General features: G+C 37.0%; 2 protein-coding genes across 5 annotated transcripts; one reads left to right on the forward strand and one right to left on the reverse strand.

Moving 5' to 3' along the window:
* Positions 1–2,152: 2,152 nt before the first annotated feature.
* Positions 2,153–77,904, reverse strand: LOC139717740 (uncharacterized). 4 transcript variants are annotated; one of them, XM_071629241.1, is made up of 11 exons: positions 77,539–77,904; positions 75,076–75,129; positions 62,859–62,876; positions 54,948–55,011; positions 41,366–41,392; positions 33,851–33,940; positions 14,470–14,562; positions 13,478–13,670; positions 10,369–10,428; positions 3,772–3,916; positions 2,153–2,825 (listed from the first exon to the last, which is right to left on the reverse strand). In XM_071629241.1, the coding sequence occupies exons 1-11, from the start codon at positions 77,704–77,706 to the stop codon at positions 2,721–2,723; spliced, it is 1,017 nt and encodes a 338-aa protein (XP_071485342.1). In that variant the 5' UTR covers positions 77,707–77,904; the 3' UTR covers positions 2,153–2,720. The 4 variants fall into 4 exon arrangements, with proteins under 4 accessions (XP_071485342.1, XP_071485344.1, XP_071485345.1 ...); XM_071629243.1 differs by lacking the exon at positions 62,859–62,876; XM_071629244.1 differs by lacking the exon at positions 41,366–41,392.
* Positions 77,905–90,682: 12,778 nt separating this feature from the next.
* LOC139717693 (kelch domain-containing protein 10-like) lies at positions 90,683–101,814 on the forward strand. Its single transcript, XM_071629194.1, has 7 exons — positions 90,683–90,828; positions 91,998–92,140; positions 95,730–95,972; positions 96,303–96,572; positions 97,438–97,552; positions 98,712–98,851; positions 101,117–101,814. Exons 1-7 carry the CDS (start codon positions 90,741–90,743, stop codon positions 101,324–101,326), a joined length of 1,209 nt encoding a protein of 402 aa, XP_071485295.1. The 5' UTR covers positions 90,683–90,740; the 3' UTR covers positions 101,327–101,814.
* Positions 101,815–120,937: the final 19,123 nt, after the last annotated feature.

Here is a 120,937-nt window from a genome sequence, read left to right on the forward strand (position 1 = left end):
TGTAACACAAATTAGTATGAAACATTGACAGATTCTCAATTGTGTTTTTGCATGTTTTGCTTCATAATCAATCTTCTAGTTTAAATTTTTTGGCTGACTGAGGAAAAAATCCTTCATAAAATCAAAACTCTCCCTTTAATATGTCATAACACATAGAGTTGTTCTCACATTGTTGGCACACTCTTCAAGTGTATGCAAATACCACTGACATCTTACAATCCTATAGATGACACTTCCATTCCTACATCATCATATTTTGCCTCTGACAATGTTCAGTACCATGACTTGTTAAATAGCTTTACGTACTAGAATAAGAATACCATGTATATGTTACCTGATACATTAACTTGTACAGCGTCTGTAGGACAGATAAACAATAATCAACCTGGAAGAATGCTGTCCAAACCACATCCTTCCAACTTTGCTAACAAACTTCTGTCTGGAAGCATATAACAGAATTTGGCAATTAGTCTCTGTGTAAGTTGGTATGTGTGTGTGTGTGTGTGTGTGTGTGTGTGTGTGTGTGTGTGTCCTTCTTGCTTGATCAAATTCCAAAGGTGATACTGGAACAAACACATCAGCATAGAGCAAAGAACAATCCCCCCCCCCCCCCCCCCACACACACACACAAAAATAGAGAAATACAGGTGCCTGTTCTATAGACATTTTTGGACCAAGACAAGTATATAAAACATTTACAAAAAAGATAACAAAAGCTTTCCTTTGGATACATACATGCTTTTGACCTTTGAACTTGCAAAAGCATATAAACGCAACATACAAAGGGGAAAAAATCCAGAAATCTCCCCCCAAAAAGGAGCAAGACCTGACAAAGATTGAATGTATAGATGCACTCCCGGAAGAATCGTTTGGTAGCGATAGGGCTGAGAGAGTAATATGGCCTGATGGAAAAAAGACATCAGACACTCAAAGGACAAAATATTTTATACAAGAGGTCTGCAATAATGGTTGTTACTATGCCAGTTACTATAGCAACACAAAAACCAATTAGCTCTCACCATTTTAGTTGTTGCTATGGTGACCACATCTGCAACTTTGATACGGGAATTGGAAGCATTTTGTGAAAGAGGCCCTAGTAAAGGTCATAAATATCATAATCTGTGTTTATTGATGTTAAAAAGCCAGACTTAAGCTGGAGGGAGCCCCCTTGCATATAAGAGATGATCAACTTTTAAGGTGCTGACTAATCTCTTTGCCATGCAAAACTTTAGCTTGAATGATAATAAATATGATAGATTAATATCAAACAAGGGAACATATTCCTACTGTGATCAAGATTGAAAAATGAAAGACCCCACCCCCAGTTAAACACCGAACATGTAAAGATAAATGCCCCAAAACATTATAAGCACAAACATTACTCCAAGCCCTACTCTGGTTTTTTAGCTCGATACGGACAGAAAGTAGAAAAAGAAAGTAATTTAGATGTAGATGTGAAATCAGCAAACTCACTCTGTCATAATTCTTCACACAACAATTATGAGTAAGAACAAAGAAATGCTATATCTCTTTTTGTTTGCATCGGCTGAAGCACTGTTCTAAGCTTCATACATTGATACAAAACCAGGAGCATACGTAGATAATCAATTACTGCACTGCATCACCTGCCATTTTACAAAGTTCTGAAAATTGTTGCATCCTGTAAAACCATGAGCCATCACAGTGCCACAGAGTGGAATGACGGTGATGTGAATCTCATATCTGAAAAACTCAAGTTCTGACGATGATATAAAAATATATCTCTTTATCAGGTTTTGGAGGGACTATAGAGAAATGATGCAGACAAAACAATGTAGATTTGGCTGAAAGTTGCCAATAACAACTAATCCAGAGGACATACACAATTTCATTGTCATTGAATGTCTGTTGAACTGAAATGCATATGCACTATCAGTAGGCCCTACACTGTAAAAGTGGAAATTTCTGCTGTCTGAAAATTTTCATGCAATTTGTACAATATTGAACTTGCATAAAAATAAAAGCATACAAATATTTTTGCTCGTATTATACAGTGATATTCTGTATTCATGATTCAGGGGAAATAAAAACATGCAAAATTCATTTTACCCAACTAAGTGCAAAAAAATTACAACCACAAAAATTTCCACAATTACAGTAGTACATATTGTAACATTTCATGGAGTACGATTGTGTTTGTAAAGTTTGTGTTTTGCATACATAAAAAGGACAAATTAGCTGAAAGAAAAAAGACAGATGTTTCTAAAAAATAGCAATTCATCAGCAGGCATTTACAGGTTTGTACTTCTGTGACCATTAATTTTGTGCTACTAGACTCTACTTTACCACAGCCCTATTTCTACAACTAAGACCTGATATTACTTCAGCTTTTTACCACCACCATAGCTATAAAAATGCATGCATCTGCATAGAATGTACACAGCCCACATCTAAAGACTGGGGTGTTCCCCCTTAAAGCAATTCAACCAAATCATTTCTAATCAATAGTCTGGTACACCTCCACATTGGTTTAGTTTGATCTCAGAGAATTGTACAGTCTCTGCAGATGATTGATCATAAATAAATCAAGAATATTAATAAATCGTTTCCCAACAAAAAATGGGGAAGGAAAACATTTAGCAGGGTTTTTGAAGGGAGACAATCTTTTGTTGATGAAGTTGTACTTCTCACTTTTTTGATTGTATCTCTGCTTGTTGGAAGACCTGGCGTTATTGGACCCATCATGACTTCCCCGATCCACCGCGGGACTTGAGTGTTACTTTCATGAATTCTGGCTCGGTGGCTGCCTTTTCTAACGCCTGAAGATTCTGCAAACTCTCCTGCTCCTGATGATAAGAAAGGACAAAAACCGACTCACAGTTAGAAAATCAAGCCCTTTCAGTCGTTGTCTGCCATGATACAAAATGTGATGTGATATGACATCAGATACATGTGATGACCCACTTTTCATAGGAATTTGATATGACTCATGGAATTAGCTGGTACATGGTGCAGATTTAAACAGCAAAACACATAACTTCTTTTTGTTACAAGATCCCCCTGAAGAGTTCTTCAAGTTACTGGTACTCATGATAAATCTGACATACAAGTACTATGAGTTATAAATATTTAATGACACTCTACGAATGAAAAGGATATCACAGCAAAGTACATGAATCAAACACAGACTGTGTTCACACAATATCAGCAGTCACACTAGCAAAATTTTGAGAATACTCGCAAAGTTTGCTCATCTGTTCACACTGGCAGTCAAACCTCTCTAGTTTCAGCTGCATGTCTTCCGACTGCACAAACTTCAAGGACATTTGCAGGGGTTTGGGAAATTTCCCTTATTTTAGTATAGTTCCACGAGAAGCTTCACAACAAATTTTCAGGTAATTTGAGTTCAAACAGAAAACATTTGCGAGTGTGACCACAGCTAATATCCAGCTTAGAAAATGAACCCTTGAAGCTCATACATGAACCACTACAATGTCTCCCATTCACTGTATATGCCATATATTTAGCGAGTATAAATTTTCGCGAATCAAGACTTCCCAACGATTTTGCGAGTGGTTAAATTCGCGATCATGGAGTCCTGTATTGAATGGAGAAATGTATATATGCGTATGTCACATTCATATCGGGATCAGAGTCAATATTTCTGTGTGTTTTTTAATTTTGCAAATAGCAGCTGACTCGTGAAATTTGCGAAAATAAAAACCTCACAAAATATTTGGCATATACAGTATGTAAACCTCTAGTCTGTTTTCAGTTGTAAAATGAATTTACCCCAATCTTGAGGCGCTCAGCCAGCTTCTGGTCCAGGCTGGTTCTGTTCTTGATGCGCTCTTGCTCCAGCTGCTTCTTAGTCCGCCTCTGTTCCCTGTCTCTGAACGCCGACTTCAGCTCATTGCCTTCAAGCACACTGCGCCCACTGCCATGGAAACACCACAGGAAATGACACAGGAAAATGTAGAAAAGGAGAATATTTCAAAGAAACTAATCAGCACAACAATTTTCCCTCATTAGAATCATCAGCCTGAATGTCCCTGGCTCATTACACAATTCATCATTAAATTTCCATTTATTTTCATGAAGTGCTTTTGGTGTTAAATGCAAGACAGCTGATGTCGTTTGTTTGTTTGATTGTTTGTTTGTTTGTTTGTTTTGCTATGAATTACAACCCAAAATGTACGGTAGAAGTGGAAATATTCATGGTGTGGAAATACTCATGTACAAGTATCTGACACAACATGAAACTGGCAAGAATATTTCTGCTTGCAATGTGTAATAATGTAGTATATTGGATGTTGACGTGGATGCACCCGTTATGTACTGTTGTGTCTCAGTGGTGTGTGAACGTCATGGCTTGTTATGTTGTGCAAAATTGTATTGCATTATGCTGCATCATTAGCAAGATGCAAAAACAATTAAAAACAACATAAACTTAGTTTGAATAGAAAGAGAATCATTTAAGTGAGAACCAGAAAGATAACAAAACCACAGTAACTTGTTTGCTAATATATCTGGCTTCCAGTTGATTAGTTGTCATTCTGACTCTGCTTAGCTTTCTGTCTGTCACTTTACACCTAATTAAAGTAAACTTCATGGTAATGAATTGCACCTTTAAGTGCACTGAAGAAAAATATTACTGGCAAAGTAACTGTTTTCATTCATGCCCATTGGAGATGAAAAACACTGAAACATATATGCAAATATTTTGATTTAGAAAAGAAAATTATTTTATGATTACAAATTTGAATCTCCTGTTGGAGATGATATCATCATGTGTACAGAATGAGAGCAAAGTCAAATTTTATTTCTTATGATAATTTATGGTATGCATGGTTCCTGGCAAGTCTATAGTTATGTGCAGACAGTGATACTTAACCCGAGGACAAGCTCTACAGGGTGCCAAGTGTTCACAAAGTTGATTTTGTTACGACATCAGTCATTTCGTTGACAAAATGGCCTCAAGGTTAAGGATCACCGTTGAACATAACTTATATCAGTTTATCATGCTGTCCTCATAACAGCCAAGACACGCAAATTAGCAAAATGCACAAAAATTTTCACCACATTGAACTGTTGTCTCTCAGTTTAAACAGTTTCATGAGACACTCTGTACAGGTTTGGATACATCTGTGTTTGTTTGAGATGCACCTCGCACAGTTAGCCTGTCACCATACTTCAAAAGAAATGCAAAAAATCCCACGCAGTTAGGCACCAAATCCTCAAATAACAATCCAATTTCATTCAACACACAAACTCTTCATAACCCAACCCTAGACACGTCATAGACGGCTGAAAGATAAATGATACCAATGTTAGGTGTATTTTGCCGATGGAGCCCCATACAATAGCCCACAATCCATCCCTCCACTATACAGAGATGACAAGATGGGCAAAGCATCTTATTCCACACAAAGATATGCATCTGAGACATTTCTGACGCAGTATGTTTATGGACCTGTACAGAATTATATGACAACATTAGAATACTGCCATGTTGTGCTCTTAAACTGCACTGTAAAAACATCGGTCTTAGATTTAACACCACGGGTGTTAAATCTAACACCGATCAAACTTCAATAAAGGACCACACCCACAGGTGTTGAAAATGCACTGTGATGGTGTTGAAAAGTGTTCACCTGACACTCCGTGGTGTTAATTTGACACTGTATCTGGTGTTATTTTGACACTGTACTGGTGTTAATTAAAAAATGACACCACATGGTGTTGATTTGATATTTGTTGGTGTTAATATCAATGGTTTAACACCCGTCCAGCTTCAATAAGAGACCACACCAGCTGGTATTACTGTGGTGTGAATTTATTTTCACATTTTTTCAAAAATCTAGTACTTTAATGTAAAATTCTTGATCGTCTTGTTTAAATATGTTCACTATTTAACAACGGACTTTTTGCAGTGTGTAATTACACTTTGAAGGTAACACTCTGTACTGAGCATATACCTTTCAAAACAAAGCATTATCAAGAGACAATATACATATTATATGCTTCCATAGTGAATTGATTTCGTCATGTGCCCAGAAGAACAACGCAAACAGGAAGAACGATGTAAATGTTGGCGAGGCAGGAAGTATAAAATGCGCCTCACATGTGCTCGCCTTGTTCTTCAAGGCACACCTTTTTTTCATGCTAAATGGCAGATTAACATTCAAAATGGGAAGACATGAATTTTAATCTGATGTACGAGCATGTTAGGAGTTTGTGAAATATTTTATTGGATATCTTGTTTTATGTGTGTGTAAGACAATGTTAACCAGTGTTCACAGTAAAGAGCAACAACTTCTAATAAGTGAAGGTCTTTTCGATATTCATTGAAATCTACTTCATAGACACATATCACAACTTATTCAGCTTTGCTTCGGCAAATTTCATAAAGACAGTATTGGTAACACTGAACACTGCAGTCAGTTAGAATTACTAGACAATGAAGTAATAGATTCTGTGGATTCTTTGAATTGTTATGGATTTTTTTTTACTATCATGACTTAATGACTTTTGGCTTGAAGCATAAAATTTGCTTGTGAGAGTTATAGCATCTCTGGCCGTTATTTTGCTGGTCCTTATGCCATGTGGTTTATTTGACAACACCAAACCAGTGATCTTGAACTGGAGTAAAAGATAAAATTTAAGAGCACTGCATGTTTATGCATGTGTGTGTGTGTGTGTATATATATATATATATATATATATATATATATATATATATATATATACAATGTTTATGCATACACACATAAATATAGCAATTGCAGTGGCAAAGTAGGATCTGACTACATGTAAGTCACTGACAAAGTCAGCTTAAGCAGCAAACTGAAGACTTTTAACCTCCCCCAAAGTCTTTTTGTGATCTACTTTGTATGTAGGTCCTACATGCAAATTTCTCTCTGACATATATGGATATCTGCAGATATCAAATGTATATTTGCAAACATATATTAGACACCACATATTTTACTCCTATGCTTATTGCTGCTATCTATATTTTTTCATTTTTTGCTTTTTGTTCCCTTTTATCCAGCTCTGCCATTTACTTAAAGGCATAATTTACCATTTGCAGATGAAACAAAACCCAGCATTAGTGCTTCAAAACAGTTCTAAAATGAGAGTTAGGGATAGAAACAACCAATGTAACAATTTGAATCAGTATAATGGATGGTAAGTATTGTTAAATATGCAAAATGTGAACAATAGTTAGAATTAAAATGCTTCCAGACTAAACTGTCTACAGTTATGGTTTATTGAGAAAAACAGTGATATCTCCTATTTTAGGCTTTATTGCAAAATTTTTATAGGGTAGGATGCTTTGTGATACAACTGACCTACACATATGCATAACATGTGATATCTTGAACATTTTTAAATCCCTACTCCGAAAGGTAAACAGGACCTTTAATGTCAACTGCATGTAAAAAAGTTCTCCATAGACATTTTGATACAAAATGAAGTAATGGGAGCAGTTTTCATGTTAACATATGAGCATCTTTTGTGAAACTAAACCATACCTGACAGTGTCAATGAAACCCAATATTCAAGTAACACATAGATGGAAGCAGCAAAGAGCACATCCCATGTACTTTTGTAGTTGCTTCTATAGGCAAATTGCAGAAAGATTACTTGTTTGTTTTCACACAGCTGGCAAAATCATTTGGCTATCTAGATTAAATATAGCTTTTTATTTACCTTAAAATGGACAAACTACCACTAGACCTCAGACTACAGAGATGATCTGAGCCTTCTCCATTTGAATGCTGTTCTCAGAGGTACATATCGTTGCTGAGGTGACAAGACCGTGTGTCTCAAATTTTGGAGAAAATCACTTTTTTTAATTCATTGCCAAATAATCAGTTAAGAAAGCATGTCCTGTCCAAATCCTAGCTGTCTTTCAAAAAAAAAGAGAAAGAAATGAAGCCACCATTGCCTGTCAAAGGAAAGATGATCCCATTTGTTATGGTGCTTTGGTTGCCATGTTTTTTGGCTCTCCTGAACATTTGACATTTTTTTAGATACAAGGTTTTGTCACCCAAGCAGCGATATATTTCAAAGAAGTTTCCACTGATTGCATGAATGTACCTTCCTTGAATATATTAAAGTGTGTTTTATGAAGTTTAAAATGTGATGAAATATGACTACGTGACTACCGTCCAAGAAGCACTGCATGAACTGAATGTGGGGAAGAAAAAAACATGCTAGTGCTATCTGCATGTGTAGCGAGAGCAATAATTACGATCTAGATATGAGATTTGATGCAAGTCTTTCTTTCACCTATTTACCATACATTGCTGATGAATGGATTATGTTGCTACCTTCACTTAATATAATTCATGACTTTCTTTTTCATCAAAAGGGGGTGTGAGGAGGCTATGACGACGACAACGATGATGATGATGATGATGATGATGATGATGATGATGATGATGATGATGATGTTGGTGGTGGTGATGATGATGGTGGTGGTGGTGGTGGTCATGGTGATGATGATGATAATGGTCATATTGCTGATGATGAAGATGGTATATGATGTAGCTTAAGATGTTGACGATGATTTTGATAATAATTTGGGAAAGATGAAGATGGTGTTGAAAATGATAAAGATGATGATAGTGAAGATGATGATGATGATAATGATGATGATGATGATGATGATGATGATAGTCAAATGACAGACATGGTAATAGTAACAATGGAGAGTATTGGTAATGATGATGACATGAATGATGATGTTAATCCTCATGATAATAATAAATGACCAAATTGTGTGTACTATTTACAATGCTTCTGATATCGACACTGGCACTGACGCTAACATTGCAATTTTGCATTGATGTTGCTACAGAAAATTCTTAAGGCCAACTGCATGATATCTGTGACTATGAACCAAAGACAGCACACATGTTCCAGTTTGGGAACTATGAAGAGAGGAAAATAATAATTCATTCTTCTAGCTCATGACTTACAGTGTGAATAATGCAACAATCTGGAAAAGTTTTATGATATTATCACTGCATTAATGAAATTAAAGGCCTTAAAGACAGTATCCCAGACTATATCACATATGAGTGATCAGGAGTTTACTTCAAGAGATGATAGTGGCACTAAAAAAAAAATGTGAAAGCAAATTTTTCAAAGCAATGTAATTTACAAGATAGGTATGCTAAAAATGTGTGAACTTGAAGACAAATCTGGTGAGTTTCTTGACTTTGAAAAAAACTAACGATGATGCTAATGGTACATGATGTCACTGAATGTCACAATAATCATTGCAAAACAGTTAAAGCTTTAAGATAGAAATCAATGACTTGAATGATTATTGATTGTGCAGTAGTGATGATACATTTGGATATCTATAGATTTATGTAGCTACATCTATTTCTAGGCAAGGATGAAAATGTTGTATGCTACTGTTTTGTGAAGAAATGTATCTTGAGGTTACAATCATGCTGGATAAATATTGATCTACTCAATGTGAAAACAACAGAAAGGAGGGCATATTTCAATATACAACCACTTGAAATTGACAGATCTAATGTACGCCCCGACGGTCAGCAGTTCAAAAATGACTGGTGACAAATGTCTATCTTATACCTGGTACCACAAAGTGATAAACTTCAATAAAGTCTGAACATGTGATACATGCACATGTGACAAGCAAGGCTTAAATGCCAATACACTGACTCGTACACTGACTTGAGTTTAAACTTAAAATTAATCAATTTTTACATCATGCCATGGTGTATTTTCCCTGTGATCAAACCAGACCGTACATACCAATGAAATTTGTACAAATTTTAATGATGGGCAATAGTTCAAGTTAGAAAAAACAACAACAATCACACATTGCATATCACTGAGAAAAAGACATCGTATGGTGATCCCATTATATTACTCAGGCTGAATGACTTGAAAGCACTAGCACCTCAAAAAAAGTAAATTGCTGGAAAAAAGGCTGCTGTTGGAAAGTTAAGTTGATGAAGTAAAAGGGAAGCATTTCCTTGTGGATGAAATTGGATGCGTTGCCATGGTGATGGTTACATACATCTTAATGCTGCTAGTTAATCAAAGAGTATGAATTACGACAGACTTCTGGACTACTTTTTGCTGTTTGACATGATCCTAAAATAACCCAGTGACTTTCTATCTCTGGGCTGAGAAATAATTTCACTCTCTCAGAAGTCTTCATCTCCACGTTAAACGACACACATGTAGGCGACAAATAGACGAAAAGACCATGAAACCCGCCACGACAATTTGCAGAGCAGCAGAAAACACTGGGAGAGGGAGTAAAGCATGAAAGGATTGCTTCGCAATTTGCCAAAGGGAGCCATTCAGAGGCAAAACAAGTTTTTCATCTCTTACCGCTGTGGAACCTGTATAGGATCAACGCTTCCCGGATAATCAGCTCTAGCATACATAGACCTTAAGGGTGATACAAACATTTGACATCATTTTTCTGTTTTAGGGGATTCATGACAGTGAGTTCTGAGTATGTAGCCATTCACAGTAGATACTTACTGCTATTTAGAAGTCACAATTATATTTTTCAAATCACTGGCACTCTCTTTGTGATAAAAGGGACTTAAATGAGCTGGTCAAGTTGATAAAAGGTAGCTCCAGCTCTTAATCACTTCTTACATGTTTATTACTTTTTTTAATCACGGAGCTATCTACATAATACTAATTCATGAAATATTAAATTCAAAGAGAGTTTTTCGACAATGACAGATGTAGGTTCCCTCATTAATTATGCCAGTCAATATTACCTCTTGAAAAAAATCTCATTAAAAAGTGGATTATTTATTTTTTATTCGTGTTGTAACAGCATGTCCATTCCCTCATTAATGAGTTTTACTCACACTGTTAAACTCACAAATAATAATGGAATTCATAAATGCACAACTCCAGTCCTTGAACCACAAACTAACACTCTGGAGTGTTAACCCCCAAATTTCTAAAGTCAGATTCTCTTGAACGCACAGCTTACGACTAATACGGCCTCATTTTAGTCATTGTAACGAACATAAACGATGCACAGCATACACATATCATATCTAGTGAATCAAAATAGAGCTATCTCAAGAAATTTTGTGTTCCTGCCTATCCCTGCTTTATCCATGTTAGTCATGAAAGACTATCATCAACCATATTGGCGGTTACTTCCAAATGTTGTTGAGATCACTGCACAATACTGTGCAGCCAGTAGAAGAGTCACCCATATTGGGCTCAAAACTGGCTTCTCTTGAATCCAAATCTACACCAAAGTTTTCCTGCCAGTTTGGTGACAGAGTACTAGTCAGGACAATCTATTTGATAATGAGACAAGTGTGAACAAAGTTGTAATGGAAGTTGTGGTAAATCCCAGGTGATGCCTCCTTATGTCTGGATGCTAAAATCCATCACTAAAATGGAGATGTATTTTCAACATGGAAATTAACCCATTCCGTACTGAATGCTGAAATGCCCATAGATTTAATACGCAGGTCACCAGGTTCCCGTACGGAACGGGTTAAGAGTCCATACTAATTCCAAATTACTTGACAAGGAAGGAAATAAGATGAAAAAGACACCAACATCTGCACACCGCTTACCCCAAGACTAAGAGCAACAAAATTGCATGTATGTGTTTCTGAGTACAACTTTGTGAAGGACTACTACATTTCTGTAACCTCGCAAACAAATATTAATGACTTAAAGACTTTTGGTTCTGTATTCATCAGACATTCCTAAAGCCTATGTGATGCATTTATCTACTAAAAATATCTAACTCAGCTTTTAACACATGAACTATTCAATGGGATGAGTACATGTTTTCCTCTCTTAATTCTAAAGTCACTGACATATATTTTATCTTCTATCATCACATGATGTATATATACAAAAGCTCTCTAAAAAAGGTCATTCATACTGTGGTTTGCTTACATGAGTGGAGCAAATAAGCATTACCTCGGACAGACATGTGTAAGATTCGTCAAATATGTTGAAACAAATGATACATATTTCACATCTTCCCCAAATTAGTATTAGAAAGTAATCTGACTCCTAGAATATGTGCACTGAGAAGATCCTTGAACTGCTAATCCTTTATGAGACATCCAGCAAAATATTTGTGTGAGCAAATTTCTGTTTATTTCTTGTGTATGCATATGTTTATCTGTACACATTGGGCATGAGTGAGTTGACTGGCTAGGATTCCAAACAAATACATTCACAGCATACCAGTGCATGATAATTGATGAATAATGCCTGTGTAAGATTTTTCCTGTAGCTTGATTCAAATTTACTCACTGGAATTGTCACTTAAAGTGTAATTATTGAGTATTTTGACATTAAATATTTAATGTTTTAAGGTACTAAACAAACTGTGCTCTCATTAATATCTATCATTTATTCCAGGTAAATGGAAAAAACTAAAAAACCAAAGATAGCATAAAAGCACTTGGGGAGATTTCAATGAATGTCTTAATACCACAATACAAAACACATGAAATTACTCTAAACTTTTAACACTATCCAACTATTATAAAATAAAATATCAGTTGTCCTAGCTAACTATAAAGATAAAGAGAATATACTTAGTAAGAATATGCACATGGAAAAAATGGGTTTTATTCGCCTACAAGGAAAAGATGGGTGTGGATTATGGGAAGTATTACTTCTGTCTTTCTACCACAGTGACTTTCTTTTCAAATTTTTCTTTTTCTTTTTTTTTTACCAAGCCCGGTAAAGTAACATACATGGGATCAAGGATGTGTAAAAAGGTAAAGGAGTAGATTTTTCATATCAGACAGATAAACCTGATGGTAGAAGGGCAGGGAATTACAATATATTAAGTGACAAGATGGTTGAAGTTCACTGGATCTACATGTTGAGGAGCTTCACACGATCATGGTTCCTCATCTTCTATTTCCTTACAAATTTCTGCAATATATATCCTTCTCGTTTTTGGCTCCTCCTCCTACTTCTACTGTAAAAGTGGAAATTTTCACGGTGTTGAAATTTTCATGCATTTTGCGCATCCAGAAACTAGTGCAAAAATAAAAGCATGCAAATATTTTTGCTTGCCATGTGTTCCAGTAGTTGATATCTTGATTCCATGGAATCAAAAACATGCGAAACTCATCTTATCCAGCCGAGCGTGAAAAAATTAGTCACGCGAAAATATCCACTTTCACATACAGCAGCACCAAGAATCAATGTTGGTACTTCTCACTGAATAGCTATCAGGTTAACCTTGTTAAGCAAAGTTGCTTTTGTTATCCCCATCCACTTTCCTGTATTTTAATAGCCCTTTGTGATGATTTATACACATGTACTTATGAATTGTCATGTAAATGCAGTATTGTACTGTCTGTTGCTATTTTTTAATCACAGTTGTGTTTTGTTTATATTTTACCTGATTGTGGAAAATTGAATAAATTGAACTGAACTGAATTGAATTGAATTGAATTGAATTGAATTGAGTACTCACCTATGCCTTAGTTCACGGTGTAAATCCTTGTGAGCGGAAGACGTCTTGACTGGGTTGATTAGGGGCTTAGGTTGGATGAGTCCATTCTCATCGACCACCACCCCTCGAGGCTGATGATGGGTAGGGGACGTCGGCATCGCGGTCGAAGGGTCTTCTTCCATATCGAACTCGATGAATCTCCCTGATGAGTTCACTGAAGTGATCATCCAAATTAAACATGTTTCAATTCATGAGCTCATGGCTCTGGTACAAGGTTCGGAAATCATATTGTTTGTTTTATTTGAGATCTCTCCATTTCCTTCATTCAAACTGATTTTAGCACAAAATCTTGTCCTTAAACATGAACACAGAAAACTACAAAATAAATCATAATGCCCCATCAAACCAGTCTTACAAATATCAACATAAACCCATTTAATCTGACCTACATAAACCAATCTAATCTGATATACCTTAATCAATTTAATCTGATTTACCTAAACCAATCTAATGACATTCTAAACCAAAGCTATATCACTCCAGCACTGCAACAGATTCTCTGAGTTTTAAACATTACTATCCCACATGTTTACTTATTCTTTCTACAGTGTCACTAATAATGAAATTTGTATCCACAATACAACTGAGAAAGCATACAATGATATTATCACACAAGGTGAACCCTAGCACATCACTAATGCAATGAAATCCAGTTATACACTTGTATGCAAGAATTGGATAATAAGTGGGGTAAAATCATCTTTTTTCCCAAAACAGATCAAATTGAAGGCATAGGATTAAGCAAAGATTAAACACATTTTTGTAATATCAAATTTCTTCCCGTATATCACACACACACACACACACACAAAATTAAAACAAAAACAGAGGGTTATAAATTTTATGTAAGAAAAGCAACAACAATTATTAAGACTCCATTTCTCTTTTGCTGAGAATAAAATGAATCCAAGGCATACAATACAGCAAAATACTGATTCACATGTCAGGCTTACATTTGTGGTGGTAGGGAACCCCGTTGGCACCATCTTCGTCATCATCGATGTCGTAGTCAGGTGGAGGGGGGCTTGAGACTGGTGGTGGAGGTGCTGGGGGAAGAAAAAAGCAGATCCAACATTTGCCAACTTTCAAAGAGAATATTTGTCCACGATGTATTCAGTGGATACCTGCTGCTGTGGTTTTTGCTTGAATTGTGTGTGACTACATAAAGCCGTATACCTTTTCCAATCTCTGCTCTAATTTCATCACTTGAACTTCCTCATCAACCTTGACCTTGGCAAGAGTTATCGCCAACAACAACAACAACAACAAAATAAAAACCCTCAGCAGTGACACTGCCCTCTATTGGCTGGTCCTTGTAGAAGATTTGAGGAAATTCTCAGCCTTTTCATCATTGGTCAGTGGTCAAATTTTTCAATTTTCCACTCTGACCTCGATCAGATCTATCCCCAAATTTAAGAGTGAGACAGACAAACAGACAACAGACAGACAGAGACAGCATTGCTATGACAAAATTCATATGTACACTAAATTTGAGTACAATCTGTCAAACATTTCTCAAATTGTAATAGCACCATGAATCTCAGATGTATTTCATCCAAATCTGCCTTTTACCTGTAAACTGCGGGCTTCATTACACATAAAGAAATAATAATATTCACTGAAACAAAAACAAAAATGAGCTCATGATATAAACATAATCAACATATTAGCCCAAAGACAGCTAGTGGGGAAAAAGTCACCCAATATTCTATAATATGGCAAATTTAGAAATGATTTCCAATTTTAATTGTTTGATTGCTGTCTTTTTATGCATTATACCACAATTGAGTGTGCAGACTTAAGATTCTTCCCTTTGTAGCAGGACATGGCTGTATTGCCACATATGCATGACTTCAGTTTGTTAACACTGAATGCCCTATAAATGGGAATTCCCCATGGCCTGTTTTATTCACAAGCAGCCAAGCCTTCACATTGTTGTCACACATAATACCAACTGGCAGCTTATTGTAGGAACCAGATTGGCCCTATGGAAGTTCATGAAAGAGAAGAAACCAAGGGGTCCAATAAGACTTTGCCAAAGCATGCAGTTTGGGAATACTGCCACTATTAAAGAGTGGAACAGACTATAATCTTCATTCCATAACAGATTTTCAGATATCTTCTAGGCCTTTATATCACAACAGGCTGTTGGCATTAAAGTACTGTAGGCATTCTTTAGTCTTTTGATGAGAAAAAAAAATATGGTCTGCAAGTTATCAAACTTTTCTCTGTGAAACAAAACACACAAAATAGAAATAAAAGATATACTCAACAAAATTTTCTGTTATAATATCAAATACATGAACACATAACAAACTTGAAGATGCATTCAGCACACGAAGCACGCTCTACCTCAAATATTTTGCTTCATTACGGATGAGCGAACGAAACACGCATTTCCTAGAAGTGAGAAGGAAATTTGTTACCAATCAGTTAATAGTCAAACATAATGCATACAAAATGACTGTTGTACACTGCAAATAAAATTGATTAGTCATTTCTGTGAGTACATACAGTTATTTGTGCTGCAAGCAAGTGCCAAGTTTGCCATGACAATTAGTTTATTACGGTGGTGACACACAGTTTATACAGATTAGAGTGTGCAACGTCAAGTGATGTTTGACAGGAACAAATAAGGTCGTGAGGACGGCAAAACTAACATCATCCAGAACCTGTATGGGATGAAGAGCACCATGTTAAAACAAGGGGCAGAGATATTTGGCTATGGAGAACAACGTTTTAGCCACTGACACCCTGCCCAGTCCTGCCCCCCCTCCCTCCCCCCCCCCCCCCTCCCCCACTTAGGCAGTAATCCATAATATATACGTGCTTGTTCCAGAGTCTTACCATGGGTGTATGCAAGGGGGGGTCGGGAGGGTCGTACGACCCCCCCAAATTTTCAAAAGGTCCACTTTTTGTAAAAGACATTTTTGTTTTTTGAGGGCTTTTTACTCTATATAGGCCTACAACAGGGAAAAAAAGTGACCGGTGTTCCAGCAAATTGTCAAAAACCTCGTAAATTTCGTAACTTAGTTTTAATATGCCATAATTTACCTTATTTCTAAGCCGCACTGCCATGCCGAAAAAGTCACTTTTGTATGCACCAAATGGACCCATTTTAAGATACAAAATTCAACTAGAAATGTCGCTTTGGCGACTGGTATGCCTCCGCAATAATGCATGATTTTCCCAATAGGTCTAGATAGTACATGTGGACAATGTGTGATTACATTTTCACAAAATTGGCAAAATATTTAAATAACAAATTTGTCACAAATGTGTTGAATGTTCACCTTCCTTGACCTAGGTTTAATTGGATGAATAGGAGAGCATGTATCTAGGGATTTAAGGACTTTAACTTGACTTTGACCCATTCATACATTTAGGCATTGAGTAATTTTCAAGGTACAGGTGTGGAAAATTGGTGTGAATTTCTGAATTGAATAGTAAATTGTTACCATTTTCATCTGGCCCTTGACCCTAAAATTCATAAGATAATCACTTTCAGGTAGAACATGCATAATACAGTGTATGTACTAAGTTTCAAGATAACTTGAGCCACTTCCGAGATATGGAGGAAAAAGTTAGTTCAGCACTTTCACTTGATTTTTGACCTTTTGACCTTTGAGGCAAAGAAAGAAGAAAAAAAAAACTTTCCAGAGAATTTCTATTAGGTTACACATGCATACACCAAGTGTAAAAAAAAAATAACCCTGCTGGCATTACATAAATATGAGGGAAATAGTAAAATTTTGAAGTGTTGCACTTGACCTTTGACCCCTGACCTTTGACCCCATGAACCCTACATTCTCTAGATAATCACTTCCAGTCAGTACATGTATATACTATGTTCCATGAAGATACCTTGAACAATTTTCCAAGGTACGGAGAAAAAAAAGAAGTTTTAATATTTTTACTTGACCTTTTGACCTTTGACCTTTGACCTCACGACCCAAACTTTCACCAGAGAATTTTAATTGGGTAATACATGTATACACTAAGTTTCAAGAAAATATCTTCAGGCATTCAATAGATATGGTGGAAATAGTGAAATTTTATGTATTTGACCCTGACCTTTTGACCTTTGACCTTTGACCTCATGACCCAAACCTTCACCAGGGAATCTTAATTGGGTAATACATGTATACATTAAGTTTCAAGAAAATATCTTCAGGCATTCAATAGATATGGTGGAAATAGTGAAATTTTATGTATTTGACCCTGACCTTTTGACCTTTGACCTTTGACCTCATGACCCAAACTTTCACCAGAGAATTTTAATTGGGTAATACATGTATACACTAAGTTTCAAGAAAATATCTTCAGGCATTCAATAGATATGGTGGAAATAGTGAAATTTTATGTATTTGACCTTGACCTTTTGACCTTTGACCTTGAGCATGTGCACCCAAAAGTTGATAGGCACAACTTCACCCCCTAATACACATACATGCCAAGTTTCATTAGGATACCTCAACAGGTTTTGATAGTTACCTTGTCCACAAAATTCATTACGGACGGACGGAAGGACGGACGGAAGGACGGACGGACGGACGGACGGACGGAAGGACGGACGGACGGACGGACGGACGGACGGACAACCCGAAAACATAATGCCTCCGGCACCACTTCGTGGCGGAGGCATAAAAACTCCCTACCGTGGGAGGGGGGACACCCCCCTCCCACACCCTCCCCCCGCTCGGTCGCTCCGCTCCCTCGCAAAGGCAAAGGTCCAAAAATTTTGATTACGACCCCCCCCCCAGAAAAAATCCTGGATACACCCCTGCTTACGTCCCTTCAGATGCAAGCCAGTTTATACCAAAACTTGATAAAGAAACGACGTACAAAGAATAAACGTATAGCTGACAGACCGTTCAGACACTAATCTCAACCGTTCTGGAAAACGTTGTATAGATTCATAGTTTCTATAAGTTTTTACTAGGCCTATTTAGATAATATACAAATATTTTTTATTCATTTTTTGGCTAAATCGCGTCCCACCTGAGAGAGCTTCGTGGCCCGTTGGTTAAAAAGCGGGGCTCTAGGTCATTATACAGGAAATATTGCCTCATTTGGTTCTTGTCTTTCTGCATAGTTGCTTAGCTCCACTCCCCTTCCAATATTTGGATTATTTGGATCTTTTCTAAATCACACATCAAACCACGTCAAGTCTCTATTCATAAAATGCTATGCTTGCGAAATAGATACTCGATACAGCACTGTCCTTGTATCGCTTGGCACACAATGTATGATATGGCCTACAATTTGTAACAAATACAAATGTTTGCCCTTCAGAAGCATTCATGCTGGCAATTCTTGCACAGTGTTATTTAATAGCATTCTGAAAGTATGAACTTACTTTGCATATAAACAACAGGAAAGACATACTGTATATAACCTTCATTATTTGTGATTATCACTGTACAGATTGTGAACTATCAGGCAAATGTGGATTCCACTAAAGAATACATCAGAGAAAAGAATGTTCAAGGGGCTGAGTTGTCACAATGATTAGCTCCTCACTTACATAAATCTTAAGTAATCAAACCCGTATGTGACAGTACGAAGCAACAATCAAGTATGCATCATTGCTGAGAGCAAAGAGGTCATTACTTCCGTTTTCCAAATTTCAAGCTTCTTGGAAATGTTTCAGTGTTACATTATGACATTCATACTATTACTGCATACACAACGACAGCAGAAAGAAACAAATACACACACTCACACATACATGTGTGGCAGAAAGTCACATGTGCGCAGCTCTCAGTGAACAACTCTGCAGGAGGTTCCATCTAGGACCCCGTTTACAGTGACTGAAAGGGCCGGGCTCGGCCACGGCCGAGCCCAGCCTTCATTTCACTGTAAACGTGCAAAAGGCCAAATACGGTACCAAAATCGGCCGCGCATTTGGCCAAGCCCTGAAGGTAGTCTCGGCCGCGGCTCAGCCACAGCCGAGCCCTGCCTTTTCTCACTGTAAACACAAACTGGGCCAAATGCGGTACCAAATTCAGTCTGGCTTCCAGACCCTCTGCCCATACTATTTCAGTATTCAGGATATTGACGCCCTCAACGTGGAAAACTAGTATAGTTTAAGGTGGTTTGGGCCTTTGCCTCTTCGGCAAAGGCGGCGACTTCGTTGCGGGGTGGTGACTTTGTCGCCGCGAAGTCCAGTTGGCAAAGGTTCTGGAAAACAGAAATTGTGACCGGCGCGCTCTCAATAATAGTCGTTTGTTTACAAGCAGAGCGCCACTTCGACAAAATATTGAAAGGTTTGAATTAAAAGCCCGCGCCGAGCCCGGCACTGTAAACGGACAGAATTGCGGGGTTCGGCCCCGCAATTGAGGCCGGGCTCGGCCGCGGCTCAGCCCAGCCCCACACTGTAAACGGGGTCTAGTTCTCATCCACAGACACAAAAAGAATCCTCCATTCATCTCATCACAATAAACTTTTAACTGTATAGTTTGAATCACCATAGAAATCAGTCTGATAGACACCATGTACACATAGAGGTTTTGGCAATAGTGGTGGCCCAGGGCCACTAAAAATTCATGTTAGGCCACCAAATTTTCACAAAAACGTTAATTGAGCAGCTAATATTGAAACCGGATTGTTATTTTGGGGCCACCAGTGAAAAAAAAAAGTGAGTGTCAAGCCCTGACATATGGTACTTCTCAGTACCATCATACCCTGGAGTACTGTGTTGTATGGCACAACCACGTGTTCGTATGATGTATATTTACACACTGCCATCATGGTGCTCAAAACTTAGCATTTGGTGATAATGATCCCAACGCTAATTCAGCCCTATTATGAAGTCTGTTTTATTTTGGGGTTTTATGCCATAAATAGCATAATAATGTGATCACTGGCGATGTGTGGGTGGTAAGCACTAATGTTATGGTGCTGCTGCACTGCTGAGCTCATTCTTGCAACAAAATTTTCTTCCATAAGGCACTAAAATTACTTTTATCCATTTTATTTTGATCCAGGGTACAGTATTTTTAAAAAAAAGTTAATTCAACAAAATGGCAGCTACTTGGTAGCCAAGATACCCAAAAACTGCATCATATACATCAGCTGTCACCATCTCACTCTGTTAAATTTTGAAGACTTAAATCAGAGAAAACTGTAAAAATATTACAAAGGTGGTCTGTCGGGATGCATTATAAGAAATCTGACATTTGAATTGATGAATATAAGATCAGCCCAAAACCAAAGTTGGCTTTCATCTTTAGAGATACATTGTAAAATAATGCAAATATGGATAATGATTCTAATGACTGTTTTATGTTTCAATTTGTATACATAACATCCTCAGAACTGAAAAATTAAAAATATGAGGACTTTATTGTCAAATTCTTGTGGATAGATTTGGGTCTTTCCTATATTCATGTATTCATGTATGCTTGTCTGCTCTTTTCTTGATTACAAGGAAAGTATCTTTTTTCAATAAAATGGGACATATTACTTATTGTAGGAAAGATTTGAATTAATCGTTTTATAATCAAGAAACCCTTGTTCGGCAACTGTCTCAGGCTTTCATGGGGGTTATGTAAAGCAAAGTGGGCAAACTATATGCAGTCGTGTTCAGCTTCTATCTATTAGCACTAGCAGCGTATTAGTCTAGTTCTAGCCTTTTTCAGAGAATTTAGTTTCTCGCAAGCAATGACGTATGGCTATATCTAAAGCAAGCTGCATTTCTTTGAATAAAAGCATAGCATTTCTGCCTCCACTAGCATTACCCAAAACTATGTCTAATGTTCATAAACATTCTGGGCCCTGTTTCATAAAGCTGTTCGTAAAGTTACGAATGACTTACGATCGACTGGTGATCAGTTCTGATGTGCTATAGTTATCAGAATTTCAATAATTCATCACAACAACTGATCACCAGTCGTTCGTAAGTCGTTCATAACTGTATGAACAGCTTAATGAAACAACCCCCAGATGAGTTTGAAATCTGGTAGCATTGAAAGTCTCAATAATATTCAAATCTTGTGTGTTAAAGGCAACAAAATCTAGAGATTTTCTTGTCAAATAAATCTTTGCATTAAAAGGTAAAATTGAATTTACTATCTATCATGATAAGTATCCATGCAGTTCAAAAACAAAATAAAACAATCCAAAACTCTGTCACTTCACATCATATCATTCATTCATTACTTAATTCTCTCATTTATCCTTGTCATTTTTACATGATTACACAGAGTTAAAGACTTGCTCATCAAAAATGGTCTGAGCTGAGCAGTGATCTAAAAAAAATGTTCAAGATATTACTTTTGATGCATATGTGTCGGTCACTTGTATCACAAAACACCCTACAATATAAAATCTTCGCAATGAAGCTGAAAATATAAGGAGTTATCACTATTTTTCTCAATAAACCATAACTGTAGACGGTTTAGTCTGGAAACATTTTTTATAACTATTGTTCACATTTTGTATATTTAATCGATTATACTGATTTAAATTTTTACATTGGTTGTTTCTATCCCTAACTCACATTTTAGAACCATTTTGAAGCACTGGGTTTTTGTTTCAACTGCAAATGGTAAATTATGCCTTTAATATCAGGCAATCTTCTATCGAATGATGCAATACAAAGGGGACGTCATAGGCTTATGTTAGGCAATGATGATGAACTTTGACGAACCGACTTTTTAATTATTTAATGTATCACTGACAATACTAATCAATTTTATGTCATTTGTGTATATGATGCAGCATCACAAGGGACCAATAGATATTTGCATGCAAACACACAGTTATAAATATCTGTAAATATATGAATATATTATAAAAAGGTTATATTAGATGAAGCAGAGTTCCTATGAGACTATTACAGATTTTGAGTGTGATTATTTGTACATATGCTTCTCCAAAATATTTTCCCTCCCTGAATATGCCTTCACTGTTTCATAAATCTTGTTTGTATCTGAACATGAGAAAAGTTGTGGCCATTTTGCTCGTAAAAAATCAAATCATTCCTATACACAAGTGAAATCATATTCCCCATTTGAGCCATAACAAGCAGTGCAGGTATATCTTTGCTTGTGACGTGGATAAACATAGTCCCATATATTAAAATTGATGATTTGTTGAATCACTTGATAAAGTGATGATTCAATGTACAGATTGGAAGTGTGTACCTGGTCATGAGTAATGATTCAGCTTTTCATCGATGCACGCCATGTTCATGTTCACATGCATAGCATTTGTTTTTGCACGAATTCCTATGATTTAATAAGCACTTTTGAACAATTCTATTCTAAAACACCCATGCAAAATCTTACAAGACTGTAGAGGATAGCTGATTATGGCTTATGAATATCTGTAGCCTTTACTCAATGACAGAAGGATTCTCTACATTTTTGTCTCTTTTTATTTACAATAATGACCATTTGTAAGCATGTTCCATAATACTTTTAACTCTTCCGTGTTATGCCAAATAATCAGTGCTTGAAAGCCTGCTAAGCAGATGTTACATTACAATCCAGTTGTCACATGACAGCATTGAGTCCATTAGAACAGATAACAGCAGTTAGAAAAAAAAGCACAAACATGACAATTAATAATTATAATACTCGGCCATTAGTGTATAGGAGGCAAGCGGGTTATCGAAGGTGTAGAAAGGAATCTCTCCGCAGGGAAGATTTTCCAAACTCACTAGTGCGAAGATGTGCCGGGAGTTCGTCCTCATCGTCACTTGGTTCCCTCCTATCGGCACCTGCGTTACCTAGGTGAGTGGTGTGGGGATAGAATTCTTATTTGTTACACATAGAAGACAGACAGGTAGCAAAAGCTTCCTGGGATGGCCATCTTGATATAATTGACAGTGACTTGAGAAGAGACTAAACTCCACTTGAGCTCCAAATGAAGATCTGTGAATAAAATGAGATTTTTCATGTCCAACTCACCTTTTAACAAGATCAAAAGCATACATGTTTCAGACACTGAATAATTCTGGCTGACCCAGGTACAGTGAAGCACATGCACTGACTTATGACCTTTGAACTTTGACCTTTGACACATCAGTCTCACATTTCTAATATTCCACTCCCATCCATAGTCATCCCCTCCGAATCTGTTTTTGTTTCTTTTTATCTTTTTTTTTTTAAACACGTGGATCAATTGCTCTGGGCCAAATTGAACGCTTGCAATTGTTGAATTCGTAAATAGGGCATGTCTAAAGATTTTTAAAAAAAGGAAGAAAATTGACTGAGTTGTCTGTATTGGCTGACAATGGCAAAAAAAGGGGACAAAGCCACGACTAATGGGCCTGGGTTGATTCCAGAGCAGGATATCAGGCGACAGACTCTCAACACTAACACTGGGTGATAATGGGTGCTTTAGAGTGGGTGGAATGGCAAAAAAAAAAAATATATTATACCATTTTCTATAATCCTTCCACACCCAGCTCTGTACCTTTTATGAGATCCCACTGAATTCATGATCTTGTCCACATGATTTTCAAAACTCATTTCAACAAATGCTGCGGTGGCTACACTGAAGAAATAATGGCACACTGAGAAAGCTGTATTTTGATGTTCAAACTGATGAAATATTACACCAGGATACATACATTTCTTTACAATAACCAACCCTTCATCAGATTCTTAGAAAAAAAAAAACTTTTGAAACATTACCATGCTAACGAACCATTTTACATAACTGTTTATCCTAACATTACTATCTATAGGAAAATTGATATGGTATATCTGGTTGCAGATCTTTGTTATTGTTGTTTTTTCAAAGCATTTGGTATCATTTGCAGTTGCCTTTTTTCCAAGTTTATATTTTCACACAGCATTAGCTACATTAGTAGAATGTATGACCATTTAGCTCAAATTTTCAGGGTGAAAACACTGTAAAACAGTACCTTTAAGAATGTGATGTTTCATTGTCCTCACACCACGCAGTATATCTAGAATTGTGCTCCTATCTAAACACCATATCTTTCAAAACATATCATATAATTCTCTCCCCAATGTTATCTCAATGGTAAACATTTCTTCTTCTTTTTTTCATTTCCACTATGGACAATCAAATTTACAGCGAGAGAGATAACACATATTTGCATAACATTATCCAGTCTTCTTGATTTCATCTATTCCAGCTCAGAATGATTTTGTTCATAGAAACTGGTCGCCTCAGTGTGCATAAATATGATGGAAATTTGTGATTTGGAAATTTGTAATTTGGGCAATTCAAGTAGTGACATCTATTGGTCAGGAATGATAAACATCACCAGAATCAATCATATAGGCATAAATGATCTAAACAAGGAATTTCTCTGATCCCTTTATATTTACTGCTTTATGACCTGCATGAGCAAGTTTCATGCAGCAAGCAAGAAGGAATAAATAAAACCATAATGTTGTCACTGTTATCAATATAGATGTTCTATACAGACCAGGGGGAAAAAACAGAATTGTTACCAATTATATTTCTTTTCAATTTTTGCTATGCACAATCAGTAAGGAAGTGCTCTTTTATATATATGCAAACAATTTTCATTGATATGGTCTATTTAATTTCAATGTATAGGAAGTAGCGAGTCAAATAAGTATTCCATCTTGCACTAGACTTTGATCCAGCAGTTTATATCAATATGTCCAATTTTCTCCTCAATGGATAATCACCTAATGCCAGGCATTTAAAGCTAAATTCACCATACTGATGTCTTCAGCCAGCTTCTTAAAAGCCTTGTGATGAGAAACATATGTCTGGCAATTCACCACACACCCAAAAGGAGGACATTTGGACTAAATTGGAATGCCTTAGCAGCACACTTTGACCCCAGGTCAAGATCAGTTTTCAGCCCAGCCCAGCCCAGCCTTACCTACCCCTCAGGGAAGCAGAGAATTGATGGATATGATAAACACATTCAAAGGGAGTGACTCTATGTACAGACATCCATCAAACATCCATCATATTTTCTGGACTTAGTAAAGCTGCACACAATTTCACAGCTAAATAGCTGCTAAAAGCTTAAATTACCCCAAGAGTTGAATTTGAAGCATTTATTCTCCCAAACAACACCGCTAAGCCTGACAAGCTTCAGTGCACAATACATAGACCTTCAAGTATATTCCTGAATATGAAACAAAGTATATATGGTGAGCTTTTACATCAGTCATGAATGAAATTAGCATTTCAAAAAAAGTGTATACATGCTTCCATTCTCAGTAAATCATTTTCCTTGGCAATTCAACATAGACAACTTGAAAATGGCGTGCATGTATATTGATCTGCCAATCCCATCAGTGGTATCAGGCAGCCATAGATGTGGATGTCCTGTTGCCATGGAGAAGAAATGTGTTTGCTGCCTGTTGCCATGACGACAAGATTGCAGCGCCTCTCTAAATGGCAGTAAAGGTGCTGGCAGTGCACAGCCTTTTCTCATCAAGGTGCAGAAATCGAGACTGCAGAGCTCAGCAAGATTGCGAACCAAAGTCCAAGTCAGCTCTCTAGGAGAGGCTTAGTGTACATTGTATTGATATTGGATTCTAATTTCTACTGACATTGGATTGCATAGCTCATGCGGAAAGCCTCAGTATACATATATCTCTTTTGTCTTTATATATTAACCCACATACATCCATGGAAATATAAACAAGAAATTGTAAAATAATCAGAATACATTTCTTTATAAGAGTTTTAATCCATCACATACCAAATGTAAGTAAATTGTAATGAGGTATATAATCATATCCATACTTTTTTATTTTGCTATACAAGGAATTACAAAGTGTTTAACTGAAGGGCATTAGTAAAGAGAACATCACCAATTTAAACCTGCTAACTGTTAGCCCAAGATTTCAGAAGCACAGTGACCATGGTACCAGTAAAAAAAAATCAGAGATATTCATACCCTGATTAGTAACTTTGTATATACAGCTGGCTGACTGGTTGTTAATATCGAGGATAGGAATAAATCAAGAAGAAAGAGACAGTACAAAAATTACAGTTTAGACAATACAGCTTTCCCTGGAGTTGGTCTTTGTATTAAAAGGATTGCTCTCTGATACAGCACCTGTTTGTAGGTACTACATCTTCTATTTCTGTTTTCCATTTTTACCCTTCTCAACCTCTCATTATCTCTAGCTCTTTTAATCTGATCTCTCTTTCTTTGTCTATACTTCTACACATTCTACTCTTTGACACTAATATATTGTTATCCACATCTTCTATTTCTGTTTTCCATCTTTACCCTTCTCAATCTCTCATTATCTCTATCTCTTTTAATCTGATCTTTCTTTCTTTGTCTATACTTCTATACTTCTACACATTCTACTCTTTGACACTAATATATTGTTATCCACATCTTCTATTTCTGTTTTCCGTTTTTCATCTTTACCCTTCTCAATCTCTCATTATCTCTATCTCTTTTAATCTGATCTTTCTTTCTTTGTCTATACTTCTACACATTCTACTCTTTGACACTAGTATATTGTTACATTCATGTCATTCTCACACAGTTAAAGATATTAGTGACTACCAAATAATTCACAAGTACAAAATTATTCACAAGTGATCATGCATGCTCCAGGTCAACCAACTTTCATTCTAATCCAACTTGCCACTCTCAAGATTTCATAATTTGTCCAATGGCTGTTTTGTTCTGACTGTCAGAATAACAGAGTAGCCTCTGGAGAAATATGTAAACGAATCTTACTGTATTTCTCCCCAATGCAACTGATTCTACCCTCTCATTGATTAATGGTATCAATATCAGGCTTTCAAGCGGGATAATGTAAAAAAGTAGGAATAAAGTAGGAACAAAATCTCTAAAAAAGTAGGGAAAAAGTAGGACATAAGAGGGAAAAAGTAGGGCATTTAAGAAAAAAAAAAGTAGGAATAAGTCAGGACATGTGCAGGCTTTTTGGAGTAGTTTTCGTCGATACTCACCAGAACTCTTGATGTTACATGTAAATCTTAATTTGTACTCACAACCTTGCTGCCTCAGCCTCACTTTTGCTCCTGGGAGAGCTTGGTATTATTTTGAGCAATGATGAGAGCTGGTTGAGCACTGCACAGGAGCAAAAGCTGAGGCTGGCAGCAGTCTTGTGGTTGATTGGTGTGTGTTATCCCTCTTTCATGCTGAAGAGGCTCTCCACACCAGTAAGAATCTGCAACTAGAGTCTACTCATCATTTCTGAATATAAATTATTCAAGTAGCCTTGCACATTTTTTTTTTGCGGGGTTTTTCACCAAAAAAGTAGGAAAAAGTAGGAAAAAGCAGGATTTTGAGCAAAAAAGTAGGAAAAGTAGGGACATCAGTAAAAAAGTAGGAAAAAGTAGGAAAAGTAGGGCCACTTGAAAGCCTGCAATATACTTCATCTATACACTTATCAAGGTAAGCAGAACCATCACCAGTAATAGGTAAAATAAAATGGTGGAGTATGGCATAATGTATGGCATTATGACACATCAGTATTACAAAAGTGAAATGAAATTGTTATGCACCATCTGGCTGGTCTCTGAAAGAAAGTTGAGAAAATGCTGAAGCAAATGTTAGATAACCAATCCGCGAAATCTTATATATAGTGAAATGAAATATCAGTGTTAGTGAACCCAAACCAGAATATGATGCAGAGGTAAATAAATCAAAGAGTTAGAGAAATTTATGTTAGAATACTAGCCTAGATTGGTGATCACATCTTTATCATAAGAAAGGTGAGGGCAGCATAGCCTGAGATCCCAGCACAGCAGGAGATGAGATGAGGAGAAATGGTCACCACTCAAGAGCAAAGAGTAAATGTGGGTGGGGACGGGGGAAGCCCCTTTACTTACATATGTGATGGTAAGGGAGGGAGTCCTCATCACGCCGGAACGAATTATTCCTGGATTTGGGTTTGTGGGAGGGTAATGGGGAGGGGCTCCGGGGTCTAGGAGCTACAGACGGAGGTGGCCCATGGTAACTATTTCGGGGGGACCTAGAGGAACGCAATGGGGAAGGGCTCCGTACACGCTCCTGAGGGTACAGCTCCTGAGGGTCAGAATCTGGGAGCTGTAAGTCTGGGATAGGAACTGGAGTGAGATGGAAAATTACAAACACATGAAATGAGAAACGGAGTGAATCACTTCATCACTTAACACCACAAATACAACAACAATACATACAAATATTTACCATAAAAAATAAGAGTAGATCAAAGATAAGGCTAGAGGAGATAATCAGAAAGGAAAGCATCACCTGATGGTGTCACATGATAGTGTCACATGATACTATCGCATGATAACTGACAGTCAAGATCCATCCTCCTCAACACATTCTTAGTTCTAATGTCAGTGTGTACACTAATTTCTGGTAGCACACTCAGTCTTCACAAATTTACACATCTCTTTTTGGCCACACAGTTTCTACCAATACATGAAACATTCACAACTTCCATGATAGTTAATGTTAAGATACCAACAAAACAGAGTAATTGTCTTTCCTTTTTTTTTCTGTCCACGCTATTTAAAAGCTCACAGCACTTTGTATCTTCATACACAAATTCATATAAACAAAAATATTTGCCATTTTTAATAATACAGATGACATTTGGTTGTGAAATGAGACTTCAAGAACCAGTCATCTAGAGATTGGTGTTGAATGATATCCCCATCACACCCCACTACTTCTCTTTGATGTAGTGGGGTGCACATCTCATGCTGCATAATCCTGCAGCCTGAGCACAGTGTGACTGCTGAGCCAACTCTCAGCCATGTTTCCCCTGGGCTTCCATTGGTGTATCAAAGTCAAGTTTCACAACAGGAAGCACCATGACATGTTACATGTGTTCAGGCAGGCCAACGTCCTTTTCTCTTCTGTAAATACACAATGTATTTGTGTTATGTGTATGCTTCAAAAGTATCTTTGTGTGTCCGTGTGTTCTTGTGATATGTGTGTGTGTCTGTACATCTATATGCCTTATTTCTCTTCTCAGGCTTTTCACAGGAGAGAGACAGCAAAAATTGAGAGGCAGGTGGAGGTTAAAGGTTACAGAAATTGTTTGTATGATCCACCAAGTCTCTACCATTACCATAGAGACATCAATGGATCACATACTGTACCAGAGTTACATGTTGTGAAGTGAAAGCTCAGACTACTGCTAGCATGAACTACAACTACAGATTGTGCAAATGTCCTTGTTATTTTGTGTAAACACTAATATAATTGTAGAGCGATTACTCGAGACAAGGTTTAATCCATGGCTTAATTGGTGCCAAATTCAACAGTCTGAAAATAACCCTGTAGCCTAGCTGTCCTGCTGTTTTCAATTTTTCGGAGGCAATTTTCATGGGACCACTAATGCCCTTTTGCAAGTAACAGCTGCAACCTTCCTCAAAATGCAAGATCTGTAGACGTAGAACCAAAGTCATTCTAAACTGATAGGATGTATGGAATAGACATGCGAAAATAGTGAGAGAGAGAGAGAGAGAGAGAGAGAGAGAGAGTCAGAGAGGGGGAAAGAAATGGAAAGGGATCTGAGAAAGAGGAATGATTGAGAGAGAATCAGAAAGGGACACTGCAAAAAGTCCGGTGTTAAATATGAAACACTGAGCTGGTGTTAGATTTCCGGTGCTCATTCATGGTGTTAGATTAACACCTCCAGGTGTCATTTCAAAATATAAATTTGATTTTTGAATAGTTTCTTAGTTACTGCACTTCTTGTTAATTTTGAACTTCAACAAGACGATAAAGAATTTTCCGATATGGTCTCCTATAGAAGCTGGACGGGTGTTATACCATTGAAATTAACACCACCAATATCAAATCAACACCATGCGGTGTCATTATTGAATTAACTCTAGCGCAGTGTCAAAAATATCACCAGCCACAGTGTCAAATTAACACCACGAAGTGCCAGGTGAACAATTTTTAACACCATCACAATACATTTTCTACACCTGTGGGTGTGGTCCTCTATTGAAACTTGATCGGTGTTAGATTTAACACCCGTGGTGTTAAATCTAACACCGATGTTTATACAGTGGAGAGAGAAACAAATGGAGAAAGAAGAAAGAGGAGAGGGGAGAGGAAGCATCTGTTCCAGTATGACGTACAGCATAACCTTAACCTTACACAACCTGCTAATAAATAACTCCAGGTGGCAGCAGAGGTCAATATTGAAATGTTCTCACTTCACTCCAGCATGAAAACAATTCTTCCCTAAAAAAATCCTAATATCTACCATGAGGCCCATTTACACTTGCTTGGAAAAATCGCGATTTTTCTAAAATCGCGACATTTGGGTGTAAGTTGCTAAGCAACTACACCCAAACGCCCTCGAAACATCGCCAGAAAAATCGCCAGCCGGAGTGCGATTTTTTGAAACATCGCGAAGTTTGAGGCGAAGTTAGCGAGTGTAAACCCAAGCTGCAGAAATATCGCGATTTTTCATCACGTGACTCTCGGTATCAGATTGCACCGGGAGTTCACGAGCGCTCCCGATCCCTCTTTGGAACGTGTAGAGAGCACGTCGGTCACTGGCCAGAGTACTAGTACACGGTATAGACAGCTGTGTACAGCCACAGGTCTAAACGGCCGATCCTCGGTCGGCTCGTGGTCTCTCACCTCCCCCTCCCTGATTAAACTAGTACACTGTATGTGAAAACTACTAGTACTACTGGTAGCAAACCTGAAGTTCTCCAACCACGTATCATCACCCCATGACAACTTAACAAAATAATGTTCTCCCAGAAATGCGTTGATTCAGATTGTGGGAGTGCCCGTACTGCTCTCGATATAGCACGTTGCTTGTGGAATACAGGACTCAGGAGTACGTAATAAGTGTATGTTCTTGCTGTCGCCTGATAAAATACCAGTCCTAACTTCCAAGTCTTACTTCCCACTTTCGTCATATCGGCGAAATTTCATGATCCTCCTGAATGCTGCTGTAGATGAAGTTTTACACACCTACTACGTATGTGATCTAATATAGCAAGCTATATAGTTTTACCGTAAGTAAACAGTCTCGAGAAGCACAAATTTATGTGTGCATTGTACTGATAAAAAGCCCTGGCTCAACGTTCCAACCAGCCAGCTGTGATCAAAATATACTGCACTGTACATGCAGTGAAAACGAACAGAATAGCGCGCGCTTCCACTCAGCTACCGTGTTGAAAACAGGTAAATTACGCATGCGCACTACCGACCAAAAAATCGCGATGTTTCGTGAAGCTCAAACTTCGCGTGCTTTTGCGCAAGTGTAAACGGTGGGACCAAAATATCGCGATTTTAAAAATCGCGATGTTAGTAAGTGTAAATGCGGCTATGTTCACCCACATCCATCCGGATCTACATGAAGTATTCTATCCACTCAAACACAATTCATCTTTCACAGGATGATAAAATAAATGATCCAATCCAGATATATCCCCAGGCGAGAAGCAATTTGACACTAATGGTCCTGTTATGTATGTCTCTCGACTTAACCCTCTCTGTGCTAGAGACTTTGGACAGTGTGTACCATGCTATATAGTTGTCTGTGCTCATCAAACTCTAAGAGCAAGGAGCCCTCCAGGGCATGTGGAATGGGGAGGGGGGGGGGGGAGGGGCAGCCCCTCCCTCAAACTTTTGGTTCATCCCCCCCTCCCCCCAAAAGAGAAAAAAATTGCCCATGAAAAAAAAAAAACCATGAATTTTAATCTCTAAAGATTCTGCCCTTTTTAGATCCTTCCCATCTAAGGGGGGTGAGGGACTATTGACACCCCCCCCCCCAAAAAAAAAAAAAAACATTCTGCAGTCCCTGCCCCTACCCAGAAATATTTAAAGGACAAGTTCACCTTCATAAACATAAGGATTGAGAGAATGCAACAATATTAGTAGAACACATCAGTGAAAGTTTGAGGAAAATTGGACAATCGATGCAAAAGTTATGAATTTTTAAAATTTTTGTGTTGGAACCGCTGGATGAGGAGACTACTACAGCTTGTGAGTCATATGCGTACAACAGTATAAAGAAAATGTAAAAGAAAATTCAACATATTTTCACTTTTTTCGCATAATAAAAGAGCTCTTGACTTGCCTCTTTCTAAAGGCAGGGGGAATAATATTGCCCATAACATTTGTCGGTAACGAGTCAGGGGAATGTGTACTTTTTTCAAAAGATGGAATTTTGTGAAATTCTCTTTATATTTTCCTTGTATTGTTGTACGCAAGTTATTCATACACTGCAGTAGTCTTCTCATCCAGCGGTTGCTGCACAAAAATTTAAAAAATTCATAACTTTTGAACGGATTGTCTGATTTTCCTCAAACTTTCAATGATGTGTTCTACTAATATTGCTACATTCTCTCAATCCTTATGTTTATAAAGGTGAACTTGTCCTTTAACTGAGGTGAAAATTTACCTGGGAGAAAGAAAAAATTGTTTTGCTTGTATTAGATGATGTCACATTAGCATATGAGTAAAGGACTGTGGTATCATTCAATACATCTCAAAAAGTAATGATGATTTGAACATCATTTCAGATGACATCAACTGTCTTTGTCACCCAGCCACAAGGTCACTTGCACTTTCTCTTTCTCTTGGTAGTAATGAAAACCCAAAACAACCATTACCTCAAACTTATGTGATTGTATCAGATTTTCAAAGAATGCATGATAACCTGTTATCCTTGACATAAATCAAGCAACCTATATAAAATATCATATCATAAGGGATGTTTCACTCACAAAAACAAAACAAATAAAGGGTATCACAAGCATAATGATACAGTCAAGTTAGATACCTTGGTACCCAGTACCAGTACCAGACTTTATAGGAAGTGATGAACTGGAAATACTAATATGTTGTATCACTGGATATTCATTTCCATATGACAATGACATCTAATCAATTCCTCTCTTCCTCTAGACTGACATACATTCTTTATTTTTTTTAATCTTTCATATGACATAAAATTTGATGCAATGACTTCTCTTGGGACAGTCAAGAAAAGTGGCAATATGAATTAATGTAATACATTAAATCTCTCATTTTTGGAGCGCAAAATCTCATTCCAGTCATCACAAGAAAAAATGGCTTTCCACTGCAAGGATTGAATAAGTTTAAGTGCAAGGTCTAAAAAAATATATCTGTAATGAGTTATACTTCACAGTCATGAAACATTGGCATTGTCACTGAGCTGAGCTGGGTTATTATTTTCTCTGATCCAAGACATCATGCAGTGATGCTTTCTACTTGCATTGCAGTCAAAACAAGTTATGATGAGAATCACTTCAGCTGCATTCACAGACACACAAAATTAATGGTTTTTGAAAAATCATTTTGTGCAAATTGTGATGCAAAAACCGATAGTTCCTGTGAGTGAATGGGGATGTGAGGTGGACTATACTTACTCTTAGCCCTCTGGTTTGAGGAGGCAGGCTGTGGAGGAGGAGTTGGGTCCTTGGGAACATCCATGCCAAGAGCATGACCAATCACATGTGCTGCAGATGGAGAGATTACCACAGAACATGGTCAAGGAAGGTGCTTGTGATGTCAGAGGAAGATGATTGTGATGTCAGAAGAAGATGGTTGTGATGTCAGAGGAAGATGATTGTGATGTCAGAGGAAGATGATTGTGATGTCAGAGGAAGATAATTGTGATGCCAGAGGAATGGTAAATGGAAGATAAAAGGATGAAAGGAAGAAATTTACATAGGTGGAGATAATATACCAATACAGGAGCAGAAAAAAGGACACAAGATAATAGGTAAGAATTGGAATGAGGGAAGAAAGAGGGGATAAGAAAAGAAAAGAAGAAATGGAAGAAAAAAAAGGAAACATGGAAGGGAAGAAAAAGAAGAAGATAAAGGAGAAGGAACTAAAAAAATGAGAAGAAAAAAATGATTTCACAAGATGAATTCTGTCAAAAGAATTGCTTGTTCAAACAGTTTTCAGGCATTAAAGAATTTGGCTTCTTGAGCTACCAGTACCTTATATAACTGAACAAAGATCATTGAAAATACATATAAATCAAATGGCAAAAAGATGCAGAATTTACAAATGCATTTTCACAACGTCAACAAAATGCACCTTGCTTCTGGAACAAGATTCAGACACACTAAAGGTGACTTTACAATGCAGACAATGGAACAGTGGGTACAAAAATGGGGCTTGCATGAATGATCAAACAGTTGCTGTTGTAATTCATAAAGATATTAAAAGTATAAGGAAAAGAGCATCGTCCTTCATAATCACCACACCACAGTAACTCATTATCCAATCATCCTTGATGTGTTTATGGGCACGTAGCAATTTCTGTGACATCACAATAGGTGCATTCACATTCAAATTAATGTTGCATTAAATACCACAGAAACTTGTTGGCACCATTCTCACTGGTGAAATGTCATGGTAATATTAGTGGATACCACTGTCATTCACTTGATACAGTTCTCATTCACTAAATATCGTGGTACTTTTGATAAGCACTGTACTGTGCATATCTCTAATGAGATAAGACAGAAAGTGTGTTAGATCACACCAGAATGTACACCTCTGTGGTATTTAGTGACACGATTCACACTCAAATCTTGCATGCGTATTAATGAGAAGAATGAATCACCATATCCTATAAGTACCAGAATATTTTGCAATGTATTTCACTGTGGATTTTGTGGTGTAGGTCTATATTGTTGTGTATTTGCATTTGCATTATGAAATATTGCACAAAAACCTGCAGTATTTTGCCACCAATGTAAATGCACCTCATTCTATCCACTTCATTACACTCTCCCTCTATTCATTCTGGGATCTATTCAGGAGAAAACAAATGAATTCACTCTATGACGGACTCTAATGTATTTTCAACACTGCATTGTAATCAAGCAGGTTTTGCTTTCACGGCGGATGAATTTTACTGTCAGCAGAAAAGAAAGAGCCATACATAACAGCAGCACAGACTGAATAGGGATGCACACCTTTGTCAATCGTAACATTGTCTTGTCGTCTTGAGAATTTTGCAGCCAACAAATGTGCACTCTTTAATGTCCCAGAATGCATCTCATGTTACACTTAAAGTAACAGTCTGCCATGACAATACATTACTGTATAAGCTGTTTGAATATTTTCATGAGGGTTTTGCGAAATCACTGATGGATTGCAAATTTAACATGCAAAAATATTGCCACACAATAGAATATTAGTGCACTTACGATAGCCTACATGTAGGCGTCAAATGGCGGAAACAGTTTCTCATAAAATGTCTGTGACCTCCTCATTCGTAAAAAAACCCAGCTTTTACTGTATAAATATTGCATGATGGTATACATAGCTGACAATTTGCCTCATTTTGCTTCTATACTCATAAAGAACTGACACTCACAGATTATATATCTTTTCTAGGATTTAAAAAAAAATTGAGAAAGTTTCATAATGCAATGTAGCATATCTGTCTCAAAATGCTTGGTAACACACATACACAAACACACAAAATAAAAAACTTCCACAGAAAGTATGACATGCATTTTGTATTTTTCACTGGGTCAGTGTATATAAAGATCAAGACTGATGTTATAAATCAACATGGAATGTCAATCACTACTGACCGAGTATTGAAAATCAGCCAACCCTCTTATCCTTAATCCCTTTCTCCCCTTTAATACTTTGATTCATTACATGTCAATGGCTAAGAATACCAGGATGTAGCTTTCCAAAACAGACAGCGCGAGCTATATCAAGTAGAAAGCGCACTCCAACATAAATTGCTTTCATTCAGCCATATAGGAGGACGTCATCCTGTACAGGATCAATAATTCAACTCGATACCAAACTCATAATGGCCAGGCACCGGCTCATTTGTGAGTCAGACCTTTCTGTTTATCGTCTCCCGCAGTAGATCCAATTTTTATCACTGTGTCTCGGGGAAAAGCCCTACTACATGTATTGTGATGTACCAGTATGTCTCATACAATAGTGTCAGGATAGAAATCACTGACACATCACCTGGGACTTGCTGAATAAAAAGATACAATCAAGTCAGAATCAGCCAATCAGAATATGAGTATTGACAGGCTTGCGTTTGATTTTCGGACTTATGTTTGATCTCAACTTTTATGCAACAGAGTCCTGGTCACATTGTTCTTACAGCTTTATAACCAGAAAAGAAAGTAAAATTATGCATAGATCTCATGATAAAGAAATTCAGCATGCAAGGTGGATCACATCATGACTGTCTAGTCTTCAGTGAGAAAATATTCAAAGGAATTATGATAGCACTTAGCAACAGATATTTGGTTGTTTGTTTTTTTACTTGAAGGCTTTGCAGATGATGAAGCTTTGTTTTGTGAAATGAATTACAATGGGCTAGGATGGAAATAAAACAAAGAGTGTCAAAGTTGTTGAGGTATCATCTTGACTAGGTCAATAGTCTGTGTTGAATATATTGTCTGCTTGTTAAACATTTTGAGTGGATTTTGCTTCTTTCTGTTTGACAGCTGCAAACCACAACATATATTTGGCAACATCAAACAATATTTGAGACAGGAATTCAGATACTGTATCACACACATCATGGAAAAACTTTCAAAGACTGCCTAAAACTACACTCACACAAAGACAACATACAAACACACTAATATAACTCATTAAGGATCTGTCTACACCACAAGCATGTACACTGCATAAACTTCATTGGTATCTTAAAGATCTTGTCTTCAGAAGGATAAAGTTGTGACGTTTCTCAATTACACATATAATGTCTGGGATCAAAGAAGCTAAAAACCATTTATGGGAGCCACTAAAACTACTACCTTGAGCCCAAAGAAGAAATCATGCAGGGAAGTAGATAGGCAATTTTTTACAGACTGATGATTTTGAATGATTACACTGGCTTCCTTCAATGAGCCCAGAACCATGTTTTTACATGGAACAAAACATTGGTGGCCATGACCTTTGACACCAGGGGAATGCATGGAAGAAAAGCTGACTCTTGTTTGTGTGCACACACCTACGCACACTAAGAGCAATGCACTACCAATGTAAACTGAACAGGGTCCCATGAGGTGGTTTCCCCACCTCCCTAGTCCCACACACATGCACATCACTGCAAATTTTGTTGACACTGTTTTCAATATTACAAACAAGGATAGCGCACAATAAGGAAGCTAGTCTGTGAGGAGACTTCACACCACTGAAAGGGTTATTTGGAAAGAAGTCAGAGAAACGAACAGATTTGTAGGGGTATTTGAAGAAAAACAAGGAAAAGTAGAAATTACGCGGTGCGTAATATATGTCCCCGCCGGAAGTAGCATTTAGTAGCAAAATGTACAATATAGGTAAAAAGATGAAGGTCAAAGGTCAAAGAAGTCAAAGGTCAAAATTCTATGTAGAAGTTTTGAAGCCCTCACCTAGTGCCATCACATAAAGCAAACGGAATCGAAATCGGGTTAGAAATGGCGAAGGAGTAGCATTTTGTAGCCAATGTACAACATAGGTAAAAAAATCAAGGTCAAAGGTCAAAGAAGTCAAAGGTCAAAATTCTGTGTAGTACTTTTGAAGCCCTCACCTAGTGCCATCACATAAAGCAAACGGAATCGAAATCGGGTTAGAAATGGCGAAGGAGTAGCATTTGGTAGCAAAATGTACAATACAGGTCAAAAATCAAGGTCAAAGGTCAAAGAAGTCAAAGGTCAAAATTCTGTGTAGAAGTTTTGAAGCCCTCACCTAGTGCCATCACTTAAAGCAAACGGAATTGAAATCGGGTTAGAAATGGCGAAGGAGTAGCATTTTGTAGCAAAATGTACAATATAGGTCAAAAATCAAGGTCAAAGGTCAAAGAAGTCAAAGGTCAAAATTCTGTGTAGAAGTTTTGAAGCCCTCACCTAGTGCCATCACATAAAGCAAACGGAATCAAAATCGGGTTAGAAATGGCGAAGGAGTAGCATTTTGTAGGCAATGTACAATATAGGTCAAAAATCAAGGTCAAAGGTCAAAGAAGTCAAAGGTCAAAATTCTGTGTAGAAGTTTTGAAGCCCTCACCTAGTGCCATCATATAAAGCAAACGGAATCAAAATCGGGTTAGAAATGGCGAAGGAGTAGCATTTTGAAGCAAAATGTACAATATAGGTCAAAGGTCAAGGTCAAAGGTCACAACTGAAATTCTGTATAGAAGTTTCAAAGCTCCCATGTAGTGCTATCATATAAAGCAAACAGAATCAAAATCGGGTTAGAAATGGCGAAGGAGTAGCATTTTGAACATTTTGATCACACACGGACGCACACACGGACGGACACACGGACGGACACACGGACGGACACACGGACGGACGGACACACGGACACACACACGTACGGAGCCCGTTTCATAGTCCCCTGCTCGAACTCGTTCGGCGGGGACAAAAAAGCTTTACAGGAAGCTACAGTGTTTGAAACTGTACAGCTGTGTGATTCTAATTTAAAAAAAGAAAAGAAAATGTAGGTTCCTACAGGCTATGGGATTAGTTTCTACAATAATCCAATGAATATAACCCGCAGCCATCTTGGGTCATGATTAACATGTCATTTGATCGATATCTATAAATTTGATTATTGATATGATCAAAAGAATTAATGTTCTCTATTTCTGTCTATGGAGGATGCATCAGATTATCATCTATGCATTCATACATACTTCAAAAGCCTAACATGGACTGCACTATACAACACTGCTTCATTCATCATGTGAGAATTCTCCACATATAAAGGCTTGAATTTATGGTCCAGTAATACTGATCATTTGTGTGGGCTTTTTTTTTTTTTTTTTTTTGTGTTGGTTTTTTGTCTAAACAACCTCACATTTGATAGTATTTTTGTTTTTGTTTTTGTGAATGCCACACACGTGAACAATGACACGATGTGTATATCATAGTCTTTAATCCCATTAGGCATTATGGCAGCAGAACTGCGCGCACACCATTGTGAAGAATTAGAAGTGGGGATTCATGCTGTGGATAATGAACATGTGCCCTTGTGAATCACAGCAAGCTGCATTTTGCTGGTTTTTTTTGTTTTTTTTTGCCAAAATATATATAAATGTAGCAAATTGGTGCTCAGTGTGTGATCCATACTTCATTTTTTGGTGTACGCACAGACGTATCTATTATGTTTTATATTTTTCTGCAAAGTAGCCTTGGACAAACATTTCTCTCCAGAAAATGCACACATTGACAGTTTGTACAACAGGAAAAGTGGGGAAAAGGCATATCCTGCAATGGGCCAATATGACACCGTAATGTAAGTTTAACTGACATTAGAATGGTGCAATGCTCTTGAAATGTATACGATGGTCAAACATTCACTGACCTTTAAGGGATAAATTCTTTCCTTCAGAATATTTTTTGGGGTGGGGAGGGAACACTTCACCCTTTTTAGATGCATGAGAGAGAAAGAGGGAGGATTCCCTTTTTACTGACAACATGTAGGAGATATCATGTCAAAAAAGATCAAACTTGCTGTAAATAATTGCATTTACAGTTAAAAGAGCAATTTAGAGGGAAAAACAGCTGCTGTAATGATGGACTTTTTTCTGTTATTTGAACTTTCAAGAGAGCCATAATTACTTATGGTAAACATCTGCCGCTAGTTGTTGTTTTTACTGTCATTTATCTATTTATCAGTTTTCTATTCATTATATTTTGCAGAGCTCATTCCTATCTGGTGAAACGAGTGTCATTATGAAAGAGTTGAAATAAACTTGATATTGCAGCAAGATACGACAGCTGCCATGGATCTCGGCTCTTAATTTGATTTCAATCACATGAGGTGCCATGCCAATTTGTATCACGCAAATTGCACACTCCTCGTTCGGTGTCCAAAGCCCCCGAGTCAGTTTCTCGTAAACCTGGCCAGATGAAGCGTGTCATGTGACTTATTTTGAGAGGTATTGCGGAGTTAATGAGGCAGGAGCTGAGAAGAAAAACAGATGCACAGACATATGACATCAACATCACACATTTTGGACACGCCACCAGATTTTTAGAAGAACATGTGGAGAGGAACCATGAAATGGGCTCTGCTGAAATGAAGACATACTACAAGCCATACATCTATAAATCACCATATCTCAAAATTTATGACAATTTTCACACGATTTTACAAATAAACTTTAACAATCTGGGTGGGGAGGTCTAAACCTTCCATTTTGTGAAAAGAAATGAATATGGATGCCTCAGATTTTGATATTTTCTCAAATGGATAACATTGCAGTGAGCAGAATATGGAATAGGAGTTTTAAACTTCATAATTTTCTATCATCAGTCATCACATGATTGGTTTATATTTGCTTGCTACTTGATTATTGCTTCAGGAAATTTAGTCTGGTACACCATTTTTTTACATGAATGAGAGCTTTTAATTCCACAGAAGGGTGATGGGCTACTGACTATGTGACAGCAAATAACAAGTACACAGCAAATACAATGAAATGAATGAATGTGCGCTGAAATCATTTGAACCATACAAACATTCAAATAACACAGTCTACTATCTTGCATCTTTTGACTTGAAGATGATCTAGCCTGTGTCAGGAATACCGACAAAGACACACCTAACTCCCATGAACCATGAAATCTTTAAGAAGTGGATGTGTGGGTATTTCATTTTCTCTATCTCAAATTCAGATGAATATAATGATTCCTGAAATAATCGGGTAAACAGGCACTTCTGTGATGAGTGTAACATTAAAAAGAAAAACAGGAGTAGTGGATAGAGATGAAACTAATGGTGGGGGACTAAAAATCTATTCCTGTGACTCACAAAGTGTGTGACATGGATGAATTTATTTTTAAAACAGGTACAGGACACGATGTAATCAGACATGCAAACAGATAATTCACACAGGGGTTGATGGTAAGGGAGACACACTAAGGTTTAAGAGAGATTTTTTACAGTACCTGGACAGCTCTTAGACATTGTTAATCCTTAGGAAAAGAAAGAACATAATATTTGGGTTAATCAGTAGAGTCTGAGAGCAAGAAAGTAACAAAAATCATCAATGAAATCTGGAAAGAATCCACGTATAGACGTTCAGTCACACTCCAGAGGCAGAATACTGTAATATTACCAAATCACGTCCATCAACAAAACAATTTAGAAGTGATTCATTTGGTCAACTTAGTTTTTGCTGTATATCTGGGAAGGCAGGTTTCTCGAATACGTGACAGTTGGAAGTTACTGCTGAAGTGTCATTAAATTCAAAAGAAATTAGATCTGATTAAAAAAACAAACAAAGCAATCATAATCACAACAGCACACAATTTAATGTTAATGTATCATAAAGCACAACAATGACAATATCACTCTCGAGTTACATCACAACAATCAAACAAAAGTCATTTCAAATTGTACAACATGAAGACTTGTAAACTGTAAATACATAAATTGTACATACATTGATTACAAAATAGATTACATAAATAGATTACAGAAAAGAGGTAGGCTACGTCACAGATTGAATAATTTAAGATATATTCGCACATTAAATTTCTTGTTATGAACATTCAGTTCATAAACAAGTTGGCAAGATATTTTTGGCAAGAAGAAATCCTTGGGTCTTCTTCATGAACTAAAACATTTAGTTGACATAATGTTTTAACCCAGCATTTATTATGGCACATTGTACCTCAAGAATAATGCCAAGGCCAAAACATTTTGCTTGCTCAGATGAAACAAAGCAAGATCACATGAAAATCATAGAACCTGGCTTAAAAACAAACATCATCACATATCAGATGCACCGAGACAAAAAAAAAAAACAAAAAACTGAACTTTTCAAATAAACAGAATTCAATGAAGTTTACATGTATGATAACTGCACAAATAAGGATATGAGGGCACAAATAAGGATACTAGGGAACAAAAATATTCTCCTTTAATCAGTAGCTGATTGTTTGTTTGATATATTTATGGCAGAGTTTTTGTTTACATCCATTTTTTTATTTATATACATGATGCAGAAGAGCATTTAACCACATGAAAGCAAGGTTGTATCCTAATCCACTGGGTCCTTAAAAGCCACTGTTTACTACAGGGAACAGTGATTAAAAAAACTGAGTTATCACATTTGATGCATATAATGAATTATGTATAGTTCAGTTGTATTACAAAACATCCCACCAAATAAAAAAATTTGTAATAAAGCCATGAAAATATGGGGATATAACTAATTTTCTCAATAAATCATAACTGTAGATGGTTTATTCTAGAAACAATTTTAATACAACTACTGTTAACATTTTGTATATTTACACTACTCAGCATTGATTATACAAATGAAAATTTTTATGTTGGTTGTTCCAATCCCTGACTCACATTTTAGAACTATTTTGAAGCACTAAAGCTGTTTTTTTTTCTTCAAATGATGAATAGTGGCTTTAAGCAAGTAACACAAAAGAGGGCTATATGTGGATAAGGGTCAAAGGAGTTATGAAAATCGTTGTTTGGTGAGCCACCTGGTGGTGAGTATTGTTGTTCCTTTTTCTCATGAGAACCACATGGGAACTCAAATCACACCTAACAAATCTGGCACATTTGGGACTGTGTGAAAAACTTGGGTTTTTTTTTTTTTCCTGCCAAAATATGTCCCCTAGTTTTTACTGTTACTTGTTTGATGTTTTGCTAGTGTAAATACTCACATATTTTTAAAAAAATGGCTGTTGGTCATTTGACTCTCCCTTCCTTGGAAGAAAAATATTACCCTATCAATGTTTAAAAGACTCTTTGTTTGGTTGTAGAAAATAATAATAATGGTAAAAAAAAATGAAAAATAAATAACTGCATAGCAGCTACATTATTGATATTATTATGTGGTACACAATACACAAAAGACACAAATTTCAAAATGTAAAACCTTCCTTCGATCACCTGGTTTCTTTAATTAGTTTAGAATGCAAAACAGAACACTTTATAGCCTCTTAAAATGAGAAGTTATGCACTCATTATAAAAACATTGTTTTCCCGTTCTGACTGTTGACCAGTTATGTATGTTTATCATGCTGCATGAGTACTTTTTGGGGATGGTTCTGTTATATGTCAATTTAAAAATATAAAAAAAATAAAACAAAATTTTGAAGATTAAAAATTTAAAAAAAATATTAAAAAAACGTATGAGTGAGGGAACAGTTTCTTTCAATATTATTATGTCCTAAAAAATGAAAAAAAAACTGTTTGGGGATTTTGGATATCTCAGTAAGGAGCAGTGGCATGTCATGGGGGGGGGGGTGCACTACGAACAAAGACTTTTTTTTCTCTACTGGATCTTAAAAGTGTGTATAGGAAGACACACTGGTATTTTTATACTCAAGTTTTTGCCTGTGCAAATGGACCCCATTACCTGTGTAGTGGTTTTTCAAGTATAGTCCTAAAATGCCAATCCGTTGTTAATTGCAATTCTTAAATTCAAATATTCATAGATTCTTCAGCCATGGGAAATCCTGTCAAACACTTCTAACAACAACGACAGCAAACCTACATGCTGTGATACATTGCATACTTGCGGAAGCTTTGCATAATTTTACAAGAATAATCATTGCCCTCCTAGCATGTTGACAGATTTTCGCTCCAGATTATATGGAGGTGCAGAAGAGAATAAATATCAGTCGTTGACAGAACTAAAATATTCATAGAATGGATGACTCTTGATGCATAACAAACTTTGGGTTTTTATTTTGGAATCAATGAACATGAATATACGTGCAATACAATTGCTTGCTAAATTCATTTTAAATGCAATTTGTCCTATCTGGCAACCTATAAAAAGCTTCACAAACAATGGTTATAATGCTGTCAGCACTGTTGTACAATGAAGGTAGTGTTTTGACAAAAGCCTTGAGAATAGACAAAACAAATGTGAAAATCTGTAATTCTAGAGCTACTAGTCCTCCAGAAGGTGACATACAGTATCAATCATATTTCCTATGTACAACAGGCATACTACATCTGGTTTATTACACAGTGTGTACTCTGTATGCCAACCTCCTCAGACATGACTGACAGTGCCATATGGCACATACATCGAAGAGAGGTTTCAGACCGATAAAGAACTTCTATTGTTTTTTAATCCCGTGTCTGCATTTCTAAATTGTGCTTTTTATACCAGGTTGCATAAGTTATGTTCCCAGACAAGCCCTAACCTCGAGGTTAAGCTCTTGCCCCTTAACTACGACCGACGTGTTGACGAATCTTAACCTCTAGGTTACGAAACTTCGAGGTTAAATTCCTGCCGCTTTGAGTGCGTTGATTTTTGTGTCCACACGGTGCTTAACTACGAGTGGGGACCCCCCCAGCGGCTCGTGGTTAGAGCGCTAACCATAAGATTTCTTGTTAGCTAACTACGAGTGCGTCTTCACGGTCCCTAACTACAAGCTCTAACCTAGAGGTTTCCTAACCTCGAGGTTAAGGCTTGTCGTCTGAACGTAACTAATGTGTAAAAACTCTGATCTGCCAGTTCTTGCTCAGCCACAAGCAGCTGTAGCATTCCACATAACAGCTCTTACCATTACACACATAATTTTTGGTGTCTTTCTTGCAAAAGTATGTCTGTATTTTGAACATGCCATGGCAGATGTTGAAAACTACAAACTTGGTAAGTTCCACTGCTTTCATGGGATGTTAGAGGTCATACTGTTCACTCTGTGTATGTGCAATCCAAATAAAGTAAATCTCAATTGAAAAATACTGCTGGACCATGACTGACCAAATATGATGTGACATACATATTTTGAGATGGGTGATGCCAGTTTGTTTTTACATATAGTCGGGTACCTAAGGGGGGGTCACCGTGCATCCCCCCCAGGACTCCTCGAAACTTACATTTTCAGGATCCTCATGACATACCAAAACATAATCAAGATGTTAACAGGAACGAAAAGTGGCTGTTCTAGGTGAAATTTAATGTATTCTATTGTTTTTCATAATTTCTTATGTATTTCTTTGTTTTTCAACTTTTTCGACTTTTGTTTTTTCTTTGTTTTTCTATTGGAAATTGTCACTGACCACTTTTCTACCATAATTAGCACAAAACTAATCAATGAAAGTGATTACTTGTAAAAATAATCAGGTTTTCATGACTTTCATGACAGAGCACTGTTTTCCATAGGAAACGTACACAAAAGCACAAAATTGTGCCCGTTTTGGGACGACATTCCGTTACAAAAATGGGCGTGACTTCGCAAAAGTATGTGGGGAAGTTGCAAATATGGTCTCGAAAGTTGCGTGAGACTTGAACAAGACAAAGTCAAGTAAGTTTTGAGGAGTCCTGGGGGGGGTGCACGTGACCCCCCCCCCCTTAGGTACCCTACTATGTAGGCCCTACATGTAAGCACATATATATTACATACATACATAAGGACGCCCCCCCCCCCCCCCCCTCGAAGTTTCGCACTATAAATCTGTCGCGAGGCTTCTTGACTTTGTTTGGTCAAGTCTCGCACAACTTTTGAGACCAAATTTGCAACATCCGCGTATACTTTTGCGAAGTCACGCCCATTATTGTAACGGAATGTCCCCCCAAAACGGGCACAATTTTGTGCTTTTGTGTACATTTCCTATGGAAAACAGTGCTCTGTCATGAAAGTCATGAAAACCTGATTATTTTTACAATTAATCACTTTCATTGATTAGTTTTGTGCTATATATGGTAGAAAAGTGGTCAGTGACAATTTCCAATAGAAAAACAAAGAAAAAACAAAAGTTGAAAAAGTTGAAAAACACAGAAATACATAAGAAATTATGAAAAACAATAGAATACATTAAATTTCACCTAGAACAGCCACTTTTCGTTCCTGTTAACATCTTGATTATGTTTTGGTATGTCATGAGGATCCTGAAAATGTAAGTTTCGAGGAGTCCTGGGGGGGATGCACGGTGACCCCCCCTTAGGTACCCAAGTAATACTTTAAAACAAAATTTGTTGCCATAATGCAGTATTTCTACACACATTTCCACACAAGTTCATTTGAAAATGTAAAACCCTTCATGGCTATTATTTGATATTTGCTGTCAGTAATCAAACAACAGTAGGCCTACATGGCAATCTTCGTACCAAATTTTATTTGTCTTAAGGTAAAGCATTGCTTAATGTCAGAAATCAACTAAAATTTCATCACTAGCCAAGAATTTAATCTCTCTTTTTTTTTTGTGGGGGGGGGGGTCCATATTGAATGAACAGCTACTTGATGGTCAGACATTCTGACAAATGTTAATTTCAGTTTCAGTTCCAGTTTCAGTTTTGATTTCCTTCGACAATGGCCCAAGCCTCTTTTTAAAACTTGATAACTCTGGCAGCACCTTACAACCTGACTGTGTACAGTTCTTCAAGCATACACTGTACTACAGTCCAACTGCCCTTTGCTATTACGACATACCAAAGTATCCATGCACCTTAAGTATCAGTTTACCCATAGCACCAATTAGACAGTATCAGTGTTTAATGACAAATATGAAGAGCTGCATGTGAAATGCATGTACGGTAAATCCTCACATCATGTGTATTGACTTGTACACATCATGCTCAGCTTTATCTTTAACTGTAACTTAACTTTATCTTTATCTGTAACCTGTAGCTCACTGTATTTTGTAAAAGTTTATTGGGGATGGGGATGTTGATTATAAAGGAAATATTCACAATTAATGCAGTCAGAATATATCGCATTTTGATTGATTTGAAAACTTATTCTTTCCTTATATACTCTTCCAGCTTTTCTTCTTGAGTTACGTTCACATTTAATTCATATTACTTCAATGCTTCCATATTGTTACATGAGAGTGCTTTCTATAAAATATGATCATATTTTAATTTTTATTCACACAAAAGATACAATGTATCTCCATCTAAGACAACAACAACAAAATTATTCACATTGCATTTCAACCATGCTGTCTATACAAAAATTCTACAAACAATGATGTACAGTTTACATGCCCTTAACAGCAAATTCACTCTGTAAAGACTAAAAATGAATATTGCATTTAAACCATACCATATGACAGTCAGCAGGAGGAGTCAATAAATCTCTCACAAGTGACTGATCAGCTGCTCATTATTAACCAAAAATCACTCAAGATTTCAAGATCAGTTTCATTGCTCTCATCACAGTATTAAATATACAGTATGTGCACATGTTAACCTCATATACCAACTTTAGAATTTCTTATTTCTATTTATTACTTCCTTTTCCTTTAATGCGCATAGAGACATTAATCTATTCTGTGATATGCGCCATAAAATATGGTTTATTATTATTATTATTATTATTAGAATACCTAACACATGGCTCAACAATAACCTTTTTTTTTCTGTGGTTGCCCATTTGGGCCACTAAAATCACTGATATCACTGAAATCACGATTCAGAAAAAGAAGATGTATTGGAAAAAGAAATGTAATGGTACTAAATAAAGCAAACATAGTAATCTATTTCCGAATCTTAGTTGTCTGATCAGGCAACCAAAAATTTTGTTTGTTTGTTTGTTTGTGTGTGTGTGTGTGTGTGTGTGTGTGTTTGTTTGTTTGTTTGTTTGATGGCCCTACATCAATATCAGGCCACTGCTAATGTCAGGCCTTGACTGACATATAACACAAATCTTTAATGAGCAGAGGACTAGAAATCCATGATTTCAGGTTTCCTTTTCACATCCACAGTGGAGTTTTATTGGGCATTTCCAAATGGTATATGGACTCAAGGACAATACAGGGAAATGTTTTAAAAAATAGATTGATAAATAAGCTGATATGATGGCAGTCAAACAAACATAAGCTAAATAAAAATTTGAGCACACTCAACTAGAAGTTTATAACATATGTGTCACTTCAATTTATAGTTCAAACAGATGAAAAAAAAAATCATAAGAGAAACTGGGTCTGACCTTTTAGAATTCACCAAACAACATGTGATATTTGTCTTGCCCATTGCTTGATAAGAGAAAATGATTTGCTGCTTCAAAGTACAAACAATAAGTGTGTTGATACAGGAAATCCTCTGAGAATTTGCTCAGGACTCTAGAGAGTGGCATATGGTGTCAAGATACTTCAACAAACCTGGGCAAGTTTACAGCTTGCATACCAGTTATGAGAATATTTGAAGGAACCAGTTCAAGATTTTGATTATGATCATAATCTCCATTCATCATTCGCTGATAACAAAGTCAAAACATATAGAACTTATTCCTACAGCAAGTTTCTTCCGTGTAGGTATAGCACTGCATTGATACTTGATAGCATTTTAGGTCGCATGGAAAGGAGGTCATTATTAAATCCTGGATTGTACATTTGTAATAATCAAATAATTCAAGATGTAATGCAAGCATAGAACTCTGCATTTTCTCACATCTCTACATGTGATATTTGAATCTTCTTTTGATAGTCACCTTAATATTTGATACTGTTTATGTCATGTACTTCATAAGCATAATATTTTGCAAATAGATACTTGTGAGGCACTTTCAAAAGTAGTTTCAACTCTCAATAGACAACCATCTTGGCAGAATGAGGTATTAACATCCTCAAAAGCTCTTTGATTATGTCACAGGGCTGGTATTCTGTTAATCTAGGATCATAAGGAGAAACATTCGGATGTCTATGGTTAATTATATCAGTTGACTTTTATATCTAGCCAATGTCCAATACCTGGCTAGGACAATTTGCAGTGAACCATAATTGGTTTTTCAGTTGGATTATAGCATTGGGACCTAGGATCTAGGACTAAGATTAAGAATATTTAACCTATATCTCTCTCATAATTCAGCTTCAAGAATGCTATGTTCCATTCTCATTTTGACAAAATAAACAAATATCTATCCTCTATTCATCTGTTATAATTTCTGATTCTAGATAAGATCATATCTTAGTGTGATCTACAGATCAGGTATAGAAGCACCACCATTCAACGTGCTGGTTGTACTCTGCTAGTAATTACCAAAAATATATATATATATATTTATATATATATATGTCCAACAGACCGAATTTACTAATATCTAACTATTCAAATTTCACACATATCTTTATAGTAGCATTATGCTTCAGTCAACCATACTATGGTGAAAGTTTGTATCATCCTTGTTAAATTCTATCACATTAATACAGGGTGGTCCAAACCTTGATATTTCATCATCTTTGATGGAAAAACAGAGGCATACAAATTTTGTTATAGTACATAATTTTGCTTGATATATGATACATGAAATCCCTTGTGACCTAGGTCCAGGATCCTAGAGCAGGTCACTTGCAACAAGTTTTAGATACTCTTATGGTGCTATGTCAGCCTCACGTTTTTAACATCTGACCCATGTGAATGGGGGTAATTGAAAAATAAAGATCTTTAGGCAAGAAAAGTAAGGCTTTTACTGAGATTTCAAACATATCCAACTATTTTTTTTTTAACTTTTCTAATATTCACTATGTCATCAACTTTCAGTAAAAGCATTTAAAATGAAAGGAATATTTAGGTTGTCATGCACATTTTTAGGCACCCCTTATCAATGATCATCCTGTGATATCATGGTGTTTTGCTGTAGGCTCTAATGATAGAAAATGTAACAAACGACAATACAACTTCTGGCTTGATTTGCTTTCATCACATATCTTTAGACTGATCCTTTAAATGCACATTTCAGCATGAATGGTAAAAATCAACAATAAATGTTTACTTTCAATCTACAGTGTAAGCATGCTCTGAGCATATCTAACAATCTATCAATCCTAATACTGTAGTTGCAAGTTACAAAAACAAGATTTATTCCCACCGAATCCCTGAGAGTGGCGGTGTGTCTAAAGCCATGTAGTCAAATTGAGTTGGTCATTCAAATACATTCCAATTCCACCAAAAATTTTACAGCAGTACGGAAAACATTATGTTGCAAGAAAACCATTCCCCCAATCCATGAATTAAAATTGAGACCAAACACAGCGCAGAGCATTGCTCAGTTCAATAAACTGCCATTGCAGACTGTGGTAATGCTATAAAAAGCCCATCTGACTACAAAATAAAACCTTTTCTGCAAGAGGAAGGGCATATCTTATCGTACCATTGACCCTCTTTCTTTTCCATTTTTTTTTTCATCTATTGACTTTTCGAAACGTGCAAACATAGTGGGCAATGCAAAGAATGCGTAGAATTATGAATTGACTTCCTACAGAATCCATTTCTCTTGGCTCATACAATACAAAAGGGGGAAGGCGGGACTTGAGTTCACTGAGGCCTACTTCTATTGATTGACCGTGCATACTACACTGTGTCGAGTAGTTCTAATAGCAGTGACATCATCCACCGGCAAATTTATGAATTTTTTTTACTGGCCATGAGGCATCCTCTATAAAGGTCATTAAGAATTGCAGTATGAAGGCCTCTAGACACTTAGAAACTACCTTGTTACAGACTGCCTAATAAGACAATTGCATTTGTGTGCATGTACAACTAGAGTCAAACTGAATCACAATTTGGATAAAACTGAAAACTCACTTTTAAATTAAATTACTAAAAGCATTTCCATTACTAGTAGACTAGCAAAGGAAGAATTCAATAGCCAAATAATCTTGAAATCATCATGCAAAGAACTGGTTGTGATGGGAAATCAACCCAATCTAAATTTCATTTGCAATGATGAAATTCAAAGACAATATAAATAAAATAGAAGATTGATAAATGTATAAGAGTCACAATGTACACACACAAAAGAGGAAAGACAAATAGTGCGGAGATAGAGACAGAGAAATACACATATTACATTATAATCTTTCCCATCATTGTAAGAGAGGTATACAACATAGAGACACAAACTAGAGTGACGCAGAGAAAAAAAGACATTGAAAGAGCCATACAAATGCAGACTGAATGTTTCTGCACACAAGATACTCAAATACCTGATTACAGTTTGTTGTTTTTTTTAAATTAAAGATACTGTTTACCATTGGGAGCAGTGATTTAAAAAAACTTTGAGTTATCACATTTGATGCATATGTGTAGGTCCGCTGCATCACAAAACATCCTACCATATAAAAATTTGCAAGTAGTGATATCATTATTGTTCTTTAGAAACCATAACTGGCAACAGTTTAGTCCTGAAACAATTTTATTATAACTATTGTTCACATTTTGTATATTTAACAATACTTAACATTGATTATATTCTTATCAACATTGCTACATTGGTTGTTTCTTTGCCTACACTGTAACTCACATTTTAGAAATATTTTGAAGCACTAAAGCTGAGTTTTTGTTTCATCTGCAAATGGTAAATTCTGCCTTCAAAGGGACAGACACACAGACAGGAAAAAACAAAGAAACTGAAAGAAAGAAGAAACTGGAAAACATTTAGAATATAAGGATATTGCAACCAAGCAGCGAGAACATATCTCAGAGATACTACATTTTGTTGGCCAAAAAGAGAGAGAAGTGACTGGCATGTCTGTTTGTATATATATGGTTGTGGTGAGTATTCTACCATGGAAGCAAGCAATTCCGAACCTTCACATTAGCAATAGGACCTATTCTTGAGCTTGCTGTCATGCGTGGTAAGGCACACAAAATAATGCCACTGAGAGAGAGGGGAAAAAAAATGACGAGTCCTCACAAGGTTTAGCAAAAGGAGGGTGACCCTCCCTTCATCTGAAGGTGGAATTGCACGGTTGAAAAGTTCCGGACATAGCAGAGGATATAACGTGTACAGTTTGTACAAACTATGCACATCTACCACTGGCATTCCCTACTGAGATTCTGGCTGTGTTACTAGTGCGTTCATCGGGAACCAGTCGTATACTGGTCTTACTCTTGGCTTGTTTTGCTATTTGTACAATGAATGTAAAGACTTCCACACTAGCAATTCTGGGTCATGTAGTTGACTCCATTCTTTTAGTTGGGTTCACAGAGAGCTACTGTACACGATACTGTAAAACACGATCGGCATGAAATTTCGCGAATTGGAGCCAACGGCCTTTTTCGCAGCATAAAATTTTCGCAGGTTACCTCTAACAGTCAAGGCATATAGTGTAGACAAGAACTTCCACATGTATTTTAATTTCAAGACTCTTGTCTCTCGCAAAAGTCACAAAATTAAAATGCATGCAAACATTCTTTGTTTTACAGTAATTAATACCAATACAAAAGAGACATATTTTTAGCTATTCAAAACAATACATACAAAGTAATATACAACACAAATGCAAAAAACACACAAACACATTTGACAAAAACAGGAAAACACATTGACTTATAAACAGGAAAACAGATTACAACTACAAGAAACTGTTGCCGGGTGGAATTCAAAGTTCACTTTCGTATAAATATGAAAAGTCAGTAGCTGTAGGCTTGAAGACGGACTGATTTTACCCAAGCCCAAGAATACTCAAGACTAGTCTACAATGGGTTAAAAATATAATCATCGGAACATGTTAACAACAAACATATCTAAGCGATTTTTTTTTTTTACTACACCTTAAACTTCTGCATTAATAAATGACTCCTATTCAATTTCAATGAATGCTTACATGATTACAAAGCGAAAAGGAATTCCACATTATTGGATGTTTCGGTAGAAAAAAAAAATAGTACTCTTCATCTACTGATACATATTGTAAAATGAGGAATGTTAGCATACATTTTAATTTTGCAAATTTCGCGAGAGCCAATATTCACAAAATTAAAAATGCAAGCAAAAGTTCTTGTTTACACTAGATGCATTAAATGTTAGAGGCAACTCGCAAAAATTTCATGCCGCGAAAAAGGCCGTCGGCTCCAAGTCACAAAATTGGAAATCAATTATTCTACATCAGTACATGTAATATTTTTCATTCCTCCCATAAGTTAGTAATAAAATATATAAAGTAGTTGAATATCAAATGCACCACATCTTTGCAACTACTGAACTTCCGCTTAAATGGGAATAACCTCATGTAACCAGGGGACAAATTCTAAACTGTCATCTACATTGAAGATGGCAACACCTGTTCAATTTTGTTCGCAATATAATGCACAATTATCAAAAGCTATAATTTCAGTTATCTCATCCAGTGGTTATATCATATGTTACGTGCTTACCCCATGAAGTTTTGCACGTTACATTCATGACCATAGGCAACTCATAAATGATGCAGTTATGACCACTTACAAACAATTTTAATGTGAGATTATACAATGTCATTAGTGATAAACAGATCTCAGATCAAACATTTATGACCAGGGTTATAAAACATATGGAGAAGTAGTTAATTTCCTACGTGCAGCTACAAATTTTTTTTGATGAGTTCCACTTCCTTCTAGTATGCATAAACACGACATCAGTCCTTTCTGGTGTATAATACCTCATTGTTGGTAGTAAATTAAGAAATTATGATAATAATGACAAATGCAGCATTTGTGCTGTGAAATTGATCTAGTGAGCTGTTCTGAGGGGCAGAAGGGCATAATTAGAGCAATGTATTATGTAAAAACAAGAAGGGAGAGGTAGAATATATAATGTATCAAACAAATATTTAACCAAAGAAGATGTGAACATAAGTTTAAATTTCAACTTTAAATTCTGTTAAAACGTTACTATGGATTCTGCTGATCGGATCCTCAGTAAAAGAGAGATGAGGCTGCAGGAATAAAGTCTTTTTCTCCCAGTTGAGAAAGTTCTTTGCATTGTTAACTTTTCAGTCCTAGATGAGCTGAGATTTTGGTCAGGGACATATTCTGAAACAAATTTTTGCAAGTATTTTTAAGCCAAAGAATGCGTAGCTCTTCATGCGTGATGTAGAATTTTGAATTGTGTTCTTTTAGAAACTGGTATCCAGCAAAGACTTTAAAGAAGAGGGCTGATAATGTGAAACAAATACATTCCACAGAGGACCAGAAAAGCCGAATTTTGAACATGCTGCATTTCAGCAAGTTGGTAAGACAGGGTGATGCTCAGTATTCCCAAGGTTTGCTGATCCAAAGATTTAATAAGGTTTGTTATTCTGAAACATACATATTCCCTATACCTAGATAACTGTTAATATGAAAATGAAATAGGGTTTGTTAATGAGAAAATTTGCAGCAAACATCCATTATTCCAAAAATGGAATAAGGTTCTTTATTCCGAAAGGTGTGTTCATCTGAAAATGAAATAAAGTTCATTATTCTAAAGGTTTGCTAATCCAAAAATGAAAAGAAAGCGTGTGCAAACCTTCAGAATAATGAACCATACTTCATTTTTCAGATCTACGTTGTACAAACCTTCTAAAAACAAACCTTACTCTAAAAGGGGAAATTTGGGGGCATTTCCCACAACCAAAAACTAGCACTACGTAAAAGCACAAGAACATATTCGCTTGTACCAGTATATGTACCAGTACGTAATGTCTTGAATCTGCAGAATTAAGAACAGGCAAAATTCAGCTTACTTGGCAGAGGGCAAAAATATCCACTTTTACAGCAATTCATTTTCAGATTCAACAGATCTTCAAAATAGCAAACTGTAAATGGTGAGACAAAATTGAGAAGATACTGGTTGTACTTACCAGGAAGAGGTTTAACTCTCTGATGCAGCTCGGCCAGTGCTTGCAAGTGAATGTCATGCTCTCTCTAGAGTGGGAAAAACAATCATAGAAGAGACACCTAGTGATAAAATTGTTGCAAACTGTCATTGACGTGCACTAGAACTTTTAAGCACTTTGCTGCCAATTGCTGGCAGTTGAGAGTTACAAAGAAGAAACTGAACTGTCTCCAGGATCATGAGGGTTAAAGATCTGGGTGATTAACTGCAAAAAAAAAAAAAAAACTTGATGTGAGAGTGAAGCTTCTCTCCTAACTACCAAGTGGAGGAAGCGATCTATCATACTGCAGACATTATAGCTTGTCAGTCTTAAAGGGTGTGTACAGTTCTGGTCGAGGTGAAGATTTACCTTTTAACGTTTTGTGAGATATTCAGAAACTACTCTATGGGATGTCAAAGAGCATGCAGTTCTAAGGGGTATCAAAAGTTTATTCGATGAAAATCGGTTTTGAAATGGCTGAGATATCCAAAAACAAGGTGAAACAAAGAGATACTAATAAAGTTGGGGCATGTCGCCTTTTATTATTAGCACTTTTTTGGGTATCTCAGCCATTTGAAAACCAATTTTCATCAAATAAACGTTGAATCCTTATTAAAATTACATGCTCTTTCATATTTCATAAGAAGCTTTTCATTATCACACTAAGGAATGTTCAAAACATTAATCCCTACCTTAACCAGTACTGTACAGTCCCTTTAAAGTAAAATCCTGCCCTACAGTCAAGTTGAAAGCAATCAATTTTTTTAGTGCACAGTAAAAATGTAAAATTTACATTACATTTAATTTGTTCATTATTTTATTTTATTTTAAATTTAGTGAAGACTTGAGTATACATGAGAAAACTTGCAGAGTGTTAAAACCATGACCTAATCTACTCTATGTTTGCAACAATATCAGTTTCAATGTAAAAACTTAAGACACCGTAGCTTAATCAATCATTTTCTTTTTGTGTTTTTTTTTTCATATGTTTAGTTAAAGTGCTATGGATATCAAACTGTTCATGATGACTACAGAATGAATGATAATGATATGCAATAATTTTTGTCATGATTAATACCTGTCTAATGTTATTTCACATCAATCTTTCTTTGCATAGTCATTACACATGCTCTCACTTCTGTGTGATGGATGTTCTTAATCACGCTTTTTGGCAATGTATGAGTATCGGTACCATGGTACCACTACATGTTTCAAGAATAACAAAGCTTCTAATGTTCATCTGAATTAACCCATTTTTACCTACTGAGGAAGAGCTGATTTTGTTATAACACATGTTTCCTAGAGACACCTGCCTGAATACACTCGACTAGTCTTCAATGAGTTAAGAGTCATCTTAACATGTAGTGGCACTATACTTTAAGGAGTACCATGGTACCGATACTCATTCATTGCAAAAAAGCGTGATTAAGAACATCCATCACACAGAAGTGAGAGTATGTGTAATGACTATGCAAGGAAAGATGGGAGTGAAATAACATCAGACAGGTATTAATCATAACAAAAATCATTCCATATCATTCATTCTGTAGTCATCATAAACAGTTTAATATCCATAGCACTTTAACTAAACATATGAAGAAAAAAAAATCACAGAAAGAGAAAATTATTGCAAGTTTTTACTAGCCCTTGAAGATTTTATGAGTTTTTAAAACAATGACATTTTATTTTCTAAATCCTCTACATTTTTCTTGTACATCCAGATGTATTCTTTTTTTGCTATCACTTCAAGCAATGGCTTATGACAGTCTCATCTTATGCATTAATCACAATTTGTATAAATTTACCTCATCAAACAAGGTTTTGTACTAAATATCCCCACATCCACTGACTGAACACTTTGTTAATCACCCATTTTACTTTGTCGTCTATATCACATTTCTGTTCTTAACATTTATTTTGATACTTCTTAAGACACTTCTTTGTGCTGTATTTCTATTCATTGCGTCTTACATCTCTTCGCGTAAAGAACAAAAATCAAATAACTCGTCCAGTCAAGAAAAAGTAACTTTAGTAACATCTACACTATTGACAACCATATTCACTGGAGTTAGTATTAGACTGGGCTGTACATGCAGGTTGATGCAGATGAGTTGATATAAACACATACTCATATACATCTTTTGTCATTACAATGAATAAGTATCATTCATTCGTGCACAACATTCTGTACAGCAAACTGTGGATAAATTCCTTGCATCATCATCTTTTCATTCACTTGTGACTACTCTGGGTGACTGGAACACATGGCTGTACTGAGCTGTTTGATGGGAAGTAGGCATGCGGTGTGCTTACATTTACATTTGAAAAATCTTTTCACCCTAAATTTTCAACACACTTTCAACACAGGAAAAGGGTTATAGTTCCCTTACAAAGCTACATTTCTTATTTAATGGAAGACAAAGCTACATACAATTGTACATTAAAGTTCACCAACATTGGCGACCAGCAACATATCATTGAGCATTTTGCAAATTCTGTAGAACTATTAAAAGAAGATTGACTTCATTTATAGGATGATTATAAATTGGGATGGCACATTAGAACTTCACATATATGGATAGATGGATGTATCTACATCCTAACTTTGGGGATCCTACCTTAAAGATGGTGTTGGGGGGAAGTTATTGCAGACTAATTCATAATTACATTACAGCAAGCAAGCACACACAGAACTCACATTCAAAGTCCATCCCCCCCCCCCCCCAGCCGACAAAGGAATAAATATGGATGGGTGTGGTTAATTGTAGTTTACGGACACAAAGCAGATGGTTTCAATACTGCACAGTGACACCAGACACCATTATATTTTATAGTATCCCTGAAACTCATTAAAACCAGTCACTTGTAAAAGAGTTATGTTAAATTCATAAATGCATATATCAAATACACACACCCATTTTTATGGAGGCAACACGCCAAAAAAGAAACATGAATTTTAAACAGCTTATAAAATTTTATGTTTCAGCCAACATAAATTTTGCGCTTGTTTGCCAAATGTCAAGGGGTAGTGACTTTTCTGCAAATGGTTGAAACTACTGGCTTCAGGTGTACTTTCTGCTGTGGCGATGATTTGTGTAGAAAATAACAATGCTGAAACAGCCCATTGCTTTGACCATGGACCTATAGGTCCATGCTTGGACACAGAATAGACCCCACTTGGTACATATGTATGAAACAAAAAGGGGCATGACTTTTCCCACTAGTCTCACTTAATTTGTTTTACAATGAAATCATGGCCACAAAAAAAGAGAAAACTATCAAATCAGGATGCATACACATTTGCAAGGATTGTTTTTCTTCCCTTTTCACAGCTGCTAAACTTTAAAACTCGGACAGTCAACTCCAGTCCCCCCCCCCCCCACTCCCCCGTACACAATTTGTTACAGGAATTCATCATCCCCTACATCGCTGAACATATTTCACTTGGAAACAAAATCTAATTATTTTACAAAAGACTAGTACAATTAAAATAATCTTGCTGAGAGATTTATTCAAAAACAATCACTACTGGGGTGGAGGTATTTAGAAATTTCCATTAAATGAAACAACAAATTAGTTGCCATTGCAATCTTCTACAAGCATAAGTGTGGTACTGTAAATGATCCTCTAGTGAAAATTTTGCTACATCAAAGCTGTCATTCATATTACATTGGAACATGCTTAAATTGTAGTTGCATACAATGAAATACAGGACAACCTCTGTAAGCCCACAGATGATCTCAACATATAGAATTATAACACATAGTATAATGTGCACATACATCAACGTGTAATTGTGTACCAGGTAATCATTATGATATTGGGTGACCATGAGTGTGATATGAAGTGCAATTACCTGCAAACACCTACTTATGTACACCTCTTTACCATTTCGTCCATTTACCCTCTTTCTGTAGCTGGGACACAAGGGGTGTATTTTAACATAATGTTTGTTACTTTACCTCCACCATAGGTATCTAACACAATTTGAGTACTGTGCAAAGTACTGATGATTTGTTGTTCTCTGAGATAAATACTAAAATTGTCACTGCATCTTTCTTTAGATGGTAGTAATTATATTCTGAATGTGCAGTATACTCCATTATGATTTCTATTTATATTCATATGTATTCATATTGTGCTGTGCCATGGAATATAACATGATACATAAAGTCAAGTACTGCATTACTAATAATATTAGAATGTTTATCACTGGTATCATACAAATCTTTGGATAATAAACAACATGAATATATAGCTAATTTTACTATGCTAACAGTCAATATACAGCTTATATAGCCAAGAAATAGTAAATAATATTATCACAAAACAGAACATATGCTAATATTGATCATAATAGTAATGAGTTTCAAAGCCCAAACCACCAAAATGTAAAATGTGTTTCTTTGAATGAACCAACTAAATACATACCATTATGGTGGAGACAAAAAGATCTGATGTAAAGTAGGATGCATACAATATTAACAGAGAGTAGTATCTATAATTCCCTGTGTACCCTTTAATATTCAAAACACCAAAATTACTGATTACCTTGAGTGAGTATACTTGTGAAAGAGTAGTATACTAATACACACTAAATAATTTATGGTACACAGCAATCCAACAATGTTCATACCAGACAAAACATTTCTTCAATGATATGATTGTTTCCAACAAAGAAAAAAAAACTTCAATTTTAAACCAAATTAAGTTTGTACCTACAAGTATAACTATGCTCATTATGTTGGATCACAGTCATACTACAATTATATCTTGTTCATATTTGTGCAAGGAGCTGAAATATTATAATACTCTCATGCTGACATGATTGTAGAGCATATAATGTACAAAACATTTGTGACCCACAAAAATATTTGTGTGTCTAATAGATATAGAAAATTGCAAAGTGGACATATGTGAACATTAAAGGGTGTGTACAGTTCTGGTCGAGGTGAGGATTTAGCTTTTAACGTTTTGCGAGATATTCAGAAACCACTCTACGAGATGTCTAGGAGCATGCAATTTTAAGGGGTATCAAAAGTTTATTTGATAAAAATCGGTTTTGAAATGGCTGAGATATCCAAAAACAAGGTGAAACAAAGAGATCCTAATAAAGTTGTGGCCTGTCGCCTTTTATTATTATCACTTTTTTTGGACATCTCAGCCATTTGAAAACCAATTTTCATCAAATAAACGTTGAACCCTTCTTAAAATTACATGCTCTTTCATATTTCATATGAGGTTTCTCATTATCTCACTTAGGAATGTGCAAAACATGAATCCCCACCTCAACCAGTACTGTACAGTCCCTTTAACTTTGTAGGACATTTGTACACAAATATTGAGAGTATGGAGTCACTGCAAGCTAGTAGTGGTACTGATGATGACGATGGTGGTGGCAATGGTGGTGGCAATGGTAGTGATGGAAGTGATAATAGCTGTAGGTCTCTTGATAGTAGTAATATAACATAATATGGATAATTTTGAGCGGTTACACACGGTCAAAAATTCATCATTTGAATGATGATTCCAGTGAAAAATAATTCTAATGACGAATTTTTAGCACGTGTGGAAGCAAATTAGAATCATGAATGCTAATCACAATCACGAATTCAAATTCTAGTCCGGATGTGAATTCCAGTGAAGTTTCACTCAAATTACGGTGCGAAATTTGCATGTGTACTGCTTGACCTCCAAAATCTCTTTTGAGGGGCGGAGCTTACGTGACCTTTCAAGCACTTCTGAGCTGAGGCTGAGCTGCGCTGAGCCAGCTAGTATGAAAGCGCGCGCTACAGAACCTCGTTGTTTGGATTGACAAGTCACCAAGGATTACGTAACGCCTTCGCTCGAGAATTCGAATTCTAATCACAGTTTTCGAGCGAACGTGTCTAAGGTCCGACAATTCTAAAGACAAATTGCAATCATCATTACAATGATGATTCAAGTTACGAACTTTCTCTCGTGTGTAACCGATCCTTGTTGCTAGTTGCTCCTGACATTTAGTCACTTTGATAACAAACTCAAAATAATACCATTTTTCTTTTTGGGTAATTACATCTAAAATTTCAGACTGTGTGAACTTTTGGATGATGCCAAGAAACTATGTGTAAGCACTGATACAGTTCCAAGAACAATTTTTAAAAGAAGATTTTGACCACTAAATGCTAGGATAGAGTATTGTCTATACTTGGGGGTGGGGTGTACAGACTGTATTATACACAATGTTAATCCATGTGTCCACCATCTTTTCACTTGCTTATCCCCTGCAAGCTTTTGTATCTTGGTTTAAGATGTACTAGTAAACACTATTCATAATATGCTGCAAAATACATGATCAACAGATCAGAACATGTTCTGAACAGTCTATCTAAAACTATTTCGCTGTATTCAAGACTTAGACTTCTGCCACATGTACTCAATAACTGGTGATATGTTAAAGAAGACAGCACAAGCTTGGTTATACTGGCATCCATCAAATGAAACAAATGTCATGGTGATAAAATATGTTGTGCCAATTTCAAATTGTTGTGGTGGTGCACTGTGGTTGATATTCAAACCATATATTGTGGTAAAAGTGGGATGATGACGTACATAACATGCAAAACCACATTCCACGCTCCATGTGAAGTAACTTACACCCATGGTGACAAATCTAATTGTGTATATGATGATGGTATTAAAATATAAGCCGTATTCACATACACCCAAACCAACTACAAATCATGTTGATTTTGTTATCTCATTTACATTGCGACTCTACTTCGTTGAATTTGCTATAATGCTAATATATTCTTTCAGTGTTAAGACATAACTATAATTTGAATGATAAAAAAATTACCATAAAATTTTATTTTTCATCTGGAAGATGGAAAACCCAGTTATTCTGCCTATAGAAAGGTGAGCTGTTGTAATATACTGTAAAAGAGAAAATGTTTGTGGTGTCGAAATTTTTCACACTTTTCCAGCAACATGAAACCAGTGAAAAATAAAAGCACATTTTGCTTGTTATGTTATATTATGTAACATTATTTTATGTTTCGATTTCACAGAATTAAAACACATAAAATCTATCTTCCTCAACTGAGCACAAACAATACCTCATGCACTGGAAAAAAGTTCAACTTTTAAAGTACACAAAAATTAAATTCATAATTCATAAAAAAAGCGAATGTGATATACTGTATAGGATACGCCTTGTGTGAATGGGAAAAGAATTAAAATTATGAAATGACATCCCTTCAAGACACCGATAGAGTTTGAAAAGGTAAAAAAAAAAATAGATTACCCAATGAATCTCTGAATAACTTTGTGGTTAAAAATCTATTTATACTGTTACTTCTATTCCTTTTTCTCTTCCCAGTTCCATGAAAGACAAGTTCACCTGCTAAACAAGTACAACATGCTGATATGAATATGGCATGAGCTTTGGAAGCCTAATTTATGAATAATGGGGGTTGGGGTGGAGGTGGGGGGGGGGGGGGGGGGAGATACCAGGATAGGACATACAATGGTGTACTATCTAAAGTGTGGTCAGGATACAGTTTCTCAACTATGCAGTGTTGTATGCTGTTCATTTGGTAATCACTGGCAGTTCATCTGGTAAATTCAAACTTTTGAATACTTCAATGCCAAAGTTTTGGCTTACTCATATCAGAGTTTGCCCTGAACAAAAGCATGCACATACCAGGCTGCACATACCAAGGCCTTATCGGGTCCACCACAGAAAAGGGTCTATAAACATTGGCATGCAGCGGTACACCAGTTCAAACCAGGTGAAATGGTTAATTGTTGGGACAAATCACATGATGGTTTGTTAAGTGCTAATACATGAGGAGGAATCAGGGGCTTTGGAATGTCAGGAATGCAGGCATACAACTTTGTGAAATATGGACTTACCTTTGAGACGGGTTTGGCCTGTTCGACAGAGCATGATGGAGGGATACATGAACAATGATATCATATTCATAAATAGATTGATTCAAGAAAGCCAGTGTAAACAATGAGCAATGACGTAGGGCTGTGCAAGAATGATTTATACTGATTTCCATAGATTTTGACTTTTCAATGGGACATGTAACAGCTTTGTGCAACAGACTCACAAGATTTATACGCAGAATTTTTTGATGTTGTTGAACATTACTTTAACCATGACACATTACCAAGAATCCAACAAGCATGCAAACTGGACAACCACAATTATGCACAGTAAATTTGAGGGGAAAGAATAGCAGCACTTGAGGTACACAGTTTTGAGGTATCGAAATTGAGTTTAATCAATTCTTTCATAAGCTCAATTCCCTCTTCACTTAGTTTCTATTTCTGAGTTTTATTTCTACTTTTCTATTCATAATCAAGAAAACAAAAAGTACCTATTTTCATTCTACAGAGCAAAAAGGACACTTAGTGTGAATATGTTTCACCAGTTCACGATCTTTCTTTGGGATATGGAGGAGAATCATCTCTTGTGGCTTTATGTCCTTCTGCTTCCAAAGTGATGAGAGCATGTGTACTTTCATTGCAAGCAACAATCATACTTTAATCCAACAAAAGCAGGTAAAAGTAGTCGATGGATGGATTTGAGGACATCTATTCTAATTCTTGGTTGTTGTGTTCAATGGGAGATAAAAGTTTTGAGGTATCACTTCTGATTTGTGGTCTCAAATACCAGCATGATCACAATCAATACTCTGATATGTTTCTGTCAAGTGCAGCTTATAGGAATCTTTACAATTGTAGTTATGTTGATAATATTACATAGACAACACATGTTCATACATCTGCATGATTCTGTTCATATACACTGTAGTAGGCTACAATATTCACATACAATACATCATTTATTTGCTGTATAATATCCAGCATATTGAGTATACATGTCGGATGAGACTCTCAATTCACACACTGCTCATGATGAATTATGACATTCTTCATTACAGAGAAACAACAAACTACAACTCTAAGTATGATATTTGACACACAGTCTTATAGTTATGTTGAAGTCACCACATCTATACAAACCACACGTAACAAAGCAATGACAAGTGTTCACACTGGAGACATACAAATGTATATTTGCAGCTGATCGACAACAGATTCCTGCAAAGAATGTCTACGACAGAAATATTGATTTTCATTTTCATAATTTAGTAACCTTTCTAAAGCTACCACAAAGTCTCTTACAAGCAAAAGTAACTATGTACCAAGTGATGTTTGAGGCTTCAAATTTGGAACACATCCTTTTTCATGAGATCTGGATACAATTCAGTGCACTGCGTACCAATCAACTTTACATGACATCATGTTCAAAACACTTGCCAGGGGAAAGGACATCTTCTTCTCTATGTGATACATTGTAAGTACTGTGTTCTGTTTCACTTCATGGCTATGCATTTCACAGAGTGGAAAAACATACCATAGCCACTGATAACTCAATATGCTTAGCACATCTTCATCTTCATGTCCACTTCTGGTTTAGATTAAACAAGATATGAAAAACAACCATGAAGACATAACACAAACATTGTTTACAAGCATAGGGCATTTATATTGAAATTGGTTAAAAAGGTATACACAAGCACTAATCATATCATAGAACACTGGATTTACACAACATACACACTGTCAATTCTTTCTCCTTCCTGTGTTATATTAGACCTACACAGTACCATGAATATCAGACATATCAAAACATGGAATGCCGATGAACGTTGTCACACTGGATGTCAAAGGAGGACCAATTAGCAAAAGAAGAGGTGAATTTCTTACTGGTAAATCCTGAGCATGAACAGCCAGATAAGGCTGAGAAGCAAAGCAACCATGTCCACTGTTCATATACTGATAATCACAGCCGTACATACACATCCATGAAGGCGGCTTTAGTATGAGTCAATAAAGATATCAGAGAAACATGCCACAAGAAAAGACAAAATCAGTTACTTCTTACACTACTGGAAGAAACCAGTCTAGAAAATGACACATTGACATACACTGTACATTGTATATGAAGGGGATGAGTGAAAAGAACCTCACTATAAAGATAATTATATCCTACAGGAGAATTACTAGGGTTGCTTACACTGACAATTTTTTTTAAAAAGGTGACTGTAAAGAACTTGCAACATTTTGGTGAAGGTTGCTTTTGAAGTAAATGTCAAAAGCGATACAAATAAAATTGCAAGTCTTATTGGAATAAAATCTGAAGAAAAAAAAAATGTTATCTGTGTAAAAAAGTTGGTGCTGCAATTTTCAATGTATATGTAATGCTTGTCACATGACTTCAACAAGAAATTTGGATTATTTCCCAAAGGCTCACATGAAATTTGAATGGTGAGTTTTCAGCTAGCTGGGCAGGCTATTATGTACAGTACATCACACATTGCTTTAAATCATAGGCATATTGGTGAGCCAATTTCATGTGGAGTGCATGGTGAGTTTTCTTGAGTACAGCAATATCACAAGTTTTCACTGCAGTGTGAATAGAAAAGATCTAGTATTACAAATTTCAATGCCACAAATTTCCCCCCTACTGAGAACAGGTTTATTGTTCATGTCATCTCTGGTGTGAGCAGAAATAAAAGCATTTAAAAAAAAGTCCAGTTAGGAAAAATGCACCAAAGGAAACGCAGTCAGACGTAACAAATGTGACCATTCATGTTAGCATCCAACTGAGGGAGTTTCTTGAGGGGTACTCCATATAGCCACTTGCAGTCATATGATTCCAGTATTGCTTAGACGTAGTGCATATTACTTGCATTTCTCTTTGAAGACTAAAAAAAAGCAACAAAAAACTTTTTAAAAATCCATAGTTCTGCTTGTTACTTAGAAGACCTTAATTACCAGAACAGAATAGCTGTATGAATTAAGAAAAAAAAAGAATATCAAAGTACCGGTATGAATAATTTTTTGGCAGAAAGAGTGAAGAGAATTTTTATGCTAAACATCCCAGACATGTGACGAAGGCAGCCAGCCAATAGGGCTGGTCCGTGTGATGCTACACTCTTTAGATTATAAATTGATGATGTTCAAATCAATCAAAGCATTCCTGTTTATGTCTGTGTGATAGATGTATATAATCTACAAGGGTCAGCATTTTATCGTGGTGATACAATTTCTTTAGATAGTAACCATCTTCTGCAAATCTTTCCTACTTCAGTGGTATTTCACATACAAGATGATGAAAAACATTCATGCAATACACAGGTTTGTAGGCAGAATAGATCAATCCAACTTCAGAGCACTGCAACTTATGATGGCCATAACTGGGGGCTTCCAAACAAAAGAAGAACAAATTGAAATCTACAGCAAATTTGAGATCATATTGAAAAGTTTGTACTGGAGGCCTGATGATCAAATATTACACACAGAAAGAAGTTCACTTATTCATACCTGGTTGCATACATTACAATCAAATTAAAATCACATATTTCGTAAATATAGTTCACTATCATAATTCCTGAATAGGTGACAAATATATCCAGAATGCATGAAGGCAGGTAAACAAACATTTGCACTGTCATCAAAATGCTCTTTGTTTTGTTTGTTTTCCGATGTTACCAGCTCAACACTACACTTTTCCACAACTGCCTAGCAGTACACGACATTGAATGGTTGCACATGGTTCATTTGCATTTGTCCAGTGCAACTGAGCATGTACTTATAATGGTGATAGGTCAATCCTAGTGCTACGTCTGTGTGAGCACTACCTGTACAAGACCATACATTAAAGGCATAATTTACCATTTGCAGATGAAACAAAAACCCAGCTTTAGTGCTTCAAAATAGTTCTGAAATGTGAGATAGGGATAGAAACAACCAATGTAAAGATTTGAATCAGTATAATCAATGTTTTATTTAAGTAATTGTTAAATATACAAAATGTGAACAATCGTTACAATAGAAATGTTTCTAGACTAAACTGTCTACAGTTATTGTTTATTGGGAAAAACACTGATATCTCTTTATATTTTAGGCTTTATTGCGAAAATTTCATTTTAAGGTAGGATGTTTTGTGATACAACAGACCTACACATTATCAAAATGTGATATCTTGAACATTTTTTAAATCACTGCTCCCAAAGGTAAAGAGGACCTTTAATTCTTACTGCAGCTCCTCTAATATGCCTCTAATTGTCTCCTAAGAGAAAGTGACAGTCCAAATTATAACTAGCCCTCACAATGAGAATCCCAGATACTGCCAGAGTATGGCGAGGACTATGAAACATTCACTTGGACCAATGAACACAAAATGAAGCCGTGGAATTTCGGTGGAAAGCTGGCACTTACGCTGCATTCACACATCCAAAATCACCGGGTTTTCGGGACAGCTTTTATTTTTTTTTATGTGAAAACCACTGACTTCTGTGAGTAAACACAATAAAATCGTTAAAATATCACAATCTCTATCACAGTACAAAAATCAGTCACACGTGGTTATTTTTGCGTGTTTGTTTGGGTTTTTCTTTAACTAAGGATAATTTGCCCTGCATGGTACATATGAATGAGTATACTCAGACTTTATAAATTTTGTTAATCCCACAATTCAACTTGTCACCGTAGGTCCACACACTCAGATGCCTGGGGTCACCTTCCAATTACTACCAATACATTTTTTTAAACATTGCAATAACTCTTCCTGCGTGGTGTGCGTGAACAGTGGTAACTAAAAAGCGATTTCCACCTAACTCCTGTGTATGAATGTGGCTACTGAGATAAACTACATGACATGCCTATGTGAGGCAGAAGATACAGAAAGATAGTCATAACAGTACACCCACAAAACAGAAAAAAAAATCAGAACGTATAATTTCATATTAAAGCTTGCACTAAGATCCTCCTGGCAAACAAACTCATTCTCTTAAAAACAAATTAAAAAATAAAAGAAAACCCCCTCTGGGCAATATCACATTGACATTTTGTGCCACAGATTCCAGTGACATCTGAAAGTGAAAGGCGAATAAGTAGGACCTGTGTACACTTGCAATCACTTATGTACAGGTACTAATAAAATCGATGAGTGTACATAAGTGGTGCATGATGGGATTTCCGCTATTACTCTGCACTTTCAGTCCTTATGTCTTTAAATGTTGTACAGGTGTACATCACACTCATCAAGAGTGCATTGAATCAGAATCTGTTCACTCAAGAGGCCTATATTTCAACAACAGACGCACTTGTCATCTATCATATGTTCACAGATATCCACACAACATGCAGATTTTTTCTACTCTGACCAGCTTTAACAAGGTTCACATTTATCTAAAACTGAAATGACAATAAATGTACACAGTGATCATTCTTCTGTTTTTACCTCATATTAGCATAGTGTGTCTATAAATACTGATGTCGATACTGATATTAATATTTAGACATGAAATCCTCTGCAGCCACAAAAGAAGAAAAAAAAATATATTCTACATTTGAGAATTTAATGAAAACCTCATTCATTTTTCACTATCATTTCTGAAAAAAAAAGCATTTTACCACTTTTTAAAGTAGTTGTAGCACGAATCTGTAAACACGTTAGCAGGAAGCATTTCACTAATATCAATATCATCTTCATCTGCTGCTCTGTATTTTCTGTTGTTCTAAAGTCAATCTTGGTTGTACGTGCTCAACAAGAAGTCATCTCAAGACACAGATTTAACTCTGTCAACAGCAGCTGTCAAAAGACTCATGAACTGAACAACTCTATTAATATGTTTTCTGTCCATTAGACCACTTTATTTACCTCATGTAAATGTTCCTAACAAAGAAGGTAAATATGCACTATCTTATTCTAAATAGCACACATCTTGGAACTGTTGAAATAACGAGATAGAAGAATACGAGTCATATGACTTCAAACCCTAGGAACACACTGTCATTCAAACAATGCTATCAGTCCCACCCCATGCAAATCTCCGTTTGTGTGTAGGGCCCCCGACAAGTGGCAAACCTTTCTGGTTATTCTCTCATATACTCTGTGTACATCCCAGTGATAACAAGGCCTTGGGCACAGCAAACATACCCATGGATGTACTAATACAATGCATGTACTCAAATGAAAATGTGAGAGAAATTTTGCTCAAAACAGTAGTTTGTATTTCAAGTGCATTTCTTGATGGTTCAAATCCCAATACAAATCAACCACCATGAATGCTTTCTCTACTCAATACCAATAGGCATATTGTTCATGCAGTGGGCTCTACAAACTGCTGTGCCCCGTGTAATTTGGTGACACAAGCCACGGACGTGCTTGAGCACACCGTCTCTCTTATATCTTTAGCTCCCACTAATCCTATCATGGGCTTCACGCTCAATAGATGGGACCAAGAGAATACAATGGGGCCTGCAACACAGAGAATAGAAAGGGTCAATTCGACCAAGTATGTAATACCTGCCTACTGGAATTGGTGACTGTGTTATGACTCACAGCATGAGGAGGAATACACCAATATAGGGCTTACAAATCACATTTAATAATGAGGTATATACCTCTCTATTTTCATAGAAAGGAAAGGAGAAATACACTGTACTGCCACACGATTACAAGAGAAGGTAAATAAAGTTGACCATGATCACTGTTGTTAGTTGTCTGCTCTTGACTCTCAGCCATGAATTGGTGTTCATCTCTTTGAACATTCTAGCAAAACAAAATCCCTGAGATTTTAACATATTGTGTACATACTTAGGCATACATCTTAATTTAGTGTAAACGTGGATATTTGATATTGCAATCATTCTGTTGGCAGGTAGTCATATCTGCAACCACAGAGTCAGAGAAATATACAAATATGACACTCTTTCATCAGATGATAGTAATCTTTGATCAGTCAATGACCAAATTGTCAGACGATTATTAATTTACATATCAAATCAGTGTTAATATGCGATGGACACATCAAACTACTTACAAAAGCCTAGTATTCACTGAAATTTTGAGAGACAAATACAAAATCAATGAACACAGAGCTACAGTACTTCTGTCCTTAGTTATAAATGAGCCCCTCCTTGACGAAAAAAAAAAAATAATGTACCACAGAATTACCATATGGGTCAATCTATTTTACCAAGGTTTAGTTTGCACAGCCATTGTAATATAATTATAGTTTGTTTGTTTTTTAATAATAATTACTAGTACATTATAACTTTAAAGTTCCACATGGGATCTATGACAAACATGTAGCACAGGAAAGGAAAATTACAAATAAAATCAGTGAAAATGAGGAAAAGTTCCCATACCAGAGACTACTATCAAGACTATACATTCAGCACCACTCACTACTAATCAAGTGGTCAAGTATGTTATTCTTTCTTTCTTCAACTCCATATGGATATTGCAATATCACCTGACAACCGTTTTATTAATACCCTCCTTAAAGACATTTCCTTCTCTACTCTCGGCCACTTACCACGTACAAATATCCTTTTCTAGTATGTACGTTCTCATGGCTCTCAAAACTAATCTTGGAGTATTTTTCTTCCTTTCCTTCTATCTTCACCCTGATGAGACTCTCATACAATCCTACACTAATTGGCAATACGATCCTGAACCCTGACCATTAGCACCCGACGCGTGTCACCTGACTAGTGAATATAATGCTCTGCTCCTGCCACTAATGAGCACACATGTGAAACTGCCTCAGCACTGCTCTCATTACACAGAATGCATCCATTTCAAGCCGTTCCTCCGCCCCATTAGTCCATCTATGCACATGTTTCACCCCCCCCCCCCACTTTCCTCTCATCATACCCAGAGGGACTTGCCCGTATTTATTTCCCATTACTCCAGTGTGCATTGATAGCAAAAATATTGTAAATTTTAGTAAATCACACTGTGAAATTGCTCAGATGAGGTGATAGAAACCAATCCATCCTCCATGATGACATCATACTGAATAACTGGTATAAAGAGATGCCTGCTACTGTAAAAGTGGTTTCTTTCGCGGTGGTTTTATTTTCGCGCTTTTCGCGCTTTGAGGTTGAACCGCGAATTTAACATCACGCGAAAATGTTTTGAACTCGTTGCTTGTACAACGCTATCATTACCGACCGCGAAAAAAGTCCGCACCGATGGAAGTCCGAACGTCCGAACGTGAAAAACGTGAACGTGAAAAAGTCCGAACGTGAAAAAGTCTGCACCGATGGAAACCGCGAAAGTTTCTGTACGCGAAAGAAACAACTTTTACAGTAATTGCTAACTGTCCTGCCATGCCATATTTGGTGTCAACCAAAGATCACATTTACATGTACTCATAGTGTTCTCTCTGCTGCACACACACACACACACACACACACACACACAAACACACACACACACACTTTTTATTTCAATTATCTATACTTCATTACCATTCAAATGATATAAATCACACACACCTACACACACACACACACACACACACACACACATAAAAATAAACAAGGAATCAATATGATATGAATCTACCACTGACCTTTGCTTCATACATTTCATCATCTGACTTCTTACACAAATGTACATACAATGTATCATATCAAAACAGTAACTTGCATTCCTGTTTTGTTCTCTTTTGTTTTTCATGGGTAAATCTAGCACACATTTTTTTTTCACAACTAGAAACCAACATTGCTAAGTCTGTTGTCCATTATGGAATGAAATCCCGAATAGAAGACAGAGCATCACAAGACAAAAATTTATCACGGAGATGTACCGCCTACACCTATATGCTTTATCATGTGTGTGACACTAAAATAATGCATCAGGATCTCTAAAGCATCTTGATCATCTTGATCTGTATTCCATTTTCTCCAGACATCGAAATACTAACATCAGATCTGTCATCATTGCTATCCAGTACAGGGAAAGGCTGAGGGCAGTTGCGCTATACTAACTGTGCATAAATGTCTGCATCTTGCATTATGAATGGCATAAACTGTCAGATCGCCAAAGTAACCCCTGGGGCCATTTCAATTAACGTCGCAATCTATAACAAATCCCTCTCCATCAAAAAAGAGAAAAAGATAAAGTGTCTACTCCTGTGAAATGTGCACTGGAAACCGAGACTCCCTAAAGGAAGTTCTTGACTGGAGAGCTGGTACAGTTCAGATTTGTTGTCGTTGTTTCTGAGCTCTCAGCCTCATGGTTATTCACTTTGTACCTGTAGCCAAATACCTATCTTGAGATCAAATACAATATAAAAAAAAAAAAAACAGAATAGTGGGGAGTGCCAGTGTGGTTTATGAACACAGCATACAATTGTACATCCTGCTTTTTGTTTCTTTACACATTCTTCCATGGTTACAAACGCCGTGATTATAAAATGACAATATATTGTTAGAGGTTTAGAAGATGACTTGATTTTTGACTTTTTGAAACAAAAAGATAAAAATGTATGATAAACATCATAGTTTATAATTCCAAGAAATCCTTCTTCTCTGTGTGTGTGTGTGAGTGTGTGTGTGCTGAATGTTTTCTTACCATAAAGAATTCCCAGCACAAAGCCACAAAATACTCATTAAAAGAGCAGGTTAGGCAATCTCTTTCCACTCTCCACAATGCAGCATGTGAGCACTGCTGCAATACATGTGACAATTAAGATACCCCAAGTGATAAGATTGATGTTGATGTATTGTGCACTGCGATAAAAGATTACTTGTCGGTACAGACTGCCCTTGTATCATGTCATAAAGTCATCATTAGACATCCACAGGATTGTATCCGACATTTCCTTTTCTTTCACCCCTTGACTTTTATAAAAGCTAGTTAGCAAACTCCATTCCAGAGAGAATGAGTTTGTTTGAATCCAATAAAATAACAACAGCAACAGCCCAGTTAACAATACAAACAATGTAAGATATAAGTACCATTTTCATTTCATTCAAGATAACATGTTACTTTGATCACCATCAGGATCTTAAAGGGATCGTATAGTTTTGGTTGAGACTTAACTTCAGGTTTTTATCATTTTTTGGTAAGATAGTGAGAAACCTCTTATGAAATATGAAAGAACATGTAATTCCAAGAGGGATTCAATGTTTATTTGATGAAAATTGGTTTTGACATGGCCGAGATATCCAAAACAGAGCAATTCTAATACAGTGGGGACCCACATTTTATTACGATTGTTTTGTTTTACTTTGTTTTTGGACGTTTCAGCTATTCCAAACCCGATTTTTATCAAATAAACTTTGAATTCCTCTTAAAATGGTATGCTCTGTACTATTTCATAAGTGTTTTCTTGGTATCTCGCAAAAAAGTTAAAGCCCAATTTTTTATCTCCACCAATACTGTACTATCCCTTTAACCCAAACTTTAAAAGTTTTGACAGTGTGAGCAGAAACAGCATGTTACTCTTCAAGATTTGGATCCAAATCACACTACTTTGTGTAATTTGTTTTGTTTTGTTTTGTTTTGGTTTTTTTTTTAAAATAAACATAAAGTTGTATAGTGAGAACACAGACAACAAAACATTTCAAAGCTTTATACCCTACAAGGTACTGTGCATGTTGCTCCTTACTATAATGTTTACCAGTTGTGGTGCCTCACAGTAAATTGAATTGGCATTGAGAAGCAAGCATACCATTCATGTACTGTAATAATAATAATAATAATAATAATTGTTTAGGATATAAACTCCAAATTCTATTGTCCGAAAATGGAAATTTTTGCCCAATAGATCGTGGGCCCGGCAGCCACTGAGCAGCGCCAGTTCGACGTTGCTCTAACCTTTTCAACTGTTGAACGGCAAACAAGGTAGCAGCAACTCCCATCTTTTAACGTCTTTTGGTATGACGCAGCCGGGGTTCGAACCCACAACCTCCCGATTGTGAGGCAGCCGCTCTACTTACTGAGCCAACACATCGGTTTACATGCACAGGTCAGCTCTTCACAAATAATCACAACCCAAATAGTTGAACATTTTAACAGTGAGAACACTGAATCAAAAATAATGTTTTATCCCAAAATTTTTATCCCAAATTTAGACATTTTGCAATGAGAACGGCACTATATATTTGTAGCTTCATCAAATAACTTTCATCTCTATCAATGCTTCAAAGTCAAAACTTGAGGGTACGTCAACTAGCAATCCCATCCTGTACTGCAGTGGTATCTCAGAGTAGCTGCCATGGTCACATTCATTTCGTTGTACTTCAAGTTCCTTCAGAAAATGTCAATCATTCACCTTATCCAAGAAAACATTTTCTACATAAATGTAAGAAATACTAGGTTATACCACAGCCTTCTTTTTACATACATGTATCTTCTGTAACTAGGAGGTCAATACTGTTGTCAAGAAAAATATCACAATGACAAAATGTAAACTACACTGTAAATAGCAGTTGGTTCATATAAAGCAAGAGACAGTACAACCTACCAATATACAATTTGTCACATACACAATGACATTCATGGTTACATTTCTTTTCAACTTCTCAAATCTTTCTCGGGATTTTCAGCAATCATCCCCTCTTATGTGCACCACAACTTTCCCATGCAGGGAAAAGATCTCACGTAATCTCCAAGGTCAAATTTGGTTTGTCCTTAAAAAAATACAACTCACAGCTACTTCAGCAAGAACTGGTGAACAAAGCAAGGTAGCCATTGCTTCAAAAAGAAATTTGATTCTAGATTAACTGCTTTATGATGTTATGTGTCCTATTCACGTCACCAAGAAAATGCCTTAACCCGTTGAGGACGAGTCCCGAGTATACTCGGGCAGGTGTCTATGGGAAATGTGTGTTGTAGCAAAATCAGTCCGTCCTCAACGGGTTAAATACAATTGTACATCTCAAGTTTTTGCCTCTAGATGCAATAGAAAGGAAACGTAGAAATCTTAGACCTTGAGTTGGAAGGAATACACACATGATTGATACTCGGTTGAAGAAACAGTTCGGTAGAAATTAACTGTGATACTTCTCACCAAGGTTGAGCATTGAATACATCAGATTTATACATCACTAAATCCTCAGGAATGTACACAATATGGACAACAAACTCCTCATAACATCACTAATGACTACAAGAATATGATATAAACATGCCAAGTTTGGAAAGACACAAAAATATGAGCCCCCACAACAACTACTGAAAACAATAGTAGATACCACAGAGAATATAACACTTTCCTGCAAAAATCAACTTTTTGTTCCTTACCGTGTTTCTCCTTCCTTCTGGCACTAGTCTTCCAATAAATTGTTCACTACATTTCTGTGGAAAAGGAAATAATCGAGAAACAGTACACATGTTAGTGAGATAAAAGTACATGATGAATTGTTATGCTGATATTTCACAGGGGCCATAGAACAAAAGGGGGGGTCAAGGAGGGGGGATCATTGACCTTTGACCCAACCACCACAAGTACTACCCATCTTCCCCTCCCCCCCCCCAAAAAAAAAAAAAATAATAATAAAATTAAATAAATAAATAAATAAATAAATAAAATAAATAATGATAATAATAATAATAATAATAATAATAATAATAATGATAATAATATTAATGTTCCATGCAAATTGAACAAGTAGAATCTTGAATTCAAAGGCATAATTTACCATTATTTTGCAGACGAAACAAAAACCCAGCATTAGTGCTAAAATAGTTCTAAAATGTGAGTTAGGGATAGAAACAACCACTGCAAAAATCTGAATCCGAATTATCGATGTTAAGTATTGTTTAATACACAAAATGTGATAGGTAATAAAAATGCTTCCAGACTAAACCGTCTACAGTTATTTTGAGAAAAATACTGATATATCCTTATATTTCAGGCTCTATTGCGAAAATTTTATATGGTAGGATGTTCTGTGATACAATAGACCTAAACATATGCGTCAAATATGATATCTTGAAAAATGTTTAAATCACTGCTCCCAGAGGTACACTGGACCTTTAACATCTGTCAACTAATATTCCGCTTCCAAGTATAATACCATTAATTTCTATAAACAGCATCCTTCACACTACCCTCCATGAAGAGACACAAAACAGGAAAAAAAATCTTCAAAATTTTGGATTATCGGAATTTCTCAGTAAGACATATCAATATCATACTTGCCTTTTATCAAATTCTCATCATAAGGTCAATTTCATCATTTCATCATTTCAGTGTAGAGGTTTGTGCATTGAATTCTAGTGAACTGATAAAGTAAGATGCATACCAGGTACTTACAAAGATCATTACTGAAAAGAGTTGTACCTTTAGCAATCTGTTGTATGATTCCAAAATCACATATTTGTTCCAAAGGACCAAAATCATAAACTCATTTAATTCTAGATGGTTTGTGTTGAAAAAAGAAAGTTCAAGACCTGTATTATTTCTTTTGGGTCAAACGACACGCCTTCTCATGGCTTACAATATGAGGTGTTATCTTCTCAAAATTTGCGTATCATCCCTTGGCTGACAACCCGGGCATGGAAATACTTTTCATATTCGCAAAGTAACACCAATCCATACCTTCGGATTATGGATGTTAATTACAGCAACGTTTAAAAACTCAAGTCAGTATTTTAATATTCTAAAATGAGTTACCCTGGCAACAAAGCTGAAAATGATCAGTATCATCACTCAAGAGAAACCTTGAAACCCTACAACTATTTTTCCATTGTGAGTGTTTCATAAAACATCCCCATTATTTGCTAGATCTTACTCCATACATTGATATACCAATGTGAACATTAGGTAATAAGTTCCTTTCTGAGAGTTCATTTTATGCCATATTGAAGTACAGATATTACCCTGCTGATTAAGAAATACATGTACCACGAATATCTGAGACGATCACCTGAATCTATCAAATCAAATGGATATTACAAGTCCGTCAGGAAATAAAATTAACATTGTCACTAAGATTTTTTGAGGTGCAGAATATTCTTTGGAATGGATTGTCTTATTACAAGCATTTCCTTACAATACCTTGTCTTCAAAATGTCCCATTTTACACCCTGCACTCCTGTCACAAACCCCACCTCATTATTGGCTGGCTCTTTCAACTTGCATTATCAAGTCAATACCACCCGACAACTGACGAGCTGCTGTGAACTTTGAGTTCAATGTTCATTTAACTTTAACAAACAGTGAAGCAAGACACTGTTCTTTTCAAAATCAATTATCATTTCTTACAGTCAAACGTAGACGAGACAGATTTCTTACACATTGTGATTCACTTGCAATCCTCTAACCTCTCGTGTCTAGTTCGAAACTACTTTGAAGGCCATTATAGTGACAAGCAACTAATGCTTGCACAAGTTGCCTAACTCTAACATCAAATGGTTGAAAACACCTCTTAAATCATTACAATAGTCCATCATTAATCCTACATATGAATTTGGTTTCAAGTTGAGGAATCAGTCTCGTATCAACAGGACTGATATTGACACCACGTATGAGCCACTCTAACTGTGTTGACTCGACTGTCGAGCTGTCATTATGATTTTTTTAGGATCGAAACTTGGCAATCATCATCATGAAGATAACGTTAATGACATAGGGATGTTATCTCGATACAACGGAGTACAGGACAGGCAAACGATCACACATCATTCCGGAGTAACTTTCACGCTCGGAGAGGTATGCTTTTTTTGCGAAGTATACAAAAACAAAACATCAACCTGTCGTACCTCTAAATAAACTGAAGGCACGTATCCGAATTTATTGTCACTGAGTTTCCGCGCACTCCACCACTCGCCATTGGGCTTGTCAATAATATAGAATTTGTCCCCCTTTCTGAAACTCAAAACGTCCTTGCGCTGTTTCACGTAGTCGAATTTCGCCTCGAACACTTCCATCGTCTGCTCCGATTCTTTAGGTAATATTCCACATGTGAAGTTATGGTCGTTATTATGTCCTTATGAAGTCTGCAGTCTGTTTATCAGCGCACAGGATTCTTTTCACGGCGTTTCGTCACATCCTGGTAACTGAGTGAGCGGTGTGCAGTGATCAGGACCAATTTTACAAATGTATGCAGAAACGTACAGTACAGGTTGTATTACCCCTGATACCAGGTAGGGCTGGGTTCGTCCACCAGAGCACCGGTTTCTACACTGGAGTCGGTGGTGCGTGCCAGCACGATTATTAGGGGGTGGGTTATGGGGATGGGGTGCGTTCGGCTTACGTATTTCCCCTATGTATTGAACCCTCCCTGAAACAGTGGCGCACGCCCACAGGACGTTGAGTCTTGAAGTTTTCGAGGCCGTGGCGCCTTCAAATAATAAATACAACTGTAATTAGCCCAGTGATGCACCGTCGCGACGTCGCGACGCAGTCTGATTTGCAAACCTGCTGCGAAACTGCACATTTAAAATGAAATAATTTATGTCGTATTCGTGTGGAATATTTTTATTTGTGATGCTTGCTGCATACATCTTATTCCAGGTCTGCAATGACGCCAGTAACGTCACATCAAAAGTTTTCTGAACCAGAAGGGCTTTATCGACGACGAATGAAAAATCAAACAGTGTTAATTAAACTAAATGTGAATCACTTCAAAATTAATTTTTACGACCAGTTATCAATAATATTGTTTCAAATATTAACATTTTGTTTCTTGATTCTAAGGAATATATATCTGTTCAAGCATGATTCCGTTTGTGTCGCGTTATTTCACATAATATACCCTAGATGTCATCTTGTCAATATCTGAATGATAGACTGGAATCAAATTCCCATCTGTGGGGCACTTACTCCACTCTACGGAGAAGACTTCAGCCAAGCTGACACTCTACGTCTACTCTATTGAAAAGCATGCCGTGTTTAGAACTTTGTGTTTATAAAGTACCGTATACAAACTTGTAATATTAGTCTATAATATATAAAGGATTACTTATACCTCACCTGTCCCAATACGCAGTCATAGGCCTATATCACAACACCAATCACTTTTTTCGTCCTAAAGTTTAAACAAAATGTAATTGTGATAGGTCCTTTTCGGTAGCTGGTCCAAGATCATGGAATACCACAGCATAGCCTATCCGTCAGTCCTCTTCATTGGTTTCATTTAAATCCTCTTTGAAAACGTATTTATCTGTAAAGTAAACAGTTTTCTAACTATTGTTAATGTATACGGCCTATGTTGTGTGTTGTATGTTTAGTATATCATTTTTATTGTTATTTTAAGTGTATTAAATTATTTATCAACACGTTTTTATGTTAGTATGTGTAGTGGTGTGTGTGTAAAATGAATAATTGTAAAGCGTGTATATAGGAAACGTTGATTTGTTATGAGCTATAGAAGCTCACATTACGTCACACAACCTCATTAATGATGTTTAAAATGATAGATATTTTACTAAACGAAAAGAGTGAAAAGATTACGTCGAGGAGCTTTGAAACTGGTGAAAGTTTCCTCAGATGACCATCTGAGTTATTATTTCTTTAAAATCTGACGAAATCATTCAATCGCTTTACTTATCTGTTGGTCCGCTATCAAACATTGGAAAGAATTATCATTATTTGAAGGTATATTTATCCAAAATTATATACGAATTCAGTGTATGCAGAAAAAAAAATGTCGTATATAGGTAAAACACATGAGCGCAATTTGAAGAAAGTCTGACAAACAGTCCAAGTTAAATTCATGTGCCTCATTGATCAGATACCACTACTGGCTGGGACTAGTTATTTTAGATAGGGCCCCGTTGTAACATTCCTCCATAACCTCCATAAGCCAATAATATGTACCACCATCGCTTGATAAGGAGACTACAAAATAAATTATGCATGTATATATAATTTTATATATGTAATTCTATATTTTATGTATGTATGTATATATATATATATAATAAATCATAAAGAGAAATTCGTAAAATGTTTTTATTTCTGATGAAACGTGCGCATATTCTCCATCCTCCACCTGTCATTGACATAATTTAAAAGATTATGTTGAGAGAGACACCTGTCCCCCGTCTTTTGAAGGAGGTTTAAGTCAAGTTCTCTTTCACTGTGCTATGGAAACGAAAATAAGGTATGAATAATTATTTTTCTTCATATTGTCTTGTAATCGTTGTAATCATTCCATTATGTTCTACACTCTAAGAAAAATAGGTTCAGCTTTGCACCTTTACGTGTGACACATTAAAATAGCGCCTTTACGGGTGCAACTTTGCATCCTTTCAATGTATATGACATCACGAGCTGCCATGCCTTCTCACCCAGCGATTGATTTACATTTGAAGATAACTTCAAGTAACTTTGGGATTTTATTATCACCAGATTGTCCTCAAACTTGATTAATGAGTTATTCTGACATAACTTTTATGATATTGAATCCACACACGTGTATATATTTGGTTCAACGTAGAGTTAGTATTTATACAACAGTGCGCCAGATTAGGCTCTTAATTCCTGTCATATGTACTCTCCTGTTTATTGTTACGAGGCCAAGGGAGATGGTTTCGCGTTGTATTATTGCACTAGCCTGTTTCCGGATATACGGGGATTAAATAGCATATTAAGGTCAAAAACGCCCTAAGCCAGCTTACCTGTATACGTGTCTCAGGTAGAGTCTACATGCATTATTACCTTTATTTTTTTCGTTATATAACAGTCGCACAAAAGCAAAACAATCTTCTTACTGTAAAGTAAGAGCTAAGCGTTTCCGAATTAGGAGGGATTATCATCAAAGTTGAGACAGTACACATTCTTGAGAGAGTGCGATGTTTATATGCACAACCAACATTTACTGGACGACACTATTTCGGTGCTGCGGCTCAGATCGGCGGCGTCGTGCCAATGGAAGCTCTTATTGTTGATATTTATTTTGTCAAATGAAGACACATTATATATTTATCAATTAATGTCATGAGGGTGCAAAGCTAGATTAGCAATCCATATTCCTTTACTGCATTATAGTGCATTCTTTCTTGAATTCGGGGAGGTGGGAAGAATCTTTCCCCACTTCCCTGATGTTCAATTTGCTTTCTTGAGATTTCCATGTGGCACATTGAGCTAGGACACCCATAGAATGCAAAGCAATGTAAAGCAATGTAAGCCTATCAACAATCTTTGATATTTTTGCTAATTTCATAACGCAAAAAAAAAAAAACTTCGCTGACATCCTCAAGAAAATTATTCAGAATTAGATGTTTGTTTCTCTGTCGTAGTCCTTTCATCCAAGGCAAGAACACAGTGCTCGAAGTTGTTATGCCATGAGAAAACAAAACAAAAAGAGCCTAAATTTATTGGACTAATGGTTTATTCTTGTCTTCAGTTTCTTCAAGTGGAGATGATTGAGTTCGTTATTGTTTTGATACGTTCAATCATGCGGAGTGTATGTGGTTTTTCTCTCAAGTGCTTTCAAAAACCAAAGAGAGGATTATGACACACTTGTAAGAACATTGTTATGTCTGACGGATCAGTGGTACGAATGGGGTTCCGTAATAAGGCGATCCTGAAACTACCCCATCTACGATGACTCACTGTACAATCTTTTACTATGCGTCGTGATAAAAATTACACAGCTGAGCCGCTTCCGAAACTGAAGAAAATGAAACAAGGGTCGTTATCCCGAAGGTTCGTTGATCCGAAAATGAAATTAGGTTTGCTAATCCGAAAATAAAATAAGGTTTCACTTTCGGATTAACGAACCTTATTTCATTTTCGGAATTACGAGCCTTATTCTAATTTTAACGGAACTTCAGAATAACGAACCTTCGGAATAACGAATCGTAACCAAGTTTTCTTCCCCCTTTTTTTCCTTTGACTTGATTTTAGTTTTCAAATGATTTGATCAGTCATTATAAAAATCACACAACAATTAGAATTCATGTTTTTCTTTTATCCGCTAAATTAGATTTACCGTTATCCTATAATGAAAATTACACATGACATCACATGGGCGTCACCAGGGGGGGTGCGTTGGGTGCGAACGCACCCCCCTTCAGATCAAAAAAAAAAAAAAAAAAAAAAAAAAAATCAGTCAGCGAGCGACCTCAACGCCGGACGCTAAATAATTATTCTTTTCTATTTTTTTTTAAATATTTTGCACCAGGGACACACACACACACACACAAACGCACACACAAAAACACACACAAAAACAAATCGTCGGCAAAAACAATTCGCACCCCTGGTTCTGGCAGCACTGATTTTATACATATCTATTAGTATTCTACAGTGTTTACTATTTATCGACCGTACTGTACATCCGTACGATACGGAGCACTTATACACGTTTGCATGTACGTGTGCTACTTACAAGTATGTAGGGTCCCCTTGTACGTTACTTCTGACCAATCCATATTGCCAGCCCAAGAGCGAGCCTTAGCCTCATTAAAAAAAAAGGGGGAAAAAATGGAGGGGCAAGCATATTCTAGTTTTGCCCCCCCCCCCCCCATAATAAATAATTCTCGAAATGAGAAGATTTTCTTGCTTTTGAAAGAAAACAAACATGTTGCCCCCAAAAAAATATTGGAAGGCAAGCGCACCATTTGCCCCACCCCACATAATCATAATTCCCGCGATGAAAAGATTTTCTTGCTTTTTTGTTAGAATTCGAGAAATCCGTCCAATTATTTCACCCAAAAGCAGTGGCGTAACCACGGGGGGGGGGGGGGGGGGGGGGGGGGGGGGGTGGGTGTGCGCCCCCCTCCCAATCCGCTGGTAAAAAAAAAAAAGATTTTCCGAAATAGTAGTTCAAGTGTTAGTAAACTGCTTTTGTATGAAAGGGTGATCCAAAAATAAGATATTTTTCTATGATTTCTTTTAACCATAATTAGATAGGTATATAGTGTGAAACATTGTTCAAAAAGCCCGGACCCGACAAAAGATTGTGATTCCTGGTTGGCATTCTGCATATAAGCAGGATGTGCGCAGTGTACTCAGTCCATCCGAACGAAGAGTCGCTACAATGTTGCGCAATGTGATGAGAATGTACACCTTTGTACCTTATGCTTCGTTATATCAAAGCTAGATCATTGATTTTGCAGTGTTGCTTTACATACTAGTCTATATAAAATGTCTTGCATTGCCAATAAAAAGACTTGACCTGGGCTAATTTCTAACTTTTCCATACACACACACAAACAAACACGCACAATTAGTTTAGGGGATGCTCTAAAGTGCAGATTTTGGCCATCTTTTCCCGCTTGGTCACTTCGACGCCACCTCGCTGGTCATACCTCCCCCAGTTATGAACATAAACCCACACCCTTGACTACCAGTGGCGGATCCAAGGGGAGGGGCGCACCGGGCGTCCCCCCTCCCCCCTTTACTTTCCAAAGCGAAAAAAAATAATAAAATAGCTGCAAACGGCAGTTTTGGGACAGTAAAATGTCAAAATTTTCAAGCTCGCTCGCTCCTCTCGCTCGCATTTAGTCGCAATGCCATTCTCCTGAAGTTGCTGCCAGTAATTGCCGGCAGTTGCGCCTGGTGCGCCTCCCCCCCCCCTTAATTTCCAAAGCGAAAAAATATAGCTACAAACGGTAGTTTTGGGACTGTAAAATGTCAAAATTTTCAAGCTCGCTCGCTCCATTCGCTCGCATTTAATCTTTATGCCATTCTTCTGATGTTGCTGCCAGTAATTGCCTGCAGTTGCGCCCGGTGCCCCTCCCCTTAATTTCCAAAGCGAAAAAATATGGCTAAGAACGGCAGTTTTTGGACTGTAAAATGTAAAATTTTCAAGCTCGCTCGTTCCGCTTGCTCGAATGTAATCATTATGCTCTCCTGATATTGCTGGCAGTATTTGCCAGCAGTTGCGCCCGATGCGCCCCCTTAAATTCTAAAGCGAAGAAATATAGCTGTACAAACGGCAGTTTGTTTGTTTTTTACTGTAAAATGTCAAAATTTTCAAGCTCGCTCGCTCGCTCGCATTTAATTGTTATGCCATTCACCTGATGTTGCTGCCAGTAATTGCCAGCAGTTGCGCCCGGTGCGCCCCCCTTAATTTCCAAAGCAAAAAAATATGGCTACAAATGGCAGTTTTGGGAATGTAAAATGTCAAAATTTTCAAGCTCGCTCGCTCGTTCGCTCGCATTTAATTGTTATGCAATTCTCCTGATGTTGCTGCCAGTAATTAATGGCAGTTGCGCCCGTTGCGCCCCCACCCCTCCTTTATTTCCAAAGCGAAAAAATATGGCTCCAAATGGCAGTTTTTTGACTGTAAAATGTCAAAATTTTCAAGCTCGCTCTCTTCGCTCGCTCGCATTTAATTGCTATGCCATTCACCTGATGTTGCTGCCAGTAATTGCCAGCAGTTGCGCCCGGTGCACCCCCCCCCCTTAATTTCCAAAGCATATAACTATGGCTACAAACGGCAGTTTTTGGACTGTAAAATGTCAAAATTTTCAAGCTCGCTCGCTCGCTCGCTCGCATTTCATTGTTATGCAATTCTCCTGATGTTGCTACCAGTAATTACCGGCAGTTGCGCCCGTTGCGCCCCCACCCCTCCTTTATTTCCAAAGCGAAAAAGTATGGCTCCAAATGGCAGTTTTTGGACTGTAAAATGTCAAATTTTTCAAGCTCGCTCTCTTCGCTCGCTCGCATTTAATTATTATGCCATTCACCTGATGTTGCTGCCAGTAACTGCCAGCAGTTGCGCCCGCTGCGCCCCCCTTAATTTACAAAGCAATGAAATGTGGCTACAAACGGCAGTTTTTGGACTGTAAAATGTCAAAATTTTCAAGCTCGCTCGCTCCCCTCGCTCGCATGTAGTCGTGATGCCATTCTCCTGATATCGCTGCCAGTAATTTGTCGTTTCACACCGTCATTCCATAATCCATTTTAGGGGGTACAACCCCCTCCGGCACTTCCGCACCCTCCCCCCACCCTTGCTCGCTCCCTCGCATACTAACCACCCCCCCCCCCCCCCCCCCCCGCCCGAAGATGAAATCCTAGCTACGCCGGTGCCCTTTCCCCGCTTGGTTTCCCTCAAAACACAGTAAAAGTCTAGGGATTGAGAGCTTCCTATATTCCAAATGTCTGTCCAAAAAATTTCGTAAACATTTAGTGTCAAAACGCACCCCCCTTGAAAAAAAGCTGGTGACGCCCCTGCATCATCGTGATATCTATCATCACTCTATTCACTGCTGTCTATTTTCTCTTTGTCGATGAGGTCTTTCCATCTTCATTGACCAAGTTCATAGTGAAGATCCACAGGCGGAACAAGTGGTGACAGATACACAACATATTTTCCCTGAATGTCTAGTTTCTCACTTTTTGACTGAAAATGATTTCTCAAATATTTCACCAAATATGTGTGCACCAAATTCAATGAATCACGCAATCTTTTTTTTCCCAAAATCAAAAGCAACTCCGTGTGAGAAGGGGTATCACACTCTCCCCCAACTCAGTCGCAGAGCACAGATATCAGATTTTCCTCTTTTTTTTGTCATTGAGGGAGAAAATAACGCAACAATACTGAGAATTTGTATACCTTTGGTTTGTTGGAGCCTTCTTTTTACAACTCAGGCCCTGATTTCTGATTTGAAATTTTCCCAATAACGGAATGTGTGCACTAGGCCCTACATAATTGAATTTCAATTCTAAAAATGAGAAGAAAAAAAAAACCTCCCCTGTTCGGGAAGGGTGTATCCCCGACCTAAACTCTTTCCTGATCAGCGACGGCTGCGCTTCAATAGACCTATTATATTTAAAAAAAAATGACTTGGCCACTAAAATGAGAAAATCATGACAAACTTACAGCGTTTAGGTTGTTTTGAGCTTTTTCTTGCAACTTACCAATACCAACGTATCGTCGTACTCTTTTAATTTCCTAGATGTTTCAACAAAAGTGTGCAATGAATTGTTGAAATCTAATTCTAAAAAACAAAAACAAAAATGCAACAGCTCCCTCGTCAGGATGAGTATCCTCGATCCTCCCATTTGCCATCTGGTCGCTGCGTTAATCATGATTTTCAAATACTGTAAAGGGCTTTTTACACTTGTGTTTCTTAACCCCGGACTTTCTCTGACCCAGGACTATCGTTAGTCCCGTACCAATTTTTTCAGCTTTTTACACTCGCCAATTAGTCCCGTACTATCTCTTGTCCGGGGCTAAGGAGAAAACTGACCTTTTTACACTCGTATTTCTTAGCCCCGGACTTTCCAAACCACATGAATATTCATAATTACGCTGTGTACTGTACACGTACACGCACGCACCGGCAGCACTTGATTACCTCGTTTCTGATTGGTCAGTGAGGGTCGGACTTCGTCTCCGTCGCTTAGCCCAGGATTATTTTTTCGTTCTGTTTACACTCACTTGCTTGGCACCGCAATTGCGGTGCTAGCACCGCAATTGCGGTGCTAACCCCTGCTATTTTGCAGGGCCAGATAGTACCGTACTATCGGTGGGGCTAGCCCACTTTGGCAAAAACGAGTGTAAACAGAAGGTGGGCTAAGGATAGTCCCGTACCAACGGTGGGGCTAAGGCCCCCCCTTAGCCCCACCGTTGGTCCGGGGCTAAGCAAAATTTTACAAGTGTAAAAAGCCCTTGAGTTGATAAGAGTATATATGTGGGAAAATCATGCCACAAAATAATATTGCTATTCTTGCTATCGATTTTATATAGAAACCCACACATCGCCCAACCGTTTTGAATGAAAATGCCTCAAAAACTTCACCAAAAGACAGTGCACCAAATCGTCCAGCTCTAGCTCCCTCATCAGCACGTGGTGATAACCCCTCCCATCAAGTAGAACGCCCTCCCCTCGCTTGCGTATATATTCCCCCTAAAACATGTTAAACTTGCACCCCCAAAACACTTAGCTGCCCACGGCCATGAAATCGACTACCGTATCTTGTAGTCCTTCACATTCATTATTTGATGGCAAGTAAGAAGAGCTATAGTCCAGGCTAGGCTCCATAGAAAGTGCACCTAACCTTGTTTTTTGATATATACAATGTTTTTTGATGGTTTCTTGTCAATTCGAGGGTGCTGATTCCAAATCCGATTGATGCCACTCGCGTAACCTTGAGCATTTTCGGCAAAACGCAAAAATCCAAAATGGCCGCCAAATATGCTAATTTGGCCATGATAATCCCAGTTATGTCAATTTTATGACAAATTATTCCATAAAAGTTTTTTTTTAATTTTTGTTCCTTGAGTAATTCTACTTGCACATGCAAGAAATTTTTCATTTGAAGAGGTACATTTATTATTTTAAGCTTATTTTCAATTCAAAATGGCCGCCACTCCTATACTCATGTACTATATGAATGGCAAAAAATATGCATAGAAATAGAAGACGAATTTTCAGTCACATACCTACGCTTTTATCAAGTTTTGCATGTGCAATGCAAATCTGATGAGTGCCACAAGCAAAACAAGCAAACAATCAAGCAAACAAACAGAAAGTTTATTGTTTTTAGGCTTATTATTATTCTTCTTAATACACTCTGTACAAAACTTCAAAATGGATGCCACTCATATACCCCTGCACAATATGAACGGCAGAGCGTGTGAAATAAACAAATTTTCTTTTCTTTTTCCTGTCACTCAGGTACACTGTTTACCGATTTGTGTGCTGATTATAAATCAGAAGGTTGTTACTAACAAAGGCTGTTTTATTTTTTGATGCAAAATTCCAAATTTGCTACCTCAATCTGAATTTTGTCCCTAGGTATTTGGAAAAATCCACCAAAACTTGAATTGACGCCAACATCAAGATCGTTTATCAGGAATTATTAGATATGAACATTTGATACTTACTTGCCTTGAGATGTTCAACATCAAAATATTCATTCTGATTTACTGAATTAAAAGGCTGAATCCTAGATGATGACACAAATGAAATTTCCAATTAACTGTCCTGTTCTACATTATCTAAAAGCTATATTGCGATACAAACTTTTCAGTCTCCTCATCCGAGAAAGAACATGAGGCAGGGGAAGTGGAAAAAGGGACCACCTCACCTCCTGTTGTCAAATCTCTGAAATGAAAACAATGCCCCAAAGTTTTAATGTTAACCTAGATGAATTATATTTTATGGTAGATGAATTTTACCACCGTTTTTTTTTTTCGGAGTGAATGTGTTTGAGTATAGGCCTATGATGTCGAGGGAGACTGAGTTCTGTACAGTGCTGCCTCATTCTGAAAGCAGTGTTCTAACAACTTCACACTGCTTGTCTTTAATCTTCAGTATTTGCAGATTCAGGATTGCTCTCGGTAACCAGACCAGCTGTGTTAGGACTCTGAATGATGGCCTCCTTAATGGTGGCTGTATAAACTAACTCCACTAGAGGTCTTTTTAACATATATGTGGTGACATTACATTCACTTCACGGAGGACGTTTGCAGATGATCTTGCCTTTACGTCTCATAGAAAGTCCTTGGATGACATGAGCCGAGTACTGACCCATCTCAAGACAATAGTGGAGTACTTCATCTTCTGGAGACTTTGCCCCAACCTTTATTAGATTATCATCAGACCCATGCCTTCCATGTTAATAACCATCTTGTCAACGCTATGTTCAAGGTAGCCCTTTGTAGCAAGCCTTTCAAGCATAGGCTAAGGAAGTCCACCCTCCTTCACTGGCACTCGATCACTCTCCCTCACACTGGAAGGAAAGGATGGCAAGTGTCACCAGTGCCATCAACGCATACCCTGACCTTCCAAACACGATAGCATGGGGGGGGGGGGGGGGCATTTCATGAAGCGTTTTGTCTGACAAATTTGTCTGACAAATTTGCTCTCAGCCAATCAGATGCAAGGATTTAATAGCTTATAACAGTTTGTCAAAAATAAAAGATCTGACAAAACACTTCATGAAATGCCCCCTTGAACAACCTGCCATCAATGTGCCTGAAATCCCACAAGCCTAGATTTCCCTATACTGTAACTTGAAAGCTTTGACCCCAAAACAGGTTGGTACAGATGCTGGTCTGATGTCATCTCTGATACCACCCAAGTTACCTACAACACTGTCTGTGGCCTGGCAACAAAGCCACAGGGCTTCAACGGGTGGTGATCAAGCAAGTCTTCATGTCTTCATCCTGTTTCTATGGCAAATAATCGCCCTCTGACCCCTGAGGAAGTGCTGAACATCACCAGATGTGGTTGCAATTAAAACAATTGCAGGACTAATATGCATCTTTAGCCTGAGAATTCTGCAAATTTGGGGCTGATGTCGCCTGCTGCTAAACATACAATTAAAGGGTTCTTTAAAGACAATAAAAATGACAGATTTAGTTTTAAGACAAGACTGAATGAGATCATGATGTCAAAGTGTATATTATCAACACCTGGGAACTGTGAGAGAACTGAAAGAGGTATCTCACATTGCTCCTTGGTTGATGTTTAATGAACAGTTTGTACGGTATTGCATTAGGACAGTTTCGTTTATTCCTTCAACAGTTTTTGTTGTTGTTTTAATTCAAGAAGAAAGTCAGGTTTGCTCGATAATATCAAGGTGGCACTTCTAAATTAAATCATATCAAAGTGATGGAGGTTATGATCCATTTCGAACTCACCTCAGGACTGCTCCCTCCCCCCCCCCCCCCCAACTCCTTGCTGGAAAAAAAAAAACTATACATAGTAAAGAAATTTTAGTTGTGTCATTAATGCCCGATGTGTTTTTGTCTGCAACCATGTATCTCTGCACTTACTGTATAGGATTTTTCTGTACTTTGTTAATGGTTTTAGGGGAATGCATAATACAAGCTTCGCTTTCTAGCTTCCCCTCCATTTTCAACATTATTTGATAAATACCATGTATTATAGGCTCCTTAATATTACATTTTTATATTCAACCGGCATGTACAATATGATGGTATATTGATTCCTTGCGAGACGTTTAGTGAACTTATATTGTTGAGACTTTTGTTGAGACAAATGAAATATATAAGAAATTGTGTTCAACATCGTAAGGTTTATGAATATTAAATGCTCATATATGTAGCCCCCTATGTATTGTAAGTGACACCCAACATATTGCACACGCAACACTTTATGATAGCGTAGGTACGGGACTGGAAATACAGTAAATTTGTTCTATATTTCCATGCATATGTTTTGCCATTCATATAGTACATAAGCATAGGAATGGCGGCCATTTTGAATTAAAAAAATGAGCTTTAAATGCTAAATGAACCTGTATGAAATGAAAATTCGCTTGCAAATGCAGATGGAGTAACTCTAGGAACAGAAATGTACAAAGTTTGGTGGAATAATTGGTCATATAATGCACATTATTGTGTTTATCACGGCCGAATTAGCATATCTGGCGGCCATTTTGGATTTTTGCATTTTTTCCAATCATGAACCCCAGCTCACCCCCCCCCCCCAAAAAAAAAGTTGCCGTCCTGACAATAACAAAAAGTCCTACGTAGAGATATGGAATGAATGTTAAGAACACTACAAAGATGTTCAAAGAAGTATTACTACATTTAGTGTACCCCTAAGAGTATCCGGGCAATTACCCCCAGAGGGCAATTCTACCCCCCCCCCCCCCCCCCCCCGCTAAATACTGGTTAGTGGTAAGGTTAAATAAAGATTAGGGCAAGGGTTAGGTTACGGGTTAGGAGTTTGGGTTAGGGTTAGGATTAGGTTCAGGATTAGGATTAGGGCCAGGGGAAGGGTCCGGGGTAATTGCCCAGGAGGTAATTTGCCCCCCCCCCCCCCCAAAAAAAAAAAAAAAAAAAAAAAAAAATCTACCCGGTTGTCAGCGGTATCTTTTGCCTACTGAGTGCGTCGCGCAGTTTCACCGCAGCTCATCATTCGGTGCATGCAAGGTGAGTTGGTGCGTGCCAGCTGGTGCGTACATTACGCGCACTGTGCATGTGCGGTTAAGTTAGGTAGGTTTGGGTTGGGGAAAGTCCCACGTTGATAAATTTTGGATACCACTCTACTCGGCGAACGAAGATTTTATTTCTAGTAGTTCAAGAATGGATCACCTTTATCCTTTGAGAATTGGTTCGGCAGTTGTACTAGAACCTTTAGCATGCCCTGAATCGGACAGAGGGCACCGTCGAGGTATGCACATCATCACATTTTACGTATGATTTAAGTCGGTTCTGAGGTGTTAAGAGCCCAACACCATACCCAATACGTGGGGTCTAGCAACACCATATCCTTGATCCTTGCATGACAATCCGTGTGCAGTATTAACTAAACTAGTAGCACTGGCCTGGCAGTAAACTTCACAAGTGTGTAGTCTAGATACCTGTACCTCAAACCGTTAGTTATTACCTCCGCAAAGGGAGGAGGTTATGTTTTCATTACCGGTGGTTTGTCCGTGTGCAAAACAACTCAACAAGTTGAAGTTGTAAACAGATTTGGATGAAACTAAGTTGCAGGAAAGGTTGAGAATGACACAACTCCACAAGGAACAGATGATTAAAGTTTGGTAGTGATCCGGGAATTTTTATGGATTTTATGAAGGATTTTCAATACTTTGGCAGGTAGTCTAGGGTCAGTGAACTTGGGAGTTCAAGCTGCGTTTTTTTTTTAGGTTTTCATATGCGCAGTAGAGTGCGTGCTCTAGTTTCTGGTCCAGGGCAAGGTGCGCCGCACAGCGCAGCTGGCATTGATGACATAACAAAAGGTTTCTATAAATGGGAAATTGGGTGATTGTCAGCATATTGATAGACAATAGTCCACGTATGTATGGGTAGAAATCACTTATCTCTACAGAAGAACAAGATCAGTGGTGGAAATGAGCTGCTTGGTGGAGGTCTGTGCTCTCAGAGTGGTTCTCTCTAGTTTTACCAATGTACCACGCGATTGCAAAGTTGCATTGTACGATTTTCATTTAACAGTCTTCAGGCAGCTGTGATATCCGATCATCAAGAGTATAGTACGGACTATTTATGAGGAAGAAAAAAGTCTGAGGTAAAATAAAAAAGGAAAAAAGAAAAGAACAGTTAGTTCAGACCATGACTGAGTTGGTGGGGGCAGAATTCATGTGAATGCTAATAAAAAATTGTCAGCATTTTTAGGCCTGTTATAACGTGGCATCTGGGTAGATAGATGAGAGATATTAAATAAATTTCAAATAGGCCTACCTTGAATGAAGCTAATCCCTTGGCCTTTCAGCAGCTCCAGGAAAGCAAAACTGAGAGTTCTCTTTTTCTTTATAAGTTATTGTAATGTCATCAAATGCATTCCACCACACATTTGGTTTCCTTCTGTCTTCATCACAGCAAGGCAAAGGAAGCCATGTGCTAGAAGTGGTCACTGTGCTGTGGCTGATGAAACCAACGTTTACCTGTTCGGTGGCTATAATCCAGATGAAGAAACTGTCTTTCAATACTTTGGTGATATCAGGGAGCCACTGTTTGGAGAGGTAAGATTAGTGAATAAAAACCAGTGTCTTTTGAAAATCAGAAAATATCATGGAAACTAGAATTAAATTCTCAAAATGCTAAAGGTTATTTTTGAATGTAGGTCAATAGCACAATCAGGGTATGCAATTGTGTAACAGGGCAAAAATGAAAAAACTTGGTGAAAATGCTTTTTTTGTTGTTTGTTGTAGCTGAGTGTTCAAATTTTCATTTCATGTAAAGAACGAGTCAAAATTTTGCATTAAACTGCGCATAAATTAGCATTTAAATTAGGGGTGTCGAATTACATTGAAATGACTGATATATTGGAAAAATTCATTTAAAAAAAGGAGAATTTTTTTTCATCTGATAATGCTGTTAGATATTCCTGATAAATATCTCTTTCATTCACCACCAGCACATAGCCATGACATATCACAAAATATGAATGAATTTCATATTTTCACTTCTCGAAATGGATGATCAATTTTGTAGGCATTATTTTGAATTCAAATAAGACCACTTTTACATATTTTATCATATCTCACTTTTGCCAAAGAGTGAAGAGGCGAAACTTTCAGGAATAGGTAACAGACATATAGTGGCCATTATTACAAATTTTTATGAAATTAGGGCAGGCACTTTGGAAGATATTATATTTTTCATCAAAAAATTATCTGTACAGTTTGACCTTGAATGTGCGCACAGTGTTTAGATCAATTCTCATATTTGTAAACACAGAAGAATGAATGTGAGATTTATGATGACTTGAGTTGATATCCAAGCTGTGACAGTCAAACAATGACATATTAAGCCAAAATACTATGTTTTTGCTTATGATATCTTTAGAAATCGAACAAGCATTGAAATTGAACACTGAACACTTATCATATGACCTTCATGCAGTATAACATGGGCGTGTATCGCACTTATTTATGCTCAGCAATTTGTAAAAATATAAAAAAATAAGTTCCTATTGCTCAAATTTGCTAAAATTTTCACACAATAGATTTCTACATATGTACAATTCATGGTTAAAGAAACAAGGATATTCAATAAGGGGAAAAGAGTCTTTAAAGTAGTCAAATTAGGATATACCTCACTGAAAATACTGAAAAACGGCTGCACTTATTTTACTCAGCATTTGAAAATGGCTCAAAACTCAAAACTGGCTGAACATTTATTGGCAAACAGCGCACCATATTGTAGTGTGTCTTCAGTACTTTCAGGAAAAGCAGAAAAATAAGCTGTTTCTCCATGTATAGCTGTACAGCATGGGTTAAAAGGTCACAATGTCACAAAAATAAGCTAGCATTACACTCCTACCAGGATGGGACTTCAGACCTTATAACTTTCTCCAGCTGAAAGAACCACTGTTTTTTATTGCATGCAAGCAATGCCAGGAACAAATCCATTAATTTGATACCAAACACATACTGTAGGGGTAGACTTAAAATATGGACCTCAAATCTTGATTTTACGTAAGTTGTAAAACGCTTTTTTTGACGCATTACGTGGGTTTTGGGGGACTTTTTGGTAATTAACCTTTAATAATTAACAGTAAATGAGAAGAAATTAGCTATTGTCTTACCACATGTGATTACTGATGTCTTAGCATGCTGCATGTGAATTTTTAAGTCAGTTGGTGCATTCTTTTAGAAGTTACAATTTTTCAAAGTGAGAAAGTCATGATTGCATACCCTGATTGTGCTTATCACCTGTAGCAAGATGAATGTCATGCTCATTTGTTTGGGTTTGATTTTAAAAGTAAAGAAAAAATCTTGGTGTTCTCCTCAGAATGGGAAATATTTTGTCTTCTTTGTAGATATAGGAACTGAAGTTGTTTGTCTATTTCATGTAGAGATTTTTATACCCCCGCCAAACGTAGTTTGAAGGGGGTATATAGGAATCAGCGGACGGTCGGGCAGTCGGGCGGTCGGGCGGTCGGTCGGGCGGTCGGGCGGTCGGTCCGTTCCAAATCTTGCGTCGCGAACTACTTCCTCAGTTTTCAACCGATTCCCATAAAACTTGGCACAGATGTGTGCCTTGGGTTGTAGATGTGCAAGACGTATTTTTTGACAGTACCCAAAAGTACGTTGCCATGGTAACAGCATATTATGGGCAAAAATGGGTACAAATCTTGCGTCGCGAACTCCTCCCACAGTTTTTGATCAATTTTTATGAAATTAGGTACAGATGTTCATCTGTATATGTTAATGTGCAAGACACATATTTCCGCAGTGGCAAAAAGTGCGTTGCCATGGTAACGGCATGTTATTGGTAAAATATAGGGCAAAATGCTTCATGGCAAAACTGCTTCATCAGTGTTCTTGCAATTCTCATGGAATTCATATTGAATGTTTGTCTTAGGATATAGGTCAGCATGACACATTTCTTGACAGTGACAAAAAGTATGTTGCCATGGTAACAGCTCGCATATTATGAGCCAAAATGATGGAAAATTTTGTGTTGCAAACTACTTCCTCAGTTTTTGCCCAATTTCCATGAAACTTGGTACAGATGTGTGCCTTTGGTTGTAGATGTGCAAGACGCATTTTTCGAAAGTACCCGAAAGTACGTTGCCATGGTAACGGCATATTAATGGCAGAAGATTAAGGAAAGATCTTGCGGATTTAACTACTTCCTCAGTTTTTTGACCAAAGCTTATGAAATGTTGTTTTGACCAAAGCTTATGAAATGTTGTTTGGCGGGGGTATAACCAGTCGCTGTAGCGACATTTCTAGTTATGCTTATGAATGCAAAAATAAAGATCTTATGTCTTCCAAGGAAGCACAAATTTCTATCCTGTTATCCTATAATGATTCTTAAAGAGCAATTCTGGATCAGTTAAAGTTAGCCTTAAAAGAGGGAGTAACATTGTATGAGCACAACAGTACAAATTCTATCAAAATCAGATGAAAATTTGGGAAGTTATGAAATTATGAAGTTTTACCAATTTTTGCCAAACAATTACAGTTGCCAATGCAAGTGAGCAAGTTGATGATGTCATTACCTCACAACTTTCCATTGATATTTACTTTTATTGTAAAAAAAAAGGCTTGACTAATATTCAACTTTTCTGCTGTAGTGTAAGAGTATAGAAGATAATAATGCTATTCTTGGCTGAATAACTTCAAAATTAATCAGATGCGATATATGCATTTATGGTTTTAGACTGGGGCATAATTGCATTTGAAAAAGGAAATTTCAAGATTTTGTGTACATACAAACTTTACGACAAGCTCTATTTTAATGATGTCATTAACTACCTCGTACTGTAAAATTGGATAGTTGCGCGCAACTAATTTTTCGCTCGGCTGGGCAAGAAGAGTTTTGAATGTGTATAATTCCGTGGAATCCAGACATCAACTACTGGAACATATGGCAAGCAAAAATTTCGCGAAAATTTCAACACCACGAAAATTTCCACTTTTACAGTAACAGAGATTATATTGTATTTGTTCTATTAACTGTTCCAGATCTGAAATGCAGTATTTCAGATTGACTCTAATTCCCTAAAAGAGTGTAAAATTAGTTTCTCCAAGTCAAAAAAAAAAAAAACATAACAAAACTGTCATAACAGAGAGCATTGATGTGTCCCACTCCTTGTAGGTATGGAGGTACCACATTCCATCCAATCAGTGGCATCTGCTTGCTGATGAGTGCCGTCGCCACTTCAAGCTTGCCTCCATGTCGGCTGTTAGAAGGGGTCGGACAGTCCTCATCTATGGGGGTACCAGTTTCCCCTTTGGGCACACTAGCAGTAACGAGATAACTTGGCTGGATGTGCGCAGCGTTGAGTGGCATCATAGGAGTGCAGAAGGGGAGAAGAAGCCTATCAACAGCTATGGCCAGGTGAGCCGAGTTTTGAGTAATGCAAAATAAAATTTGTTGAAGACTATAAGAAGAAACAACAGCAAAAGTTTCATTCTGTAATGCCATATAATATATTTTGAAACATCTATTCAGTTGATCTACTAAGAAATGATTGTCAGGAACAATTTGTGAGTAAACTATACATTTTGACAGAGAATATCGCTGAAACTAGCTCAGTTGTTACCCTATGTACTGACCAGCTGACATGGTTTTGGTGCCCTGAAATGGAAATTTACTATTAAAAACGATGAGGCTTTATGGTTTGAGTGAATAGTGACCGTTTGTATGCCTGTTGTTCCCAATCTGCAGACTATAGCAATTCTCGATCCGTACCTCTATGTGTTTGGGGGAACAACGGGATGGGTCTACTGCTCGGACGTCCATCGCTGCCACCTGCACACCAGCAAGTGGGAACGAGTGTTTGACCTCCAGGTGCACGAGACCAAAGTGGTCAAGGGCCTAACGGAGCGGAACAGGGGCGTGCCTGACCCTCGATACAGACATGAGATGCTGAGTGATGGGCGTCGGCTGTACGTCATTGGAGGAGGTACATCTCAGATGGCATTTACACTGGAACAGGTGCGTTACTCATTGGCTTTGCATTATTAACTCCTCCAAGGAAGGAGGAGGTTAAGTGATCATCAGCATTGGTTTTTCTGTTTGCAAAATAACTCAAAAGTTAAGTGAAAGAAAGATATTATTCAGAGGGGGGAAGGCTCAGGTTTGAATTTCTTCAGTTTGTCTCCCTCTACAAATGAAAATTTGTTAAGATCGCAACTGCTGATCTGTAAATTAACAAACATGTTGGAAAAAAGGTAGCAGTAGATGACAGGTTCGAGTCCTACTGGGTCCTTTTTTCCGACATGTTTGTTAATTTACAGATCAGCAGTTGAGATCTTAACAAATTTTCATTTGTAGAGGGAGACAAACTGAAGAAACTCAAACCTGAACTCAAAAGTTGTGAACAGATTTGATTGAAACTTCCAGGAAAAGTTGATAGTGACACAAGGAACAGATGATTACACTTTGGTAGTGATCCGGGAATTTTTATGGATATCTGATGGATTTTTTAAAATCTTTTTGCAGATAGGGTCAGTGCACTTTGGAGTTCAAGCTGAGCATAAACACTCCGTTTTTGGGTTTTTTTTGATAAAATTTTGTATTGTTTAGGATTTAATTTTCTGTTCTTTTCAACATAAAACTGCAAAATGTAGTCCATGCCAATGTTTTAGGGAAAGAAATGGAATATTAAAAGAATTTCCTCAAACACATTGCATTTTCTGGCATATGTTTATCAAAATCTTTTCAGTGAAATAGGAAATAAGTTCTTTTTATGCTAATGTTAATTTTCCTTAGCAAAGGATGATTTTTTATCCTTTTTGAGATTTGGTTTTATTCTGATATTGTGTTACTGCTGTATTTGTTGTTGTTTTGCCCGAACCAGCTGAATGTGTTCGACACAGAGACAAGGCAATGGGAATTGATGGATACCTACCCTGATGCAATCCATGGCTTTCCTGGACCACGTCGTTGCCATGGTTGCGCACAATTAGATAATGGTGAGTGTGAACAGGAGGTATTGCTCTCCCACCTTAATAGAATATAAGCTTATGTGAAGTTCATTGTAAGCAGGATGGATTGTAATGATGAAGGATTGTCATATTCAGAGTTTATTTTTTGTTATGAAATGCTAACGAGTATTCCCAACCCCCTTTAGCAATATGTGACCCGCTACAACAAAATGATCCTAAAGTCGGGCGAGGTCGATTATTTGAAAATTGCATGATATAGTTCCCTAATCTTTCTGCTTTAAATTGATATGTAACACATTTTATAAAAATAATCGGCTGCAGAGATATCGATGTTTAAAAGAGAGCATGTCGAGACGTCTTGAAAATCACTGTTTCGAGAAAAGCGCCCTAAAAGTCTTCCTTTCGACGCAGTCGCGATCAAGGGACACGCAAGTCAGTTTTCACCTCTGGACAATAGAAGGTAAGCCCTAGCAACCCCCGAAGAGTTCATTCAAGCACATCAGCGTTGGCGGTCTCCTCACCAACCAATCAGTGACCAGCATGTGAGAAGCGGCTGAGCATCGCCCACACGCACCAGTCGACTGGGCAGTGAGCGAGCTTCACGCTTCGGTTAGCAGCAAGCAGCAAACTGACCAATGAGATCACTCTGGTCGTTGTTAGGGGCGGAACCTATCTGTGGCGCTCAATCCAAATTTTCGAATCAGTTTCTGCTTCATTGAAAAGCCCAAAAACATGGCTCAGAAAAACGCTATTTTTTGGTCTTTCCTTTGATCATTTTGCTTCAAACTTTTGACAGATGATAGAAGACATGTTAGACTCCAATAATATATCAAAATCAGAAAATCGTAAGTTTTGACCAATTTTAATGCTCTGACTTCAAACTCGATTTTCACGGCTTCGACCGTGCGCGACTTTAGGACCTTTTTGTTGTAGCGGGTCACATATATCCAAGTGGTAGTCAACCAAGCTGAGTTTGTCTGGTAAAAAGAAAAATCCTACTCAAAGCCCTCTCCAAAGTATTTAACCTTGTCGCAAGATACATAAACATATCTGTATAGCCATATTCATCCATCCCTAGGGGATCCTGATCATTTCTTATGCTCAGTCACATTGATATTGAATCAAAATAGAGTTGGAACAATAAAGAACACCAATCTTCCTTTTCCTCTTTTTTATTAACATTCAGTTGGCTACATCACAGGTGGCTATGACGGTGAGCGAATCTATGATGATATATGGACCTTATCACTAGACACACGCAAGTGGACCAAATTGGCAGCCAAATTACCGCAGCCTGTGTACTTCCATGCATCAGCAATAACACCGGTAAGTACAAGTAGATTGTTTCTTTATGACTCCAAATAAATTTAAGCGAGACACACTTGCAAGAATAGGGAGTGGTTGATGCTGGTTCTCACAAGCCAGAGAGTTCATACCCTGGTAGATGTTGGACCCGACTCTCCTGGGGGCTGGTTTCATTCAGGGAAGTCACCTAGCACGCATAGCGTGCATATTGTAAAAGCAATCCTTTCACTTTTTCATTATTTTATGACTCGACATTTACAAATTTTTGTTATTATGTAAATTTTGCAAAGGTGAGAGTGTGCTGGTGGAGATACGATGCTCTCAAGGTTATTTGCATTGGTGAAACATGCCCGAGGCACAGCCAAGTGCATGTTGCATGACATTGTGAATACCTGAGAGAGTGCCCCATCTCAAATAACTGTACAATCTTAGACCTGTGCATTATTTGTTTTATAGAATGGGTCAATGAACTATTTTTCATTTACCTTTGTGGGTAAAATACCAGTCAGCTGCATGTAGAACTTAATCATATGATCCAAGATGTCCAAAAGAATAAGATTTCAAACACATTGTAGTATAAAGATAAAGAGGGCACACATGACTCATAGCACACTTCTTATTCTTCAACCTTTAAAAAGAATAATGATCACATCAATGTTTTATAATTACTGCACTTCACATGGTTGTTGATAGGATCAATGAGGAAACATTTGCACATGTGAAGTGGGAAATCTGTATATTAAAGCAATACGTTAAATTTTGTAAACTCAGTAAAGTACCAAGAAATTTATGTGAATTATGTTGCTGTGTTCGCAGATTATGTGTAGCTCCTTGTGGTACATTTCATTGTACAATGAAACTACTCGAAGTGAAGAGTGAATTTAGACTGGTACTCATAATGTGAATTGAATGGCCTCTTCAAGCCTGCAAACATCATAATGGTAGCCTTCTGAATGGTAGCCTTCTGAACAATCATAATGGTAGCCTTCTGAATGGCATCCGAACCAACTTTAGCCTTGTAGCATATCATCAGCACAATCTTCTTGATCTGCCTCAATGGCTGTGTTTTGGGTGATGTTTTACAGTGCACTCCCGTTATAACGAAATGCTCGGGACCGGCAGTTTTCTTTCGTTATAACGAAATTTCGTTATAACCGAACAAATACAATGTATAACGAACACAAGGAACCACGTATATATATATCATATTATGTTTGCTGAATACTCATCATACACTGGAAAGCTATGTGACATGTGATGGGATAACTGTATTACAATAATAAACGCAAGTTCCCCTCAGACACTGCGTGACACAAGGAGCGAACACACAATGGTATGAAGCGTTCACCCATGCAGAGACGCTATAAATGCTTGTTCCGCTACGTATTTTCCAAAGCAATTCGCATTTCGTTACAACGGAGCACATTTCTTTTGTTTTTCTTTGTCTGCGGCGCTCGGAAAAGACTTCGTTATAACGGAAATTTCGCTATAACCGTGTTCGTTATAAGCGAATTTTGTACCATAGACTTTAATGGTGATAATTTTGGGACCAGAAGATTTACTTCGTTATAACGAAATTTCGTTATAACCGTGTTCGTTGTAACGGGAGTGCACTGTATGATGATTTGTGTGGTTTTTTTGTTTGTTTGTTTCATTGTCGTTTTCGTAAAACTGAACCCGTAGCTTGGTTGCAAAAATGTGTTTTCCAATAACTGCTTAATAATTTTCTACCAGAAAGTTTATGTGAACGTCTCGAGAAGAGAGTAAGTCACTACGATCTACGTAATCATGAAAATATTCTTAACCTCCCTAAGCCAAAATCAACTATCCTTAGAAATAGCACTTTATATTCGGCATCAAGATTATTCAATACATTACCAACAGAAACAAGATCCTTAACTTCAATTACTGCATTCTCAAAAGCAATTTAGGACATTTCCTTTGCTAATTTTTCCACCTGATTATATCAAATTTCTCTTAGTACACAATGCCTATGTAATTACCGTCTCCCATTAACTTGTCACATGTTTGATTATTTTTTTTTTGTCTGTACTTACAAATTGTATACTTTGTGACTTTTTCAGTTTTGGGGGTTTTTTTGCATTCGTTTTGCAATGATTTTTTCATGTTTTTTATTTGTATTCTCTTCATTGTATGATTTCTATGTTTTGTTATCATTTCAAGGCCTTGCTGAAAACAACTTATAGCTGATAGCAAGCTTTTTACCATAGTTAAATAAATAAACTCCACTCAATTCAACTCAATGTCTCATGTGTCCGTCCACAGAATGGGTGCCTCTTCATTCATGGAGGAGTCTTGGATAAGGAGGGCAGGAGGCGCACCAAGAGTTTGGTGAGGGTCTGGGTAAGGATGCAGCCCCTCCTCCAGCTGGCCTGGAGCTGTGTCCGCTCGCTGCTGAAGGATCCTTCGACTGTGAGAAAAGACACACTGCAGGCTATGGGAGTACCCCCTTGTCTCCTACCAGACATTGGATGATGTGACGATGATGATGAGGATGACGATGATGATGATACTGATGATAAAGACATTATGCTGTTGCCATGGTGACAGGGACACTTGTATCTGATCAGACTCTGCAGTAAGAAGGCATCAGAGAATCGCACAACTTGCGGTACTGTTTGAGGTACGCTCTAGGTTCGATAACTGCATGACCTGAATGTACAGGGTCATGTTTGATGAAAGAAACACAACATGTAGTCAAACTAGCAAAAACGCTCAGTGTTGCATCTTCGGTAATGGGCAAGACTGGGAATGATATATACTTAATTCAAATTTCCCTAGCCACAGCCAATTAAGGAAACTATATACTGACTAAAACACCATATGTGACCTTGCACCTCAAAACAAACAAAAAGTCGCCAGACATGAATTTTTAGTTAAGACCATATTCTGAAAGAGCAGACTTTAAAGGTATTAGCCCACATTTGTAAACCTGCAGCAATTGGTCTCATAGTTAGCATGGAGTTTGGGTATGATTGCAGTAACACCTGTGCAAAATTTCGTTCCAATTAGTCCATTACTTTCATAAAAATAAATGAAAATGCACCGTATGCATGCGTATAACGCTCGCTAGCTCCCGTCCACGTACGTACTACATGCATGCGATACATGTGTAAGTTACATGTACGTAGCTAGCCCGCGCTCGTAATTTGGGTCGGGTTGACCCGGTTTGAAAATTGATTTTAAAACGATGATTTTCTCTCTTTTATCGAATGGTATAGACAAAGAGCAACAGGTGAGGTATGTTACTGTTATAACTTGTACTTGAAGTCATATTGGACCTGCTTTATGCAGTTTTGATTTTCGTGGGTTTGCAAATGTGGGCTAATACCTTTAAGCTTTAAAATGATGTATAACTCAAATCAAATGGACTCTCCTAACCTGTCTAAATATTGGAAAGAAAGCACAATCTCAGGAAAAGTGTGAACTGAGAAAAGAGGCTCTGAAGTACAGTGTCTATTCAAGCGCTTAATCTTTACCAAACCGTGCTGGCTGTGCGATGAATGGGACAAAAAACAGGAAGTAAACCACCAGAGTAACAACAATGAAGGGATTATCAGATTAAACTGACATTAAGCATGCCTCATTAACACATTCTGTCCATAATTAATGCCAATGTTCAAAGAAGTAGCATTATCCTTTCAAAAGTTATTCGAGTTGAAAGTGAAGAGTGTGGACAAGTTTTTTTCAGAAATGAAAAAGGCATTCTAAAGACACACCTAATCACACTATTCTACCAAAAGTGTTTGAGATAAACTGCTAAAAAAACCACACTTTCCTGCCCGTTTTATGATACCAAATTTAAACATGATGTAAAAGAAGACCCGCTCTTTCAGAAAATATGAAAAAGTCAAGTTCGGCTAGGTTGACCCATTTCACTTATTTTCAGTCCTCACGCAAAATCAGTGTGTGCGACTTTATGTTCGTTTTGAGGTGCACGGTCACATATATTATATTTCACATGTGTGATATTTCACGAATTGAGATTGGCAAGACAATTGTGAGTAGTTGAATTTAAGATGGAGAACCATAGAAGCAGGATCAGAAATAAATATTATCCCTTTTTAGATGAAAAGTTAGTGACTTCCCACTTTGGTGACAATATACAGCATATTATGTGTTTTATTGGAGGCACTATTTCCACGAGTTGTATATTTTGCGAATGAGACTGACCTGCAAAGTTTGTGAAAATTTAAACACTGCAAAATGCACTGCATAAACAGTATAAGATATAGTTTTACTTTGTTTAATGACACTCAGTGCTGAGGTGTTACTCTTTTTGTGGTATTTTGTAGCTTTTTTTCTGAAAATACTGCAGGTTTTATGGAAAATACTGTTGGTCCCAAAGTGTATTGATAGACATATCTGTTGCAAGAAAGGTTCATGCTGATTACAAAGTTGGCATCCATGTTTGTAATGCCCATTATTGCCTGCAGTGTATCAGCTTGATAAGAGCATATAATATAAGATATGGTCACAGAAAAACTTTAACTGGAAAGTTGGTGGCAACAGATTCTCTGTCCCCCAGCCCATGGTAAAATATCATCAGTAGATATTTATTGAGCACTGGTTTCCTGACCATGTGTTTTAAAGTCTCCCATTCAGGACAATGCTAAATTTGTCAAAGCTAGTGGTGTTATCATTGAAAGAAACACACACACGCACACTTTTTTCATACTTTGCAGATATCAATTCTCTCCCCTTATATCATGTGTTTGTGTAATTGTCTACAAATATTGTTAAGAACAAATTTATGAAATCTAGTGACCCATGATATGTAAGTCTTCCAAATAGTGTGTCGTTCTACAAATACACGAATTGACAGTGCAGAAAAATTATTCTATTGTATTGTTATAAATTAATTGCAAACATTATTTAAGTTACACACTTACAAATGTACTTCTAACCTGTCTAAGAATAGCTACAGATACACAGAACCCCAAATAGTGAATAGTCATAAGGGTTAATCTTGTTTCATTGCGAGAGTAAAAGCCATACACTATTTGTTTTATCAATACCTCCGCCGGCAACAAATGTCCACACCAATCCTTGAATATAGTATAGAAATAGCAACCATTCGTCATGGAAGGTGAATGGTTCTACATTGCTGTGTGGCACAGTCGTATGTGAAAGTGATTGGTCGAAGTTGTCGACAGTAGCGATGAAGAGCACTCTTGTAACTGCTTGCATGTGTACAGCAAAATTATGTATTTTTTTATGTCAGAGGTGTGCAATGCTGCAAAAATTATGCGTTGATTATGAGCCTATCAGTAGAATAAATGGAAATGGGTGATGTTAGCATGGAATACCCAAAATTGATTGAAAAATTTACATGCTCAACAGTGATAGCATGCAATGGAACTTTTAGCTGCATGTCAGGTGATGAGCAATCGACTGACCGGGGAGCTAGGATCTTTTTAGTTGTGTAATAGTCAATATATGTCAGCATCCTGGATAAATGGGCTTTCTTTGTTATATTTTTTATTAGATACATCTAGTATTTTTGCCCTAGACTTCCATGTCATAGCAAAACAGTAAGGGGATCATTTTAGTGGCCATGTACGGCAGATGGCCTGCTTCAGACAGGCGGTGGCTCAGGCAGGTTTGATTGCACATGTAGATAATGGGAGTATGTATTAAATGTATTCATGTTAAACGCACAAACTGAAATCAAAACATTTTCCACAGCAAACAGAGAGCCTGTCCCTTGTTCTCCCAGCTAGCAGTGACTAATAAATGTACTGTGTACGCCATATATTTAGCGAGTCTAAATTTTTGCAAATCGGATTTCCCGACGATTTCGCAAGTGGTTAAATTTGAGATCGTGGAAGACTGAAGTGAACGGAGAAATGTATACGTGTTCGTCACATTCATATCGGGGATCAGAGTCAACATTTTTGCGTGTCTGTAATTTCGCGAATAGCTCCTGACTCGCGAAATTTGCAAAAATAAAAACCTCCCGAAATATTCGGCGTATACACTAAACTGCAGGTTTCAACAAGGATTTTGAAAATGTCCCAAACAGGGGGAAAGAATCATCCATAGATGTAGGTGCATTGTGAAACTTCTTAACCAGAGTTCAGGTATGGTGTTCAAATGTACGGTCAACTCTGCGTAAGTCAATGGCACTTGAGTCAAATAATTGGCTAAATCAATGGAAGTAAAAAGTCACAATATTTTATTATAGCCTTCAGTATGACATTCCTCTGTACATGCAGAAGTCAGATATTGCTTGAGTTGATTCATTTCCCCCAGTCCCAGTAATAATAATGATAATAATAAACTGTATTTGTATTGCGCATATCACAAAAATAGATCGATGTCTCTATGCACATTGAAGGAAGGAACTAATTGTGAAAATAGACATGAGAGAGAGAGAGGAGACAAAACAAGATGAAAAGTGACAGAGCTGTGACAAACATTGTATAGTGTTAAACCTAGTCCACGGACATGTTAAAAAAATGTGTTTTCAACAAACGCTTAAAATATAAGGTAAATTCATGTTGAGTTGACTGTACTCACTTTGAACAGTAAAGTTGAATAACTAGCAATAGCGTGTTCATAAGTCTTCAGTGGAACCTGTCAAGTAGAAAACAATTGTGGCTAGGTCTATTCGTGACTAAATTCATACTTCAAATTACACCCCATATCTCTTTTGATAACCTGTTAAAGACTACTAGTAGTTCTGGGTATACTGTGGCCAGTATTATTATGTGTGGGAAAAGTGTGTTATAGAACATACTTTATATGCCATATATTTAGCTAGTCTAAATTTTCTAGAATCGAGACTTCCTGATGATTTTGCAAGTGGTTAAATTTGCGATCGTGAAGAACTGTATTAAACAAAGAAATACATACATGTGCATCACATTTGTATTGGGATCAGATTTATTATTTTTGCGTGTCTTTAATTTTGCGAATTGGACCTGACTCGTGAAATTTGCGAAAATAAAAACCTTGCAAAATATTTGGCGTATGCAGTAATCAGCTCATTCTCAATAGGTTAAGATACTTTACAGCCATTAATCACTCTGTGATGAAGACTATAATTAATGTAAGTTGTTCAGGCAGTGTTTGTTTATTCATTAGCTGTCAGAAATATAATGTGATGTACGATAAGTGCTTCTTTACTGCCTCAGTGTATGGTCATCACCAAAGAACTACTGTATCTCTAGAGAATCTATCTAAACGCGTAACAGTTATAGTACAGGTTTCCATGAATTCCTTATCACTTTTTATGGTCAAACAGCCAACTCAATTGCATTTTGCAATTACATGCTGAAAACTGCCAAGGAGTCAATGGATATATGGGACTTTGCTGTGTGACAAATGAATTTTGCAGCTTTTGAAAAGTACACAAGTCAGCAATTGCATACTGTATTTAAAATGTTTCAGTTCAGAACAATGTATCTGAACCTTAAGGGATTTGTGATACCTGGCCACTTCCCACATGCATTGATATGTGAATGTGTTTTAGAATATTTCTCCCAAAATGTATGCAAGTTATCAACATTAGCCTTGTCCTACAAAGTACTGAAATGTCTATTTCAACTGTAAAATTATATGTAGGGCAAACATAATCAGTGTAGCATATTATGTAGGGGAGACTTTGCATGTTTACATACCATGTTAGTCGTGAAAGTAGGGTCATTGCAATTGATTATAGATCTCCTCTCTGAAAGAAAATAGTTTTCAGTCAAGCCATGTAAAATGTTAATTATGCCTTCCGAAGTAATCGTTACAGTGATAGAGATGTTTGCAATTTTTCAATGATCACTGCTTGAAGTAAATTTAAGTAAAGGCAGGAGAGATTACCACTTTGTTGTTCTTTTATTCTAATTTTACAAGATGTTCTTGGAGTTCCCTGTCTTTGAGTATGCCTGAATAGCTGACACGTGGGGATTCAATTCATTACAAGTGGTTGGGACTGTGGAATGTTAAAAGTTGCCATTGACTGCGCCAGTCAATGTTATTGCAGTGTTTTTAGTAAGTTTATGCACCCGTTCCTGTATTGAAGGAAGAAGCAAAGAAAATAATGGAATAAAAGTTTGGTTTTTTTTTCTGCTGCAGGCTTTACTGATCCCCCATGTTTTGTATCAGATGGTAACACGAAGGGTTTCATTTTCTAATTATTTTATCTCTTGCTTGAATGTGAGCTAGAAATTTCTCAGAACAATTTGTGATGTTTACATGATCTTATTTCAAATTTACTCTTTCATATATCAAACATGCATGAGATGTGTATGCATACATCCGATCATGCATACACAGAAGACTAAGTTGTGTCTTCTTTTGCCTGTCTCTCGAAAATGAATAGCAGTCAGTGCATACTATATCATCACGATTGGGCAGTTCTACTCATTATATTATGACATCAATAAACAAATAAACTTGTGAAAATCTAATGATGTGAGTTTTGTATTTGCCAAACTGCTGTGTGGATGTGTTTTAACAAAAATGAATGAATTTTTGGTGCTGTTATTGACTGAAGAGAGCAGTGTGTCATTGTGACCCCCCCCCCAAAAAAAAAAAAAAAATACTAAAGTAATCATGCAGACCAAAATATGGCAAAAGGACACTGCATACCTGTCAATCATATTCCAAGATACACTTTTCAATGTATCATAATATATACCAACATCCTTGTGTTTATTATACTTCCCAAGTCAATACCTGTACATGAATTGTCTAAGAGAGGGAGTTGTGTGAGAAAAATAGCGAACTTGTGGTAGACGCATCAGTGCAAAACTAAGATCAGGCAATTACATATATAGGTGAAAATTGTTTGCATCGACATTCTGAATTTCAAATTAAAAAAAAAAAAAAAACAATTCTTGACCAGTCGTTATGAATATTCAAATCAGATGTCATGCTCTCATAATTTCTTATTCATTTCATGTACAGGAATGACAAAAATCTCATATTTCAGCTGTATGAATAAAGACTTGCCTCAAACCACACAAAATTAAAAAAGAACAAAGGTTATATGATGTTAAATTATATATTTTGGTATGGGAATATGTTTTCACCTGTGTCAGCTTAAAGCAAATTTGTCAAATTTCATAATTATATAACATATACATGAAAATTTGTGAAGGCATGATATCATCAATTCGCTCATTTGAATACCATAAGGACTGGTCAAGAATTGTTTTTAACAAGTTGAATATCAAAATGTCAGATCTTCCGTATTTTATCCGACTTTTGTCCTTTGTGGAATGTTCTGTGTAAGGATTATATTTTTTCTCTCTTTCTTTTGGAGTTTATTTTTTTGGTGAGAAATAGTACAGCATTACACAGAAATATTCAAAATGATGTTGGCTCCTTTCATGACATCTTATAAATTATCATCCTAATAATCAATTTTATGGAATTATTATTACTGCTGCTCCTATCATGAGTATCATTGTCTATATCATACTCTTATTAGTAGGATATAGTGAGACAAGATAAATCTACCAAAAGTAATGCTTGGAAGTGCAAAAATGTGGTGCCTTTTATCAATCCGTAAAGACACAGTCATACGTCTGTGGCCAATGTGTTATTATTAGATGTTATCTGTATCAGGGAGGTGAGTCACCTCCCTGTCGGTATTATGGAAATCAAAATGTAATCTATGATAAATAACCCGATGACACAAGTTTTGCAAGATAAGTGATATGTGCGCCAACAGAAAAAATGTTGTTTGATATTTAAGTTTGCGTGACCGCTAAAACAAAGTACAGTCAACTCAGCTTAAGTCGATCTTGACTGGACTGAGGAAAACGGATCGACTTATAGACATATCTGACTTCATGCGTTTACAGAGGAATAACACACGTAAGGCTATGAATTTAGGAAGTAAATTGCGACTTTTCATCTTCATCGGCTTGGCCGATTACTTGGCATATGGCATAGCGGAGTTGACTGCATTTCTTTAATAAGGAACCAGAAAGCTTATAATGTCTTTCTTCGGCTGAATATATGCATGGCAACAATTGAGGAACGTAAATTCTCTGATTTTCAAAGCTTCAAAGAAGCTGATCATCTAGGGATATTCAAGTTATTTTGCTCAGTTGAAAGAAGGTCCTTGAAGAGTAGGCCTACATACGAAATTCTTCTCGTAGTACATGTACATCTGTCTAATTCGTTGGAGACTATGTAATAAGGGAAAAATTGCCCGATTTAAGGACATAATGACCAGGAGACAAGTACCCAAGGGTATAGCCCCCCCCCCCCCCCCCCCCCATGCCGACCCACCCTAGGGCGTTACAGGGCGTTATGATTATTACACATGGTCATGTACATCTAGCTTCCGATCGGGCAACGTGCGCGTTAATATGGCACATGTTTCTGAAATGTAGCAAAGGTATAGTGGTGGTGGTTAATCATGAAACTCGTTGTTGTTTTTTAGTGGCACCTCCGACTACAGGAAATTCCACTGAGAAGTGGTTAGGCAATCCAGCATAATTGTGTGTGCTTTATAAAGGCGTGCTACTTACTTCGCTCGTTATTAAAGGGATAGTACAGTTTTGGTTGAGATGAGAAATAGGCTTTCGAATTTTTGCAAGATACCAAGAAAACACTTATGATATAGCACAGAGCATACCATTTTAAGAGGAATTCAAAGTTTATTTGATGAAAATCGGGTTTGGAATAACTGAAACATCCAAAAACAAAGTAAAACAAAGCGATCGTTACAAAGTGTGGGTCCCACACTTGATTAAAATCGTTCTTTTTTGGATATCTCAGCCATTTCAAAACCAATTTTTATCAAATAAACGTTGAATTCCTCATAAAATTGCATGCTCTTTCATATTTCATATGAGATTTCTCATTATCTCACCTAAAAATGTTAGAAACCTGAAATTAGGTCTCAACCAGAACTGTACAATTCCTTTAACAGTAGAGATATTGAACTTCATTGTTTCCAGAATCCAGAGATTAAACGTTTATCGAACAGAAAAAAAAAAATGTCGGCACTCTTTCTCGCTTTTAAAATGTACAGCGCAAAATGCACTCGGAATAGAAAACGCTAAACTTTCATATGATATCTTTTTTTCACCTTTACAAAGTGATGAGAATAGGAAGTTGTGTCTCGCCATAGGGACCCTGAGGCTGATGGGGGAGAGGACAAGAGAGCGCATGCGCAGGAAAAAAAAGAATTACAATGATCGTGCGTGTTTGACAGTTTGACAGTTTATTACAAATCCACGGCACCCTGCATTTGGAAAACATTCAGTACAATTATTTTTTAGTACTTTATATACGATTATTTACATGACTATTTACGATACATTATAGAACCTAATCGATATGGATGATACTTCAAAATGACAAAGAATGATGACAGAATATTATACAATTAAAAAAAATTAAACTGCGGAACCCCCAAAAAAGTAATAAAGTCAAAAGGCACCAGCAAAGCACAATGGTTTCCACACAGAGAAAAATTGATAACAAAGTAAAAATGAACAAGTAAACAAACAAATTCTCATCTCCATTTTCCATTTTAGTATTTTCAAATGTAAAATGTAGAACCGCAAAAGATAACTGAAATACACGTCTGTTAATGTTAAAGGAATCAAAAGTGAAACACCATTTTACAAAACTTTGTGAAGTTAGTGTCTGGATTTTGTTGAATTGAATTGAACTCATACATATTTTGTGTGTTAGGTCTATCAGTGTAATACTACTTTTAATTTGTATTAAGATGATTTTTTTTTATTGTATAACATTCTGTCATCATTCTTTGTCATTCTGTTTTTTTTTTGTCTTTGTCGATTTTTATAGAATATTATATGCTCAAACCATATATATATTTCTTAAATTGCATTCAGTGATAATTCTTGCCCATTTTTGTCCCACCCTTTTTATGGTTGTTTTTGGTATGTCATGGTTCCTTCCTTTTGGATGTGCTTTTTTCTTCTTCTTCTTCTTCTTGTCCCTATTTATTGCAAATCCAGTTCTTTTTCATGCGACTCATGATTTATGTAACAGTGTATAACGACATACAGAGTGTATATTTGCTCAGGGGATCAGCCTCGAAAGGCCAATGGCCTACTGCTGATTTCCTCCACCATTTATTTTAATTGTTATGTCAATCTGGAACACACACTTTTTAACTTTTAACTGTGATTATGTATTTATCCAAAATAATTTTTGGTTTGTATATGTATGTGTTAGAACTGATTGATTGTGTATTTATATGTTTTTACCTGAACTGTGGAAATAAACTGAAACTGAAACTGAAACTTAGGGGAAGTGTGGGAGAGTTGAGCCACTTTTTACATTTAGTGATATTGTTCAATAACTATACACAATTTATGGATTATTCGTTCGCTGGTATATACTACAACTATTCAGGCATAATATGATAGCCCAATAAGACACCTAGCACAAACAACTTGGGGGTGACACTTCAACAAAAATATTTTGCAAAATGGCTCAAGTCTCCCCTGATGTGGTGAGAGTTGAGCCACGGGGTTGGGAGAGTTGAGCCACTATGCTATAGGCCCTACATATCATATTAAGAAGTTCAGGCTTATAAAAGAAAACTAGAGATTGTAATTTGTCATTACTGACAAATTAAGGTGATCCGATTTTTTTTTTTCATCAATGATTCGAGTCCTGATCGCAATAGGCATGACCATACAGGTTTCGTCTGTTGCTAAAAACGTTGGCCGTGTGATGTTTGAATTCTCGTTTAGAAAAGGGAGTCATATCTGCCATCTTTGGTACCAAATTCCGTATACACTAGATAACGAAGATACAACAACAAATACATATGACCTTTGACCCACCTTTACACTCCCAAGATGGCATCTGAGGAAAAAGTGGTTATTTTGTGAAATGATTCTTGCGACATCGTCTATACGTGTGCAAAATATGGGAAAGATAGGACAGGTATTCGCCAAGATACAAGATGAAACATTTATGACCTTTGACCCTAATTTACATACCCAAGATGTTGTCCGATCAAGTAGTTGTTCTTTTATGAAATAATGTACGTGACATGAACTAAATATGTGCAGAATATGGGGGTGATAGGGCGTGTTTTTCTTGAGTTATTGCAAAGAAAGTTGCAGAAAGAAAGAATTATCTCAATACCTAGAAGATAAGCTTTAATTTCAACCAAGTTTTTTATCGTGATCCCGACATCGTATGAAAAAACAAAATGAAACTTAAAGGGGAAGGCTAGTAACTGATCAGTGGGAATCAGTGGAAATGCTGAGAGATGATTGTTCCAATCCTTATGGGATTCATCAAGAGTTCATTGTATATCTATTGTTGTGTGAAAATGATTTGCTTCAGAATGGTCTCATATTCAAGTAATGTGCAGTTTAATGCTTCCAGGTTAGCGTCCCTGGTCAGTGACGGAGCATTAATCTGCACATTACTTGAATATGAGACCGTTCTGAAGCAAATCATTTTCACACAACAATAGATATACAATGAACTCTTGAATGAATCCCATAAGGATTGGAACAATCATCTCCCAGCATTTCCACTGATTCCCACTGATCAGTTACTAGCCTTCCCCTTTAACGATAGCGCAAAGTCTCAGCTACCACATATTAAAATCTGGGAGAAATTCACCGAAGGGTAAGTGAGCTAGTGCTCGATAAAGACAATCATGTCAATTTTCACATTTAAAAAAATTCCCTCCCATAGAGATAACACGTCATAACGAAGATACAAAAAGAAGTACATATGACCTTTGACCTCAATTTGCACAGACAAGATGGCATCTGAGTAAAAAGTGGTTATCTTGTGAAATGATCCTTGTAACATGGTCTTTGCGTTTGCAAAATATGGGAAAGATAAGAAATGTATTCACTAAGATACAGGATGAAACACTTATGACCTTTGACCCTGATTTACATACCCAAGATGGTGTCCGATCAAGTAGTTGTTATTTTATGAAATAATGTACGTGACATGAACTAAACATGTGCAAAATATAGAAGTGATAGGACGTGTTTTTCTTGAGTTATTGCAAAGAAAGTTGCAGAAAGAAAGAAATATCTCAATACATCAAAGATAAGCCTGAATTTCAACCAAAATTTTTGACGTGATCCCGACATCGTATGAAAAAACGAAGGGCACATTGACGGTAGCGTAAAGTCTCAGCTACAACATATCAAAATCTGGGAGAAATTTACCGAAGGGTAAGTGAGCTAGTGCTCGATAAAGATAGTCATGTCAATTTTCATTTCCAGAAAAACTGCACTCCCATAGAGATAACACGTAAACTGGTCAAATTTGACAAGGTTACTTTCAATCCATTTTTACGAGGTGATACCGTTATTCAATCAAAATTTTGTAATTTTATGTTTGAAAGAACATTAAATAAGCTACAACATACTGAAATCTGGGTGAAAATTGACAAAGGACTAGTGAGATACGCTCGAATGAACTTGAAATTTGATGACGTCATTTTGAAAATTTACTTTTTTTACTTTATTAAGAAATTTGCTATCTTTTAATCATTTTGTCAGCATTGCCACCCCATGAAATGACATGTACAACTCATCAGGTTTTAAAATATGTAAAGAAAATGGGGGGTCACCGTCCATCCTGACGAGTAAAATCGAATTTAAAATTAGCAGTTTTTTGGCATAGTTGCACTGTATATCGCCATTGACGCGCGCGCAGAATTTCAACTTTGACTCGCCCGTATGACGTCATATTGGGTCGCATTGATTTGAAACTTGGTATAAATATTCCTTAACATTTCAGACATCCGATCAAAGTGAAAAAACTGGAAATTTCAATTGCACATGAGCTGTGCGTGCGTATATGCGCGCGCGCGTACGCGTCCGTCCGATTTTTTCAATTTTTCCAAAAATGCTCTAAATGGTCTGAAACGTGTGCAAAAAAATTTTGAGCTCGATTGGAGCATACAAATATTTCAACGCGCGCGTACGCGCACGTTTTAAGAGAAAATATGAATTTTGAGAACATGAGTAGAATGCGCATAATTTGAAATATATGTGACGTAAATTTCATTGAAAAATTTCATTCCATTAATGAGATATGATTGAGAATGTGTTTTCACATAATGACGTCATAGTGACGTCACGGTCGACTGATCACAATGATACATTAGATTTTTCGTCTTTGGGACATGATGCATACATGGTATAATTTTGAAATTGATAGGCAGCGGACTTTCTGAGCTAACCTCTGCACAACTTTTGCGGAGAAATAAAGAAACAAAGAAGAAGAAAGAATCCGTACAGATACAGAAGGTGATCCGAAGGATACTCGGATCACCTAATGACTATGGAAACCTATCTAAGGAAGGATGGTGTAATGGTAACAGAGGGGGTGGGGCGTCTGTTTTGACTTACGGGTCATCGGATGGATAATGTGGGTGTTGTTGGGGTCCACCTACGATCACATGATCAGGATTTCTAGATGCACCCTGATTGGATTTGTGTAATAAGTCAACTGTTGGTGTTAGGAAGAAGAAACCGCCTGTAGGGCGTCACCCCTGGCGAGAACACCACATACCTTTCCAATATTCCTCTTCTCATCTAATTGCAGACCCGTTTCTTTGACCAAAAAATGACACTCATTGAGCCACTTGAAGGGAGGGTTGAGCCACTACTTGAGGGCTGAGCCATTGGAATACAGGGTTTAGCCATGGCACAACTCTCCCTCGACACGTTGGCACAACTCTCCCTACAGTCGCCATTTAAACTAACCCTCAAAACCTACGAAAGTGACCACACCAAACATGTTGAAATTTGCTGAAAGAAACAAATGATATACAGACTATCTGCTACTCCAACTGATTCGCACTTATCCTCTACCATAGGTGTGAGAGAAAACCACATATCTGACAAGTGGACATTCACTTTTGGTGACCAAAAATGGTTTTTCTTTGACTATTTTGTCATGCTTCGTCCAACGTCGCTGCCTCATACACTGGTATATAGTTAATCATAGGACAATCATAAACAAGAAATGGCATCAGCTGACTGCTGTCAGTCACTATGAAGACGTGAGGTGGCCTGGATCAACTCTCCCAGTGGCTCAACTCTCCCACACTTCCCCTATGTGTGTGTGTGAGCACGCGCTTGTGTGTTCGTGCATACCGAGTTGTGTGCACGACCAAGAAAGAAACAAAATATGGAGAGAAATGAGCGTCGGAAGTGTTGCAATTTGGAGACGGGACAAGGAAAAGAGAAAATATGAAAACATCGATGGAAGACCACTCGGGAACCGAAAACAAATTGGTTGAGGCAAATTGGTCCTTTTCGATGTTGATGATTTTATTGTTGATGCGAAATGAGCAAGGGTCTGTCGAGTAGGCCTACAGAAAACATGAAAAAGACTCGGAAACATTATACACACTTTTTCCCTTAATTGATCTTTATATTGATTTTTATTCTCAAATCCAACATAAATAAACAATCCGTTCTGGATACAACGTAAAACATAGATATATACAGTTGAAGACAAAATCAAAGTCATTTTGCAGTATTTATTACCATGTAGGCCTATTCTCTCACTTTAACATTGACAATGGTGATAAATCATTAATTTTAAAGTAATTTATTTATTATCAATTTACATGCAAGTCAAGCCAATTAAACAATTGTTTTTTATGTATTATACATTCCATTTGAATATATTTACCTGATATTATTATTTAAGCATATTTTACTTGCATGTATAAACATATAATTATAACTAATATTCCACTTTTAGAAAAATATATACGCAAAAAAAAAAGTTCATTCAGGTATGAGTTTCTTTAATTTGTCTCCCTCTACAAACGAAATTTGCCAAGATCGCAACTGCTGATCTATAAATTAACAAACATGTCGGAAAAGAGGAACCAGTGGGACTCGAACCTGTCATCTACTGCTTTGTAGGGGGAGACAAATTGAAGAAACTCACATCTGAACTTTCTCCCTTCTGAACAATATCTTGCTTTCGAAAAGTAGGCCTACATTATACAACTTAAGAATAAGACTTTTTTTTTTCACAAAAGCCCTATATCAACTCCCCCAACCGAAATAAATTTACATCTATCATATCCTACAAATTCTTACTATTAATATTCTCCAAATCAAATCCCCGTCCACAACCAAAGCCACTAACACATTTTTTGTTGTAATGAAATTTTATTAGAATTTCATGCAATATCGCAACTGTTTTCACAATGACGTGAACACAAACGATGATTTTGTGTAGATCCATTATACACATAGCAGTATACTATATAACATCTACAAATTCATATTGAACATAGACTGATGTATAAGTCACATGTAATAAATAAAACACATGTACGTTCACAACTTCACACACACACACACACACACACACACACACACACACACACAAAGAAAAAAACAAAACAAAAATCACACCCACCCGCACCCACATAACACCCAAACTATACCCCACACACAAAACACCAACACACCCACACGCACACACGCACACACACACACACACACACACACACACACACACGCGATACCTCCTTTGATCTTGATGAAACGCCTTAACAATGTACCGGGTTACCAATTCTGACGTATCATACTTTAAGAAAAAGTGCCACACACCATTATGTTAGCATCATAACTTATTATGTGTCACAAGAAAAACGCTAAGAAGCTACTTCAAAAGCAACTTTTCCCATTTCAACGAATGTAATCCTAACTTTTTTTCTTTTTTTCCCCCAGCAATTAACCATCAACTGCGTGTAAATATCCTTAAAAAATAGAACGCACGTACACACACACACACACACACACACACGCACACACACACACAAACACACAAAAACAGAGAGAGAGAGAGAGAGAGAGAGAATATATAGCGTTGATTCATGTTGTGTCGAAATGGGCTGATTTTATTCTGCAAGTATACATACAGTCATATTTCAAGACATCTTTCCTTTGTTACAGTTCAAAGTATAGGCTCATAAATTACACGATGCAAGTTCATTTGCACTAGGAAGTTTATAAAGGTGGACCAGGGTCTTTGGGGAGCCAACTTACATCAATTCAGATCGCTGGTTTGACGGGTTTATATTCTCTCCATTACGTGTTTGAAGTGCTTGTCAGTATTACTTGTACAATCAGTTGTACAACACAACTATTAAAGAAGCATTAACCATATTGTGTGCAAGTCAAAATTAGGCAGACGATCATGGTATGTCATCACTTCCAAACTCTTCTTTTGGTTAGTAAACAGAAATCGTGTAAAGATTTTGTTTTTGTTTTTATTGTTTTGTCGGTAAGTTAGCAACTAGGCCTACAACCCCTTAATGTCTTAAAAAGGTATATCTTAGGCCCTATTATGCGTTATCACGAGACTGTAAAATGATTTGCTGTAATAAATCATGTGCATTCTTTGTGGTCATTATACAGGCATATTCAATAATCTTACCACTCCGGGGATGGGCTTTATTCTGTTGTAAACCTTCAATAATTAGATAATACACACTACGTATAATGTTGACAGATATCTGTTGTATTTGTAAATAAAAACAGTATACCGCATGTTGTATTTCAAGAACATTAACTTTTGGACGTGATTACTTACATTCTTTGTTACAGAAAATGTCAAATATAGCAGATATAGATTTGACCAGGCTGCATTATAGCTCTCAAAACAAATGGATTATAAACTTTGTCATGATGTCAGCACACTGTCCACGTACGTATGAATTTGTTTTCATGAAAATGAAGTTTAGGCCTTTAAATCGGAGGGGGTGGGGGGAGGGGGACAAAAATAATGTGCTGTACCAAGGAGGTATACGAGTTCTCTTCGTACCTCCTTGGCTATATACACGTACAATGACCTGAGAACGCCTGAGAGTACTAGACCCTATATTGATGGAGTAAAGCTGGTTCGGCAACTCGAAATTATCGCATGTCTATTGCGTCACACCTGTAAAATAATCAATACCGTTTAAAATGTTGTCACAAGTGGTGTCACATTTCCCAAAAGGCACACGTAGTATGGTTATGGCACGATATTTGCCCCTGCCACAATTATTGCTCCGACCTTATTTTCTCCAAGGACTAAGAGTTATGATAGCGTTAGGGGTGTGATAGAGTTTTAGGTTTAGTTTGATGTGAGGATTAGGATTATATTGGGTTATGTTTGTGGGTACAATTTAGGTTTGGCTTAGCGTGTATGCAGATATTTCATTATGGGAGCAATTGTCTCAGAGCATGCAGATGTCATGGAACACATTATGGTATCAAGTACAATACCTTAAATGGTGCTAAACAAATGCTTCTTTACACCATTGTCGTTAGAAAATAACAACAAACAGCCACTTGCCTGCCATACAGTAAGGAATTCAGGTAACTGCAGATGTCAGACTTAATTGTATGTACTTAAAGGAAACCCAGACCCAAAGAGAAATGTGGGTTGAGTGAAAGCAACAACATAATAGTAGAACACATCAGTGAAAGTTTGAGGAAAATTGGACAATCGATACAAAAGTTATGAATTTTTAAAGTTTTGGTGTTGGAACCGCTGGATGAGGAGACTACTTAAGTTTATAACATAGGCCTATGAGTGGACAACAATTGTCAGTAAGTATCAAATTGATGGAATGTGTAATTTTCATGAAAAATGAATTTTTGTGGAATTCCCTTTATATTTTCATTATTATATATATATGTATATATATATATATATATATATATATATACATATATATATATATATATATACTCTCTAAAAAAATCGAGTGAAAATATTCACTCATTTTGGAGTGACCTCAGGGATCACTCGAAGATTTTGGAGTGATCCCTGACGTCACTCTAAAACGAGTGAAAATGAACATTTTCACTCAAAATTCACTCCAATTTCACTCTAAATTCACTCTTTTTTGTATTCACTCCTTCAAGAGTGAATATTTTCACTCGATCTTTTTCAGAGAGTATATATATATATATATATATATATGTATATATATATATATATTGTTGTCCACAATGACGTCGATAACCTCTAGAAGTCTCCTCATCTTCAACTTTAATGTACCACATTTGCACGGTCAACGCGATGTCGGCCCTATAAGTTTATTAGTAAGGTTGGTGTCGGCCTATATGGAAGGAATAGAGGCCCCCTATTGTGGCAGTTGCGTGGGTGTTTGGGGAAGCTATCCGGGAAGGCTTTGCTCGTGTGCTCACAGTGCGAGTGCAGTCATTTCCGGCTCGTTGGAAGAGAAGTAGGCCCTATACTAAAAGGGCCTAGCTGTATAAGGACATTAATTCCCTTCTGGTTTATACTCCAATAAACACGCTACAAACTTTCATGTGTTTGTTTATGAATTTCCAAAGTGTGTTAGTATTTGCAGATTCCTTGTTTTTGCTTTTGTTTGCAATGTTTAAACCGTCGGTTCTATTTTTCTTTTCATTGATAGGCCTACCACTGGCTGTGCAATAATGGTAAACTGAGATGGTTATAGCTAGTTTAATATTTATATTATAAGAGACGCGAGCAATTGGCGATAACCAAACGCGTTTTCCTTGTTCCACCTACATTAGGTCCAACGGTGGGCGGTGAATGATGAATATTATAGCATAATCATTGGGTGCCTTTTTCTGTACGGTTGGCCGCAAATGTTTCACCTATAAGTCACATAATCAGGTGGTCTACGTAGACCCCTAAGCGGTGAATGATGAACATGTATATATAGCATTATCAACGCGTGCCTTTTTTTTTTACTTGTTTGTTTGTTTGTTTGTTTGTTTGTTTGTTTGTTCTTGAGTTTGCTGCGCACAAAAATCCTCTCTTCATTTGTATAATAGTCGTTGCTGTTTGCTCTTCAGTGACGTGCCCCGAAAACGATGACATAGTCACTGTTACGTTGGTGCACAACTCGCCTCTGCGCACATTATCGCGATCGCAAGCAGCAGTCACTGTCATTGTTGATGTCATCAGAATGCCATTCACTACCCAAAATATTCTCTGCGTTTTACAGTGAGCGACTTGCACTGTGTCGTGGCTGCCATGATTTAATTGTGTCCCCCGATGTCGTCACACAGCTGCACATGCGCAGTGCAGATGGTGCAATGATGCGCGATGCTTCCAGAAAAGCACGGCTGTCGGAGTCGGACGTACAGTCACTCAACGAAGCATGCGATAAATGAGTCGCGCCCTAGATTCGTGTGTTGTGCAAGCTACAAAATAAAAGGCCGAATGTGTAGAGACATTATCTGCGATCTCATTCAAATGTCGTCGGCAATGCAAATTGTTTCCGTTATAATGGTGACGTCTACTAGGCCTACTGACTATTAATTGGCTTGTACAGCGCAAACACAAAGTCAACGAGACGAAATAGGCGTGTATTTCTAAATTTTCTGTGATGTATCGAACTCTGCGGAGCGGGTAGAAACAGGGAGGTCTCACCTCCCTGGTAGAAATCATTAAGAGGCTACTGACATGACGTAAATCATAATAGGCTGTTTATCAATGATATATTTCTATTGGCTAAGCAAAACAGAACGTTACGGCTACTGCGACCGTCCAAACTGGAAATGTTACCATAGTCTTTCCAGTTACACGATCCCATTTAGGTCTATGTTTTGTAATTTTCACTGGATTAAAAATCATTAGGTGACAACTGCGCTGCGTCAAATTATTTATGATGACATCAGTATACGGCTTGTCACAAAATCATGCACATTTTGCCTGAACGTCTGATGAAAAAGTACATAACATCAGTCTCTATGGCTTGTAATAGTCGTCACCAGGCACGCATGGAAAACGTTCGAAATTACTCGTGCTCGAAACACTGACACACTGACCAAACAACAACAACAACAACAACAACAACAACAACAACAACAACAACAACGTCCAACAAAAGAACCAGACACACATTACAATACCAATTCTAAGGAAACCGAGAGAGAGAGAGAGAGAGAGAGGGGGGGGGGGGAGGAGGATCGAGGGCCCTGCATATGGTGGAATTGCTGAACTGAATGAAGATAGACAAAACATTGAGCTTTTCGGTCCTCTGACTACATTATTATATACTGATATTGTGAAATATAACATAAAACCCGAATTCAAAACTACTATATCATGTCACAATATTCAGTTCAAATAATT

This window comes from Diadema antillarum, unplaced genomic scaffold (assembly GCF_040938485.1).
Source record: "Diadema antillarum isolate AM-2024a unplaced genomic scaffold, OU_Dant_1.0 scf00000081, whole genome shotgun sequence".
In the NCBI taxonomy this organism is placed as follows: domain Eukaryota; kingdom Metazoa; phylum Echinodermata; class Echinoidea; order Diadematoida; family Diadematidae; genus Diadema; species Diadema antillarum.

Coding starts and splice junctions, on each gene's coding strand:
- LOC139717740 (XM_071629241.1), bottom strand. CDS start 77,706: ATGGAAGTGTTCGAGGCGAAATTCGACTACGTGAAACAGCGCAAGGAC. Junction 10,429..13,477: donor CACCGTGAACTAAGGCATAG/GTGAGTACTCAA, acceptor ATCACCCTTAAG/GTCTATGTATGCTAGAGCTG. Junction 2,826..3,771: donor CTGAGCGCCTCAAGATTGGG/GTAAATTCATTT, acceptor TCTTATCATCAG/GAGCAGGAGAGTTTGCAGAA.
- LOC139717693 (XM_071629194.1), top strand. CDS start 90,741: ATGGATCACCTTTATCCTTTGAGAATTGGTTCGGCAGTTGTACTAGAA. Junction 90,829..91,997: donor GGACAGAGGGCACCGTCGAG/GTATGCACATCA, acceptor TCTTCATCACAG/CAAGGCAAAGGAAGCCATGT. Junction 95,973..96,302: donor CTATCAACAGCTATGGCCAG/GTGAGCCGAGTT, acceptor CCCAATCTGCAG/ACTATAGCAATTCTCGATCC.